We start from the raw sequence: 144,179 nt of genomic DNA, 5'->3' as shown, positions 1-144,179 counted from the left end.
ACAGGTTTAAAATAAGTGGAACCGAGGAACCTTGTTTGTCCAGTTCCTGGGCACACAGAGAGAAGGTAAATTAAATCCTACAGAAAAGAGGATTAGTCAATAAACTCAGGTAAACACTTATAGATATAGTGGTGTTGTGTGTGTGTGTGTGTGTGTGTGTGTGTGTGTGTGTGTGTGAGAGAGAGAGGGGGATGGAGAGGAACTCATCTTTTATGTATGAGTGTTTGTTTAGCTGCACTTGCAGCTGTGCCTGGGTTACTTCCCATCTCAGTCACACAGCTGACTAATAAACCCTCTCACCACGTTTAAACACACCACTCGACTCCAACTCCAATTAAAACTGTCTGGATGTCACTTTATTTATCATATATTATGTCCAAATAATGCATTCAGAAACATAAGGGAAAACATGACATTTTTATATCAGTGTGCAAATTTATAAAACTAGGGCTGTCAGAGTTAACGTCATAATAACACGTTCATGCAAATTTGTTTTAACACCACTAATTTCTTTAACACATTAACGCAACTTGCGGTTTTTAGGTTGTAGTGGGGTCAGTTTTGAAGCTAGAGTGAAGATACTGACATCATATGAAACTACAAAACATAAGGAATCTATTGGTACCAACCATGTTATACTAGCTTATCGCGAAAGAAGCTAAATAACACTCCAAACTTATGCTAAATTGAAAAACTGGCAAGGCCATTTTCAAAGGGGTCCCTTGACCTCTGACCTCAAGATATGTGAATGTAAATGGGTTCTATTGGTACCCATGAATCTCCCCTTTACAGACATGCCCACTTTATGATAATCACATGCAGTTTGGGGCAAGTCATAGTCAAGTCAGCACACTGACACACTGACAGCTGTTGTTGCCCATCTGGGCTTTAATTTGACATGTTATGATTTGAGCATATTTTTTATGCTAAATGCAGTACCTGTGAGGGTTTCTGGACCATATTTGTCATTGTTTTGTGTTGTTAATTGATTACCAATAGTAAATATATACATACATTTGCATAAAGCAGCATATTTGCCCACTCCCATGTTGATAAGAGTATTAAATACTTGACAAATCTCCCTCTAAGGTACATTTTGAACAGATAAAAAATGTGTGATTAATCACGATTAAATATTTTAATCGATTGACAGCGCTAATAAAAACATGACATTTTCTTTTACATTTGGTGTAGCGCTGACGTTTTAGCATGAGTGGACCAGCAATTGTTTATTTGTTGGTACATGTTTTATTTATTTTTTTGCAAGTGAACAGAATGTGTGTGTGTCCGTGTGTGTTTGTGTGTACTGGCCACCTCCTGGTACAGAGTTCTGCGTGGGACAATGCGCCTCACAATCATCTGTTCCCGTCCAAACACCCATTTCCTGTGTCCAACCGAGATCCAAGCTGGCCACACGCACAAGCATACGCACACGCATACGTACACGCACGCACACACACACACACACACACACACACACACACACACACACACACACACACACACACACACACGCGCAAACACACGCACACACGCACACACACACACACACACACACACACACACACACTTCCTTTCTCTCTTGCATAATCGACCAAAGTAAAGTCTGCCAAAACTCATGGCCGTATCAACAAATGCAAATATCAACAAGACTAATGTGAATAATGCACAAAAATGCAGACACACACAAATCAAACATGACTATGCAGATGTGTGTGCGTGTGTGTGTGTGTGTGTGTGTGTGTATGTGTGAATCTCATTGATATGCATGAGCGAAGGCGTGTTATTGGTTCCTACGGGCTCGTTTGGGGCTAATTAGAGAGAGTAATGAGATAAGAGGAGTGGGAGAGGGAGGCGATGCTCTGATGGATGTGGGGAAGGGGACGGCATCTCAATGAAGAGAGACTCCGAGGGAGGGAAGGAGATCAAATTAGAGGATGAAAGGGAACAAGAGGGAAGGTAGCGAGGACGGAGTAATGCAGAGAATCAATAATGTGGGTTGAAAGGGAACCTCGGCGTCCAGGGGTAAACGTTCCCAACAAAGTCGATCATCACGACTCTGCAGCGGATTTCTTCCTGCTCGCTTAAACTTCCGTCGTGTGCATAATCACAATCAATTATTTATTTCCACGTCTGTCCCCCCAGTACTTAACACTGACAACCATAAAGGGAAAGTCATGGTTTACCCCAGCGGATCAATAATCGTAAAATTTATGTGAAGAAAACATAAAAGGAGACAATAAAAATGAACGGAATAGTCTGTTTGAGAAATGATTTGCTTTCTAGCAGAGTTAGATGAGAGAATTGACACCACACGAAGCTATAGCCAGCAGCTGGTTATAGCTTAGCTTAGCATTAAGACTGGATGCTGCGCCGGGCCAAGAAATAGTCCTACACATAACCCCCCCGATAAACCCACAAACTGTCGTTTTCACTCTGTGTTCCGACAAAATGTGAAGCAAATTTTTGAGGTCAAAGTCATTGGGAATACGGGATTAGCGCCTTGGGCAGCGCGAGTTAACGTGACTACACTTCTACCCGCGTTGAAAACATGTCAACTTGAGTGAAATATTTATGCGAATCCCAGGGCTTAATGAATCTGCTTCATAAACAGACTGAGAGAGGAGGGGAAAGGAGATCGACTGGAGGAAAATAACAGAGGAGCTGCTAAATAACAGAAAGAGCTGGCGTTTCTGACACACTCGTCTCTCGAGATATGCGAAGGACCCACAGACAGACAGACAGACAGAGATTGCTTGCTTTATAGTTGGATGAGATACAACATGTTAATTAGTAAGCTTTAGACGTCCTTTTTTTTTTTTACCTTTGGACAGAACCAGGCTGGTTGTTTCCAGCCTTTATCCTAAACTAAGCTAATCCGCTGCAGGCTGTTGCGTCATGTTTAGCAGACAAACGTAAGAGTAGTGTCGATTTTCTCATCAAAATCTCAGCAAGAAAGCAAATTTCCCAAAAATATCAAACTAATTATTTAAAATCATTGAGCCAAAGATCTTTAGTTGTAAAGTTGAGATCATTTGAAACGTATTCCTCTGGCAGATTAAAAGATATTCACGGGGAAAATAGATTGTGTGAGCTGTGTGATTTGTAGAAATTGGCTCCCCTTTTCTTTTGCGTTGTACAAACTACTGTCGATATTTCATGAAATGATAAAACCCTGAACTATTACTAGAAGATCAATAATTTGACTTTTTTAGACTTCTAATGGCGTCATAAGAAAATGAGTGCACTGCAGTGTGGAGCTGCTTTATATTAATTTGTGGTATCTGCAGGCTGAACATATTTGTATGCAAGACATAATACAAAACCTTCATCATCATCATCATCAGTCATCTGAGTGGGGAATACAGCTGTCTACATTAAGTTTATGTTTCCCCAGTGATTCTGCAGTATACACTCTGTGTGTAGTTTGTTTTATGTATGCAAATGTTTACATCGTCATTTAGGTTTTACTGCTTTTAAAATTTAAAGTTTGCTGATACAGCAGTTCCCAGCTAGCCCGCCCCAAATGTGGCTTCATATATTCAAGATGTCATTATTTCTTGGCTAGAGAGATAACTGGCTGCTCTGTGTGCTCAACCGTAAGGCAAAAACATGTCGGTTGCTCTTGGAAAATGGGGTAAACCAGGATAGACAGGAAGGCAATCCTTCATTATAGCAGTTAAATCATTAATGCTGGCTTTTTTAACACCTTCCCATTCCGACTTCTTTTTTTAGAGAGGTAGGGGACAGGTGTATGTTTAAGGGTTGATAAATAGTCAACAGCAGATGTCACATAGAAGTGGTGTACATCATCTGAAAGCTGGGAACCTGAGGATTAATTTGAGATGCAGCTCAGCACTGTGTCAAGTTGTTCTGGTCATAAATTAGAATAGAAACAGGAATTAATTAATGAATTAAAGTAAATTGTTAAAGTGTATAAGGGTTTAGAACATTGTAATGATTGTATATGATGACCATTCCCATGCTCTATTATGCATCATAAGTTGTTGCAGCAATCTTTGGGTTGATACCATTTGTTATATACATAGATTTGGTGCTAAATTTAACCATATTTTTACCACTCGAGAATTGATAAAAATTATCAATATTCCTTTAGAAAATACCACATTAAGACACCACGACCTTGAGGAACACCATAGAAAAAGCCATGCTGTGGTTTGGTATCAAAAACTTTTGACATTTCGAGATACAGTGTCTGCAAGAATTGCATTTTACGGCGATTACATTCTGGAAGCTGCTCAGAAACCCTCTTATTGTCAATCTACCTAGGAAAGCCATCCATCCTCTCATGCTCACACATGAATACAATCGGGCTCATTGGATCCACAAGAGTCTCAGCTTTACAGTGATGCCCAATTTATGCAATTCCAAGACTGTTTCGGGTCCACAGTATGCAGAAATATTCAAACATACCATTTTAGAATAGGAGACAATAACACATTTGTACTGCATGAATTTTTTAAAGACATGCCCACTTTATGATAATTATATTATATATATAATTATCATAAAGTGGGCATGTCTTTAAAGAGGAGACTCGTGGGTACCCATAGAAAACATTTTCATTCATATATCTTAAGGTCAGAGGTCAAGGGACCCCTTTGAAATTCGCCATGCTAATTTTCCTCGCCAAAATTTTGGGTAATTTTGTAGCGTTATTTAATGATCTTCCCGATAAGCTAGCAATGGATTCCTTAGGAGTTTTAGTTTCACAGGATATCAGTGTATTCTGAATATCTTGAAAACTGAGCCCGCTACAACCTAAGAAATACAGAATAGCGACAAAAAACAAACGACAACAAAAACAATGGTAATATATGGAGTGGCAGGTGAACAAAAAATAAAACCCATTTAATTAATTTTGGCGTATCAGCGCTGCGGACGACGGATGCTACAAATTGAAAGAGAGTGTCTGCTCCGTGCGGAGTCTCAGCTCACAGCAGCAGGAGTCAGGATGAGAGAGAGTTGACAGACAAGACGGTGACGGAGGATTTTGTGTCAAAGCGAAAAGCAAAAGCGCCCATTTGGCACTACTAAGGGAACCATAACGTTAATGAGGCAATCACCATGCTGAGGATGTCGGTGTGCATGGCGCAGCATGGAAACCTGCAGCCATGCAGCGAAAGCTGGACCGGAGAGGCCAGACACACAGCCATCCGACAATAAAGAGATCAAAGTCAGCGCTCCACATATATGAAGCGCCGTCTTTTCTTGTAAAATGTCCGGTGTAATCGGCAACAACGGTGTCATAAGTTTATTAACCGGTGGGAAAATTTCCTCACCATCACATCCTTACACTGCAGCAGCGGTTACACAGGAAACCAGATTTAAACCTCGTGCACCAATTTGTTACCTAACTGCTGCAACACTGCTGATTTGCATCACCGCTACCACACTAAATTCCCAAGTGCATCGAAACCCCTCAGGCCCAGATGAGAGAATTTCAACTTTTGCAGCACCGTTCCTGCACACAACATGGTTGACCGACCAAACATCGGCAGAGGGTCGCCATTAGCGGTCGGGGTTGGATAACGACCCCCACAGCTTCCCACGGAGCTCCCTGAAGAGATGATCCAGGTGACAATAAGTGACAACCGCAAGTCTGATGGGTTTGTGAGTGCATGTGTGAGTGTGGCTTTACCATTGGCAGTGCAGCTTTATTCTAATTGGCTGGTTTCCCCTCCCCAATGTGCTCTAACTTCTATTAATAGAACAGCAGCCCGGGTGGAACCTGATGCCTCTCTTCTCTCTCTCAGACCCCCACATCCTCTGTTGCTCGTTTACACCCTACTAAGAGAGCAAAGTATCTGCCACCTCCCTGACCTCCTCCTTCTCGTCCTCCCACCCGTTCTTGTTTCCCTCCCAGGCTAGTCTTTCAGCCTGTGTCCTCGTTTAATAGGCTGATCCCTCCACCATTAATTAAACATGATCACAGCAGGCCATGAGTCTCTGCATCGACGGCTACGCATCCCTCTCCATCTCTGTTCCCTCTCTCCCATATCAGGATTTTATTTCTCAACTCAAGGTCTCTTATCCCTCCTTCCTCCCTTGTTCTGTTTCCTCCTCTCCCTCCCCTGTCCCCCTCAGGTGGTCTCTTTTAACAGCAGTAAATTATTCATCAGGCTGATATCCGCCCAGGAGACCAAAGCCAATGGATAGATGGACGGATAGAGATGAATAAATAAAAAGGTAAAAATGATACATCAGATAGCATTTTGTCTGAGGATGTGTGTGTTTGTATGCGCGCCGCATGCGTGTGTGTGCATGACGGCGTATCCCTGTGTGGAATTCCGGCGGGTCTTCCGGAGAAGCACTACCACGATGCAGAAAATCGGAGCCAATGATGGTGATAGATGGAGAGAAGGGAACCTTGCAGCAGGGACAGTGCCAAAGCGACTGGGGCCTCGCCAAAGACAGCAGGGAGGCGGGTAAATAAAGACAAGAGAGAGAGAGAGAGAGAGAGAGAGAGAGAGAGAGAGAGAAACGTGGGATGGAGGGCACAAAGGGATGGAGGGAATTCAAACTAAATTCTCAGGGAGTCTATAGAGTCTGTCAGCGCAAAGTGAATCCAACAATATGCTCACTTGTCAGAAAGTTAAAATGTGTGCAAACTTGTTATGTAACACGTCTGCAAGGATAACATCACAAAGTTCAATGCTAGACACGGACTTGTCGTTTACTGTGTGCAATAGGCTGCAATGAGACAACGCTGAAAGACGAATCCTTAAATATACTTTAATATTGTGTAAAAACAAAGCAGATGTGCACTGCAATTTTGGGCCAATTTGGTTGTTGTTGGACTTTCAGGTAACATAAAATTACAGGTTAGTAATTTCCTAATGATTTCCTGTGAGGTTTCCTTGAAAGAGGGATGTGATTTGCTACTAATTATATAGAGACAGTGTTCAATTAGTGCACTTAGTTGCTAATCTAGAGAGTATTTCAGTCAGTGCACAGCAGGTCCATTGAAAAGGCAGACATTTTCCCTAAAATCCAAGCATAAAGTTCAGTATATATGAAAAACACAGTTTTCCAATGATAAATAATAATATTTACTTGGATTTAAATGGAGCAGCCAAAAAAATTAAAGGTAATAGTTTGATGAAGGTGTTTACATGGTTCGCAGTGACGCAAATTTCCCAAAAACACAGCGTTACTTTGATGAACAAGTTAATGTTAAAAGGATGAGTGGTAGATTTTACGAGGAGGGAATATAATAGGACAAAGTCAAAGTTTTGTTTTATTTCTTTATCTCATTTTCAATATAGCAGCACCTAATAACACCATGCTGAAAAAATTACAACAGTTAGGCGTTTTGTCCACCAAAGCGTTTTTTCCTGAGACCAGTGTATTTATTTTAATGCTTTGCAATGGGAGCGCCGCGTATTTACTCTATGGTAAAAATGACAGCAGCGTGACGAGGCGCTGAGCGTCTATTCTGCGCCGCATGTTTGCCATTAATTTTCAGGTCGCCGAGAGTTGAAAAATGTTCAACGCTGCGCTCATCACTGTCACTTTTTACCCAGCCCACCAATCACAGTGGAGGAGGGGAGGGACAAATAGCCTACCACAAAGTATGAGAGTATATTGTGGTCTTATTGTGTATGTTATGCTTTTGTTTTTATTGTTTTTACTGTGGACTTTATGTTGTCCTCATGTCTGGAGCACTGGACCAAACGAATTTCCCCATGTGGGATAAAAAATGTGATCTGAATCTGAACCAAACGATTGTACTCGCTGAGATGTTTTCTCGCCCACAAAATCTCATGAACCCACAAGACCAGCAGGTCCGCCCTCTCTCCCTACATGCCTCAGCCTTCCCTTCATCCAGAGCAAGCGCTCTACTTTGTGCTGACACGTTTACTTCCGCGAATATTCCGTATCATATGGTGCCTTCAAATGGGGTCGTGTTTACCGTGTTCACGAGAAGATTCCATATGAACACCCCCCTCTTGGTGGAGGCTATGGAAGTTCATTTTTCGGTACATAATAACTGAATATAAATTGTAATTTTAGTCGTATATTGTTTTTCTTCGTAATTTTATAATACGTTTGAGGAAAATGTTGATATTCTCAATGGCTTCATCTTCTTCTTCTTCTGTCATTATGCCTTTGCATTTCTTACACTAGTTACCCACTTCCTAGCTTGCTACATTGTCAGCAACTGTGGCTTCTAGACGCCGACAGTAACGTTAATATTGCCGTTGATTACCAGCAGTGTTCTAACCACTTGAACGCCAAGCATATCGTGTACACAACTTCCCATGCTTTAAACACGAGCTCACAAGTTTCATATGAAGGTACCAATAGTCTCCAGACGCAGCAAAGCGTCTCAGCTGAAAAAATGCTGCGTCTCCAAATCACTCTCAAGAGCTTCCAGCTGAGCGTTTTCAGAAGAGCGCCTGGCGTTTCCAGCTGGGAAAAAACGCTTTTGTGGACCCTTAGAGCGGCTACGTATAATCAATATTTATATATTAACAATGAATCAAATAACTACTTGTATGTGAAAGGAGTGAACTCACAGAGAACTATCACCCGTCTCTGCAGTTCCTCTCAGCTCTACAGTGTTTTTAGCGTCTTTGGGGCTCATTGTTTTGGTTTTATGGTCGCCACGCTCAAGACACAGCAGCAGGCAGCTGTTTTCAGTGAATAAAATGCTAAAAAACAAAATTGTACACTAACTGCTCAGCACCAAACAGCAAACAGACAAAGTTAGCAACAAGCTGGTGAACATAGTGGAGCATTTAGCAGCTAAAGAGACAGATATTTCCCACAGAAGATGGTGGAGACTAAAAACAGAGCAAAAAGAAGAGTACATTTTGGGCTTACATCAATCAGGTGGACAGAAACACGACTCTAAATGAATGCTAATGTTGCTCCATGTCAGCTAGATGTGTAAATATGTGTAAATAGGCAACTGTTTTTTTGCAGTATCAACTTACAATGTGATAGTATGTCAGTGTTTTGTTCACAACTGGTTTCCGCTGCACCCGAAGTGGCCAAAAAACATCAGGTTTAAGGTACATTAAGGTGACATTACACTTACGTCCTGTGAATATTCGCTCCGTCTCCCATTCACATCAATTGAAGTCCGTACTACTGACGAAATCAAGCATGCATTTCCTGTTTCTGTGTGTCCAGCAGGTCAGCTTAGCTCAACTTTGACCTGTGAATAGAAACACTGTGTTTGGTAATGGGGAAGTCAAGATTCGAGTGTGTCATCATCTATTTTTGAACAATATAACAACACACACAGCCATACAACGTAAACCAGACTTCAACCTGCAGCATTGCTATAATTATGTTTATTTATATATTTTTTTCGGGGCTGAGTGACAATTTAGTTAAACAAAAGGCTAATGTGAGTGCAGAAGTTTGTTAAGTAACCGCGCCCCGTCAATCCTTACAGAACGACCTTGATGCAGGGAAGAAAACCTTGTTAAGGCATCAATATAAGCGCTGTAATTATATGAGCATCACCTCGTTCTGGTTATAATCGACTAATTATTGTTGTAGGAAAGGAAATGAACAGGTGCAGCAGGTTCACACCTGTTCTCTCTCAGGGCTGCTCAGGAAATCACACACTGAAGAAGAAGAAGCCAACGAAGCAGGCTGAGGAAAGCTGCGACTCTTGTTGTGAACGTCCCAGTGTATTGACATATGAAACTGGATTTTTCCCCTCGGTATATGGATTATTGATGTATGGAGAAGTTTTGATTCATTTTGGGGTAAAAATAAAATGTAGAAATGTAATTCTATTAATAAAATGTTTCAAATTAAATAAAATAGAGAGAATTAAATCCAGTGGAGGATGTGAAGTCATATCTGACCCGAACTCAAGGCAGTTAAACACAGCATCATTACAGTCACCATGGCAACAGAGTGGCCATTCGTGATGTTTCCACAATTAGATCCACATATAGCCGAGCCGCTTTATTATCCTCCATCGCTTTGTATCGATCCAGCGTTTTTATCTCATCATCTGTGAGACCATCTGTTACATCTGCCTCTTCTTCTTTGTGTCTGTACGTGTTTTGTGTATGTACAATGTGTTCTGTGTGTATCTGTGACCTCATATGTCAGCATATGATAGTCTGTGTGTGTGTTTGCTGGTCTCAACCAACAGTATTGACTAATCTCTGGAGACGTTAGCCTCCATTTTCAGCTCATAATAGCCACTTAGATAATAATGAACAGGTTAACCTTTGCATCTGTGCTTGAACCAAAATCAAAACAACGCTCTCATCTGAACTCAGATCCTCCATAACACGGCTTGGATGTATTAGACCCAACGACAAACATCATTACACAAAGGGAACTCATAACTAACACTGATCCTATTCATGTGGAGCTACCTTTTATGTAATGCGTGTCAACAATGCTACCAGTGTGACAAAACTAAATCTGCTGAAAGGTTATTGATCCTTTTCTGCAGTGAATGGTGATGCTGTATGGCGTGCGAAACACAGCTGCTCCTTTTCAGCGTTTGGTTAACACAGTTCTGCCTGGGGGTGTCTGGGCAAAAGGCCCACTCGCATGATAAAGTTGTCTCTATTTGAGCTCTTGGGACGAGCAATGCAGCAACCGCACACAGTGTTCAGTTAATTATCTGATGCTATTTAACATGTTTTCATCCTAAAAATGTGAAACACCTGCCAGACATAAACGCGCTGGGCAGTGTTTCCTCCAAGCTTTCAACATATTAGTCAGGTAGTCATGTTTGTGGTCAACAAAGGACGACGTGTTGCAGTACGTCATTAAGTAACGTTGAGGGAGTTTCCTGGGCTGCGGTCGAAATGAATGTCTTTTCCGAACCACTTTTCCTTGACCTTGATGGAAAACGTCATGAGGTCAAGGAAAGATGTGAAGGAGAATTCAGAAGGACTTAGGAAAAGACAACTGCAATTACTCTAGGCTCCGTAATTATGATGCAATGGCGGCGGATGTTCGTGACCGTGGTGAAACTACAATTATCCAACGATGGACTACAAAAGGCGCATGTTCGCCCCATGCGTTTTTAGATAGTTCTTTCAGTGACAGGCTACTTCACCCGCGCTGTATAAAACAGAGATATCACAGGTCTTTCTGCTGCTGTAACACTTTTTATCAACATATAATAAAGGATCATCTGACCTAAAGTGGACAACTGGTGAAAAATATTACTTCATTACCAAGGTTGGAATTGAAATTAAAAAAAAGCTGTACTTCCTCCTACTCCTTTTAGGACATGTTATATCTATTTATGTTGATTATTTGTTTATTGACAGTTTGCTATATGTTCACTGTTCATTTTCTTTGCTATTCTTGTTTTCTTTTTTATTAATTTGTTGCATGTTCAAAATAAATAAAATCTTAAAAATAAAGTGAAACAAAATGGTTTTAACTGTCCGAATATTCATCAATATGAATCCCAGTAAGTATACGACTGTATGAAAATAATATGCAAGATAAGCATATTGTTTGTTTTCATGAACGGAAGAATGGTGCGTCGCTTTAAATGTTGCGGCTGCAAGGAATTGTGGGACGGCATTATCTCCTTTCCTTTGGTAAAGAATGGTCCAGTGTATCCTATGCTAAAGCACCTTAGCATTTAGAGGATTCAAACAGCTCTTATCATGGCTGCTACTGAGATACCTCCGGGTCAATTCACTCCGTCAAAAAATCCTTTTTGTTTTTTTTCTTAGGTTTTGGTTGTAGTTTGTTTCCTGTTTTATTTTGTAGGTTCCCTCCTCCTGTGTCATGTTTTGTCGTACTTCCTGCCTTTGTGTTTTCCCGCCTTTGAGATTGTCTGCCCCGGCCTGATCAGTTTCACCTCTTCTTTCGTCATGTATGGAGTTTTGTTTGCCTGTTACCTGCCTGCATCTTTGGACTCTCAGTTTGAAGCCTTTCTGTTAATTAAATATCTTCCTTGAATCTGTCCGTCTCTGCGTTTGGGTCTTTCTTGCTTGTTCTGCTTCCTGCACTGTGACAGTGAGGTGAGTGCAGAACTAATGAAGGACAGGTGAAACTGATCAGGGCGGAGCAGACAATCAAAAAGGCGGGAAATCACAAAGGCAGGAAGTAAATCAAAACATGACACATGAGGAGGGAACACACAAAATAAAACAGGAAACAAACTACAACCAAAACCCAAGACCACGACAGGGAGAGCTTGACAGTTTTTTTTTCTTCTTCACAAAGTTTAATAATGTGCTTTGGTTTGTTTCGCTTCATGTTTGTAGTCGTGTGTGCCAGAAACATGGCTGCCAGCAGCATGAATATAACTTTTTTCATCCAAGCCAGGTGTCCAGTAGGAAAGAAGGACAAGCTTTTAGAGGTATAGCAACAATATGAGTGCTTGCAAGACCTTTGACGTCGTGACTTCATCCATTTTCTTTGTTTTCCGGTGCAAAACACAGCACACACAAGTGCTCCTCTAAAACGTCTTGCTCTCACCTCTCCAGACCCCGACAGGAAAAGGAGAGCACCTGAGCTGATTGAGTACAGACGGCAGAATGGAGAGAGAGACCATCTCCCCGCTGACACAAAGCTCTTTGTTATGTTGTTGTTATTGTATTCTCGATTTGGGTTGGAGGTCAACGGCAGTTCTGTTTTCGGCTTTGTTTCGGTTGGGTAAGCTTTATATTGTTTTTGGTAGGACTTCTGTATGATTGGCCCTCGGTATTTTCCTCGCTTATTTTGAGGTTTGATTCCCTTTGTCTGATTTGTAAATTACTTTTGTTACCTTATTTCGGAAAAAAATATGTACAGTAGTCAACAACGAGAGACAAATACGTTTTTGATCCCATTTGAATTGCGCCATGAATCACAGTTTGTCGTAGTATCATTTAGTTTTGTGTGAAACCGCTCAGTGAACTACATCTCTCATCTCGCACTATATATGTCACCATCACTAGCTAGCTAGTTAACTTAGCTATGTTCCAGGCACAAATGACATGTTATCTTACCTGATTTGTTTTATCAAGCGACTCCTGGTCTTTTAATCAGCCAGGAAGAGAAAGAACGAGCGAGACCCGTTCCTGATCTGAGTTCATCCCAGTACGAAACACACAATAATCGTAGCTTCAGAGAGAGAGACTTTTGGGTGTGCAGTCTTTCTAATTACGTATTTTCAGTCTTAACTTGCAAAATTATGTTTTAAATTGACAAATATCATATGTGTGATTCATGGCGTATTTCAAACGGGCTAAAAAAATATTTGTCTCTCTCCGTTGACTACTTATTTTTTCCGAAATAAGGTCCCATGGTGGTCCACCGGAAGGGGCGGGACTTCGCCACTCAATAACTATTGCTAGTTGTAACTTTTTGGAGGGGGTTTTACGTTTGAGCCATTTTTATGTAAAAGAGAATCAGACCTACGTTCTGTCGAGACAAATTAAATATTAAAAACTGATTTCACCTCTCCACTCTCTCTCTGCTCCATAACAGAGAAGACAACAGTCTTAAGTTTGACAGTAATGTTTATTGAATGAACAACCATGCTGACTGAACACGTCCACGATCACATCACAAACCCAGAATATCTCCATCAGGTCCGTCGTCAAAGCTCAAAGTTTGAAGGCGAGTTAAAATTCAGTTCACGAGCGGCATTTTTTTTTTTCTTTTTTTTTCTGACGAATCAACCTCAACTTCCAAAATCACTTCTTGAGACACAAGTGGAATGAAACGCAACAGAATAGGATGATCTGACTTTTTTCTATCAGCGTCCCTGTAGCAGAAGCAGTTAATTTCCATCTTCGCTGTGATGAATACTCTTGTCTGTGACCTTTAGGCTTGTGTTCCACAACTGTGTTTTGTGTCTAGTTATTAGCTCAGTGAGCTCTCGCAGTCTAGAAGTCATTCATATTCAAACACAGACGGTACTCATTTTCCTGTTGACGTGAATGGCCATTGTGTGTGTGTGTGTGTGTGTGTGTGTTGTAAGTTGCAGTACCCTTTAACGACCCATCGCCTTTGACTCTATAATACTCCCTCTTTTTTTTTTTTTACCATTTCCTACGTGTCGATCTATCCATCACTCCTGATGACGTGAAACAGTGTGACGTTGTAGAGCACCTGGTGTCCGTTGTTCCAGGTGTACAGCGCTCTCTCTCTGGGGTTGTAGTCCATCATGCTGATGTGGGAGTACTGGTTGTGGAAGGGGATGTCGGTGTACTCGTACGTGGAGGAGTTGGTGTGGTAGGCAAAGTGTACCTTGGCCCCGGCCAGGTGGGAGTTGGTGACATACAGGGTGCCGCAGATCATGAAGGCTTCCCCTGCGCTGCGCTTAGGAAACCCCGTGTCCCAGCTCCGGAGGACTTCCAGCGAGCGAGAGTCCAGACGACTCACCTGCATACAGAGAGGAAGGGATGGTTTACAGAGATCGCAAGATCATAAAACAGTTGACACTGATTGCAGAGGTGAGCTGCAATCAGGTTTGTTTTTCCTCCTTGTTCAAATAGACAGTTCAGTGTTTTTCTTTGGGGTGTAATTTAGATTGTAATGATGAATTGTGTTTGGATTATTAATTTCATGTCGGTGAACCCGAAGACCGAAGAACTTTAACTTCCTATTGAATTGTTTGCATTTTATTGAACCTGTTCAACCCCTATAGGCATAAGCAGGAGTTGTAACAAGTGCACAGTGACAGAGAACACAAGCTGTATACAGTACATTCAAATCATGTTAGGTAAAACTACATTACACTTGCTGTTCATTATGATAGATTGCATTATACAATGCACAAATCTGCCTCAGCTTTAATGGATTCTTAACAACCGTGGGAGTATATGACTTGTGGAAGGTAAAGCAAACCTGCTGACGGCAGTAACTTCTGACTGGAACAAACATCAGTGGGTTTAGATTTAGTTTCAACAAATTTTAACTTCAAATGTACCTTTTTCAAATAGATTGAAAACACATCTTCATGTTCATGTCGCTTGTTATTGTGTTTAGTTATACACAGACTGTACCATAATGTTTCCAGCATTTGGGATGGAGGTGTAGACGGCCCAGAGTCCCATCTCATCCGCCATGAGGTCGATGTCAGAGGACCCTCCCCAGCTGTAGGGGAAGGTGTTGTTGTAGCCGGCTCCACTCAGGCTGCGCTGCAGCAAAATGCTGCGAGAGCGGAAATGGTACTGGATCTGGAAAGACAGACACATGCATCTCTCACTCTGTTTTTCTGTCTTCATCTCATTCCCTAGGTTTAAACTTGTTTCTATTTTAATCTTTCCACATGTATGCACATATGTGTCTCTATGCTTGTCTGTGTATTCATATACAGTATGTCTGTCTTTGTGAAGCACTTTGGTGCAAAACCTGTTTGCTTTTTAAGGTGCTTTCACAGGGGGGGAAAAGGGTGACACATTGTTGTAGTTTAGTTCTCGTCCGGTTCCTGTTCACACTGACTTTTTACAAACAAACCAGAGGAGTAAACATGAAGGTATACAGACTGACAGGTAACTTATTGATCCTCATCCTGCATCATCAGGACCCACGTGGGGAAATCAAACTGTGGTTACTGAAAGAAGTTTAAGCAGCACTCTAATGCTTCTGATATGTATATTTATGTTCTTTGATTAATAACTGATTATACGCATTATTAGTATTATAAGACTGCAAATAGACCACATGTTCTGATGAATAATGGTAAATACAGTACTGTACAAAAGCCCCTTTGCGTGCTTCCAGATGGTAAATGGTAAATGGACTTGCATTTATAAAGCGCCTTGTCTTCCGATCACTCAAAGCGCTTTACACCACATGTCAGCATTCTTCCATTCACACACACACATTCAAACACTGATGGCAGAGGCTGCCATGCAAGGTGCCAACCTGCCCATCAGGATCTATACCAAGTAAAAACTCATTCACACACTGATGGCACAGCCTTTGGGAACAAATTGGGGTTCAGTATCTTGCTCAAGGACACTTCGACATGTGACTGGAGGAGATCGAACCACCGACCTTCCGACTGGTGGATGACCTGCTCTACCTCCTGAGCCACAGCCGCCCAGATGACTGGTACAAACACATACTGCGAACATCAGGGAGTGCGCGGGAACACTCATGTGAAGCATTACTGTGGGGTCGCTGTTGCACACGTTTTAATGGAGTTAATGAACTGACACACGTAAGTGTACACGGAGTCAGATAAAAGCACAACCGTTTTAAATCCTGTGGTTGGTTCGTTTGCTTTCACACCACAAATAAACCGCACCAGAATCCACCTGGAAGTGGACTGAGACCCACCTTTTTCAAGCAGTCTCGGTTTGGTTGTTTGATCCACACCAGGGTTCGATTGACTGAGCTATCACACCAGCCCCAACGAACAGAACTAAATGGGGACCTGAGTTTGTTTTAACCTAACCAAACAGGTTAGGTGTGAAAGCACCCTTAAAGTGCTATATAAATGAAATAAACTTGAATCTCTGGTCATCTGATTATCAAACTGCTTCTTCTCCTGTATTTCCACTCCAGCCAGTCTCCTACCAGGATGTTGCTCTGGTGTTTGTTGTAGTAGAGTGACCCGTTGTAAACCACGTGGCCGGTTCCCGCCCAGGGGTGGGGCAACAGATGCTGCACAAAGTTCTGCCCCTTTGTGAAATCCCCCATGGTCCTGTACTCCAACACACGCCTGCCCTTATAGTAGCCGTCCATCGACCACACCTGATGGAGGAAGAAAGAGAAACAGGTTTACCTCTGATGTCACCTCTGTATGCAGGATGCAAAATTAACACCCACCAAGCATTTAATTCTGTTAAATTGACAGAGAGATCAATAATGGACACCTGCCATGCTCACCAGCATCTTGATTAGATAAATGACATGGTGTTTGGCTTTTGTCTGCCCCCGTTGGCCAACGCACAACTTAAGCCAATGAAATCTGTGACAGCAATCCAAAGACATTTAACTGACCGTACGCTAAACTCCTCACCCCAACAGCGGTTGTCTAATCATAGCTTAGCAACCGTAACCAGGCACAGCAGGTCTGTCAAGCTTTTGATTTCTCCACATGCTGAAGACGTGTGCATGAGGCTGTAGTGAGAATATCCAAAGAGTTTAACCCTCTGAGACCCACAATAGACCCATTTTTGTCTTTTTTAGGGGGGTGCAGGGGATCTCAGGGGGAGATAACAGGTCAACAGTAGATGTCACATCGAAGTGGTGTACATCATCTGAAAGCTGGGAAGCTGAAGATTCATTTGAGATGCAGCTCAGCACTGTGTGTCAAGCTGTTCTAGTCATGAATCAGAAATAAACAGGAATTAATTAATTAATTAATTAATTAATTAATTAATCCAAAATACATTGTAAAAGTGTATAAGGGTTTAGAACATTATGATATAAGCATATGATGGTCATTCCCATGCTCTATTATGTCTCATAAATTGTTGCAGCAATGTTTGGGTTGTTATCATTTGTCACACAGATTTGGTGCTAAATTGAAAAACATTTTTACCACTCGAGAATTCATAAAAAAATATCAATAATCCCTCCAAAATAACACATTAAGACACCAAGACCTTGAGGAACACCATAGAAAGAGCCATGCTGTGATTTGGAATCAAAAACGTTTGACATTTGGAAGTTTCTGCAAGAATTGGATTTTTCAGCGAGCACTTCTGTTGTATAAACTGCTCAGAAAGCCCCTTAATGTCAATATACCTAGGAAAGCCATCCAACCTCTGAATACTCTAGGTCTCTAGTTTGTGGTTGTTAAGTTTCATGAGGCTGTGATTATCCTAGAGGTCACCACAGGTCATTTTATACAGTGAAGTCAAGTCACAAAAATGGTCTCACTACAATGAAATGGCTACTATGGGGACTAACATCATCACACATTAATATAATTGGGCTCATTGGATCCACAAGAGTCTCAGCTTTACAGTGATATCCAATTTTTGTCCAACACTGTTTAGGGACCCCGGTATGCAGAAACATTCAAACACATCATTTTAGAATAGGCAAAAATAACACATTTATACTGCATTCAAAAAACTGCATTGTTTTTGCCCCAAACTGCATGTGATTATCATAACGTGGGCATGTCTGTAAAGGGGAGACTCGTGGGTATCCATAGAACCCATTTTCATTCACATATCTTGAGGTCAGAGGTCAGGGACCTCTTTCAAAATGGCCAATGCCAGGTTTTCCTTGTCAAAACTTTAAATTACATTTTTTTTTTTTTTCACAATTTAAGAATACATAAACATAACAAAAATAACAAATAATATAAAGTGCAGGAAGACGCAGAAAACCCACTGGGTTTATTTGAAACCTCCACTTAAATAATGTTAAAATTTCAAGATGTTATAGAGAAACACAAGATTAATAAATATGACTAGTTTCTTTTTATTTTATGTCCATTTCTTCAGCATGAAACATCAACCAGTGAGGATGCTGACTCATACTGGGACATGGTGCTTTAGCCTCAGTCGTTTAGCATGATGTCATGTATGTAGCCGTCAAGTCCAGTCAGAGACAGTTTTCAACCCACACAGAGTCAACATTAATTAGCTAACACTTGCTAGCTATACAGCTAATCATATCTGCTGCATGGTTTTCTCTTTCACCGTCCGTAACCATCAGAGATCACTGGAGGAACAAACGGAAAGAGAGCGAGAGAAGACGAAAGGGGGGAAGAAGAGACAAAATGGGAGGAAAATTGAGCGTCAACAGCATGGAGGATTAATTACCCAAAGTGGGACGAGAGGTGAAATAGATGAAAGAGCAGAGAGCGCTGGCAAGAGAGAGCATTGTTGGAGAAAAGATGCTCGTTATTCCCTCTGCAAACAGAGAAGTGAGGGCAGAAAGGGGGACCGGATGAAAAGGACCCTTTTCATTTCGTGGGTCAAAGAAAAGAAAATCTCTCCTGCAGTGTCAGAACCATTTTCTTTTAAATTACAGTTAATTTGAAGTTGCAATATTTTAAATTCACATTGAATTAGAGACTTTCAGACAAAGGCAACTAATTGCTGTGATTCTGAGGGCCTTGAATAACTCCGTATTTAACTGAGACTTAGCTTGAGGTTTGCAAAGACAATGAAACCGGCTGATTACTCTCTTCTCTTCTCTAAATACTTCTTGTTCCAACCTATTTTTCTCCTTGCTTCACCAGCTCATCTGATGAAGCTTTCTCTGTTTTAATTCCCTTTAAAACAGTGTTTCAAAGGAACTGGAGTCCTTTTGTTTTCTGGCAGCTGTAATCGTCTCGCATTTGAATGCACCATTTGCTTTATATAAACAAGCCCCAGACGCTGATTATACAACGAACGGTGCGTGCTGGAAAGTGAGTGGGGAATTTTTTTTTTGCTGTCTCTGAACTCACACCTCAGTTTTACAGCTTGTCACACCGTTTTCTTTTTGCTCCTTCCCAGTTGGCCTTCTCCCATATTTCCCTGAAGGATAGGTTTGGATTTAGTCTAATTAGCCCTAATACAATACTTGCATGCTGTGAAGTGATCTCTTCAGCGTGAAACTACACTGTTAAAGATAGAAAACAAAATCCACAGCTCTTGTTCTGTGCAAATGTTTAGTGTTAAGTTCAGCTTGTTGAACAAATCAAGTTGGTTTCATTGCCAGGGCTCAAAATTGACTTTTTTCCTCAGTGTCCCACAACTGTCCCAATGTTGTTGTTTTTTTTTTTCATTCTTTGTAATAAATAAAGTTATATCATCAATACGGCTGTCAATCGATTAAAATAGTTAATTGCGATTAATCGCACATTTTCTATCTGTTTAAAATGTACCTTAAAGGGAGATTTGATACTTGATATATCTAACTCAGACTCCTGAAGCCTCATATCATCTTCAGCTGAACTATTGTAAAAAATAAAACACGAAACAAGGATGTTGTCCCGTATTTCTAGAGTTAATGAAGCTAAGTGGTGAGTGAGTGTGGTGTGAAAATGGTCGTCAGACGCCGCTTTGTTTCCTGTACGTATCATAACAACAGCTTGTATATTCGCAGTCCTCGGTCTTCCGGTTCCCTTTTTTGAATGACGTATACAGACTACCGCTGCCTGCTGGTGTGGAGAGTTATTTCATCTCAAGCAGGGGCAGAACGTACGCGCTAACTGGCCGTCAGCTGTAGTCTTTGCGGTGTGTTCAAATGCAACTTGTCAGCCAAGATAATGGCGACGCAACAGTTGGCCGCTAGTTCTTGGATGTTGGCTCGGTGTGTCTGGGCCTTTACGCTAGGAAGGGATCGCTTCACGGTTAGTAAGGAGAAGAAGAATGATTACAGCAACCAGTGAATCTTAAGAATAAAACAAAAACAATCCTATCTTTAATGTCTACTGCAACATGTCTTGACCTCTTTTCCCCTCTTCCTCTTGTTTTTCCTTTCTCATCGCCTCCCGTGCTTCCTTCATACCATCCTGCATGTCTGTCCTGACTGTTGCTCTTTTGATCAACCTTCTCTCTCTTCCCCGCTACTCTCTTCGTTTCTTCCTCCTTCTGTCCACCCCCTTTTTCATTTCCCTGTCTCCTGGCCCTGCTTCACAACTCTTCACCAACAGGCCCCATTCTCTCTCTCTCTCTCTCGCTCCTTGCTGCATGTCTCTCTCATCCTTTCTCTCCCTCTCACACTATCAGCAGAGACATCTTGACAGATCAGGGGAGATCCACACCTCAGCAGCTGTTCTCAAAGACGGCGACAGGTGTGTGCATAAGTGTGTGAGTGTGTGAGTGTGTAAAGTACAATGGGTGCACACACATTCACACACACTGATGAGCTAATGAAGAATTCATAAATGCCAAACTGGGACCCTGTGCAGACACTGTAGTCATGGATACCAAAGGATGTATGAGAATGACTTACAGTGTGTGTGTGTGTGTGTGTGCGTGTGTGTGTGTGTGTCTGTGTGTGTGTGTGTGGCACTAGTTCCACTAAGCTTTAACTGAAAAGATGCAGGTTGTCCAGCCTTGAAATTCACTAATGGATTAATATGATTTTATATGATTTAATACAATTTTAAAACAAAATATAATTTCTTTTTTTTTGCCAGTAGGTAGGTGATGTTTCTGACACTCAATATCCGCAACCTTACAATCATGACCTTATGAAATATCAAAGGCTGCCAAGGTCACCTGCTTGTCCTTGCTAGAAGCATTCACCGATATCACTGTTTTATATCTGTATTTCTTGAGAGAAAAAAAAATCCTGTTGTTGAGAAGAGACCACCTTTTCATTGTATGTGCCCAGTGAGCGACTTTCATTGGAATGAACGGGACATAAAGGGAGATTTGTCAAGTATTTAATACTCTTATCGACATGGGAGTGGGCAAATATGCTGCTTTATGCAAATGTATGTCAAAACAATGACACATATTGTCCAGAAACCCTCACAGGTACTGACTGCATTTAGCATAAAAAATATGCTCAAATCATAACATGGCAAACTGCAGCCCAACAGGCAACAACAGCTGTCAGTGTGTCAGTGTGCTGACTTGATTATGACTTGCCCCAAACTGCATGTGATTATCATAAAGTGGGCGTGTCTGTAAAGGGGAGACTCGTTGGTACCCATAGAACCCATTTTATTCACATATCTTGAGGTCAGAGGTCAAGGGACCCCTTTAAAAATGGCCATGACAGTTTTTCCTCTCCAAAATTTAGTGCAAGTTTGGAGCATTATTAAACCTCCTTTGCGATAGCTTGTCACTTGTATAATATGGTTGGTCATACTGACCCCGCTACAACCTAAAAATCGGCAGTTGCGTTAATGCTTTAAAGAAATTAGCGGCATGAAAAGCATTTACTTTGACAGCCCTAAAAATGACTTGTAGAATGTTTTGATTTCGCTAATAGTGCCAACACAGCATTAGTGCATACACAGGCTAAATAATATACAATTCATTAGATTATAATTAAATGAAAATACTATTTGTTGAACTATGAAGCCTTCTGTTTTTTTTTTATATCATGATAATTTAAATGAATGAAACTGAAGGCTTTTCACGGAGTACCACTGACTCCTGGGGGTCCCCGAACCGTACTTTGAGAATCAAACTGGTTAATGCAAGTTTGAAAACATTAAAGAAAATCTACTTAAGCTCTGCAAATGTTTTATGGAGGAAGGAAATGCATCCGACGCATCTGTCAGGCCTCAAGGAAACACACAGAGCATTTTACTAAAGAAAATGTAAACATAAGTTTGTTTACAAGAGAAATCCACAGGGTTCCTTTAAGCTCGAAGAAAAAAAACACGATAAAAGTGATTTCAGCAGATTACAGCTTTTTATAGTTTCTCTGTCTTTGACTGTTTATAATACAAATCCAGAAAGAAATGTACTGGATTTGTTTAGTAAACAGCATTAACAGACAGAAACAGAAAAAGCTTCCTATTCTTTGGACAAATATGCAAACAGTCACTGGGACCAGGAACGAGCCCCAAACCATAACTGAAACAGTCACACTGGTAACTGGGAGACAGGAAGCAATAACTGGGATACTGCTGCTGTGTGTAGCTCCTTCTCATCACCAGGGAGAAGCTCTAATAGGGAACAGGCAAGGGTCACCATGGCGATATAAATCACACCTGGCAACTGGGAGACAGTCGCCTTGACAACTAGTTTAATGTGCGCTCGCCGAACAGTGTGTGTGAGTGAAGACAAAGTGCACACTGGAGTCATTTTGGAAATAAGGCAGAAAGACAGAAAGAAATACATAAAGAAAACATATAGAGCTTAACTACCCTATGACAACATTCATAACACCTGCTTCACTTGTCATGTACACATACATACACGTACACACTGTACACCTACCCTGCTGTCAGAGCTGGGAATCATGGCATCAGTCATCCAGGAGCCAAATCGGGACCCCGAGGCTCTCACGGTGATTGGGCTGCTAACTGCCGTCAGACGACCACAACCTGTCAACAAAGGATGGGCATATCAATGTTATCACTATTATGTAGTCATATTATTTCTTTATATTAATCGTGTCTCTAGGTGGAGGCTTCAGATAAGCCCAGTGGGTTTTTTGCCTCTTCCTGCACTGTATATTATTCTTTTTTTTTTTTTTTTTTTAATTTTGTATAGTCTTAAATTGTGCAAAACAAATAAACAAATAAACATTACGAGTTAAATCTGAACTCACGATTTAAAAAAATAGCAAGTTTTATTATGAGGGGTGGAAATAACAAAAATGGATGTGATAAAAATGGATGCAAATTAAGAAATGGAGCCATAAAAATTGATGTGAAATGAAAAATGGATTGATGAATTATCAATCGATTTGATTAATTTAAAGCCGATTTAAATAAAACAGTCGTGACGTGATGAAAACAGAGCCACGTTTTCATCATTTTCACCATCTTACATTCGTCATTCACAACACAACATTGGTATTTATCATTTAAGGAAAGTGGCCTCCACGGTGGAAGTAACAAATAATAACTGAAGAAAGGGGAATTGATGAAAATGTATGCAAACTGAAAAATAGTGATAAATTGTCAATTGATTTGATAAACTTGATTGACATTTTATTTGAGACAGTGTTGCTCTGATAATCAACTGTCGACAATTCATCATTCACAGCACCCAACTGACATTTATCGTTTACGGCACGCAATTTCTGTCACTTCCGCCCCAAAATGTCCATCAAAAACCACGCCCACTGACTACATGCAGGCAAATGTCTGCTTGACGTCTAGAGTGCGGTTCACTGTGTGGGCGTGAATGATGAATGTAAGATGGTGAAAATGATGAAACACTGCTCTGTTTTCATCATATCACGACTGTTTTAGACAAATCAGCTTTACATTAATCAAATCACTTTGTAATTTATCACTCCATTTTTCATTTCACATGCATATCCCATCACTTCCATTGTTATCATTTCATCTTTGTTACTTCCACCCCTCATATTTCATATTTGCAGTAAGCAAATAGTGAAGATTATGGAAGTGGAGTAACAATATGTGTTGAGTTTGGAGTGAGCGATGTTGCCTTTCAAGGTCATCTGGCCTTTTTGTTTATGATCAACCATCGCCTGCCACAAGTCTCTATTCAATTTATCAACACGTCATGAAGTCTATTCAATAAAATGAAATTTTTTAACTTCGAAAGAAATGTGTTTTTGAGAGGTGGAAGTTTGAGGAAAAGGCGGACTTGTAAGAAACATGTTTAAAAAGGAACCTTCAAAAGTTGGTAAAGCAGAGGCCGAGATATCCTTACTGTTAGATGTCCACATATTTCAAACCTCACTGCCCTAGTCCGCAACGCTGGTTTTCTTTTAACAATTTCAAGGCTCCCTCCAGAGCCACAAAATGGATTATACAACTATTTTCACAGGCTGAGTACTCGGGAAAATAGACTCGTCTCCATGTGAATAATCTGGCGTGCCCCTTTAAACTACTTGAATGCCAGACATTTCACGTCCTTGACTTTCCTATATAACCTCATGACTTAATTGAAGGCAGTAAAAGTAATATTTTTCTGTGTATTACTGAGTATTACTGTCCATCCAGCACATACCGAGTTTGTTCATGCAGCTGTGTAGCCTGGTCTCCAGCAGTAAAACTCTCTGCTGGAGCTCCTCATAGTCGTACGCTCCGATCTCTTCCTGAATGGCTGTCAGGATGATTGACAGGTTAAGGAGCTCCAGTCGAAGGGTGGCCAGCGTCTGCAGGTCCAATCTGTACTGCTCGACCACGGACAGAAGGGGTCGTAGCTGAGACATCTGGCCCTTTAACTCCTGTGGGTGCAAGAAAGACAGGAAGGGAAATGCGTTAGAGAGAAGATGGATTTGTCCACACTAATGTAACTCTCTCTCTTTAGGGCGAGGGAGCTCAGAGTAAAGCCACTGCTCTTTCACAGCCAACTGAGGTAGTTTATGTGTCTGGTCAGGACGCCCTCAGAGTGTGACTACTTCCCTGTGGATGAACAGACCCCAGAATAGACTCAAGGTGCTTTCCATTCAGCTAGTTATGCCTTTTCCTGTCCTCACTCCTCCGTCCTGCAGCCTGTGATCCGGAAACTGATGGAGTGAGGAGAGAGGAGGCTTCCACAGGAACCACAGGTGTATTCTAGGTGTATTTCAATGGGAATCTGTTTAGTGATTAGTCAGCTGATCTGACAGGGGACGAAGAGAAGGACATTCGGTCTGTTGTGGAAACAGCGTTACTCTAAAATGTATGTTACAGCATGATTTAAATATTGTAGATTAGACAAACTACTTGTGGAAACAGGAATAAAAGCACCAACGATAGCTCTGTTATTCGTTAATCATAAAATAAAAATGATTAGTTGTGTGTATAATCTGAATGATGAATGAATCATAAAAATTCTCTTGCAACTTTGTTTCCTTTTTCTTCATCAGCCAGTTTTATTTTCTTCGCATATGCGAACAAAAATCTGTCAAGTGCAACTAAATATTTTCAGTTGGTGCACCAGTGCACCAGACATTTAGCAGGTCTGTCTGTGTGTGTGTGTATGTCTGTACTCCTTCTCAGGAAACGAAACCATAAAACATACCGGTACTTCAAAATGAATAGAACAATCAATTGTTATTTCATGAAGAAAAATGCTGCAGTAGGTAGAGTAGGTAGACTGTTAATCTCACTATCTAAGCACCTTCTCCGATAAAAGAGAAGGGGACGCATCCTATTTTTTGTTCCTGATAATGCTGCATTGTGTACAATAACACTGTGTTGAAATCTGCAGGACGAGAGCTTAACAGGAGGTGCCATTCATTCACATTGTGATTAAGGCTCTATTCAGAAAACATGAGTATTGGGCGAAGGTAAATTCTCACATTATCATGATGTGTTCAAATGTAATCTTGTAAAATGTAGTTTTTGGCAAGAAACTGGAATAAATCCAATTGTTTGAAGGATATTTTTTTCACAGCAATATAAAATAGATAATAGAGAAGGAATTATGACCTGTTTAACTTCCTAACAAAAACCAGTATGCAAACTGTAATAAAGGAGTGGATGTTGAAGTACATGGGATTACAGAGTCTATTGGTGTTATTTCTATTGCAGTATTATCAGTATTGGAGCAGCAGTCATCGTGTTTTTCTTTTAATCCTCACTAAATCATTTAAAAAAATTACAAAAAGGGTTCCCACAACCAAATCAATATTCCTTTTATTCAGTTTTCAATGTCAAAATTCAGCAGAGGGGGAAAATATGCAGATAATTTAGCTTTCTTGAGTGTGAGGCATGTCTAACCACAGGTAGGGTGTATCTGTTGCGGATACGTTGATTGACACTCATTGTTGGTGAAAGGTTCAAATGATTTAAATGTGAAACTGAAGGACTAGCGTACGTGCATAACGTTATGTGTGTCAAGTTTCACATTGAAAACTGAAAGGAAAAATCTAATTGATTTGGGTGTGCGAACCCCTTTTGTACTTTTTTCCCGCTTAATTATCTCTGCACATTTGACAGATGAGATGCTGTCCATCATGAGTAATTGCCGTCTCCATCCTCGCGTCTCTTCCTCACCCCTGTCTCTCCCAAGGAAGAGCTGGTGAGTGAGGGAAGCGAGGAGCCACGTTAGCCAAATGGAAAGCGCCCCCAGAAAATGCTGGAGGGACGACATATCCCATCTGGCTTGGGAACGCCTCACAATCCCACAGGAGGAGATGGAAGATGTGGCTGGAGGAAAGTACGTCTGGATTACTGTGCACAGTTTGCAGGCACTGCGACCCAGATAAGCAACATAAAATGGAGAGATACATCTTTTATTGCACTTTGGCCTCCCATCAGCAGCTAAAGACAGCTTTTTCTTTGACTGAAGATTTATCTTTTCAATATTGTCGGGCTAAATTTGAGCCGCTGTGGATGGAGAGAAGAGAACGTTTTCCTGCAATCAGCTTGAAGAAAGATTAATATTTAGCACATGCATGATATGTATGTCACATGACTCTGTGTGACGCAGCAGGAGGATAAAGGATTTTCCTAAAATTCCCCTTTCATTTCTCTGTTTCAGTCTCGACACTTGGATCTCGTTTCACCCTAAAATCCCCCCCAAAAAAACTGTTTGCTGTGTGTCGAGAGGAGCTGGATTTGATATGGAAAAAAAAGAGGAGGATTAAAAGAAGTGTCAAAAGCGAAGACAAAAACCTTATCATCTCGTCAGAACATCTCACACCCCCGCACACAAACACAACGACACATCCAGGAAACAGACTTGGCAGTCAGTCAAACGCTTTATGAGTCTAATCCATCCCCTGCTATCTTCAAATCAGGACCTAAATACTTTTTCAACATCACTTCAAAACATTTTACAAAGCTTTTCTGGCATACAATTTTTACATGCCATGAGGGAATAGTGTGAAAATTCTGCGATTGCCTGGGTTGACATTAAATTCGCCCGCCTCATCCTCACTGATTGGTATTGGCATCATTATTTGAATATAATTGTAAATTTAATTAAGGGTGGGTCCATCTGTGTTCTTTTCCGTTTTTTTCAAATGGTAACGCCCACTCAGCCGTTAGCAAAAAGCAGTGATGTAGGTTACCAAAGCAAGCTCATCAAAATAAGGTTATGAATAATGTGAACGCTAGCACTAGCTGAGTCGATATAACATTTCAGTTCTCCGTTGGAAAGGGCTGTCTGATGGCGAGTTAAAGCAGCTGTGGACGGGAGCAGCAGAAAAACGTATTTTAGCCACCTAAAAAAATCAATCAACCCTTTTCAACCAGGAACTGAAGCCGTTATATCGCTGTCTGCAAAGCCACCAGACTCCATTCACAAAAACAGTCATTTTGCCTCGCAGTACACAGGAGTATTTGGTCTACCTCTGCATCGATCGGTTAGTTTGTTTTTGTTATTGTGTGACTTTCGTATCCGAACTAACGTAGCGTCCACACAGAGGTACATTGCTGTTCTTCTGTGCCGGTACTCCTGTCTGCTTCTCCAAACTGGAAGCATGTTGACCGCCATCTAAGTTACTGTAGGCAATAAAGATAAGGGTATATATACAGTATGTAGCAGCAGCATCATGCAGAAACCTACGCAAGGTCATGTGGGAAAATACATACTTCAACCAAACTTTGCATTTAAGGATTTGAATACATAAGGAACACCACTGTGAAGCTACAGCATGATATAAAAACCTAAAAAAAATAATAATAATAATAATGGACCCGCCCTTTAATATAATCAAATTTGGCAAAATGCTGAAAATGTCATGGCCTGTTAGATATTAAATACTTAACCTGGCTAATCCCTCCCCTGCCATGTGTCCTCCTTCATCTTCATCTCTCTCTAATCCCTCCCCTCCTGCTTTACTCTTTTATGTCTCCCCCTCTCTCTGCCTAACCTTTACCTCCCTCCCCTCTTACTTCCCTTTGCTTAATACTCTCATCCCAACCTCCCAACGGGGGAAAATGGTAATATGCAATAAGCCATCTTTTTCTATATATTCCCCCCCTCTTGCTCCTCCATCTCTGAAGCCCTCCACCTATCAGTCCGTCTTAATCTCTCTGTTTGACCTCCTCTTCTCCTTCTCCCTTGTTGCCTTCCCCCCCAAGGGATAAAAATACTGTTTAGTTATTGATAAACTTACTGTAGCTGCACATCGCATAAATATTCACCAGTTCTGCCTCTCAGTGCAAAAGCAAAAGCTTATGACTGTGAAAACCCCAAAGGAGCAACAAGCGTACACACACACACACACACACACACACGCAAGCTAACTGCATAAAAACTTAAAAACAGACCCCAGAGCCCTGTGATGTTGTTAAGAAGATGCTCGGCAAAAGATGAAAGGCAGAATGGATTTATGGGGAGGCGGAAATGCTCTCTATTTGGGGAAGTAAGGGATAGTGTATGTGTGTGTGTGTGTGTGTGTTTGTTTGTTTGTTTGTTGTTTGTTTGTGGATCTCCAATGGAACCATTGTCCGGTTCATATAACATCTCAAGCTTTTAAATATTTTATATATTATTCTATAATGTTGGATTAATGAGCTTTTAATTATATTTTTAAATTAATATGTGCTTTGTTTGCTGTTTGGTATTTTAAAGTTAGTTATAAGAAAATTTTGGGAAAGACGTTTATTCATTATTTTGCAGAAAAGGCAAGAAGCGCTTATACGGTCAATAACCGGTTAGTTTAACCAACGGAGACTCCAGGAAGTCGCTGCTCCCGGTCAGGAAACAGTCTGATGCACAACAGCACATTGTTTTCACACTTTAGCTTTTGTACGGATTAAACGAGATATAACGTGTTAATCAGTGAGATTTAGAGGTGCTTTTTTAATTATCATTAATTGTATTTATTTATTATATATAAATCTTTTTTATTATTGACAGACTGACTGGCTTATAGAATGTATGTGAGATCCACATAAATCACCGGAAGATCACTCTTGCAGCCAGTTCTAGGTCGCTTTTATTTTGAAGCCAATTCTTAAACGCTCTTATCATAATGCCTAGTACACTGTATACACGTGTGTGTGTACACAAAACAACGTGGGGAATAGTTTGATAGTGGAGTCTGGCATCTTCCATCACCTTTTCCGACACATATAAACTCGATTTGGCGCTCAATTTCTTCCGCTCTCTCCTGGCTCTTTTCCTGATCCCTGCTCCCCCCAGATACAAAAACACATACGCACATCCATGCTCAAACGCCACATTCGCCCAGGAGAGTGTGTCTGTGAGAGGGAGAGAGCCGCAGGAGAAGCAAAACGCCAAAGCGAATCTCATGCCGACGGCTTGAAAAAATAACGTGGCAATTAATATTTGTACTCGATGCTCGCGGTATAGTCATCTACTACATCCCACAAAGAACAAGCCGCAATTCAAGATGCCCCAAGCAAGGCTGAGTTTCCTGATCAGGGCCACATATGACACCCTTCCCAGTCCCCGGAATCTTCACCTCTGGTATGGCACAGAGGAGACCTGCCAACTCTGCAACTCCAAAGACCCCACCTTGCGGCACATCCTCTCTGGATGCAAGGCAGCGCTAGCGCAGGGCCGGTACAGATGGCACCACGACCGGGTGCTGCGTAAGCTAGCCGAAATCCTGGAGACACGCAGGCTGGAGGTAAACAAGGCCAGCCCAGCAACATCTCAGCGGCTGATCCAGTTTGTTCAGCAAGGGGGCAAAGGCCAGAGCAGCAGTGCAAAGGGGCGGTCTCTCCTGTGTCTTGGAGGCAAGTGGAATATGAGAGCTGACCTTGACCAGCAGTTAAAGTTCCTGCATGAAGTAACACCAACATCCCTTCGGCCAGATATTGTGCTCTGGTCCACCCCTACAAGGACGGTTATCATGGCGGAGCTGACTGTCCCATGGGAAGAGGGGATAGAGGCTGCTTTCGAGAGAAAGAAGGAAAAGTACTCAGAGCTGGCAGCTGAGTGCACTCAAGCAGGATGGAGGGCGGTCACCCGTCCAGTAGAAGTCGGGTGCAGAGGCTATGCTGGAACATCCACCCAGCGGCTCCTGAGGTCCCTGGGGATCACAGGCTCCAAGCTTAGAAAGGCGCTCAAAGAACTTGCGGAGGAGGCTGAGCAAGGGAGCTTCTGGCTCTGGCTTCGTAGAAAGGACAAGGCGTGGGGAAAAGGAGGGTCCTAAGGCTGGCTGCAGGGGGCGGCAGGGAGACGTCCCTGTCGCTGCTCCACCACCTTGAGATGTTCCGGGATTAATGGAGCGAAACATCAGTGAAGGGTGGCTCCCGGCTGACGACCCTGCAGCCAGCCCAATGGCACCGTCGGAGGTGTGACAGGCAGAAATGCCCAGCAGGTATAACCACCTGTGCTTCAATTTAACTGGCAGTGGGTTCATATTTATCGCACATACATGTGAGTGGTATCATCATCATCATCATCATCATCTAATTCAACTCAACACAAGGAAGTGAATAAGCAATTTTAGTTAAATTAGTCTGTACTCATTGCCAATAATTCTAATGTGTAATGTTTTAGCGACCCAGTAAGCCCTGATTTGGTGATTTGCACATCAAAAGACATCTAGTTTAAGTCTAAATTTGGTTGAAAATGACTATACTTGAATGTGAAGCATATCCTAACTACAGATTGAAATGTAGACCTAGATATCCAAAAACAACTTTCACTTTTCACCCATATTTATCCCACTTTTCACATGTCCAACAAGACATATATCCCCAAATCAGTGCTAACTGGGAAAGTTACATGCAGGTGTAGACAGTTTACAAGGTTTTACTACCTTTTAGTTCAGTGTCATTAGGAGTCCTAGGCTGCCAATTGCAGACATTAAACCAGCAGTGTCACAGCTGATTTAACCGTTTGGATCATTCATTCCTCAGATCCACAGCCTTTCACTCTTTATAGCTCTTGAGATAATCTTCCACTTGCCTGCTGGTGTGTTGTTGGCACAGACGCCTGCCAGCGGCATCATGGCAGAAAAACACACAATGATGAGATTAATACTCCTAATTTAAGAGGTGCACTACATTTAGATGTCCCTTCAATAAGAGGCAATACTTATCCAGCCATCTTATCTTCTCTCCTGCAAATTTAAAAACACCAAACTGAAGAAAACGTATGTTGGACATGAACTCCCTCTGCTTTTTCTGTTTGTAAATATTATGTAAATTTCATCATTAATATTAAAATGTGAGACTCATTCCAGACAGACTCTTTTTTTTTTTGGACAGCTCGAAGTCTTAATGTGTGCAGTGATGCTGCAGCTTTGCTGGCACCTTCTGCACAAAGCTGTGTGACACTTTTACACAGCGGACATGGAGCCAGTGAATTGACAGCTTCAAGACAAATTTGGTCCCCTTCGTGAAAGATGCTCGCGTGTCTGAGTGCAAGCAGAAAACTTCAGCTTGGCATGCGTGAAATCAATGTTTTCACACCAAAGGTTATGTGTTCCCTACAGCGACCGTCTTACACTGTGTGTGTCTGGGCGTCTGGCTGTGTGTGTGTGTGTGTGTTTACCTGCAGGCCTTTAGCCGTCAGAGTCCGGGGGTTGGCGACGTAAGTGTGTAAACGTCCGTCCACTCCTCTCAGCAGCGGCTCAGAGTCTCGGACATACTGCAGGTCTCTGGATGTCCGCAGGTCTACCACCTCCATGGACTGACTCACATTCTGAACCTGACAAAAACACACACACACACACGGTTGATATGATGAGTGATTACTGTGAGTATCCAGCTTCGCCAGAAACGCTTATGATTGGTTTTGGCTGTTGTTTGATTACTGCCACCTGTTCTTTGTTTCTAAGCACCTGTTGTTGTGTTGATGTGATGGAATATTTAAAGGGTTGGTTCACCTAAAATTGCAAAAAAGACACATTTTCTTACGCATCCCTCACGGTATCTAGCCGTGCAGATAGTTTTATCTGCCCAGGAGATATCCATCTGTGACATTTCTGCTTCCGCCTCATTACAATAGAGATAAAAATGGAATTTCACGTGTGCTATTTTCTATTTAGAAACTTTGTGTCTCTCCAGAAACATTGTCCCAGTTTCCTTAGCTAACCCACAGAACACAGAGGGACTATTTATTCTTCAGAGGCTTTACATATTTTCAGTTTTAGATCATTTCTAACATGATTTGTGTGTGTATGCATCTAAGAAGGGCTGTGTGACATACTGTAAGTGATCAACAAATCAACAAGATTAAGAGTCTAGCAGCTCTGTGAGGCTGTACTTCAGTTCAGCAGTGCTTTGAGCTGAATGCTGATATGCTGATGTTTAGCAGGTATAATGTTCATCATCCTGGTTTAGCCTGTTGGCAGAAAAACATTTGCTGATTAGCACTAGATACAAAGTACAGCTGAGGCTAATGAGAATGTCACTAGTTTTGCAGGTATTCGGAAGTGGGCAACCTCCCTGTCTGAAAAGTGAAGCCAATGCTGAAGCACTTTAAACTTGCATTCTTTCTAACAGCCAGCAGGGGGCGACTCCTCTGGTTGCAAAAAGAAGTCTGATTGTATAGAAGTCTATGAGAAAATGACCCTACTTCTCACTTGATTTATTACCTCAGTAAACATTGTAAACATGAGTTTATGGTCTCAATCGCTAGTTTAAAGTCTTCTTTAATACAGCATGATGTTCATTTAGTAAATTATGGTCCCATTTAGAGTCAAATAGACCATAAAGCAGGGTATGCTTTAGGGCGTGGCTACCTTGTGATTGTCAGGTCACTACCACGGCGTTGTCCGGTCTGGGAGTTGTCTGTGTTTTCCTCTTACAACTTTAACCCTTTCACAGTGTGTTTTCAGTTCATTAAAGTCAATTATAACCTTTTTGTTCACCTAAAAAATGTCTCAGTGTTCGGTGGTACTTGGCTCCACCCTCTCGTGTCACTTCTGGTTGCAAAAAAACATGATGGCGATGGCCAAAATGCCGAACTCAAGGCTTCAAAAAGGCAGTCCACAAACCAATAGGTGACATCACAGTGACTACGTCCACTTCTTATACACAGTCTATGGTATTCGGTCATAAATCAAAGTGTTATACAAATTAAAAAGTTGACCTGATGGTGGAACTAAACGAAAATTGAAATTATCATCAAAGTTCTCAATACTTTTGCCCTGGGAACCTTGAATATTTATTATCGCAAATTTCACAGCACTCCATCCAATAATTGTCAAGATATTTCACTATGAACTAAAAATGTCATCCTTAAAAGGAAAGAAGAGATCACCAAAGTCATTAAGGTTCATTCTCTAGGGAGCACAAATGTCACGGTAATCTTTATTCTAGAGGGACACATTTCTACTGACTTTTGATGATATTTTGTAAAGCTGTGAGCACCACAGAAAAAAAAAAATCCTTCCATCTAAATTTCAAAGGGAAGGCAGCAGAAATCTCAGGGAAAGATGACTCAAAAACGGACAAATGAAACCAAAAGAGGTGTGAGAAAATGTGTTTTTGGGTTATGTGCCGTCTGTGTTTGGGGTGAACCACCTTTGCTCAACAACATGATGCAAAGTCACACAGATCATACAGTATTTCTCTTTGAAGAAGCTTCTCATAAGATCCATTTAAAACACGAGATTCTCACCTAGAGTCTGTTATGCTCTAAAGAAACAAACACTCCCATGCATCTTCTCATTAACCACCCTGAAATGCTACTTCAAATCTCCTTTGATATTGAATGGGAAAAACAAGCATGAAAAAAAAGAAAATCCATTATAAAAATGACCCAGATATCCAGAAGTGATATGCAAACAAATAAACAAACACTCAGGCAAAAAAAGAAAAAAAGCCACCCACACATCTCCCACTGTAACACATGCTAGGGCGGAAAAATCTAAGCAAAACACGCGTAAACACACGCATGCATACACACACACACATTCACACTCACAGCAGGATTTAGGTGTCACTTCCAGAGACACGCTGAGCTAATTAAGATTCATAAATACTGAAGCCTCCCAACAGGAACAGAGCGAGGAGGGAGGAGAGGAAGGACTTATTTTAGATGGTCTTCATCTGTTTTTCTTACTATTAATCCTCGCCATGTGATCGTTTTATTTTGGCGAGAACACGGGATGTATGTATCCTGATGTGTGAGCCTTGCAGTAGTGCATGCTTTGGGAAATGTTTGCCGGCCCGATGGTGTTCAATTATTCATCAACTTCTGTCACAAACCAATTTTATTTCTTTCTCAGGACGCACATATACATTGAGAGAAAATGTGCTTACGCAGCCAGGTTACATATCCTCACATTAACACACGCATAAACAGTGTGAACACATTCATGCATACAAATACTCATAAAGAGCTGCTGCATCTTTGCAATATACAACATGTTTCTTTCACACCCATCTGTCAGTGTTCCCCTTTGAGTTTAAACTCTTTTGACATGTTGAATGACGGGGAATCTTTAGAGGATACAGCTACTGATGTATCAGGAATACATCTGTCAGTGAAACCTGTCTGTTCATGTGTGTTTCCGCAAGTGTCAAAACAAAGAGATATCCAGTGAATATTTCATTCCAGTACGCTGCCTTTTTCCCCTGTGCTGAATCGCAATGTTGACCATTGAAACATGCAGGGATGCACCTCAGAGTCAAGAGACAAACAAACACATACACACCTGTTCAGTCAGCAGGCGTAGTTGTCGACTCCGAGGGTCGCGTTTGCAGAGGTTTCGTGCCGGAGCGACCACCGTGCAAACACACCTGCCGTCAGGATCTGAAGCCGTGCTGTAGACCTGCCAGCCCTCCTCTGAGCCCGGGTACAAACCCTGCACACAAACAAGCTCTGCGTTAATGAAGTCACTGCAGGGATAACACGTCAGTATTCAACAGAGGAGGAGGTCAGCAAAGTAGAACTGAATTCAAATTATGGAATTAATTGTTTGTTTTTGTCAATAGTGCACTTTTTTTTTTTCTACCTGATGTACATTTTTAAATCAAAGACTAATTAATTAAAATTCATCTACAATTCCTCCTTTAACCACTTATGGCATTTTTCTTGTGAGATTTTATACCGTCTTATACATCAGATTGGTACATACGGGTACTTTGCAAAAGGTCAAGGCCGCGCCCCCTTTTGGGGGATAGAAAACAGAAGATCTCATAGACTTCAATGCAATTTGACGTATGTTTGGATTGTAATTCTGACAAATTCGTATGCATTCATCTCTTGTTATACAAACGTTTCTTTTAAACACGTCTAATAATTATTTTGCGACCTTGCCTGAACCTGAGCGTTCGCGATACCTTTATAAATTAAGGTTGATCGCCATCATGTCCCTTCAGTCTTCCCCCGTCCAACACAGTGGTCGGATGTTGCTTATCCAGACTTCTATACATATCTGATTGAATCATGTTAAGCTAAGTGTTGTCTGTAACTAACCAGCCTGTTAATAGACAACTGTTTGATCTATAGGCTGAGATTTAGTTGGAGACGACAGTTTGATGCTGCTATAACGTTAATGTATGACTGTATTACTGCAGCAGCCTCACATGCTAGTCACTGTCACCAACATCATTTAGTGATTTATCACACTGACAGTGAATATTCACGTATCATATGTGCCTCAAATCTCAGTGTGGAAGCCTCGGTTATCCCGCTACACAACAGCTTTTTGTCATTTTTACATTTTCTCTCCTGTGACAGTGAGTTTATTTCCCCAAAACTGGAGCGCAGCCTCGGCGATGACGCGATGCTGGTCTGGTTTATAGCTTGGAGCCATAAAGCCCCTCTATTATGTCTTTTTTAGGACAAGTCAGGGGAACAAATCTGAGATCAGCGTTTCTGGATTTATTTTTGGTGCAACGAACTACACAGTAACTCTTCAGCATAGCATTATTATTATTACCGGTTTGTTTATAGTAGAAGTTTGGAGACATGTTTCAACTTCTTCTGTTTACTCTGTTACCGTCTCTGAGGGACACGGGATTGTTTTCCCCCAAAGGGGGCGTGGCTATGCAAGCCTACTCTGGATGACGTATTGCCGGTCTGATGTATAGTAAACGATTAACAATTAAAGCAATAAGCCAATAAATATATCTGTAAAATGGTCAGCAGTCTTGATAATTGATCATTTGTTATTTTAAGTCGCTGGTTCCAGCTTCTAAAACATGATAATTTGCTACTTTCTCTTATTTAAAATCAATAAATTCAAATTAAATATCTTTGGGTGGTGGACAAAACAAGGCATGTGAAGTCACCACGAACTCTGAGAAATTGTGATATTGGGTTATATAAATATAATTGACCTGACTTAATGGTCATTTTTTTGACATCCTATAGACGACACAATTATATGATTAACTGAGAAAATAATCAAGAGATTAATAGAGTATGTAAAATGATCATTACTTGTTGAAAATATATACCTTGTGCAACATGATTGCCAAGCTTGTAATTGCCACTGGGAAAACACTTTTCAAAATATTTTTTTTGTCCCCTCGCTACCTCTAAAACATTGGAGCTAGATTTGATCTATATAATCTAAATGTGTCCCTATTTGTCCAGCCATTGTGACCAAAATGAGACAATTCACTCAGATATACATACTGTAAATTCATCAAAAGTGCTTCACCCATGTGCAAACACAACACGCTCCATGAACACTGGCAAGGCTGTTATGGAATATGTTGCCCTGAATCACATCCCTTAGGACCTGCTTCTCTTCAGGCTGCGTACAACTCATATACAGTATGTGTTCAAAGAGCACATGCAGTATCCTTATAGGAGTACAGTATATAGGAGACATGTGCAAGAAACATTTAAGAAAATGTCAAAAAAAAGACACAATAATTAACGTTAATAAGGCAGTGAGTCATGCTGTGCTTCTTTAAAGCAAAAAGAAAATGACTGCTACAGCTATATTTCACAGACCTTGAAGTGTTTACATGTTCTATCTATTTTTTTTATGTTTGATGTCTTTTATGAAAAGGTGTTTTTCAAACGGACTCAATGAGTCATATTACTGAAGCAGTTTCTTTTGTGCATTTTCTAACACATTTGCTCAGGGTGTTATTCAGGTCAGGCTGTAGTTAGAAGGGTAGACTAATATTTTCCTTTAAAAAATGTTTCTGTCTAATTCCATCTTGCTGATAAATCTCAGCAGGATTTCAGGAGCTCATAATGTGACACATATTGTGATCTAAGTGTCCATTAATGTTAAAAAGGAAAGTGCATGCCCTTTGCACTTTATTGTACCTGACAGCATCATAGTGAGCTTCTGTCTAAATGAGATATTTTGCAGCTAAAATCCGCTGTGACATCTCCCACATGCCTGTGTCCAGGAAAGCTAGCAGCAGAGCTGGAGAGTTTCCACCCTCTGCATCCACAGCCGGAGCTGCTGTTCTCTCTGGCAAGAAGTCACCGGCTCCCCAGAGCGCCCACAAATCTGAACAAAAAAAATGATTTTCACCCTACTCACAGTCCATACTAATGCACAACTTCGCTTCTACTGTGGTTGGTACCATAACCATAACATTCGACTTCAGCAAATCGTTTTGTTACTTGAATATACTTTTGGTTTAGTTTATTTCCTCCTTTGTTGTTCAGACTAGGGCTGGGCCATATGACGATATACTGTATATCGTGAAATGATATTAAAATGATTTGTATTTTCTAGGGCTATCAAAGTTAACCAGATAATAACGTGTTAACACAAATTTATTTTAACGCCACTAATTTCTTTAACGAGTTAATGCATTTTGCGATTTTTTGGTTGTAGCGGGCTCAGTTTTAAAGCTAGAGTGATACTGGTATTATATGAAACCAGAAAACCAAAGGGATCCATTGGTACCTACTATGTCATAGAAAAACTGGCATGGGGTCCTTTGACCTCTGACCTCAAGATATGTGAATAAAAACGGGTTCTATTGGTACCCACGAGTCTCCCCTTTACAGACATGCCCACTTTATGATCATCACATGCAGTTTGGGGCAAGTCATAGTCAAGTCAGCACACTGACAGTTATGATTTCATATTTTGGATGCTAAATGTGAGGGTTTCTGGACAATATTTGTCATTGTTTTTTGTTGTTAATTGATTCCCAATGAACATATTTGCTCGCCCCCATGCTCATAAGAGTATTAAATACTTGTCAAATCTTCAAGGTACATTTTGAACAGATAAAAAATGTGTGATATTGTGATGTTGAAAAACCAGCGGCCGAACTGCATTATGGCAATATTTACGTCAGTTGGATGGCGGTTTACGTCCTGATCCTTGCATTTGGGAACAGCTGTTTTGCTACAACAGAGGGAGCACAGAAACTTTCCCAGACTCAGCCCAACCAAAATAATAAGAGCTCGACAGAAAGTCAGACACAGACCAGAAAACAATCTTCAGTAAAGTTTGCCACACACCGGTCCCCACTACAGGCATATTTGGAGTGCAGGCTATCCGTTGTCATTGACCGGCACAACGTGTCTTTTTTCTTCTTCTTTTTTATGTAGGAACAGTATCTCTGTTGTACGACACGCAACGGTTAACGTATGAATAAAATAATCTATGGAGAAGCCGTGCACACCCCCAGATAACACAGATAATTAAATGTATAGCGCCGCATTTTCAATTAGTTTGAATGTTTGACCCAATCACACTAAATGTCCATTACTTGTACATTGCAATGACACTGAATGTCAACAAAGCAGGTCTAAAACCAGTAAAAAAAAACTGTACTTTTATTATAACCAATGATATACTAATCACTGATGTTATGTACTGTAGGCTGTATATACCTTACATTACATGCAGTGGATTCAGACCAAGATGTGTACGTATAAATTAGTATGGACCTTAATGTCTGCTAGGGCAGGGCGATATGGAGAAAATCAAATATCACAATATTTTTCACCAAATAAGTATTGTAGGATTGACTACTGATGCTTTTACAAAATATTTACACAATGACATTTTGGATAAATAGAAAATTACATCACTTTACTGTAATGTTTAAACCCAGGAAAACACAACACTTATGCCATATTACGATATTACGAAATCCAAAATCTAAGAAGATATCTAGTCTCATATCACAATATCAATAAATTATTGATATACTGCCCAGCCCTAATGTCTGCCACCTGTCCTGCATTTATCAGCTGTTTTTTTTATCATATTAAATCCCCTTCGTTTAGATAAGATATAGGCTAGGCCACTTGAAACAGTTTTTTTCATTTTGCACTTAAGTTCTAATAAAATGAGAAAATATTCAGTACTTTTCATTTGTCAAGTATTTAATTCACAAAAATATAGTTTACCATGTATTTTTTTACTGAATTACCATGCTATATCATGATGTATATTGTTATTTCATCCCTATCGCCCAGCCCTAATTCAGACAAAACAGATCCCTGAATAACAAGGAAGCAAATTACACTGAACCAAAATACAAAGGCAACACTCCCATTTTGCACGAGTTGAAATAAAAGACTTTTCCTATGCACAAAAAACACTTATTTCTCTAAAAAAAAAAATGTGTTTAAATCCTGTTAGTGAGCACTTCTCCTTTGCCAAGATCGTCCATCCACCTGACGTGTGGCATCTCGAGATGCTGATTAAACAGCATGATTATTACACCGGTGTGCTTTGGGCTGGTCACAATAACAGGCCACTCTAAAATGTGTAGCTTTATCTCACAACACAAAGCCACAGATGTTGCTCTGAGGGAGCATGGTATTGACGACTCACCGCTCTCATGGTATTGTGTTTTTCGGCCACAGCAGGCAGCTGTTTTCAACAATTTTCCCAGCAGCCATTCTGACATGTAATTGCAGGCTAAACACAGGTGTAATTGATGAAATTAATTTCCGCCCTGATCCATTTAGGTGGCCCAATGCCATGGTATTGTGCATGCTGGCTCACTGGATTGGCTGTAATACTAAATAGTACCATAATTAATTGTATCAATTACATCTGTGTTTACCCTGCAATTACATGTCAAAATGTCTGCTGTGAAAATGGCCTATAAGGATCTAAAAAATGACCGTACGCTACCTGCACAGCACCAAACAGCAGATAGACACAGTTAGCGATTAGCTGGTGAACATAGTGGAGCATTTAGCAGCTAAAGAGCCAGATATTTCCCTCAGGAGATGGTGGAGACCAAAGCCAGAGCTAAAAAAAGAGGGAATAGTACTTAAATTCATCAGGTGGCACAACTCCAATTTAATGCCAATGTTGCTTTTCCGTATCAACTTAAAAGGTGATAATATGTCAGTGTTGTGTTTACAGCTTGTTTACTTTGCCCCCAAGTACAGTAGCCAAATCAGTTATTGCAGGTTTTAAATCTACTTTTTGAATGTGCACCACTTGAAACCACCTTCTGAAAATTCAGACCACGTAAACTCAGATAGGTGGTTCTCAAAGTAAAATATTTAAATTCTATAAATACAGTGGTGTTTAAATTTCACAATTAAGTATTCAGTTGCAAGAACAGTGCAAACACTTCTTTTAAATGAGAACAAGATGCATTTGTTGACGTGATTTTCAAGGCTGCAGCACACAGCAAGACACATTTATCAATAGCTCTAAAATACCACCTGTGTTGTTATATAATGACACGTGTTACTTTTTTAATTTTTGGGGTTATTTGGGACCTCATTAGGTAGTGCTGAGGTGACAGCAATTATTCCCTGAGGTCTAAACATTGGACCCAATTCACAACACGTTAAATTAGGGAACACGCAAAATCGCAAGCTCATTTTGGGCGAGATTTAACTAGGTCTTCAGTTTGACCTACTTACAGTCGTGTTAACATTTCGGAACAATGTAAAGCTACGGCTGAGCTCAACCTGACACACACCAGCCTGTCACATTTATCTGTCTGAGAAGCTGCCCTGCAAACCCTGAAAAAGAATAACGACAGAGGAGGAAGCGGGGATGATGGAGACGCGAGAGGAGGTACGGGAGGGGGGAGGAGGAGGCCTGGAGGGAAACGTCTGATAAATCAATCAGCTGGGTTTGGTGTTGTAACCTTGAAGTCCCATTTACAATGGAGCTGACGGGGGCAGGGGTGTTTTGAACAGGAGGACGTGGATGTGATGGGAATATAAGCATCGTTTGTGCCTACTGTTCGATGTAATTAAACAGAGGAGGACATACGGCACCTAAGGGCTCATTTCACACAAGGGAAAAATGATAAAAATCTACTCAGGCAGCTCAGCTGATTGTGATCAGTGCAAATACAGAGAGAGAGAAAGCTAACAGAGCTAAATTCCTGCAAGACTACAGCAGATAGAGACAGAGGTGGAAGAGATACGACAACATGCAATACTTAATAAAAAGCACGAGTGTAAAGGTCAACATATTGTCGTCAACCAATACTTGCACCCGAGGGAGGTTTTCTGCTAGAGGGTACGTGGAGAGGTCACCTCATGTCACCTTTGTCTTGGCTGACAAGATGCACTTACACACACTGCAAAGACAACAGCCGACGGTCAGTTAGCACGCACATTCTGCGCCTGTTTGAGATGAAATAACTCTCCACACCAGCAGGCGGCGGTAATCTGTATTCATCACTCGAAAAGGGAAACAGGAAGACCGAGGAGAGCTGATATACAAGACGTTGTTATGATACGTACATGAAACAAAGCGGCTTAGCTTCATTCTAGATGGCCATGTATTTGTGAAAATATCTGTGTATTAGAATGATCAGATGAGATGAAGATGAAAAATGAGAAGAGCCTTCTTCTCTTGACTTTACTTGCTTTCCTCATTTCCGTTTCTCTTCTCGTGCACTGATTCGTTTAAGCTGAACAGCCAATCAGAGTGATTTCTCTCACTGATGAGCTACGCCGCCGATTCAACATGCTAAATCGGCCGAAAAGCCTCCGACACGGGCAGACTAGAGCCGACGTCGCAAAAACTAGGCCGACAGACGCTCACCAATGGCCCCGAACTTGGCTTAGTGTGTCAGGGCCTCAATTGATAACCTTGACCAAATCAACCTAAACAGACAATTTCTGTTCAAAATGCATTAAAAAAATACTGTAATAACATCCACTTTTATATAATTAATAGTGTCGAATAACATCCAATTTTGAACATGACGAGTGGAAGGTTGGAAACCTCTGATCTGGCTTACAATGTGTATAGTGTATATAAACGTCATTAAACTGATTGACAGGAACACAACAGTTTAAGATTTCAGAGTCTACTATCTCCTGATGTAGCATGAAGTAGCAAAACACTGCACCTCTAACATCTCCATCAGTTCTCAGCCAGTTCTTGTGTGTGTTTTTGTAGAGTGTGTCTGTGTCTGTTTGTGTGTAGGCGTCTACTTGCAGGAGACTGCATGCACTTTGCTGAACTTGCAAAGTACCGCCACACAGCAGCTGTGAGGTGCCTCTCGGGCCAGAAAGCTAAATCATGCAAAGCTTAAGCACGCACATAAACACACACACACACACACACACACACAGAAACACAATTTATATACAGAGTTGAGAGACCTGTATGTGCAGTGGTCCAGCATCTACATGTCTGAGGTTGCCAGGGTGTTGCTAGGGCAACAAATCGCTGGCTGTCCCAAGGGTGAGTCAGCCATCCCCAAGAGAAATATCACCCCACTAAGTCAGAGAGAGAGCAATCCTATTACCCCTCTGCTTGTATGTGTGTGTGTGTGTGTGTGTGTGTGTGTAGCAGTGGGTGCATACTGTACATGTGTTCTTTATGACTCATATAAACAGAAGATATTATTTATTTATTAGTGCTATTTATTCTTCATATTGGCAACACGCTTTTTTTTCAAATGTTGTTCTAACTCTGCTCCTCTAAACATCTTCTCTTTTTTTGTTTCTTTTCCCACTTTGCCTTATTTTCTGCACCAATGAACAGATCAAATATCTGCTGCATGCAGGCTAAACGCTCCTGAAATGTGTCGATCCATAAATTTGACTCCTTTTTCCCTCCTAAATCTAGATTGCCTGGATGCTTTGCTGCAATTTCTCTAATCAAACGCAAAGAATTATCACATTAGAGAGCTTATGCAATTATATAAGCGCAGAGAGTGTGTGGTGATGATGTGTACAAAACAGCTGATTGAAACATGTGAGTGAGTGTACACACAAAGAACACAAGATAACAAAACAAAAACAATCTTCTGTACCGTTAAATTGACATATATTTAGAGAAAGATGCTTCTAGTGACCCAAAAAAAAGCATTTTCTGTTTGTTTTGGAATATAAGTGTGTTTGTATATAGTGTGTATACACAGAATACATACACTGACGATCCGCTCATGTGTGCCCTCAGAGGAAATGACGGTTCCATTGAGTCCGACCAGCGACGGCAGAGTCTGGGACATCCAGTTAGTTACCATAGCCATGGTGCTGAGCACCGCGCCAATCTTCAGCATGGGAACACTCATCCTGACACACACACATTCATGCACCAAACACACACACAAACAGAAACTCTGGCTGCTTCTCACACACAGTCCAAACTGTTAACAGCAGTCATGACACACAACATCAACAACATGATGCTACAGGTATAAAACGTCGGTGTGCACGCTCATGAGTTTCCAGCTCTAGAATCCCAAAAAAAAACCACAGCCGGGATCGTCCCACTGCTGAAGTCTCTGCCACAGGTTAGAGAATAAATCCTGGAGCACTAGCCGCTCCAGATGCCTCCATGTGAAGACGTATCAAGTCCAAACATCCAACACTCGGCTCAGGCTGCAGGAGATGCTCCTGGACACAGCTGGTTAGGTCCGACTGATCTGTGTGTGTGTGTGTTTCCTGGACTGCTTCCTTCGCCTGGCAGTAAGACGCTGTGGCTGAGCCAGAGCTGCTCTCTCATTTATCCACTAACTCTCTGCCTCTCCCTGCCTCCACCCTCTCTCTCTCTCCATCTCTCTCCCAGACACACTCCCTCTCATTCATGCTCTCATCTATTCTCTCAACTTCTTCATCAAATGAGCACATTCTCCTCTTGAACAAGATGATATCAAATATGAAGTGAGATAACAAAAACCCTTTAAATATCTGTCCTCTTTCTGTCCTTATCTGTCCTTTGTTGTCTCCTTTCCTACCCATAGTCCTTTCCTCCTGTCCTCTAATTCTCCCTTTTCATCCTTACACACATGTCTTTCTTTTCCTCTCTGTCCCCCCTATATGCCTTTCTATTGATTAAATGCAAACGCCTACACGAAAGCACAATGCTCCAGATTGACCTGTCCCTGGTCTGTGTGTGTGTGTGTTTGAATGTGTGTGTTTGTGCTCATCATGTACAAACTGATGCAACACTGCCTCCATGTGGCCCAGCGGTCCCATGTCCCAAGTTCAACCTCTGTATACAAGCTGTTTCACACTTAATTTGATCAAAACTTGAGAGGAAGTACAAGATGTTCAGGGGAAGTTTTATTTGATCTGTGTCGGCAGCGCTTCCATGGAGGCAACAAACTCCCAGAATAACATCCAGCCAATGTGCCACCAAAGTAGAGAGTAGTGTTTGTGTGTCGAACCTGCCCATGGTCCTATTCCACACTACATACTAAGTGTGTGGTGTATATACTATATACTGATATACCGTTTTTGCATTTAGTATACCAAAAAATTAATATACTTAACTTTATACTATCAGGAAATGACACAATGCGTGCACTGATGCATCAAACTGCAGATGACACTGCAGATTAAACTTCAAGAAGAGACAGACCATTTTTTTTCCACGGAGCTGTTTTTAGTCTGCATACTGACTGCACTGAGAATTATCTATTTTGTCACATTTCATTTCAATCAAGTGTTTTTTTTTTCTTTTAAATTTGAACACTGACAAAAAAAATGCAATAAAAGCAAACACTTTAGAGGTGAAACTGACTATTTTGATGGTTGATCAATCTTTTAAGTAATTTTTCATCTACAAATGTCAACCATTCTCTGGTTCCTGCATCTCAATTGTGAGGATTTGCTTTTGCAATTGATCTTTTGGAAGTTATAGCGGGCTCAGTTTTAAAGCTAGAGTGAAGATACTGACATCATGTGAAACTAGAAAACCTAAGGAATCCATTGGTATCATGTCATGTGAGGCTAAATAATGCTCCAAACTTGGCGAGCAAAAAACTGTCATGGTCATTTTCAAAGGGGTCCCTTGACCTCTGACCTCCAGATATGCAAATGAAAATGGGTTCTATGGGTACCCAAGAGTCTCCCCTTTACAAACATGCCCACTTTATGATAATCACATGCAGTTTGGAGCAAGTCATAAGTCAGCACACTGACACACTGACAGCTGTTGTTGCCTGTTGGGCTGCAGTTTGCCATGTTATGATTGGAGCATATTTTTTAGTGCAAATTTTTTTTATGGCCGACCGTTATTCACTATTTTCTGACATTTTATGAACCAAGTGATTCATTCATGAAATAACTGGTAGATTAATTTATAATGAAAATAATTATAAGCCCTGAAAGATTCAAGTTCACAAATCAGCACCTGTGAAACTACAGTAAGAGGTATCTGGTGTCTTCAGCAAAATATTAGATTGACCCTTTGTTTATTTTTTGTGACATTGGCTTCACTTCCTCATTGTTTGGGATCCCACAGATGCCACTACTGTATGTTTAAAAATAATAATAATAACTGCAAAATCAACCAATGTCCTCTTTTCAACTCTTTTGAACATATTTTTTCTTTTGTTCTGATCTTATTAAAATCAAATGAGTAGAAAAGTACAGTCTTCACCACAAACTGGGCTTGCACATTTGATGAACGTGAGAAAAAGCACTATTAATACACCAACAAAGGAAGGAAATATAATTACTTTAATACGCTATATGGGCTATGCACGAACAATAAAAACGTATACATTTGTTGTATTTGCTATATAGTAATTAAATGATAGAGAAATACAGTAAATATTAGGGGTGGGAATCACCAGAGGCCCCACGATACGATATTACCGTGATAATTAAGTCACAATAGGATCTTATTGTGATTTTAAACATTTTGCGATATGCTGAGTATTACGATAAGATATATTGTGATTTATTATGTTTTTTCAACTGAAAATTATGCAGTTTGTCAACATCTGTTTAACTAATAAGATTCAATTTTCACTCTGTTCATCTCAGAGTTTTCATTTTCACATATCGTAAGGTCAGAGGTAAAGGGAACCCTTTTGAAAATGCCTGTGCCAGTTTTTCCTCGCCAAAATTTAGCGTAACTTTGGAGTGTTATTCAGCCCGACCAGCTAACATGACATGGTTGGTACCAATCGATTCCTTAGGTTTTGTAGTTTCATATGATACCAGGATCTCCACCTCTGAAATACACAAGCGGACCAATGGATTGTTAAGAGATTAATAGTTTGTATAATAAAAAAAGATCAATACTTGATGTCTGTGTATCAATACAATATTGCCACGCATAATGTTGCGATACTACGCTGTATCAATGTTTCCCCTCACCCCTAGTAGATAGATACGTTACTTATGTTTGGGTTGAAGTAGATCCCAAAGACCTCTCTTATGTACAAACTGTTATAAAACTCCAATAACAGAAATCCAAATAGACTTATTGTGGATTTTCAGAGAGGTAGTGCTGCATAAAAATCATTGTATTAACCATGTTTTACAGCTACAGGCACTAAACAGAAGTAAGGCATATTACTCTGTACTAGCATTTCTCATAAATGGAAATGTCAGCAAGTATCAAGCTGATGAAACAATGTTAAGTATGTTTTTTGAGCTGTTAAAGAGGCCCTGGGGAGTCCAAGACCCCCCACAGAACATTAGTTGTTAATAGCTGATGTGTGAGAGCTCTTCTCATGGTACTATAACAAGACGAGCATGTCTTAACTACAAAAGGGACGCGGCTGCTCCGTGGTTCCTGCCTGCAGCGATCATGTCGACAATTTAACTAACCAACACTAAATGTTTTATTGTGCCTTTGTTCTCAGCAGCAGTTACATGCTCAGGCTTTCTTGTCTCAGTCAAGAACCCCCAGGATACACATGGATTATACATAAAAAGCCCTTCAGCAAATACGCTGAACTAACATGAATATTTCAATCAGCAGCACTTAGGGGTAACACAGTTGTCAGGAGATTGAGGGCCTCAATAGAGCCGACGTGACAACTGAGCAGTGTGAAACTCCTTCAGGGTATTTATGGTCACTGTCTCAGGTAGATATCTCTTTGCATTTCTAGGAAATATATAATAATAATGTGTTTTTATAGAGCAAAAGAGCAAAGCAAAGTTGCAAAATACATCACATAACAGACAGAAAGGACTGAAACCAAAGCTGATCAACCACAACAATGAGCCAAATGAGGGCGCATTAAACCCCACGATGAAAGATAAAGATGATTTCTCTAAGTACAAAACGCGGTAAAATAAATTCATAATAATGTGATTTTTAGGAGTAACTGGATGGAAGACTCTGAAGATCCTGGCAAGAAATCCTCTGGCAGCAAATATTACATTTATCAAGTCCTTTTTATGCTGTTGATGCATGCAGCATTTCATTTCTTTGGACACAGTGTAGTAAAAGGCTCAGAAAGATTTAGGATGAAAGCATTTTTACAAGATGTGCTTTTTGGGAGATATAAATGCATTTATCATGCAAACACATGCATGAATTGAAAAAAGAAAAAGAAAAAGTGCTTTGTCAAAGTCTGTACTACTACCCTGAACTTCACTTTTTTCCATACTTTGAAGTCCAGCACAAATATTCAGATTTAAAAATTGTCATTTGACAAAAAAAAGAGAGGACTTTTATCTCTCCATAGGACAAGATTGTAAATTACTCTCCATCAATTTTATCCCTGGACATCTGATTTAATGTTTGAAAGCTGCAATCATTGTGGCTTGTGATGTTCCAGCATAGAGATTAGGAGTAGGAGGCAGGGGCGTCTTCTTACCTTACATGAGCAGACAGTAAACAGCAGCACCCAAAAGGCTCCAGGTGGACCCATATCCATCCTCCTTTTTCTCTCCTTCAGGTCTCCCAAGTCTTGACCCAGGTTTGGCTCACCGCAGGCATTAAAACCAGAGCACTTAAGAGACTCCAGCGTCTACTTCAGGTACCACTGGGAACTGTACACCTCAGGCTTATGGACTACTGTAGTGGCTGAATCCCCTCTGGCTGTGGAAGAAGAACACAGTCCTGGTGTTGGCTGCACGCTGAGGAGAGCCACTCACACTGGAGAGGACAACTGTCTTAGAGAAGGTGAAAGAGGGGGTGTAGGGAAGGAGGAGTTGGAGAATAGGATGATTATCTGTTACGTCAACACAGGCAGTAGATATGCAGTTTGTTAACTGGTGTGAAGGTGCACTCTTGTGAGTGACAGATTGCATGTGAGATAGCACTGTTGGTTTTGGCCTCCTGAAGTTACCGCTACTAGTGTAGAAATAATACCAGTTTTGTCAGACTGGCTGGGTATCATTGGAAAATGTCTTAAATGTGAAACAATTGGTTGATAAACTGATTAGTTGACTGACAGAAATTGAATTAGCAACTATATTAATGATGGATTAATTGTCATTTTCATTTGTCGCCCAGTTTTGAGAATTTGCTGCTTTTCTTTCTCTTATATGATAATAATAATAAATTCATTATTTTTGCTAGCTAATCAAACTACATTATCTTCTTCTGCATGGGTCCTAAGCAAAAATGTGTTTCTGGGAGCAGGAAGAAATTACATTTATTCATATTTATCCGCTTTTGAATGTTTCTTGTGCACAAACTTGATTCAGGGAGCTTTTGGGGAATAAAATGACAGCTTATTCATATTCATCCAGGTTTGAATGTTTCTTTGCAGAAAACACTTTCTGGGAGCTTTTTTGGAGGAAATGACAGTTTTAGCTGGTGTTGTGAGAGAAGGCGTAGGTCATTTTGGAGAATAGTAGAGCCAGTGTGTAGTGTGTATGTGCACGTGAGAGGTGAAGCGAGAGAGTGAGAACGAGCGCGGTGTGTGAAGAAGAAAGTTGGTTTAGCTTTGTAAGTATAAAGTGAATGTTTGATGGAAGTTGCAGTTTGTGCAAGAAATAAATGCTGCAGCTCTTCAAGACCAACGGAGATTTCCCGTGTCTTGTTTCCCGTGTCTTGTTTCCCTGCTGTTGACTGAAGGGACGGGGGTTAACTCCGGAGAGAGTACGGTATCGACTCCCCGGCCCTGGAGACCAAAACCACGATCTCCCCTGTGTCCTCTGACTACGTTTGCAGGAAGAGTTAACACCAGCTAATGTTAGCTACTAACAAACATGTTTTTTCTACAAAACCCCATTTTGTTCAGATTTCCCATAAGATGCCACATTTTTCAAAAATATTTAAATGTCTTCTGAACACAGGAAGCCATACAAGAAGTTTGCCTTAATAAGATAGCATTAGCTAAAACTACCAAGATTGTGGTTTAAATCATTAATTGTCTGATAAAATAATAGAATATAAATCAGCTTATTTGACCCTTTTAAACATAATTAGAACTTATTACAATGTTTTAAATACATTTGCCATGTCATTTCAATAAATAAACGGGAGAAAATTATTATAACGGTCAATATTAGAGTATTGATTAATGATATTTCACTCCTGACTCACTTCTTCTTGGCTTTCTCATCATCTCTGTGGACACTGACATCTATCTCCAGTACACACTAACTGCAAATGAATAAAATATTAGACATTGTATTGGACCTTTAAGTTCAAAGAGCATGAAATATGCACATTCCCATGCTTGCTCCCACTGTGAGGTATAGCTAGTTAACTATGACTTTCATGTCACATCATCTATATTTAATTGCTAAAAAAATTAGCGGATAAACGCTCCTGGTGTTCATCCGCTTCCTTTCATTAAAGATTCAGCATCATTGTTTCCGATGTTAGATGTACTGCAGATGTCAGGATAAACAGAAGAGCAGGGAGAGAGAGAGAGATTAAGGGTGAGGTCACCAGAAAAGGGTGAAAAGAGGGAAGACTGGGGGCAGGAAGAGAGAATATGAATGATGTATCCTCAAGCTGTAGCACACAATGAATACTGAACACAAGCACACACACAACCCTCTTAAATCCAATTTCACTTCAGAGTGGAAATTAATGAAAAGCCTGGCTTCATGCCATCCCAAAGTCAGTTCGCCTGCCAGAAATTTAGGAATTATCTTTGACTCAAATTTGACATTTGAAAAGGAAGTACAAGAGGTCTGTGTGCTGCTGACCTAAAGAAAGTTATTCATGCCATTATTTCAATTTAAATTCCCCATGTTCTTGCTCTTACAAAAAAAGCACTTTGGAGTTGGTTCAAAATGCAGTCGCTGGGCTTTTAACTTGGAACTTAGTTAGCGCATGCATTTTATCATCCCTCCACCGCCTTCGTTGCTTTAAGAATATAATTGAAGCTTTTACTGATCAATTATGATCATATTTTTTTGACCTTTCAGGATAAGGGTGCTTAAGCAGCCATTTGGTGCATTGTCATATCACTCTATGTACTTCTTTTACTTGATTTCAATGCTTTATATGTCAATTTACCATCTTAAAAATGTCATATTAATAGTAGAAGCAATAGATCAAATGCAGGTCTAAGGGTCTACAGCCGTAGTGGCTCTGTGAGGCAGTACTTAAGCAAAGCTGCGTTGGATTAAAAGTTAAGAGATCAGTTTTTACAACTCATCCTGAGGGAAACATGAATGTCTGTACCAAGAAGTTAATTTGGTTTGTCCGTTCTTGGCTACTGTAGAAGCATGGCGGTGCAACATGACGGACTCTGTGGAGAGAGGACCTGCTTCCTAGGTAGATATAAACGGTTCATTCTAAGGTAACGTAAACACGATTCTTATTATCAGGTGATTATACACTAAAGAAAACATACTTATTAATATTATATTCCATCTCTGCCAATAGATCATCCTAATTGTTACACACTGGTCCATTAAAACCACAAATATCTGCCTGTTCGTGGTCAGCGGAAGTCATTAGGATAAATCCTCTGTGCACCATGAACATGTGTACCAGAGTTAATGACGTGTAATTAGTCTTTGGTTAGTTCGGATTCATTGAAGTCACAAAATAACGCAAACAAACTAATCGATCGGTGCAGTGGTAGACCAGCAACTTCCGTGTTCTGCGAGGTTAAATTACTGTTTTTGTCAGTGGAGTCTGGTGGCTTTGATAACGGCTTCAGTTCACCGTCGGAAAGGGCTGTCTCTCAGCAAGGTAAATATAGCGTAACCCAATTAAACTGATATTATACTATATTTATTTAGGTCGGCCTTTCTTTTAGGAGGCTAAAATACATTTTACTGCTGCCCCTGTCCACAGCAGTACATTGTTTTGCTTCCGGGCGGTAACTCCTGTCTGCCTCTCCAAACTGGTGGCGTGCCGACCGCCATCGACTATGGATTAACTACCTCATACAACCCCCCCTTCAAAGAAATTCAAACTATCCCTTTAATTAGCATTCATTATCCCGTGTGCAGTCATCAAGCACCCTGTAACCATGGTAAGAGAAGTGCAGTGAGAATATTATGAAAAACAGATCAAAGTGAAAACAGCACACTGAAGGGAATTTCCGGTTGGAGAGCAGCAGATGGTGCGTCTCTCTGCTCCTCAAATCTTTTCTCTCTTGGCTTTGCTCAACAAGCATTCAATAAAACTAAAATATCTGCATATTAATTTAAATGTACATTATGTACTTTTATTAAAATATGTTACTCAGTCACTTCCCCACACAACTATGCATAGAAAGACCTTGAGGCAATCATGTACCACAGTTTGGTTTGTTATGTTGAAAAAAATATAAAACACAGCTTCACAATATATATATATATATAGATATATATATAAAAAAAATGCACTGCCCCAGTTCCCATTTACAAAGAAATGCACTCCGCAAGGAGCCACATAATAGCACCGTGATGAATTACACTCCTATACATCACATTATAGATAATTATAACAACAAAACTACAAACAAAAACAACACAGCAAATTGAGGTTTGATGATATCACAGAGGAACATGGTGGGTGAATGTTGCTGAAAAATGGTGTTTTTGAATTTTTTGAAGATGATTCAGTGATCATGTTTGGAGATTATGTATAGGTGGGAAATGAGTGCATAGATCGATAAATGTATGAACAGACATGGATGAAACAGTGAGAGCACCACTCACTCCCTCAAAGGGGAATGACAGAAAAATTAAAATTTGAATATAACTGAGGATGTGGTTGACAGTCAATACATTTACTTGAAAACACAATATGCGAGTCAGTTGTGAGAATGTATAATATGAATAGGATGAATGTCTGTATAACAGGATGATGAAGGAACACTGTTGTAGGTAAATCAACGTATAAATATGGCACCAGGTAAGTCTTGAATGTAGTTTTCTCCCTGCATGTAAAAAGTGTCCATGGCTCTTTTTCCTATTAAATTACTCCTGTTGTAACCTCCCTCGGCTCGGTTAACCGTTGTAGCAGACCGGACCAACTTGGAAACCAAATTTCTGGTTCCCCTTCCCAAAATCAGACACGGCCAGGTCGATGATGGGGAGCGTGTTGGAAAGCGGAGCGTCAAATTCCAACACTGTCCTCTCTTGCCCGGAGCGCGTCTACAGCAGAGTAACACAATCGAACAATTAAAAAAACAAAATGCAGGTGTACATGTTCACTCTGAAATTATGGCTGTCAGTTAACGTGATAACAACTCGTTAAAGCAAAGTCGTTGTAGAGCCTTTCTTTAACGCATTGATCTTTCAGAGGTTCAGGCGGGCAAAGTGTTAAAGCTAGAGTGAAGATACTGGCCTCATATGAATCTAGAAAACCTAAGGAATCAATTGGTACCATCCATGTCATACTTGCATGTGACAAAGGAGTCTAAGTAACGCTCCAATGTTACACTAATTTTTGTCGAGGAAAAACTGGCATGGCCATTTTCAAAGAGGTCCCTTGACTTCTGACCTCAAGATATGTGAATGAAAATGGGTTCTATGGGTACCCACGAGTCTCCCCTTTACAGACATGCCCACTTTATGATAATAACATGAATTTTGGGGGAAGTCATAGTCAAGTCAGCACACTGACACACTGACAGCTGTTGTTGCCTGTTGGACTTGAGTTTGCCTTGTTATGATTTGATCATATTTTTTATACTAAATGCAGTACCTGTGAGGGTTTCTAGACAATATCTGTCATTGTTTTGTGTTGTTAATTGATTTCCAATTATAAATAAATACATCCATTTGCATAAAACAAGCATATTTGCCCACTCCCATGTTGATAAGAGGATTAAATACTTGACAAATCTCCCTTTAAGGTACATTTTGAACAGATAAAAAATGTGTGATTAATTTGCAATTAATCGCGATTAAATGTTTTAATCAATTGACAGCCCTAACTCACATGTATAAATGTGCTACTCACCTGACACCCGTCGTACAGCGCGCTGATGTAATGCGTGTTCTCATGTGTCAGCTCCTCCCCGTTGGCGCCTCTGAAGCGCAGTGCCTGTTCGTGGCTGTAGGTGGTGGCGTGCAGCCAGGCGGCGGAGTTGAGGCAGTGGTAGGTGAAGGTCTGCTTGGCTGTAGCGCTCAGCAGCTGCAGGAAGGTCAACTGGACCACGTGGACTGGAATGTCGTCCGACCCGGTGTAGGAAATCTGGGGGAGAACACCAGAATCACACACACAGAAAGTACACAGAAAAGTAGTTGTTTACACCGTAAATTGTCTACATTCAATCCTATAATTAAAACAGGTGAGGGAAAACAGATTTAGAATAACACCCAGGGTCTACTGGTCTAGGGGCTTAGGGGTTCATGATGCTGACTGTGACCATATTTTATGGTAATTCATCCAATGGTTGTTGAGGTATTTCACTAAAAAACAAATATGTCGACCTGCTGGTGGTGCAAGAGGTGAAATCAGAGAATCATCAAAGTCAGTAGGATACGTCCTCTGAAAACTATGAATGTTTGTACAAAATGTCATGGCAACCCATCCAGTACTTGTTGATATATCTCAGCCTGGACCAAAGTGGTGGATCGACCAACAGACCGACGGACCCTCCTTAGAGCCATGCTGCTCGTTTGGCTAAAAATGGAAGTGTATATAATATCAAAATATATTTAAACATATTTGAAAGGCAGTTGCAGCATAAAAACAAACTGCACAAGATTCAATCGACCTCACTCACTAGAAAACAAAGAGAAGGGAAATCTCCCATAACTGGAGGAACTGTATGTTCACAGTTACAGGATGACCTGATCAGATTTGACATGTTTAGTCTGATAAAGGTTGGGAGCTATAACTCAGTGTGCAGATGCACTCTGCTTTTTCCAAAATAAAGTCCACTCCTCATGAGAAAAGGGCTTTGAAGTTGCTATATCACTTTTGCAACACTTCTAAATGGTGGGTCAAACAAGGTTCAGTTTCTGTCTATCAACCACCTTATAATGAACATGTTAATCATCACCGTCACTGTTAGTTAGTTTTGTGTTAACCTCTGTTCCTCCCTTTCGGTTTTCATTATGAAGACATGTTTCTCAACCCTTGACAGGATCTTCAAAAGTTTTTTTTTATAGCTTATAAATCCCAGAACGGACCAGCACCTGTCCTCCTCCAGGCCACAGCAGTCCCTTTGCTGGAGCAACATATTCCCCATCTACTCGTCGCCCGGAGCCCGGAGCCGTCCTCACACAGAATTCCTTGCAAAAATTTCCCAAGACGATTTTGTTTGCTCCTCAGTAGTGGTATAAGCCCCGGGAGAGATCTGGACTACAGAATGCCTCACCGTCTTCACATGCAGACTTTCATTAGTCTCTACTAAAGTAGTGTTATTATGGTAAGGATGGCCTCTGAGTGAGGCGAATGGCAATTACCGCGGTTTTGCACTCAGCGGCTCACATGACCGCAGTCTTGGAAAGAGAGGAGTGAGAGTTGGTTGCAATCTGCAATCACACTAATAGATGCTGCCAAATCCTACACACTGTACCTTTAAATAATATGTTGCCTGCTCTGGTGGGAACTGCCAGCCCTTTGCTTTGTTTGACTTCATGTCATAAGTAGTAGGTTTTATTGTGGTAATTTGTGCCTCTCACCTAACGAGCACTTTTGCAGAACAGCAAAAGTGAAAGCAAGGACGAAAACCCGACCTGGAATTTCATAATTTTATGGGCAAGGCCACTTGGCCTTTGGTGTTTTTTGAGGACACAAAGGCCAAAAGCCAAATGCCAGTGCAGCGAGGCCATCAAATAAAACAATCATTTTAAGTCTGCGGAAATAATGAATTTAACTAAAGGGCTAAGGATGATATATATATATTTATTATTTCTCAAATTACATTTTTTGGTATCTACAAATTACCAATATTTTATACAAACTCCTGTGTCCAAAGTTCATACACGCTCAGCCCTGGACTAATCAGAGTCACTGGTTGTAGCGATAGATGAGCAATGCAAACTATCGTCATAAATAGCCTGGTTCTCCAGTTGTTCATACCAGGCATAAATTCGAACCCGCCACCGTCTATATGCGCAGCGTTTCATACGATACGAATTCAGAATCTCAACAGAAGACACCGGTATCTAAAAAACGTTTTGGCCGGAAAGAGGCAGAGGAGAAAACTGTGAAATCAGTCATCAAGGCCACTGTGGCCGCAGAGCATATCATTTTTTGAGTGGCATGAGGCCAAATTGAGGGGACACGCCAGCCGTGACTGCCGTGAAATTCCTGCCCTGTTGAGAAACGTCACTGGTTCTCTATCTTTGAACACATCCAATTTTCTTTGTCAGAATACATGATGATGATGAACCGCTACAGAGGGTTGTGGTGGATGTGAACTTTACTCCGACCCCATCAATGCACCACATGTCATTCATCATTACAGTAAGCAAGGCTGTCTGTTCTATAACAGGAAAAACCGCATTAGAAAAATTAGCTGAAGTTTGTTAGTCAATCAAAAAACTTTACTGCTACTAACTTCAGTTGAGCTGATGTTTTTGTCATTGCAAGCAGTGAGCAACCTCCGGGTCTGAAAGTGAAGTCAATGGTGAAGAGCCTTAAACTTGTATTCTCTCTAATAGCCAGCAGGGGGCGACTCCTCGGGTTGCAAAAAGAAGTCTGATTGTACAGAAGTCTATGAGAAAATGAACCTACTTCTCACTTGATTTATTACCTCAGTAAACATTGTAAACATGAGTTTATGGTCTCAATTGCTAGTTTCAAGTCTTCTTCAGTACAGCATGATGTTCATTTAGTAAATTATGCATAAAGCAGGGTATGCTTTAGGGTGTGGCTACCTAGTGATTGACAGGTCACTACCACGCCGTTGTCTGGTCTGGGTGTCACCTCTGGTTGCAAAAAAAACAAGATAGCGACGGCCAAAATGCCGAACTCAAGGCTTCAAAATGGCAGTCCTCAAACCAATGGGTTTCACTGCGACTACGTTCACTTCCTATATACAGTTTATGATTGTAAGACACTTTGAATAACCTGATAATAAAATGTTGAGTGCCTTTCTATAGCCGACAAGTGCTGCTAATTAGCATTCAACCAACTACTGTACATCCCACATTTGCAGTGATTAAACTTTTTCTATGAAGTCATGTATAAAAACACACACTGACATGCATTGATACTGTAGCGTGCAAAATAATCACACAGTACCTGTTTTCCTTTCCTGAATTTACTGTACCAGGTGCCGGACTTCTCCCCTTTCCAGGCTGCTAACTTCACCTGATGGCAAATAAGAAAAAAAAATCAGCTTCACTAAATCAAGAAACAGATGATGACGAAATCATGTTTGATCTCTTTCTGAGAAGTAATTCAGCTTTTGGCAAAGGCTCCTGTTAGCTTTGAAAAGGAATGTGTGTGTTTTTCTGCATGAGAACTAACCGACTGGAACTTCTTGTCAGGGTGCAGACACGTCTCTCCCTGTGCAGTGAAGTTACAAAACACCCTGAAGGAGTCTCTATGGCAACCCTGGTTGGGATCTATCCAGTACTCGCCTGGAAAGAGAGAGATAAAGGGAGAGGAGGGCGGAGGGGTCAAACATCTCAAAGCTATTACCACTGTCAACACCAAACAGAGGAGAATCATAAAGATTATATCAGATGGAGAAGCAGACACAGAGACGGCTAGTAAAAAGAATATATGCAGGCAGACACAAACTGATGAAGTACCGTTGGGGAGCTCTGGGTGGAGGAGCCAGAGCTCCTTGCAGGTGCGGGCGGGGCTGTCGTACGTCCCTTGTGGGTTACGCAGATCATCCACCTCTACTTTCATAGAGGACAGAGACGCAAACACTTCCTCCATGCCTTGGCCCTCCTTCTCCTTCATCCAACCGCCCTGCTCCGCCTGGTCCCTCTGCATCCACTCCTCCTCTCTTCCATCTATCGTCGCCTCCTCCTCCTCCTCCTCTTCAAGTGCAGCACCATCCACTGAGGTGTGGGTTCTCCTTCTCCGTCCTCGCTCTGGCATAGGGGACATGCCAGCTGCTGGCTTCCCCTGAGGAGAGGAGAGGAGAGGAGAGGAGAGGAGAGGAGAGGAGAGGAGGAGGAGGAGAGCAGTTCATTGTAAATTAATGAGAGTTGTTTGGTTGTTGGATGTATTATATTTCTGTAAGCAGAACCCACTTGTGGTCCTGGAAGTCCTATAGGCCCAGTGTCTCCTCTGGGACCAATTGGACCCTAAATACACAGAGAAAGGGGGTTAATTTAGGGTGGTAGAGAAGTATGAAGCTCCAACCTGATAGAACTGACTAATTCAATCCAACAAAACAATGAGCATCACAGTTACCTGGTTTCCTTTAGAGCCCTTTGTACCAATAGCACCCTGTGAGAGAAGTAAAGAGTTAAACACACACAGAGGGAAGATGAACAATGTCCCAGTAATCCCGACGCCAACCATGGTGATGTATATTTTTGCATGTCTACTCACAGACAGACCCGTGGTGCCAGGGGGGCCGGTGGGACCAACTGGACCAACTTGACCCTGATATTAAACATGAAAGAAACAAAACTGTCAGATAAAGAGAACAAGTAGATATGCTGGAGGTAACTACTACAAATGCATTGTTGTTTGCTCATGGGCCTGGCTCTGTATGTGTTTGTGTATATTTTAAGATACCTCATCTCCCTTTGGACCCGATAGTCCCTGGTTTCCTGGCAGTCCTCTGTCGCCCTTCTCTCCGATGTCTCCCGGTGGACCTATCAGACCTATTAGACCCCCGTGACCCTGCACAGATGACACAAATGAGCTCGAGGTCAAAGTCAGGTCAATGTCAGAGTGAGTGTTTATGTGTGTAAAGTATGCACGCACCTTGTCTCCCTTCTTGCCATGGTCTCCCTTTAGTCCTGCTAATCCCGGTGGACCCTGAGAAGATGAAGTTATGATGAGGTCAAATACAAGATGAAATGTAGAACGTGCATAAAAGGACTCATTCAGTTATCACGCTGAAAGAGTAAATATCTGAAGTTAAAGGCTCATCCTGCTGCAGCTCCTTCGTGAAATCAGCGGACTATGTCCATAAACTGTCAATAGAATCTTTTTCTTTTCTCTTAATGTGATCTGTTCTTGATTTGATGAGTGATCTTACCATGGGACCTGGGGGTCCTGTCTGGCCAGGTGGTCCATTCAAACCCTGCTCACCCTGAGAGAAACACACACAAACAGAAACTATTTAACCTCCATCTTTTTTATGCTCCGCTTCCACTGCTTCATTGTTCAAGGTCTGACTTACTCCAGGGCCAGGGATCCCTCTTAAACCTTGAGGACCGGCCTTCCCAGGGTGTCCTTGGGCACCTACAGGCCCCGTCTTCCCTATGGGACCCTCCAAACCGGGTGCACCCTGAAACGGACAGAGAACAGGGTGACCTTCAGAAGCTGTGAGCATTCAAACTGTATTATTCGTAGAGTTGTTTCGAACTCTCACCTTCGTTCCTTTCAGGCCCGCCTTTCCTTCCTTTCCTGATTTTCCCAAGTGGCCCTGAAGAGCAACAATTAAAAACATTTTAACCTGAACATGTAACACAGTTGCAATGACATCACACCTAACCAGTTCAGTTAAAAAAGTCGGTGTGAACAGGAAACAGATCAGATCTAAAATGCAACAATGTATCATTTTCTTTTCTTGGTCCGGACCAAATGAACCGAAGTAGAGGTGTGATAGCACCCTTAACCACCATTTCCACATAGCTCTGTGTACGTATGCAGGTAAACCAGAAGTTCATGCATTCCTGTGGGAACCTTCGTGATCTCTGATGGGTTTGCGAAACTCCTTCCGTTTTTTCTGGGTCCATCATTTGTCTCGAATGCGTTGAAAAATGTATTTTGCAGTAGGATGGTAGCATTTTACGGACACAATACTAAACTGTGGAAACAAGGCATTAGTGTCACTTTACCTTTTATATACTTTTACCTACTGTTTTTTAATATATATATACATATACAGTATATATATATATACTATATATATATATACTGTATATGTATATATTTATACAGTATATATATCTATATATGATATTTATATAATATTTTGTCTAATATCTTTTAATTTATTTTATTATTAATGTTACATTTTATCCCTTATTTTACCTTCACAATTTCATGTTTAGAGTCTCATTTTGTTTTTACTTGCGTGATCTTCTTTTTTTTTATATATACATATTTAATGAGCATTGTTGGAGGGAGCCTGAGTCAACGACTGCTTCTCTGTTATTGTTGTGAATATGATAAATAAAGAACTGGAACACACTGTGAGAATGCATTAAAACAAATACTGTAAACCTCATCCTAACAGGGGAAGGGGGTTTAATCTTTTACTTAATCAAACAGGAAATAGAAAACGAGGATTCTGAGTGAACACAAAAACACACAAACCCTTCGTCCAGGAGGTCCAGATGGTCCAGGTTCTCCTGCCGCTCCTGGTGGTCCCTGAGAAATATAAAGAAACTATTATATGGCCAGTCATAGCACTGGATGATGACGGCATCTTTCACGTTTATGAATTGAAGAAGATCACGGATGTGATGGTGTATGATGCAGAAGGGAGAAGCTCACAGATTTCCCAGGGTCTCCTGTGTCTCCTTTACTCCCGGGCAGACCATCCACACCCTGACGAGGAGAGAAACATAGTGGGAAGATGAAAACTACACTTCTGTTGCACCAGAAAATAAAGATGTCTTTATGGCAACATGAAAGGTTTTAATGTAGTTATGTGCTAATGCAGATACAATTATGAGACATATTAAAGAAGAGTACTAAAACAGAAAGAAATATCCTGTCATGAGGATGCTCAGTCTTAGCTGCCATTGCTTTTCCATAAATCTTTCCAATTTCCAATATATTTAGTATGTTAAGGAAAACACCACAACATTTGTTCTGATTAGTCTAAAGTTTTGAAATCTGGTACGGACATACTTTGGGCAAGTATCTAACAGTACAACTTTGACATTTTTAGATCACATGAAAAATCGTACTTTTATTAATAGTCAAAGTCAGGATTTTTGAAAAATTATGAAAAATGTTTTCTTGTTTATTAAATGTTTTCAATATAAAATATGTTTTACACTGCATATGTGTGCATATATTTGATATTCAACTATTTATGAATTCATAGATACCATACCTTGATTGTGCTCCTTGTAGTTACAGCTATTATCCTATCATATCATACTATATCTAGTATTTGGGCACATGGGACTACTGTGTTTTCCTAAAATATAATGGTGTCTATTGCAAAAACATTAGTCCCATGTGCCCAAAGACTAGATATAGCATGATAAGCAAAACTCTATTATTGTTTTGTTGGTTTTTGTATGGTCTATTTATATCACAGCAAATTGTTCCTTTAAAAACAAAGTGACAGTGACATCCTTAAAACCAAGGAAAGTCATGAGTTTTATCCCAGAAAAATCTCTTTGATCAGAAAGTCTTTGTTCTGGCAACTTCACAAGATGTTTCCATCACTGCCACAAGAATTTGAATTAAAGATGCAGAAGAAGAAGAAAGGAAAGAGGAAGATAAATAGAAAAAGTAGGCACTCACGTTGGGTCCAGCCTCTCCCTGCTGTCCGAGGTCCCCGGTGAGACCTGGAGGACCCTGAGGAGAGACACAGAGGTAGTTTAGCATTATATTGTAAAGCATTAATGTGTTGTGAATCATGTACAAAGGCAGAAAGCAGTAACTACAGGAACAGAGAAGTTGAGTCTTTTTAGGCTGATTATTTTACTCAAAAACCTCAATGCCATAGAGCCCACATAATCAGTTCAGTCCTATTCTTAACCAGAAAAATGCAGAGGCTACTGATGGCACATTATTTGGGTAGAGAAAAACTTGTATTTGCTTGTGTTTGTGTTTATTAGGTTATATGTAAGATATATTCCTATGTCTCCTGAGAAGCAACCAGCACTGCTATAAAAACGTTGTCACTTGTCGGCTTCATGAAACCGATCTCAATCTTAAAATGGGCTACAAAATAAAAGCGACAGGAAACCAAAAGGCTGGACAAACTAAGCTCTGGGTGTAAAGAGACTGTAGTGAATGTTCACTATTTGACAAATGTCCTGAATTACTTACATAATATCTAAAAAATGCAAATAATGCACTCTGCCCTTGAATAACAGGATAATATCTATCTACCAACAAAATGTTTCTCCATTGTTACTACTTCGTTTTGTTTATTAAAAATACATGGATTCTCCTACTATTATTCAAAATGATACTGAAATTAATTATGGCTGTCAAAGTTAACGCGAAATTCGTTTTAATGGCACTAATTTCTTTAACGCATTAACGCAATCAATCTTTCGGAGGTTGTGAGTGACTGGTATCATATGAATCGAGAAAACCTAGTATAACCTGTATTAAAGTGTACAGTATAATGTAGGTTCTGTGTGTATTACAGAGCTTTGTGTCATACAGAATATAACAGTACAAGAGTGTTTTTTGGTATGATTGTCTCACAGCGTTGCCCTTGGCTCCGTCCTCCCCTGTGGGGCCCCTGGCTCCTGGAGGACCAGCTGCTCCTGAAAGGCCCGTATCTCCCTTCTCCCCCTGGTCTCCTTTTCCTCCCTAAAGTAGCAAAAGAGCAGAGCGAGCGGTTAAGAGGGCTGAGAGGAGAAGAGCAAAAGACGTTTAAAAGCTGAAGATGGTGGGAGCACGTTTGAAGACGTCTCTGATCAAGCAATCAAACTCACGAGTCTTCCTGGAACACCAACTGCTCCGGGGTCACCTGCCTCGCCATCCTCCCCCTGAGAGAGAGAGAAGTAATGTGTAAGAAATCATGGAAGACATTTATTTTATACAATTATTTTTATTAATTTATTATGAGTATTATTTATGTATATACTTTTATTTCAAAAATATTTAAATGTATTATAATTTGTTTTTAATTTTTAATTTTTTTAAATTATTATTACATTTTTTGAACATTTTCAATTTACAGTTGCTATCTGTTATTATATGTTCATATTATTTTATTTGTTATGGTTTAGGTTGTTGTAGACATTTTTCTTAAGGAAACAATAAAAAGCATGATTAAAAAGAAATCATGGAAGAGAAGAGAGATTTGTTGGGGAAAGAACAACACCGTCATACAACATGCATGCAGAAAGTGTAACTGTCCATTTCTTTACCTTCTCTCCAACAACACCTGGCTGTCCTATCATCCCGAGTCGACCAGCCGGACCCTGAACAACACAGAAGAAATCACAGCATTTCTCCAGAATTCAAAACAAGCGTTTGACTAAATGAGGACGTATAAAGATTACAGGGAGACTTACCTGTCCACCAACAGGTCCTTGAGGACCAGAGGGGCCTTGTTGACCAGGTGGACCCTAAAACCAGGTATGTAATGAGGGAGAGATAATAATCAGTTTATTAATTTGTGTAAATAAAGGAAAAAAGTGATGTAAATAAGGGACAGATCTTTAAACAGGATATAAGCTCACCATTAGTCCCACATGTCCGCTCTCACCCTTCTCTCCTGGCAGGCCGGGCATACCCTTAGAAAACACACTCAGGATTAGAGGATTAAACCAAAGAGCTTCACTTTGTCTATTCAGGAGACATCACTTCAATGATCCGCACCCTGACTGCTGCACAAATCTCACCTGTAATCCTATTGGTCCTTTAGATCCCTTAAACCCGCGGAGTCCCTCGTCTCCTTTGGGACCGTACATGCCCTGCTGGCCCCGGGGGCCTCGCTCTCCATCTACACCCTGGTACACAGCGGAGAGTGACGAGTGAGTGTCTTTATGACTTTAAATGATTAAAGGTACTGTGAAAAACTCCCTCTTGGCTTTGATGATAAAGGACTGATATCTGTATTAAACTCTCAACTGATGTCTTTCGGAGATCAAAACCTAAACAAAATTAAAACTAGATGAGAGGACAAACCTTCATTCCTCCTCATCATCATCATGTGCTAGACGGGGTCAAAAACAATCTAAAGTTTTGCATGGGGTTCATTTAAAGAAACAGTGTGTAACATTTCAGGGGATCTATTAGCAGAAATGGAATATAATATTCACAACTATGGTTTCTTTAGTGAATGATCACCTGTAATAAGAATTGTTGCGTTTCGTTAGCTTAGAATAGCTTAGCTTCCTGGTTGACCTACAAAAATACATCATCCTTGGAGCACTCTATAACATTTGATTTCTCTGATTTGCTGCTTTGTTCTCACTAACGCCACTCCCTCTCTTCATTCACTCTTTAGTTCACTCAACCATCGCTGAGAGTTAGATGAGGAGATTGATGCCACTCTCATGTTTTCTAAGGTAAAAATGTTACGATGTAAAATGTTGAATGTGAAATGAATGCTTGTCAAAAATGAAAAAAAAGAAAGCAAATAAGCATAGTTGCTAAAAAATGTAATTATTCCTTTCACGACTAATGCATTATGAGTTCAAGATAAACTTTCAAACCAGAGTTATAACAGCCAGACAGTGAGCAACACATAAGAAATGTTAACTTGTGGGACTTTTGGGATTCACAAACTTCTCATCATATTTGTGCTGCTATGCAATTTGAGGTCTTTCAGTTTTCATGACAGAGACAGAATACAAAGAGAAGAGCCGACTCACCGGAAGTCCTGACTGACCAACTACACCTTGAGTGCCAGTAGGGCCTGGGGGGCCCTGTGGAGAGAGCGAGAGAGAGAGAAACATTCAGACATGATCAGATCCACTCTGGCTACGGACTACAGTCCATGTTGATGAACTTCTCTAGACTCACTCCTTCCCCTTTGTCTCCTTTGCTGCCTTTCTGTCCGGATTCTCCCTGCTCTCCCTGTGGACACACACACAGAGAGAGGACACACAATTTATCACCACGGTACAAACACACACTCTGTCTTTGACTCACAGACACACACAGCTCACCTTATCCCCGTCGTCTCCTGGAGGTCCTGCGGGGCCCGTAGCCCCAAGCATCCCTACAGGTCCCTGGTCTCCATCCTGACCGGCTGGTCCAAACGGGCCCTTCTCTCCCTGGAACACAAACACATTTCAACACCTGTTAGTCTGCATACAAGCTGAATACACACAGACATAAAAAAACAACTGATTCAAATGGATATTAACTCAGGTGCTGAAAGTTTAAAACTGTGTCACTGAATATCAGTCTAAAGGAAACACATAATAAAAGAACTACTAAACATAGTAACATAAAAAAAGGAGATGTAATTACAGGCTCGCCCTTCTCTCCCATTGGTCCAGGTCCTCCGATTGCTCCACCCCGACCAGGTTGTCCGATAGCACCTGCTGTTCCCGGAGGGCCCCTCTCACCCGTCAACCCCTATAGACAGGACATATTGGTCTTTGAACGTCTTGGCAATTAAAAGTGTTGAGGCAATGAACGCTAAAAATGATGGATACATAAAAACTGCTGGAATCATAACAGTGTTTGATACCGTTTTCAATTATAAAACATCACAAAACAGCTGAATTTTTTATTATTATTTATGTTGTTTCAGTATGTTTGTTCAGTGGAAGTTGGTAAAATATTGCACTGAAAACATACGCAACTGAAGAAATATGCTTTCATTTCACAGACAAAAAACAGATGTAGAGGCATCCTGGACATGAACTGTAGTAACACAAATGTACTGTGTACTTACTATGGCTCCTGATGATCCAGTGGGTCCTGATCCTCCTTTCAGACCAGGAGGTCCCTGGAAAGATCGCACATCATTTAAACTATGTATCTTGTATCATTTATAATATAAAGTGGTCAAGTAATTTAAATGGAGTTTGGTGTAGATGTATTTGTGTGAGTTACCATAATTCCAGGGGCTCCTCTGCTCCCTCTGAACCCTTTCAGTCCTTGAGGACCGTTCTTCCCAAATGTCCCCGGTAAACCTGGATCACCCTGAGACGCACAAAAATAATATTGTACAATTAAAACACAAACGATGATTCTATGACCCCCTTTACACCTGGCATTAAAATGTGTATCCAGATTGTATCTAGATGTGATTTAACCTTATTACATTTACACTTGGTATTAATATGTGTCTCCAGTGTCCACACTGAGATCTCATCGCTGTGTCTGAAAGGTCTGAGAGGAAGCCTCCAGAGGCTGCATTACACACAGGCTTGCAGCCAGGTACTGCGTAATGCGCGGCGGACACATCAGCCTCAAAACGCTGCTGTTTAGGGGGAAAGGGCTCCCAAACGTGACTCTGAGGTACGTCTACACTCGCACACACAGAGGGTTTATCCATAGGCACTTTTTGCCACGCCGACTCAAACCGTGCCGTGCTGATTTGCATTTCCATTACCAGTTTTAGGACCGTCTCTGGAGTCGGGCCAAGGTCAGGTCAAGTCAATTTTATTTGTACAGCCCAATATCACAAAAAATAAATTTGCCTCAGGGGGCTTTACAATTTGTAGAGGATACGACACCCTCTGTCCTTGACAGTACGACCTCCTCATCGGATAAGGAAAAACTCCCCCCAAAAAAACCTTTGCGCCCGACCCGCCTCCAAGCTGGTTGTGGTGACGTCTCACCCAGACAGAGCGGTGGCGATAATCTCTCTGGTCACGGCGGTCCAGTGACCAGAGGAGCGCTGAGAGCACGCTGCACAACCGGCCAAAGCTTTGAATATTAGCTTCTACCGAAAAAAAAGGTCATCGGGATAGCCCTAGCGTTACGTATTTCCGCCCACGTAGTTGTTATATGTGGATTGAAAGCACATTTGCATTTACAGTTGTGTTCAATGAGGTCACAACGCGTCCCTGACCACTTCCAGAGGTGGTTTGGCCAATCGGATCACAATCTGTCCTCAATGCATTTTGGGTGAGTTTACACCTGGACCTTCACATGGTCAAGCACTATCCGACTTCAATCCGATCACCGAAGACGCATTTTAGCGCCAGGTGTAAAGGGGGTCACTGAGATGGTGATGATGATTAGTGTTTATGTGTGAGCAACTGTGTGGACCTACCTTTCCACCTTCCTTCCCAGCAGCCCCAGGTAAACCATGCTCTCCAGGTACACCTGGCGCCCCTGGGTGACCTCTGTCTCCTGTTGGACCGGATTCACCTGATTTGCCCTGAAACACACACACAAGTGATTGGGTCAATTACACCTATACAGACATGACGCACACGGCAGGAGGCAATATTACGTAACAGAACTGAGTCACATAGTTGAGCTCACCTGAGGCCCGACAACACCTGAGGGTCCTGGAGGCCCCGTCTTCCCTTGGAATCCCTGCAGTCACAAAACATGATGTCTAAAAAACATATTATGGTGCGTGTGAGTGTGTGTGTATGAACTCCTTTGACCTCACTCACCGGCTCTCCTCGTTGACCTGGGTGACCTGGAAGTCCGTCTTTCCCAGCAGGACCCTAAACACACACATACATGCGTGCACACAGAAACACACAGACACACACCAAGACCAAGGTGAGAAATAAATAGGAGCTCAGGATGAAAAAGCATTTTTTTTCATTGACTCAAACTTCACTGCAGGACCTGTCCCCTGCAGGCCACTGTAGGTGATTTACAGCAGCATAGGCTAGGATTTCTTTCCAGAGCCTTCTCAGTCAGATTACTTTTCTCAGAAAACGATAAAGACACCTGAAGCAGTATGAAATATTGGCACCATGCAGCCTGCACCACAACAAAATACCTCCCGCCATCCGAGCCACGGTATATAATGAAAAACTGGACTGGAAAAATCAGATACTGTCTTAGAGGTCAAACTCTGTTTGCCAGGGGTTGGGACCTTTTGTATTTTTGGAAGATTGTGTTTTCACTGTGAAGGCTTGTAGATGAATATTGTTCTTGTTCTGTTCTGTATGTAACGTTGATATTTTAGACGGTACTTGGTTTGCTCCTATAATTAAAGGGGAACTATGCCCATTTTCAAAATCCATACATGTTATGAGTCAGTCCAAAAATATTAGTAAACAAGAACAACTCTCCTAAACCCAAAAACTAGAGAGCTAAAATTCAAACTTGTGATGTCATAGGGTTTAAAGTGTGGAGCTGCTCCATAGACAATGAAGATGGAGAGATGTTCACTGAGAGCACCCAGGGGAATGATCTGAGTTTACGGGAACATTTTCTGTTTCACAGCTGACAACACTACAATCAAATAATGCTCATTTGGGTATAGAGTATAGAGCATTATCTATGGAGCAGCTCCAGACTTTATATCCTATGACATCACAAGTTTGAGTTTTAGCATTCTAGTTTTTGGGTTTGGGTGAGAGTTGTTCATGTTTACTAATATTTTCTGTCTGTCTTGGACCATAGAAATAACATGTATGAATTTTGAAAATGGGCGTAGTTCTCCTTTAACTAAAAACAAATAAGAATAATTTATAAACCCTTTCAAACTTGACAACATAAACATCCTAAATGGGCGCCTACAAATTTCCTGTTGCAAAGATTGTGCCCGAAATTCCATACTAACATGCTATTGAGTACGCTAAAACAGTATGTGAGAGTTTACAGTATGTTCTATGGGTACCCACGAGTCTCCCCTTTACAGACATGCCCACTTTATGATAATCACATGCAGTTTGGGAGAAGTCATAGTCAAGTCAGCACACTGACACACTGACAGCTGTTGTTGACTGTTGGGCTTCAGTTTGCCATGTTATGATTTGAGCATATATTTTATACTAAATGCAGTACCTGTGAGGGTTTCTGGACAATATTAGTCATAGTTTTGTGTTGTTAATTGATTTCCAGTAATGGATATATACATACATTTGCATAAAGCAAGCATATTTCCCACTCTCATGTTGATAAGAGCATTACATTTCTGACAAATCTCTTATATTTACATGATTTTTCCCCAAAAAAGAGAAGGTTGGGTGGAGTGGTGGAGTAAATCTTTCTCCTGATACACACGGTTACAAATAAAGATTATGACTAATGAATCCATTTAAAATGTGTGTGTGTTTTTTCACAACTCACACTTGATCCTTTAGGTCCTGACTCTCCATTCCTCCCTTGCGGCCCTTGAGGTCCCTAAAAAAACATAAACAGCCATTATAACAGGCGATCAATCAACTGAATAAATAACATAATATATTAACAGTGTTTTTCTTACCCTCTCTCCAGGAGATCCCTGGGGTCCATCTTGTCCGGAGACGCCCTGTGAAAATGTAAGAGGGGAGAAGAACATGGAAGCCGTGACGGATAGAAGCTGGTGAAGCACAGCTAACAGTGTAAATGTATTCGACCATTAACAAGAACAGTTACTATTGGCCGAGAGGAGAGTCAGCTGACCTTTTCTCCTGATTTCCCTGTTGGCCCTCTTGCTCCTCTGCCGCCTCGTGCACCCTGCCGTAGAAGAAACATGCGTGAGACCAGGACAGCCATGAACTCTTACTGACCTGAGACAGACGGTGTGATTCGAACAGATCTCCAGTTCAGTAGGTAGTGAATCACTATACAGTGACGCGTTCAGGGACTTATTGGTTCAGTGAGCACAGTGATGACTCAGGGATCTGCAGAAGTGTGACTTTAAGGTGACATTGATGATAAGGCTAACATCAACAACATAACTCAGGTAAATTATGAAAAGTTTTGAAAAGTATAAATTGCTTTGCTTCTATTACTTTCAGACTAGTGGAAAGAAAACATCCAAAATACACATTTAGGTGTTTATTTTACTACTTTGTCTTTTTGTGTTTGTAGATTTCTCCTAAATTCACCAAAAGTTTGCATTAGAAAATGCCTCATTTACATATTTAAACATAACATTTCAGAAAACTAACTGGGGAAGTTTCATAGTGATATCTGTTATTTAAATTTGTTTACCCTATTCATCTTTAGAGTCTTGCAAAATGTATGGAATTTACAAGTTTTCGCAAAATGATGTTTTTCTCAATCTCTGAGCCAGAAATCATCAAATCAATCAATTCAGTAGCACTTACATACACCAAACTTTCCAGTTTCATTCCTATCTATATTCTGAAGGTCTTTATAGAGGGGTTTGTTCGTATATCATTCATAACCTGATTTATAGAACATTTTATTCATAAAAACATTGAGACAGAGAGTTTTTTTTTTTTTTTTATTGCTGTCAACAGTATTTTCTGATTTATAGGGTGATAAATAGAGATATCCTGAAGGAAATATCCGGCTCGTTAGCTGCTAAATGCTCCACTATATCCATTAACTAGTCGCTAACTGAGTCTGCCATTTGGTGCTGGACAGGAAGTGGTTTTTAGAGCTCTTTAGCTGTAAACAGCTGCCTGCTGTGGCCACAAACGACGCTATGATGAAAGCAGTGAGAGTGAACCTGAAGTCTAGTGATGTTACTCCATATTCTCCAAATATCTTCATACCTAATCTGAATGTATTACTACTCTACTGCTGTACTGGATGGTACAATTTAACACTGTGTCATTTTAACCAAGATACAGTAAATGGACAATTTGAATTCAACAACAACGTACAATATCCCATTAGCATCCTGAGGTTGAATGCTAATACATTTCTTTTACAAGGTGTTATATTTTACTGCGTTCCAGCTTTTCAGATTAGAGTGAAGATCACCCTTGAGTTACAAATGCTAATGAAAGAGAGGATGGCTAGGAGAGGGGGCAGGACTTCAGCTCTCTGTTTCTAGTCTTCTGACTCACCTGGTTTTAAAAGTGCATTCTGGACATTTCTTGATTTGCTTGTAGTAAATATTTTGGCTTGTGTCTTGCCTTTTTCAAAAATATCTCCCTGTGCAATTCATTACCTACTGAACTAGGGAATGTTTTGAGACACAGCACTCACATTCGGACCCCTCTGGCCTCCACCTCCCGCTTGTCCTGCAGGACCCTGGGTAACACCACAAAAGACATTATTAGAGGACATTAATAGGAAAAGTCTGATTTCCTGATTCAATATCATCATGATGTTAAACCCTCTACTCACTTTCTTCCCCTTGTCTCCTGCAGCTCCCAGTGCACCAGGAAATCCTTCAGAGCCCTGAAGAGGAAGAAGGCGCACGTATTCACTTAGTATAAATGATATGTTCTATATCTGTAACCTGTTTACATTCATTTAATCCATCAGAGATTATTTTTATTTGTTTTACCTTAGGCCCCTGTCGCCCTGGATATCCTGGCAGCCCAGGAACTCCCAGTTTCCCCTAAAAAGAGAGACACAGTCTGACTCTTAACTCGTCTGGTACAAGTTTAAGAAGTTCTTATACAAGTTTAAGAATATTTAAAGGGACTGTTTGTAACTTTTTAAGCGTATAAATGTCGTGGGTCGCCACACATGCGCGTTCGCATATGCGCGCTCGCATGTGGCCGGAGCCTCGTCTCCGCTGCCTGCTTAACTTCACTCAGACAGAGCGCGCGTTCTCGCGCACTCGCTCCACCTCTACTAGACGTGAACGCGCGCTCACTCCACACTGTAGAAGAGTTAGTTTAGCTCTGAGAATATCTAGTGAATGTACAGGGGACGTTTATGCAGAAATAAATGCTGCAGCTCCTCCAGACCAACAGAGGTTTTCCGTGTCTTGTGAAGTGACGGGGCTCCTCCACGCGTTACGTTGTCGTCTCGTTACCGACCGGGTGCCGGTGTCTCCCTGCGGCTGCCGGCTGCGGTCGGGAGGCGATAACGTAACTCGTTGAGTAGCCCTGCTGCCTGAGCCTGCGCTGAGGCAGGAAAAGCCAACACTAGGATCAGCAGTGATTCATGGAGAGACCTTCGTCTGGTCAGCTAACATTACTGCCAAGCAGCTGAAATATAGAGTGATATTGTGGGTTTTAGCTGACGTGTGTCGCCTCACTGTGTTGAGCGGTGCTCGTCCATGTCTATTTAGAGCGAGCAAGCGTGAGCTCGACGCTGACTTTCGTTGAGTTCAAGGCCACAGGTGTCGCTGTTAACAAGCATTTCTGAAAGTTACAAATAGTCCCTTTAATGATATTTTTTTATCAATTTTGTGGTGTACCTTCTCTCCTGAAGTACCAGAAGAGCCAGCTTCTCCTAGAGGACCCATCTGTCCTTTGGGCCCCTCAGGCCCGTCTTCTCCTCGGCCACCTAGGGCTCCGTTGTCTCCGACGTCCCCTTTTACTCCAAACTCCCCTTTGGCCCCTGGGAAACCATCCTCCCCCTGCAGACAGAAGGATTTGGAGGAGACAGAAAGAAAGAAAGAAAGAAAAGACAGTTTAGACAGATAGTGGAGAAATGGTCTGCATACTGACGTTGATCTGTGGAGGTAATATGTTATTTTCAGACAACAAAACATCCCGAATGGTTTCAGACTGAACCATTTTTCTGTCTCGCTCACCTTTTCGCCTTTGCTTCCCTTTAATCCTCTGATTCCATCTGCTCCCTGTCAAACGGGAGAGAAAAAACAATCAGGAAGTCAACAAGAAAACACAAAACGTGATATAATATCACTGCCTGTTTCCATGACATCTTCAAGATGTGGCAAGCATATCAAACTGCTAGCATGCTTTGCCATTTTATCTGACTGTTGGCAGTGAAAACCATAATATGCTTAATGCTTCGTCTAGGTGGTGATGGCTTGAAAAAAAGTTTCTAGAACTACAAAATAGAGCCATATTTTCAGATGGACAACCGTCCCATTTAGCCATTTTCTTCCGCTTATCTGGGGCCGGGTCGCGGGTCCAGCAGGCTTAGCAGTCCCTCTCCCAGGAACGTTTTCCAGACCCCAAGGCGTTCCCAGGCCAGACAAGATATGTAATCTCTCCAGCGTGTTCTGGGTCTACCTCGGGCCCTCCCACCAGTTGGATGTGCCCAGAAAACCTCCAAAGGGAGGCGCCCAGGAGACTTCCTGATCAGATGCCCGAACCACCTCAGCTGGCCCCTTTTGACGCTAAGGAGCAGCGGCTCTACTCCGAGCTCCCTCCGGATGTCTGAGCTCCTCACCCTATCTCTAAGGCTGAGCCCAGCTGCCCTACGAAGGAAACTCATTTCTACCGCTTGTATTCGTGATCTCCTTCTTTCCATAGGTGAGGGTTTGAACGTAGATGGACTGGTAAATCGAGAGCTTTGCCTTCCGGCTCAGCTTCCTCTTCACCACAACGGTCCGGTACAAAGCCAGCATCACTGCTGACACCGCACCGAACCGCCTGTCCGTTTCACGCTAAAAGTACAGTACTTGAGTAGCCTTAATGTACTTAGTTACATTCCACCACTGCTAGAGCACACATTTCAAAGTTCTCAACAGATCTAGCGTCTTTATTTTGCTCTCTAAGTGCACCAGATTGATGCATTTAACTCTGACACAGTCTCACAAATCCTGTGGGAAACACTGTGTTCAAAAGATTCCCTAAACCGACAGAGGATCATGAAATTCATCAGGAGATGTTAAAGCCAGAGGATCAGTAAAACTGGAGTCACTGGGTATTTACAAAATAACAGGAGGGTTTAGCATTTCCTACCTTGACTCCTCGTTGTCCAGGGTATCCAACAGGGCCCTGCACTCCTGAAGGACCCTACACATGAACACACACACATTAAAGGGAACAGTTCGACATTTGGGGAAATATGCTTATTGGTTTTCTTGCTGACAGTTTGATGAAAGGATTGATACCACTCTTATGCAGTATCTGTCAGTTAAATATGATGCTACAGCCAGCAGCCTGTGTTAGCTTAGCTTAGCACAAAGACTGGAAACAGGGGGGACAGCTAGTCTGGTTCTGCATTTAGAAATCTTTCGGATCAATATGTTTTGTGTGTTTATTTAGCAACATTTTATGAAAAAAACATGTCCGATTTTTTTTACTTTTACATTAATGACACAATTTCAATACCTTTGACAATTATTATGGTTTATTGACTCATATGACCTTTTAGCTTAGGTTGTACAGATTTTAGGGATGCAAAGAAGTTGAAGATACTCCAAGAAATGACATCACAATAAGCAAAAATACAAATGTAGGCACTGCTGGACCATTTCTATTGCAGAGTTCAAAGGGTTAATCCTAAACGACAACACAACATGCACACGACAGACTTACCGGCAGTCCTTTTTCACCTGGAGTACCTTCTCTTCCGGGGTGACCCTGATAACAAGAGGACATGTTAACATCTGTAGTTATGTGGCGTTCCAGACAACTCAAATCTAGAATATTTCCGACCTCCTACTAGAAAAAGAGTTCCTACTTGTAAACTTGGGGCAAATCCATCTAGACTAGTTTATTACTGTATTTTGACAGGGACAGTGCATATTGATAACACTTCTGAAAATATGCCAGAGTTAGCCTGAAAGGCTAATTTTCATCTGTAGTCCCCGGGCAGGCAATAGTTAAAACACAGACGTTAAGAATAACCGTATTGAAAATACAATAAATGATAGAAGCCATGAAAAATAAAATATGCAGATATGAACAGAGCCTGCATTACATAGAGACAAGAGAGACAGTTCTTATAACACACAGGAGAAACAATAGCATCACAACAATCAACAGACAGCATGACAACAATGTTAGGACTGGTGAATATGTAGACTGTACAGCGACACACTAAGCAGGAGCAGCTCTTACACTAAATACAATAATAACAAATAAGACGATAAATAACGTCTCACTGTTCTAATGTTCACAAGCTTGATTTCTAGTAAACCAGGCTCTTAATGTTGTGGAGAAGGAGTGGTAGTTTTCACAGTTTCTTATTTATTGTGGTAAGTTGTTCCAGTGCTGGGAGGCTCTGACAGAAAAAGCAGATTGGCCAAAACTACTTTGTCTTCTGGAGTAAGACAATCTCCTCTAGTTGTTGCTCTAATAGTCTGGCTGGTTTTTAATGTGATGTAAGTACGGAGTGGTGGAGGAGCCATGATGTGTAATATTTTAAAAACGAGACACAGTCTCCTGTATTTAAGCATAATTTACCCCGCTTAGTAGGTTGTACTTTAAAAAATATTACAATGATGGTATCCTTGTGGCTTCTTGTTTTATTGTTTGTTTGTACAGGGACTCTATTGGCTTTGGCGTGGTTTCACTGACGTGTCCTCAACTTGTCAGACTGTATGTGATGTGTGGGAGGATCATTGTGTACATGAACATTTTGGCTGCATTAGTGGACATGCAGTTTCTTGTGAATTTGAAATTGACCAGGTTGAATCTAACATTTCCCCGACTTCACAAAGAAACAGTTCTCTGATGCTACACAACAAAGGAGGCGCACATTGTAAATGTTGAACCATCAACTGAAAGGCAACGTATAGTATATTTCCCTGTGTTTAATTAAAATAATACATGCTATCATACAGTAAAAACTCATCTAAGCATGTAAATTGATGTAAAATATGTTGCCTTGTTATTATTCGGTAGCTGGTCACGCTAAACAAATCTCTGAAAGTTATCTTTTCTGCACAAAAGTTATTCGGAAAAATAAAAAAATGCCCCAAATATTGTGGCGGCATCAATGCCGAGAGGTCAATTGTGTGTACAATTGCCAAAGAAACATCAGTTTTGTCATGGTCAGCCAAGGTTTTTGTTTACGTTTGGCACCTGGAGCGCTTGGAGGTCAGAAGTTGGGAATTTCAAATGGGAAAATTCCGACCTCCAGTTCTCTGTAACGCAGCATTAGGCGTGTAGTTGTGATGTTAAGGTTAGGATTAAGGACTAAGGAATGCATTAAGTCAATAACAGTCTTCAGACGTATATGAGTACAAACATGCATGTACTCACTGAGGGCCCGTCGTTTCCAGGTAAGCCCTGTATCCCTTTCTTCCCTTGAGGCCCCTATAAAACAAAGAGCAGTCAATCAAACATGATCTCCTTCACCCCAAAATGAAAAATTCTAAAGAAAGTGTCGTACCTTCTCTCCTGGCAGTCCTACTAACCCCTGAGGACCAGGAAAACCCTGTAGGAGAGATGGAGCATTCGTGTTTCTGTGTATGCATTAAGGCAACTGAGCTATTTCTGTGAGTATCTGTTCTCTGCTCGTACCACAATGCCAGGGTTGCCTTGCTGTCCGGGTGCTCCGATGTCTCCTACGGTTCCCTGTTACAAACATGAAATGATGTCATGGGAAGTTATTTGTTAACAGGCTCTACTGATAAGAAGTAAAACTCAATTGTTCTTTCCATTGCAACATCAGCGCCCAGCAACAGAGCAGTGTTTCCGCCATTTTGGACTGAAAACGACTACCGGACGCCAGTTAAACGTCCGCCTACAAAGAGCTGTACAAAAGTAAAACAAAATTATTTCTATTTTATTGTCATAATTTTAATGTCTCTACCGAAATGGCCTGTGTTGAACAGTAAAAATATTATAAATATGCATACTATTATAACTATTTACTTACTTATTTATTTATTAAACTCTTTTGCCCGGCCGCTTCCCAGAGGAGTTTAAAGTGAGCGATGGACGTAAATGGAAGTTAGAAAAATCCAGCACACTGATTTTGAGAGTAATCTCAAACTTTCAAACTCCTCTGATTTACAGACGTCTCTTTATACATAGACTCATTGGCGTTTTCAGTCCAAAATGGCTCCATCTAGCGGCTGTTGTCACCGGAGTTTTGTGTTTTTGCTTCTATACTCTCTTTCTTTACTACTACCTAAATTATACTCACGAAGTTTCCCTTTGAACCTTGAACCCCGTCAATTCCTCGAATGCCCTGCGAGGAAAGAGAGGAGGAGTTAATACTTCTGCGTCCTTGAGTGCAAGTACAAACATGATAAGACACTGCAGGTGAATGTATGTTTCTTAAAAGCAGCCAGCTCTATACTGTAAGTAATAAATCCCCTGTATGGCTTTTATTTTCTGGCTATAGCCTCTATTCCTAAAACTTTCCTGTCTGAGGAAGAGATATAAGGAGAGTGCACTGCCTCGTATCTTTAACAGATTTATTCCTGAGGCTTGTAACATGAGCCTCCTGGGACAACAGCTAAATGAAACTGAAAATTATGAGCCACCCTGTTGGTTTTGGCTACGCCGCCTCCTTGCTTGAGGCATTTAATGCTTCATTAACCAAAACCGAGCACAAATATGTATTTTACACAAGTGAGGAAGTGCTTCCTGGGTGTGCTGTCAGATTCTTACAAGTGCTAACTTGTGTTTCTATAAATGCAAATTAGAAAGAAACTGCTCGGGGGTGTTTGGAGATTTGGCAGAGAGACGGTCGTTTTATCAGATGAGATACCCATAACATGATGTTAACAAACGGAGAACCGCAGTAACATCGTGATTAGGCATTATCGTGTGGCATCATCTGACAGTGGCACCACAGCTGGATTTATGTTGGTGGTGAGAAGAGCCCAATTTTCACTGCATGGATGAACACAGAGGCGAGACAGCAGGATAATTACTGGTCTCTCTTTTACTGTTGTCAAGGGTAGAGATGAATATGTGCGTGCCTGTGTGTGCGTGTATGTGTGTGTGCAGAGTTGGTATGTATAAAGAACTGTATATTTCCCACTCACAGGCTGGCCTGAGGGTCCAGCACGACCTCTGGGACCGTTCAGACCTCTGGAACCCTGAAATACACATCACAGTTACATTTAATGAGATATAATCACATGTAATTGAGTGTGTGTGCCCTTATACTTCTATCCGCGTGAGGACCAATTTGATTATTAGATCAGTGAGAACATTTTTGAAAAGTCTGAATACTTTGGCTGGTTCTCACTTCTTCAGTAGGTTGTTTAAGGATTAAGACTTAGTTTTAGGGTTAAGGTAATGGGATGAGAGAATCTTTTATGTTAATATTTAAGTACAGAAGTCCAGTGCATGGGTGTCTATTTGTGTGTGGCAGCGTAACAGGTACAATCAGACAGATAAGTAAGTGTGTTTTGGACTTTTTGTATATTAGGAGACAAGGGATTTCTTTTGTTAACATGTGTAACTTTGTCATGGAATAAAAAGAAAGTCTGGAGATAGTTAGTGTTAGTTATAGAGCTGCAACAATTATTTTTTTTAATTAATTGCCAGCTTATATATGAATATGTTCTGGTTTCTTTACTCCTCTATGACAGTAAACTGAATATCTTTGAGCTGTGGACTAAACAAGATATTTGAGGACGTCATCTTGGTCTTTGAGAAATCAACATTTTTCACCATTTTCTGACATTTTATAGACCAAACAACTAATCGATTAATTGAAAAAATAATCGGCAGATTAATCAACAATGAAAATAATCGTTAGTTGCAGCCCTCGTTATTTAGTTATAATAGTTTGACATTTCGGGAAATGTAATTAGGGCGGACCAAATAAATAAATAATTTGCTTAGTGGCTTTACGAAGGAACAAATTTATCTTTTGGATCTCGAGAGCTGCCTTCAGACTTCAGACTTCTGCAGAAGTCCAGGTCAGTCGTCTCCCTCTCATGTTAACATGTCGTTTACCTGTGTCCATCTCAACATAAGCCCGTGCAGGAAGCCCGTACTCCCCTGCGATTTGGTTCACTTCCTGTAATTGGGTCGGATTATGTTCTCATTGCAATCAAACTGCACTAGGGTTCACTTGGAAACGGTCCAAGAGGTGGTCTCGGACCGTTTGTTGTTTTGGTCTGCACCAGAGTACAATTAAAACAGACTAAATGTTGGCTTGTGAAATCACAGTCAGCTTTAATGGTGCTGGTTGGCTGAGTTTGTTACCTTAAGACAGAACCAGGCTAGCTGTTTTCCCCTGTGTCCAGTCTTTATGCTAAGCTAAGCTAACCAACTGCTGATTGTAGCTTCATAATATGAGAGTGGTATTGATCTTCTCATCTAACACAAAGCAAAGAAGCATATTTCCTAAAATATCAAACCATTCCTTTAAGTTGAATTTAGGGTAAGAGTTGGGGTTGGGCATGTTTAAAGGTTAGAGGGATGAATTGTGTAAACGAGGGTCCTCATATGTATAGATACACAGAGTCATTTATTGTATATTACTGTATGTGTGTTTGTGTGTGTGTGTGTGTGTGTGTGTGTGTTTTTAATTGTGTGTTAACACTTACAGCATCACCTGGTTGTCCTCTTGGCCCAGACGGCCCCTCAGAGCCCTGAGAACAACAACAAACATGAATACATGTTGTACATACACAAACACAAACACGAACTTGCATAAATATGAATACGCTCCTACCTTTTCTCCTGGCTCTCCAGAAGGACCTAGAAGACCCGGTTTACCCCTGTCCCCCTGACAAAACACACAGACACAGAAGTTGGCAGTATCAGTATTATGAATTATATGCTTATCACTTATTCAGCCAGATAACTTACTTTATGCCCTTTGTTTCCAGGGAGACCTGGTAAGCCGTCAAACCCTCTATCCCCCTGAGAAGAAGAGATGGATTAGTTTATATTTTAATAAGAGAGAGCAGTCAGGAAGTGAATAGTGTGACTGTGACATCAGTTCTTCTTCACCTTCGTTCCAGATTCTCCTATCGCACCACGGCCGCCATCTGTACCCGCTCGACCCTAATGAACACATACAGACACAAGTTAGACACGGTAGCTTCCTCACTTTGACCTACTGTAACTGTTTGAGCTGTTGAGAAAAGACTAAAGTGATCAACCGCTCACAGTGATCACGGTTATATGGGTCAAAAAGTATATACTGTATATAAATGCTGTTTAAATAATTTGCTAGTAGGAAATAAAGTAGTCCTCTTACAGTGTTCATTTTGGGTCTTTTCATACATGAAAACATATGGGAAAAAAGTTACTACTACGGTAATTCTATATACAGTATATTGTTTTTACTTTACTCCCTTGATACTTTGCCTTGCGGCTCGCAGCAACCCGTCTGCGATTCAGCTGCGCTACCTGAGGCTGGTTCTGCGTGCACATTGAAATCATGACGGGAAAAAAGAAAGTAATTTTCTCTGATTAAAAAGAGATGCAGCAGAGACACTTGGTGTTCCTCAGGCTGCCTTACAGATGACGAATGCGCACAGGGAAAGCACTTGTAGTTGAAGCCGCCCCTCGTCAAGTAGATTGATAATGCCCGGTCATGTAATGCCTTCTAAGTGAAACTCTGCCAGTCCCCAACCAGCTCTGCGCCAACGGCCACCCAGTGCACCAACGGCCCCGCACTTCACCCAGAGCTCAGTCCTTTTGCTGGCGAGTGACCAAGGAGTCTCGGCAAAGGGGGCCGTTCATCTGCATGCACCACCTGCGCTGCAGTGACAGCCAGCTGAAAGCTGGCACAGCCTCACATCAAGAGTGTCCTTGGTGAGGGAAAAGGCAGAAGGATTGGCAGCGAGCCAGTAAATAACGAAGCGGTCCGTTTCATTACTTTTTATTAGGCGCAAATTAATCGCATGATTGTCCATAGTTAATCGCGATTAATCCAAAATTAATCACACATCTGTTCAAAATGTACCTTAAAGGGAGATTTGTCAAGAATTTAATACTCTTATCAACATGGGAGTGGGCAAATATGCTTGCTTTATGCAAATGTATGTATATATTTATTATTGGAAATCAATTAACAACACAAAACAATGACAAATATTGTCCCTCATAAAAAATATGCTCAAATCATAACATGGTAAACTGCAGCCCACCAGGCAACAACAGCTGTCAGTGTGTCAGTGTGCTGACTTGACTATAATTTGCCCCAAACTGCATGTGATTATCACAAAGTGGACATGTCTGTAAAGGGGAGACTCGTGGGTATCCATAGAACACATTTACATTCACATATCTTGAGGTCAGAGGTCAAGGGACCCCTTTTAAAATGGCCATGACAGTTTTTCCTCACCAAAATTTAGCGCAAGTTTGGAGTGTTATTTTTCCTCCTTCACGACAAGCTAGTATGACATTGATGGTACAATTTCTTTAGGTTTTCTAGTTTCATATAATACCAGTATCTTCACTCTAGCTTTAAAACTGAGCCCGCTACAACCTAAAAATCACAAGTTGCATTAATTCGTTAAAGAAATTAGTGGCGTTAAAACGAATTTGCTTTAATGCCTTATTATCACGTTAACTTTCACAGCCCTAATTTACATTCATGTAATAAACATAGAAATGTCAATTAGATGGTAATCTGCATGAGAAATAAAGAAAAACAAAAAAGAATTGGTTATAATAATCATCCGCTTATAGTGATCAATTTGACCCGAACAGATGTGATCACTTTAATTGGTTTCCACTGCATGTACTGTTCCATGTATGATATTTGTTTACAAAAGACTCCAGTAAATAGTCTCACCCTTTTCCCGCCTCGTCCGTTCTGACCTGTGCCACCTGACAATCCTGGCTGACCCTGGATGGGGGGAGGTGGAAAGAGAGCAGTTGAGCTGGTTCTCAAATGAGTTCAAGTGTTATACAGATGGAGTGAGGTGCTGAGCGTGTTGCCATGACAACCAGCTAACTCACCGGTGGCCCCGAATCTCCACTGGTCCCCTTCAGCCCAGAGGGACCAGGTGCACCCTGGGGAGACAAAAAAAGGTCTGCTTTAGGATCCATTGTCTGCACAAGTGTGTGTTAGTAAGCGTGCTCTGTATGAATCTTTGTAATATTGGACTTTTAAACTGCAGGAACTTTAATGACCTGTAGGGCCTATGTCCACCAAAGTGTTTTTTCCAAATAGCTGGATCGGATATCGATTATGTTCAACAGTTTTATATACATTATATACTGGGATTTTAATTTTAAGTTTTGACCAATTTTTGCTGCATTAAAAAGGTTTACACTTGAATTGTAATTCCTGTTAATTTTGAATGATTTTTACCAAGTTGCTGGTGCAAAATGTATTATTTTAATAATAAATAGCAATTAACTAAATCTATATCTATGTATTTATTTGTTACATTTACTTTTACAAAGTTAAAAAAAGCAATGTCAAGCCTGATGTTGCCTTACACATAAAATAATGAGCCCAGTCACTTCCACACAGTGAGGCATACAGCTTATTATATTAAACACTGGTATTGGATCGGTACTCTGTATGGGATGATACCCAAAGCCCTATTTTCCACTAAGTAGCGGAGTAGCGTGACTAAACGATACATCCCTTTATTGTACTTAATCTTGAAGAAAAAAATCCAGCAGTACATTCTCCAACACATTATTCACCCCTTCACCTCCACGTCTTCTGATTCAGGAGAAAATCGAGCAGCGGGCAAATCTCACTCACCAGTGGTCCAGGTCTTCCCCTGAGGCCGAGCGGCCCTGAAGGTCCCTTCATAGCCAGCTAGAAGAAGAGGAAGAAGTCAGACAGGGACACACACACACACACACACTGCAGTAGTTCCACATCACTCTCTCTGTGTGTTTAGGACGTGACGGTAATATTTCAGAAGTTTGTGTACCTTGGTCTGCTGCAGGATGGCCTGAGCCTGCGCCTCCTGTGCAGAAACCACAGTCCCTGACTTTGGACCACCACCACCTGACTGGAACTGCACACACACACACACACACACACACACACACACACACACACACACACACACACAATATGCTTTTAAGTCAAACTCAATACCCCACCCAGTGGCCAATTTGTAGCATTGCTATTCAAGTTTTGCATAAAAAAAGCTGCAGGAGGGTGAAATGAAAGGAAAAATGTGAACAACTTGAAGTGGAGAAACATGACATGCAGATGCTTCCATGCAGGGCACGAGGCGTCTCTGGATGGTTTGATGAACCATTAAATGATGTGAATCACATGTTATGGCCTTCACGGTCACCAGATGTCAACCCAAACAAACACCCCATTAAGTTTTAAAGAGCCACAGCTGACTGACACAGCGACTGGACCAAACAAATATATCAAGTCACACATTGAAATGCTAAATTGAATGTTTGATTGACATCTATATAGACTATATGTTTTATAAGGGCTCTGTTAAGTTGAGTGAGGGCAGGTGATGTTACGTCATTCAAACATTCCTAGTTGCCCCGGGGCTCCGTTAAGGGTTAACAGGACCAAATAGCTGCCATAGCAACATCACTGCAGCTCGTAAGGCCTCAGGCAACACAGACGTTTCTTCACGTTACCGGTATGAGCATGATGTTTCCTGGTGGACCTGGTATCCCATCAGCTCCGTTAAGGCCTGGCCGCCCTTGAGGGCCCTGAGAGGACACAGAGGAGGACAGTTATGGAGACAAGCCAACATGTGGTGGACTCAGTCACTCCCACAGCAAACAGAGGACAGTCCTCACCAGCTCCCCGGGGTCTCCTCGAGGTCCTACTGGTCCTGTGATTCCAGAAGGCCCGGCCTCTCCCTGTATAAAAAAACACAAAAAGCCAATATATTTAATTGCAATCTTCTGTTTCCATATTAAAAGTCACTGCAGTTGCACTCGTGTCTGCCTTCCCCACATGCAACACAGGTGTCTTACCTGAATACTACAGAAAAATGTGTTTCAAGCTACATGGCATGCAGCAAAATTCACTCACCTCAGGTCCTGGCAGCCCGTATGGTCCTGTAATCTGCGTTCCCTGTAGAAATTTCAAAGACATTAACTTGTTTTTGTTTGGTTAAGGTGTAGAATCAAAACAGGATGTTTGAGGCCATTACTAGGGTTTAACAGAGCCAATAAGAAATGTTAAGAAATGTGTGGGACATTTAACATTTAACTTTAATATATTGTGTTATATGTTATTCATTGTGTGAAATGCACTAGTGGCATTTTAATGCATATTTCCTATAAATTTTCTAGAAAATCAATTGAGAAATTATTCATGGATTAAATAATCAGTCAGGAACATCAGTGTTTGGTTTATTCAGCAAATTAATTACCTGAAAAAACAACATACTTCTTAACATTGATGCAAAAATCACATAAAATTTGAATATTGCTAATACAACCTGAGATATTAAAGTGATAATAACCACGGTGTGAACGGAATGACAAAATCTCTGACGGTAGAAAAACGTTTATTGTTTGATGGTATTTATATCATCATATCATCCATCCATACTTGTCAGAGCTCTCTGGTTTCTAAACAGTCATCAACGTTTTACCTCAAACACATCTTTGGCATTTCTGTATCTGCAATTTTCTGTTTCTTATTGGCCAACATGTACGCTGATACTTATTTATGTCGGTTGGTTTTCTCCGTCGGGCTGGATCTATATCTTTTTGAATACCTTTAAGGATAACTTCTGTATTTTTCAACCTATTTTCCCATGTTTTTGTGACTAACTGACTAATAGGGACAATCATTTCTGAAATTGGTCCAGTATTGAGGGAGAGCGCTGCAGACGGCAGCTGCTCACAGGCTGCAGTATGGTGCTATTGGGGCAAGCTGGCACCGTCATTTAGGTCCACTAGAAGTGCTTGTTTTTGCCATGACAGGCTCTGATTGATTATTATAAGTGTCTGACAACATTATGGAAAGAGTCTCGCTGGAGGAGAAGTCTCGTTGTAAGAGCTGGCGAAGTGACGTGTCGCCGGAAGACAACGGTGGAATAGTGGAATACATCCATGGTGGAAACGTGAGCGGCAGCCGGGCAGAGTTTGTTGTGTTGGAGTACAGAAAGTGTCGCTTAGTGTTATCTAAAAGATGTTCAATGTCATAGCTGAATATTTAGGTGATTTCCACAACATGGATGAGGTCTTTGAATTCAATGGCCGTTTGTATTTATTTGAGCCAGAGTATACGGATATTCAGATTTCACAACGAGACTCCTCATTGAGCAGGACTGGACACAATAACAAACAGACCGGATCAAGAGAAAGGTCCGAAAAATGTTTTATTTCTCTGTAGGGTCCTTTCTATAATGTTGTTAGACTTATAATAACAATCTGAGCCCGTCAGTGGCAAAAACAAGCATTTTAGTGAACGTAACTTTACGCTGCTCACTTGCCCTCGCAGCTCGTTTTGCGGCTGCCAGTTACAAGTTATCCGTCAATACCGGACCAATTTTCAGAAATTGTTGTCCTCATTAGTCACTTAGACACAAAAACATGGGACAATAGGGTCTATGTTGAAAAACACTGAAGTTACCCTGTAATTTGAGAAGTGTGAGCTGATTTTCCTTTTTTTCATTTAAAAAAGTATGCAAATCTCCTGATCCATCACTGTTGTCTTAAGCAGTCGGTCTTAAGTTATTTTCCTCATCCAAATCAGGAAATATCTGGTCAACCCTGCACCGGACAACGAGTATAGATAGTGGATGGATGGAATATCTGATCAAAGAATAAGTAAACAAGACTAAGGCTGCGGTTGAATAGTCTTTTTTGCTTAGGAAGAATCCTAACTGAGTGAAATGACCCAGAAGTATCTAAGTAACAGCCATGATAAAAGCCGGTCAAAATCTCTAAATGCTAAGGAAAGGTGCTTCAATGCTTCCTTTCTTAACTCCTTTAGCATAGGATACACTGGACCATCATTTACCAAAGGAAAGGAGATAATGCCGTCCCACAATCAAAGCGACGCACCATTCTGCCATTCATAAAAATAAACGATCATGCCTATCCTGCACTGATTTAACAATTATTTTTCATAATTATGGGATTTATGTTGATAAATATGAGTGGACACTGACGACCATTTAGTTTCTCTATATTATAAGCATCAGATAAAAAAGCAAGATAGATCTATAATATATGATTTAACAGTAAAAAAAGCAAAATATAATAAGAAGACAGACTGAACGGTTGAATTCACATTATTGCACATAGGAAATATCCATATTGAACGGTTTAATTTAAATTACTATTCAACTATTCGACCGAAGCCTCAGACTTGGACCAAGCATTCGATGCCTTTCCTCTGCTACTTGATAGTTTTTGATGCTGTGGACACGTTTCAGTCGGTATTCAAAACATTTTAAGATTCAACAATATCAAGCCCCGTTGTTGTTGTTGTTGTCGTTGTGGTTGTGTATGTGTTTAAGTCTGGGTGTGTTTTCCTCACCGCTCCCAAAATGCCCGGCTCTCCTTTGTCTCCTTTCTCTGGTATATCCTGATGAGAGGAGACGGATGCAGACATGTGAACAACATGAAATAGATGAATAAGTTAGTAGTTTTCTATTCTCTACACAGGATTCCTTAACTGCACAAACTCTTGGTGTGTGACGGTTTGGATGGTACCTGTGCGTTAAGAGATAACTCCCCTTCCCTCTCGGCCGGTCCGTAACGCTCATCGTATTCTTCCTCGTATTCATACTCGTTCACATGGTAGAAATCTGATGTGTTGTCATAGTCTTCGTACTCTACGATCTGCCCAACAAACACAGAGATAATGAAAAACAGGAAATAACAGACAGAAAGCCAAGTCCATGCTCAGAGTCTCACCTCGTACTCGGTGACATTAGGGCCTGCTGTCACCGAGGAAACAGAGAAGTCTTCATAGAGGTCACTGTAGTCAAACTCCTCAAACTCCTCCACCACGTGTTTCTTAGGTACTCTCTCCACCTGAAGACCATAAAGGAATCAAAACAGAGACGATGCATGACTGTAAGCAACATCTTGTTTATACAGAACATTGAAATGAATTAATATAATTGATCCAATGAACAGAAATGTAAGTTTTAGGACAAAGAGGATGCCTATTGAGATATCAGTAGTCCTGTCTGGCTGAGAGCTCTGTTACATGAAAGATGTCATGAAAAAGCCAAGAAATACATGGCACGGCTACAGCTTTTTATTGTAGTTCCTTCACAATAGCCTGTTTAAGCATGACGGCTTCATTGGTGTGTCATAAGAATAGAAAAATGTATGAATAATAAATTCCATGTTTTCCGTTGGCCGATTGCTTTTCTGGTGGTGTTACAAGAAAACAACTGAACACAATGAACCAGGTGTGTTTAGAGCTGTAAGCCAGACGATAAATCAAACAGCAGCAGCGGAAGAGGATTTGAAACTTTTGCCAGGAGTGTGGAGCACTGGCACAAAGAACCTGGCAACTGGACCACAAACCCATGTAAGCATGTTGTAATATGACGAGCAAAGGATAAAGAGAAAGAGATCAACTTAGGAACTTAAGATTTTTAGCTTGTAGCGGGTTCAGCTTTAAAGAGTGAAGATATTGGCATCATATGAAACTAGAAAAAAACCTAATGAATCCACTGGTGCCAACCATGTCATACTAGCTCGTCACAAAATAAGCTAAATAACGCTCCAATCTTGCGCTAAGTTTTGGCGAAGAAAAACTGTCATGGTCATTTTCAAAGGGGTCCCTTGACCTCTGACCTCAAGATATGTGAATTAAAATGTGTTCTATGGGTACCCTCGAGTCTCCCCTTTACAGACATGCCCACTTTATGATAATCACATCTAGCTTGGGGCAAGTCATAGTCAAGTCAGCACACTGACACACTGACAGCTGTTGTTGTGCCATGTTATGATATGAGCATATTTTTTATGCTAAATGCAGTACCTGTGAGGGTTTCTGGACAATATCTGTCATCGTTTTGTGTTGTTAACTGATTTCCAATAAAAAATATATACATACATTTGCATAAAGCAAGCATATTTTGCCCACTCCCATGTTGAAAAGAGTATTAAATACTTGATAAATCTCCCTTTAGGGTACATTTTGAACAGATAAAAATGTGTGATTAATTGCGATTAATCATGGACAATCATGCGATTAATCGCGAATAAATATTTGAATCAATCAACAGCCCTAATAAATACAGTAAGAAGGAGAGGGTGAGAACTCATTATGATGGTAGCTCTTTATTAATTATAACTATATTTTAAAATGGAAGTATCAAGCAGACAGGAAGAAAATAAACAACTGGAGGCATCTGAGTGATGCTTCTCAAAGTGAAACTACTAGTAAGATATTTTCATGCAGCCCACAGTGATCATTTAATTTATGTCACCCGGAGGACTTTCTCGTGTGAATCTATGTCTGAAAATAATTAAACCATTCGTCTTTTTGTCATATCTGCCTTCTGCACTGTCCATAAATACCTGTAATAGTTTCTCCTCTTACAGGAGTAATAGTATCTCATCTTACAGATGAAACCTTGGGGGCTCCTTTGCTTTCAAATCGACAGTCTGGATTTACAACATTCAACACCTGAGATGCCTCACGGCATGCGTTATGGTAGGCTTTATCGGGGTCCCATTGCTCTGCCACGTGCGTTGAGGCTGACATGTGGTTCAACTCTCTGTCTCTACCTTCTGTGATTGGCTGTGAGATGGGGGCTTACCTCCACGGCCTCTGCTAATATGCTGTTGTAGGGTAAAGGTGCGTCGCAGTCTGGGATGTAGTCCCGACAGTACCTCTCTGCAGCTCCGGGGTCATCGACGATCAGCAGCTGCTGGATGTCTCCCTGAGTCACAAAAACACAGACAAACATAATTGAGCTGCGACTACATATTAGTGAAACCATATCAGGAATGCACATTATGTCACCGATCCCCACTGTACTATATGCCATTAATTACATGACCGACATGTCACAAGCATCTGTCTCCCATGTCTTTAGTTTTGACTGTATGTGTTCATTTAGTCGGATCAAAGTGAGGCTGCTTTTATGGCTGCTCTGTAGTTAATCGTCTCCAGAGCTTCGGTCCGCACGTTTAAGTCCACAGACGGACACAAACTCTTCCTCCCTCTCGCTCACACATCCACACACATGGACGGGAGTCCAAGCCAAACACGGGCTGGGAGTTGCTCAGTTAAACAGATGGACCACCTGACAATGCACTGAAAACAAATGGTCAAAGTTCACCCTTCAGTTCTGTATAAATAACCTCACACTGCTGAAGACACAACAGAAACACAACTCATAAAAGTCTACAAAGGCTTTACAGATTTGGAAGGGAGTTTTCCAGTGTTTATTGTGAATAATTAGCAGCATTTTGTGAGCTTAAGTAGGACTGTGTTAATTTCTGCAATGACTACTGATGAGCTGGGAGAATAAATCATATTATAGTGCATCTACAAGCGTTTTTTATACATTTAAATCATCTGCAGCTTTGTCAAGTTCAAGCACTGAAGGTTTGGATCAGAGGTAAAGATGCAGTACATCCTCACGACCACTGGAGGGCAGTGTAGGGAGACATGCCTTTATGTATATTTGTCATCATTTGATGGATAAATCGGACAAGCAGCAACAAGCAGAGACATTTCCTCACCGCACAACAAGGAACTTATTGTGTGTTGTCATTTTTTATTAGATTTTACAATAGTCAAATGAGATTACACTTCACAGGGTGAAAGAGTTTAATCTGCATTCACATTTCCGCTCCATGTCTTAATACATAACATGCCAGTAAATGCACACACCTCAAACACGTCTTCGTCCAGCAGTCGTGTTCCAAACACAGTGACCCCCTCAGTGCTGACGTGGGGGTCGTGACCTCTGAGCAGATCCAGGGTGTCCACTTTGACACAGTCCAGGTAGAGAGTCACCGACTCGCCCTCCACACCGTAGGCTACTCTGTGCCACCTGGCAGGAAGGAGAGAAGAAGAAAGTCACTTATTGTCCAACTTTTTTTTTTGAGGTTTTGTGTCTGAAGTTTATGTCAAAATTTGAAAAAACAAAAGTGTGCGTGTGTGTGTGTGTGTGTGTGTGTGTTAGTGTGTGGTTACCCACTTGCCATCAGCCAGGTTGATCTTTCTAAAGGTGGGGTAAAGTTCTGGAGGGGGCTGACCCTCGTGGTTCTCATACAGGAAGACAGGAGAACGGCCAACCTCCACGCCCAGCTGCTGTGTGCCCTGAGGGACGGAAGGAAAGAGGGATGAGATAAAATAATAACAGGTAAAGGGAGACGTTGTTTTCATGTCAGACAACCAAAAACATGTCGACAATTTCCAGCTTTTGTACTCTGGTTCTTCATATTTGGTAGAGTGTACTGTATGTTGATCAGTGTAAATGGGATATGTAATGTACATAACATTTACATATAAATGTAATATTAATCATTGATAAGTCCAACTATCCAGACAGGCTTGTTAATGTAGTGATAACCCCAACTTACCTATAGCTCTAACCCCTAGAAGATAGATAGATACTGTATGGGGATGTATAGTTGCTTTATTTGCTATGAATCCAATTGGTTAGTATGTTTGTGTGTGTGTCTTTTTTATTATTATTATTATTACTAACGTGAGCTGCAGAGTGCAAAACCGTGGTACCGCCAACGGCCATCTGACTTCCGTTGCTCCTAAAGTAGTGTTATTATGGTAAGGATGACCTCTGAGCGAGGCAAACGGCGTTACCACGTTTTGCACTGTGCGGCTCACGTTACTGATGTCTTGAAAAGGGAGGAGTGAACGGAGGGGTACTCAGCTGGTTGTAATCTGCAACCACACCGCTAGATGTCGAATCCTACACACTGTAACTTTAACTTTTTTTTATATTTTATTTATTATCTATTTATGTTTCACTTATTCTTATGTTTTTATGTAATTTTACAAATCTGTAATATGATTTTGCTGAGAATACAAATAAAGTAAAAACAAAAACATAATATTAATGTGCACTCTCAATCAAGATTTAGCAAACATTTTTGGCAAATCTTTAACACAATTTAGCAAAAAACACATGTGATGCTGACCCCAGTAGGAGACAGAGAGCAGAGCTGCTAAACAATCAGCATTAAGTGTAAGTTTGGTTTCAACAGCCTGACACAGCGTGCATGATGCGTACCTGCGGGTCGTACAGGGAGAGGAGAAAGACCTGTGAGCCTTTCACCGCTCTGACTGTTGTCATCACTGAGAAGTTCGTAGGGAATGGTGAATCTGGAGGGAATGCACACATTAGGACGCAGGCTCTCAATGACCAGATACATTCATAAACACTCGGTTATTTACTCCACCAAACAAGCCCACACAGCGTTAGATTACCAGGGAAGAGTTGATTTGTGGGCGCGCTCAGTTGAATCTTCTTGTCGATCTTAAAGGAGAGGTCCGTCTCCTCTCGTCCCTGCCTGCTGGTGCACAGTCCCGACTCCAACGACACGCCCTCCATGTCCTCCGACAGCTCCAGGACCTTCAGGACATCGATAGGATCGGCTGCAGAGAGACGAGAAACAGTATGGCTGAGAGGACTGGTAGGTTGGATCTGCTGTTTCTCACCAGGGTGTTCACCTGGTCAGCACTTTCGTTTGTGAGGGTGTCTACAGTATGCATGCACAGAGCACTTCATTCAAGGTTTAAGCTACTGAAAAAAGCCAAGTTTATTGCCCTTTCAAACCCGAAAGTGATCTGCACAGGTCACTCCAGAAGCAGTGATTTGCTCAGCTTCCAGCGGCAGACATTCGGTAAAACTCAAGCTGCAGCAGCAAAAAATAGATGCTGCTGAGTTTCCCGCTTCCTGTTCCGAAAGAGCCTTTAGTCAGCGCTGTCTTGGCCGGCCTTCTGTCCCAACCCCAGCTTTACAGAGTCACCACATCAGGAGCAGAGACCCTTTGTCATGATGCAGAAAACAAAGAAAAATGCTTTCAAAGCTGGCCCCTCCTGCCCGGCTCAACGTGGGTTCGGGTGCTCGCCAGCAGGTGAAAGCCAATCCTAGATTCACTCTCGTTTTGGAACGAGCTTTGGCATTTCACTTTGTTATATCTGCATTTTTACGGCGCTGTGTTCAAAGTTTTCGTAGCTTCCTCTTGGATAAGTGCTTACGATATGGCTTTTATAGAGGTTGATGACATGAAACACAAACACAGCAAAATAAGAATAAACAGGCAGAGGGCTGCAGGTTCTATGCAGAAACAGACACCACCACACACTTCTAGTGGGCCATAAGTGATGATTGAGAGGGATTATTTTTGTATCAGTCTATACATTTTGTTTTTTAGGAAAATCCTACTCGTTGTGCCTTTAAAAACCAATGAGTAAACATATGTTTTCAGTTGCTTCTTTAAGATATTGTTGGACTGAGATAATTGAATAAAAGCAGGGAGGTAGTTTCAATAAATCTGAAATAGAGTTGCAGTAGCTGAGACATGAGGGCAAAAATTACTTTATCCAATAACGAGACTGAGGGAAGTTATGTCAAGTTGATTAAAACCTGATTCTAAAACTGCATTATCTGTTTATCAGGATATCTCAGGGTGTATTATCACACTTAGGCTGGATTCACACCAAATCCGGCGGTGCAGCAAAAACACAAGTTCTCCCATTCATTTTGAATGGGGGTAGTGCGTTTGGGCTGCGATTGGGCCACAGGTGGCGCCGAAAAAAAAAAAAAGTAGAAACAGAATCAACTTTTGGAGAAACACAATCCGACGTCACACTGCGATGGCCAATTGCGTAACCGGCTGTACAACCCAGCCATGAGGGAACAAAAGACTTCAATCATCGCAGTCAATGGGCCATTAACGTGACTCTCCCACACCGCCGCACAACCCTGCGGTGAATCGCCGCAGCGCCTGATCTGGTGTGAATGCAGCCTTATACCATGGACACTTAACAAGATCCATATCTCCAAAGAGATTATTGGTAACTTGAAGCAGAAGTACTGTTGCTATGGTTACCTTTAGTTTAACAAACTTTGCTCATTGATTTAAAGAGTTAAAGCTGCACCGTTCGATTATGTTAACAATGGATCCAAACACTCTACAGGGAGAGCTGGAAAACGTTGCTGGGGAGAGGGAGGACTGGAATTCCCTGCTAAGGCTGCTGCCCCCGCAGCCCAGCCCTGGATAAGCAAATGGATGGATGGATGGATCGGACACCCTACAGAGCTTTTTAGCCTCTTTTAGCTCATTTGGGAGTTTTCTGACTCAAAAGCTTATTGCTCTTATTAACTCGACTGGAAACCTCTTTTCCAGCTGCACAGACAGCCATTTTCAGCAAACAAGCTCTGATAAACACACTATGCATTTCCTACCCAGCACCAAACAGCAGACTAAGTAATTGACTAGCTGATGAACAACAAAAACAAGGATCCTTAGCAATGGTAAAAAAAAAAATACACAAACAAACTTTCAACCTCCTGTAAATGTACACGACTGTTGTTGTGTGATGTTACCTCCGAAACATGTGGGTGATGCCGGCCCTATAATTAAGCTACGCTGTAAACAAACTAATGAAATACTTTATCAGTCAGACCGTGTGCTCTCTGTCTGTCTGTCTGTCTGTCTGTCTGTCTGTCTGTCTGTCTGTCTGTCTGTCTCTGTTTCTAGGACACATACTTGTTGCAGAAGCTTGGTGTAATTATACATGATAACGCCCACATTGGCACGGACACATGCAACAGTCATCACACAACAAAGACTAATAGCAGACGGCGATAAAGAATACATGTGTTATGATGATGATTCAGCCCGAGAGCACACACACAGAAACACACACACACACAATAAGCAATAGAGACATTTCTGAAGGCATTTCTGAAGATGTGGTCAGAGTTGTAGCTTGAGCAGAAATGCATATCATATGGGTTCATACATTCTTTTGAACACTGTTGACACAAATGGCCACAGAGATCTGTGAGATGGACTAAGCAGAAAAAGATGGGATGTAAAAGACGAGACCAGAGAGAAATGTGCAACATATTGAAAGTGAAAAGGGAGAGACGGGGGTAAAGAGGGAAAATAGAAGAAATAATAGATGGCAGGGGAGAGAAAGGCATGCCTCTACTGGTGTGGCTCCTTTTCACACGTATTTCTGGGGCTTACGTAAACCCTCCATCTGCTCTGCACCTTTCAACACACACACGTGCATGTGTATGCACACGAGGGTTGGCATAATGTCTGAGTCTGAGCGCCAGATGTATTTGTCGCCCATGTTTTTTTGTTTGTCCGTCTGCTTGCCCATCTGTCTGTCTGCCAGCCTGCCTGCTGGTAATAGGTCAGCTTGTAATTCTGTCTTTTGTGTGCAGCCAGGCATCATTATATTTACTGATACAGCTAATACTGCTCTATTAAAACTCGCAGTGATTTTTTGTTGCTTTACGAGCTGAGAAATGCCTGTAAAAAGACATTTAGGAGATTATTTGTTTTCAAGGATTTGTGCTCTAATTGCCAGAGGTATGGACTGGAGTCACATGACTTGAATTTGAAGACTGTATATAAGAAGTGGACGTAGTAACTGTGACGTCACCAATTGGTTTGGGGACCGCACTTTTGAAGCCTTGAGTTCGTCATTTTTATATATAATAAGTCTAAATAAGACATTTTTAGGCAAGGGAAAGGGAAAGGGTTAAAGCTGTAAGATGAAAACACAGGCAACTCCCAGACCGGACAACGCCGTGGTAGCGACCTGTCAATCACAAGGTAACCACGCCCTAAAGCATCCCCTGCTTTATGGTCTATTTGACTCTAAATGGGACCATAATTTACTAAATGAACATCATGCTGTATTGAAGAAGACTTGAAACTAGCGATTGAGATCATAAACTAATTTTTACAATGTTTACTGAGGTAATAAATCAAGTGAGAAGTAGGGTCATTTTCTCATAGACTTTTATACAATCAGACTTTTTTTTGCAACCAGGCTTTTCAGGCCCCGGAGTTGCCCACTGCTTGCAACTCAACTTGGACTTTAACACCAATGACTCTTGACTTCACTTGAACTTGAGCCTTTTGACTTGAAACTTTCCCCAAAGATTAAAAAGAATGACATTTAAAAAGTCTGTGCACGAAGGCGATTAACTGTCCGGTACCGGAGGTAACTCCGACGGTGTCAGAGATGTTGAGTTTATCTACTTCCTTTATTGATTTGTTTGGGAAGAGGATTTACTTGTGGAGAAATAACTGAACTAAACAAACTGAACAGAGATCCTTTATTTGTTTGGATAGAGGATTTATTCGTGGGGGGTAAACTGAACTGAGAAGTGGTGTTTTTTTGTTGAACTCTGGACTCTTTATTTTTGGTGAATATTATTGGGATTATCTTACACTTAATTCCCCAGATCCACTTTGTTTGAACCAATCCGACAGCATCCAATCAAGTTGCCTGGAGAAAACCATGAAGAACTTACGTTATGTTACCTAGCGCCAGTTGGAGCCAGATTGCCACTTTGTTGTTAAAATGGCATTACATTTGGTGGCGAGCGCATTATGACTTGTTTTGGACTTGAAACTCAAAGTTTAGGACTTGGGACTTGAGTGCAAAGACTTGAGACTAACGTGTGACTTGCAAAACATTGACTTGGTTCCACCTCTGCTGATTGCTCACTGCAGCTTCAACACAAAACATACACTGAGTGACCAGAAAAATAGAAACACCTGTACAATGCAATGCAACACAACAGTCCTGCAGTGCGCTTACGGTAAAGGGTTTGTTTTTTGTTGACTACTGCTGGAGTTGTTCTGTGTGTGTGTTGATTTAATCAATGCTGCGGTACAGTTTGAAGCTACATTTTGTTGTGGTGTGGTGGTGTATTGGCCTACTTTATATTGAAAGGTAATTTAATATTTTGCACATTTCAGTTACATAAATGGGGGAGCAAAGACATTAGAAAAACCTTAAGATATAATGCAATCCAATATACGCTACAGCCACAAGAATGACTGGAAACAGGGTGAAACAGCTAGCCTGGCTCTGACCAAAGGCAACAAAATCTACCTACAAGCACCTCTACGGTTCAATAAAGCCCACTTTATCTTGTTTGTTTAAGGGGTATAAATAACAAAATGCAAAAACTGAAAGTTGTGGTTTTACAGGGGGTAATGTGCCGGACTATTTCTTTGCTGGGCGCAGTGACAGAAGCAGGTCAGCTGTTCCCCCTGCATCCAGTGTTTACGCTAAGCTACGCTAATTGGCTGCAACTTCATATTGACCATACAATCTATGGGGTCAACTTTGTCCGTGAAAAAAACATAAAGAAATGTGAGCTAGCAAACTATCCAACAAAAACTGCAACACAAAACGACTATCGTTCCAAAATATGACAGTGAGCTACGATGTGAAATGCAAAGAAACGTGATTTGCAGCTAAGATCCCTGCTTCAGCGTGATTGTATTGCAGGTCTTCTGGTATGCCTTCTTATATTTGGTTTGTGAGTAATAGTTTTTCTTTGCGCTTCTCAGGGGCAAATTTACAAAAAGAAACCTGCACAAATAAGACAAAAAGAAACTGTAATTCTCAAAGCACCTGCAAACGGTGAAATGCACCTTTAAGTGTGCTGCCAAGCAAATAGCTTGTCAGTGCTTCTGTGCTATTTGCGCATATTTAAACTAGGTAATATGCATACATTTGGCACAAAATTGGCCCCTCTCTAGTTACAGTATATATTACAGTGTTTGTCACTATTTCAGTATTGTATTGTATATTTCAGTATTGAAGTATTGACTTATTAGCATAAACTTGCTTTGCTTTGTGTTACAGTATTATTATGGTTTTATTTTTCTGGTCAAGTGTTAGTATTACTAACTGCTAACACTCTTTTCTTAAAACCATAAATGGGCTACAAGGTAGCTCCTGGTGTTCAGACATGTTCGAGCCACGGTTAGATTTAAGGTGACACTGCTGCTGACACTCAAAACAGTGAGTACAAGAAGAAAGGTTTTAGTCGTACATACCAAGAAATAATCTGACATCTGAATGCAGCAGAGGACAAGACGAGACATGGAAACTCTCTGCTCTTACTCTATATTATGCACTTAAACACATCAGGTAATGTTTCCCTATGCTGTTGCTTCATAGTATGTACAAGTACAACACAACATCCACATCAAGTGGACATGTGCACAAACACACACATATTATAGATATACTGGGCTGTACATACACTATGGGGTGTTCTGGTCTCCATCAGTTGCTGCTGTTATCCCGAGGCTGTGGTGTGAGGGGAACCGTGAGCAACATGCACACACATGCAGAGCATGTCAAATGTAAGCCTCAACATAAAACACAGCAACCGTGGTTTAAACAGAAAAATCAACAAGAATGAACTATTCAACTAGATAGATAGATAGATAGATAGATAGATAGAAAGATATATACAGTATATAGATAGATAGATAGATAGATAGATAGATAGATAGATAGACAGACAGACAGACAAGCGGTCAAAGTTCAAGGTTCAAGGTTAAACAAACGAAGTTGAACTTTAACTTTGACCTGCCATACCTGTGGTAGTTGTGCTTGCTGTGCACTCAGGACTTAATCGTGAAATTTGGGGTTTGCTCACTTTAGGTTTTGCCTCCAAATACAATGGTTTTGAGAATCAGACTAATCTCTTAGGTCCTGTTCAGACCTGGCATTTCCATACGTCCTGAGTGATCCGATCACAGGTGGACAGCTCTAAGTACGTCCGTTCACACCTGGCATTAGAATGCGTCTCCAGTGACATCTTGTGATCGGATCCCACTTCTCTGCTCTATATGCAAATAAAGACGTAGTAAACACATGGCTAATACAGCAGACATTGCAACGTAATATTACAGAAACATCAGTAGTAATATCCTAAATATTTGGCGATATCACAAGTGTTAACAAGCAATTTCTGATTATTATGGTACATGTCCACAGCCTCCATCCTTTCCATGCTTCCCATTCATTGTCAATGTAAGCAGCCGTGCAATGCATTCTGGTAGTGTTGCGGCACGATTCGAGAGACGGGGCGTCACATTGGCCGCTCCTCATTTGCATAAAGTTGAGGTCTCGGCTACTTTATGCAAATCAGGGGCGTACGGTACGACTTGCCGCCTCTGGAAACTCCCGAGAAACGTTTAAACTAACCGTTGTTGATCCAAAATAAAACAGATACAGCTACTGCATAGATTATTTCTCGCATAAAATGTTTTCAGAAACACATTTCGGTGAATTACTTTCGTGATATAAGAGAAGAAAGTTTCCAAGCGAGCCGCCATGTTGGTTCCGGTTTGAAAGCTGGGAGCAGCAGCCCATGAGGGAAAGTGTTCGTCCAATCAGATGCCTAGTGTCTAGTGGCAGCCCATGAAGCGTCCAATGCTGGGAAGCGAGGCGAACCCTCGCGAAAAAAAAAACGCCCCCTTGGACATGTACCATTACATACAGTATAGCCCCATCAATGGACGAATGAATGGATGGACGATGCAAGTGTGTTACAAAAAGTGTGAAGTGGAGGTAACCGTCTTTTATTAGAGATCTATCTCTGTTTAAGGTTTCACGTTTATACACACAGGATGCACAAGTAAGTGGGTCAGATGCACAAACAACACACTGACACACACACAGATAACTTAACAGGCACCATATTGGAAAGACTATGGATTTTCTGGAAACCAGATGTGTGTCTGTGTTTGTGTGTGTGTGTTTATGAATGAGGACTGGGTAGGTGTTTTTTTGTGTACACGTGTGGTTGTATGTGTTTGTGATTAGTCTGTCATTAACTCAGTAATAGCGAAGAATGCAATAACAGGAATTAGTGTTTAGCCGAGCCTCCTACGCTGCACCAACACACACACCGGGGTTAAGATCCCCCACACAGGATTTGCCCCCAGGAGTCTGTCATTACAGTCCTTTACCTCTTTTACTCTTTCTCTAGCGAACTCTCTTTTTGCTGCTTTTCTCTGTCTCAAACATCTGACATGACTCTCCTCAGAGGTTAAACCAGGAGGATGATAAAAAAAGAAGGGGGATGAAAACCACAGAGGAGAAAGAGTGCAGAGGATGAAGAAAAGGATGGAGGGACCATGTGTTTTCTTTCCTCGCAGTTCAGCTGGCTCTGATCAAAGAAATACACTGGATAGTCTCCCCTGCTGTCTGTGCATACAGTACCCACACATACATGTATTTACTTAGATTAATCCTTCATATCAGTGACAGAGAGCGGGAATAAGAAGCTAGCAGACAGACAGATGTGTGCACCTTATCTCCTTCTAGGAATCTGCGGCGCTCGTGTTGAAATCACACATCGTCTCAACGGTCTTCATCCTCTCCTCCTCCTCCTCCTCCTCCTCACAGACATTCGTTGCAACAAAAGTCACACTTCCTCTCAAACACAGATCAAAGAGCGCATCAATATTTGTCAGTCACGGGGCTCCAACTCTTCACGGACAGATACACTTTGCTTTTTGTGGCCCTTTGCTCTGTTATTGTTGGCTGTTGCATCACTTTGAATTAGGAGAACAAAGAGTGAGCTTATTTTCAAACATAAGACAACTTTATAGCACACAGACCTACTGTGCCAGAGTGCAAAGTGATAAAAATCACATTAAAGTTATTGTAATTCTAATGGCAATATTTGTTTTACCGAAAAATGTCAGTGCATCATCTGTATTTTAATTCTGAGCTTTTTTTGAACATTTTTGTGACATGTTTTGTGTATAAGTTAGAAGCCAAGTATGCATCAAAATTGGCATTAATTGATCAAACAAAATCATTTAGGGAGCGAGTCCAGTTTATTACATGCAGCGATGGTTGAAACATCTGGACAAAAGAAACATTTAAGTGATTGTGAGTTTAGCATTGAGCAAAAGCCAATCATATGTTGTAAAGATGAATCGCAAAGACACATGATAAAATATTTCAAGATAAAACCTTGGCAATGCAGTAAAGAATATCTAACAATCATCACGTGAAACAAAGAGCATCATCACCAGTGATAAAATAACGGTTTCTGGGCACCGAGCCAGAGTTTCTTGTAGAAACAAGCAAAGCAAGAACAAAAGTACCAACTACACACCCACTGACATCACCGAGCAGTCCAGTTAAAGGACTTGCTCCGTACATCAAGTGACTACTGCTGCTACTCTACATACACCTCTAGAGTCAAGTTTTGCACGTGTTAATTTCCACTCGTTACATGCATACAATCTCTTTTCAAGATAAACCTCTGTGTTCACAGGAAACAACTTGGTTAGGTTTAGGAAAAGATCATGGTTTGGGTTCAAATAAGTATGTTTGTTATGTAGTTAACTAAGTTATGTGAAGTACGTTACCTAACACGTTACATCCACAATGTAAGTTAAGTACGTTACTTAACTTATAATAACATTGATTTTTGGTTTCACACACACGCTGTGGTAGCGACCTGTCAATCACAAGATAACCACGTCCTAAAGCATACCCTGCTTTATGGTCTATTTGACTCTAAATGGGACCATAATTTACTAAATGAACATCATGCTGTATTGAAGAAGATTTGAAACTAGCAATTGAGACCATAAACTCATGTTTACAATGTTTACTGAGGTAATAAATCAAGTGAGAAGTAGGATCATTTTCTCATAGACTTCTATACAATCAGACTTCTTTTTGCAACCAGAGGAGTCGCCCCCTGCTGGCTATTAGAAAGAATGCAAGTTTAAGGCACTTCCTCATTGGCTTCACTTTTCAGACCTGGAGGTAGCCCACTGGTATTTGGTCAAAAACCAAAGTACTGGACAAATAAATATTTTTGATCTGATAATGGCACTAGATGGAAAGCTAAGGTCTTGCCAAAGTTATTACAATTCATCCCGTTGGAACAATGAATGTCAGTCAAATTTCATGGCAATCCATCCAATAGTTTAGCAGTTGAGACATGTCACTCAAAACCACAAATATAAACCGAATGGTGGCGCTAGAGGACAAGTCCATCCTGTGGGGACCATGAATGACAGACAGATAATTGCTGTTGAATTCTGTATAGATAACAACAAAAATGACTCCACAGCTCACACTCTACATTTTCCATCCAAACACATTTGGCATCCTAAAATGACCCACTCTGGACTAAAACATTGTAGCCACTGAAACATAAATGACAAAGCATCCAATTGTCCACATGCTTTAAGAGCTCAAACCTCTTGCCTTCTTTGTAATACCAGTTTGTCATTTCAGTCTGTTGTGGGGAACGCCTTGAGACAATCCATACTGCTCTAACTGACCTAAAAACCTAGATTAAACAATTCTTCCCAAACCGTCAGTTACAAAGACCACTCACGTCAATCACTGCACAACAACTTTTCCTTTGAGCAGGCAACTCCACACATGTTGTTTTGGTAAGCTGGGGGAAGCATTATCCCCGTCTGCTACAGTTCAACCTGACAAGGAATCCAACACAGACAGCCGGCTGGCTGTTGTTGTCTTTTACCTGCGTTCTGTTCTTTCTCAAACACACACAGACAAAAACAGACACTGTCTCTTTGTCTCCCACGATGCTCCTGGACACACAAACAATCTGCATTTCATATTCTGACCTCATTGTTTCCTTGTAGTTATTTAAAGTATCCAACATGTCTTGGAGGGGATTTAACAGGGACTTGAGACGATTGTGGCTTGGCTGTAGCTAATGGTGCGGCTTGTTGGAAAACAGTAAAAGGACCAATTCCTCCAAAAACATACGCACCATAAATACTGTATTTCACTAATATTTATCTTAAAGGAAGCGGGGGCTACAGACTTGATCGCCACAAGGACCAGGGTTGTATTCCTGGTAGTGGTGCCTCCGTCTGGTTTGTGCATTTCAATAAAAAAGACCATCGCTGTGTCCTCTTTGCGCTAGCAACTCCTACTGGTTGGCCAGGGCATTTGTATATGAGCCTCTGCTGCACACACTATGCCCTTATGGTGAAGCTCTTTGCTGGCAGGTGAAAAGAGGTGAGACCCATGGCTGTCATGAATTATCAGTGACAGGATTTATTGCAGTAAAGAGAAAATGGCCACTCCATATTGGGGAGAAAAGGGCTAAAAATGTTGAAAGAAGAGCTCAGTATCTTACTTAGGCTACATTAACATGTTAGCATGTTCTTCGTAGTAGTCTCATGTGTCCAAAGACTAAATATAGTAGGATAAGAAAATGTCTGTATCTCAGAAACTACAAGGAGCACTAGCAGGTATTTAGTATCTATGAACTCATAAATAGAATTCTCCAAGATATGCACACATGTGCAGTGTAAATATAGACGTGGAAAATATTTGATAAACACAATGTTAGCATTTTTCAAAAATACTGACTATTGATAAAAGTGTGATTTTTCATGTGAACTATAAATTGTATTGTTAGATACTTGGCCAAAGTATGTCCATACCAAATTTGAAGACTTTAGACCAATCAGAGCAAACGTGGCATTTTTCCTTTTCATACTGAATATAGTCTTTGGGCTCACATAGATGACATTAGTTTTGTAGATATTCATGAACCAAAATATTGGACAAATTAAAAGTTTGACTTGATGATGGCACTAGATTAAAAGTTAAGGGATCACCAAAGATATAACAATTCATCTCGAAGAGAACCTGAATGTCTGTACGAAATGTCATGTCAATCCATCCTACATTTGTTGAAATATTTCAGCTTGGAGCAAAGTTGTGGACGAACCGACTGACATTTCCAGAGAAAAGCTGCTAGCGTTGCTAAAAATAACAAAAAAAAAAGATGATTTCCACACTGAATCACGTGTGGTAGAAAACTACTACTGTTGTGCCTCTGGCCACATCCCATCCAGGGATGTTACAGCAGGTGTTTCACATCATCTGTCATATCAGAAACACCTGCTGTTACATCACCGATTAACGTGAGACCAGAAGAGCACCATTTTTTTTAGTTTTCACCTCTGCAGACTGATCAAACTGATCTTTTTTACCTTTAGTCTTTAAATGTCGTGCTAGGGTTAAAATTAAGCTGTTGTTGTTGATGCCACGCAATGAAATATAAGCAACACAAGCTGGAAAGGTGAGGCAGGTACTTAGTATCGTGTGGTTTCCTGGATGACCAGATAAAAGGTACAGATCTTAAACCAAGTTGGGTTTTCTCACCAAACAGAGCGCTGATATTACTTTTTATTCCGCTATCGAAACATCACAACATTTCCTGCATTAACACATTGCACAAGATATCAATTGTGTCCAATAAAAACATATTTCCACTGGGACTGACTGGGCTTCTGCTTTCATTTTGACTACTGGAGTTTTGGAAGCGATTAGCTGAAAATTTAGCAGGAAGAAACAAATTCGTATTTAGCTACATTACGCTGGCAAACACGTGATTTTACTGAATACTTTGAATATTTTGAAAGCAATAAAAAGCGAGAGTCAGGCGTTATAGACACCTGAAGGGAACTGAGCCAGGTAAGAGCCTGAAACGCCTCAGGCTAGAAAGTGACATGTGACCGTAACTTAACCACATTGCTCAGATAACTATGATCGTAATTCACAACCAACCTGCTGACAGCCAGGTGTGTGTCTTGCATTTGACAGTAAGCAACAAAATCGAGAGTGACACGTGGCCGCACACAGTTCAATAATGGGTGTTATGAGAGTTTGTCCTGTAGCTGAAGAGGAACGGAAGAGCAAAACGGAAGTACACATTATACTGTTTGTTTTTCTGTGTTTCTGTGTGTCTGTTTGTCTTTAGGGTTATTTATGAATACATTCCTATTTACAAAGCCGTGATCTCTGACCGCCAGGTGTAAGATGTTCACCCTGACTGAGCTTGACCCCAGACGACCCTAAAGGTCCGGAGGTCACACTAGTCACTTCAGTAATGAACTTCACAGACAAAGTCAGGTTTGCCCCACAATGTGTGCTGCAAAAAAAAGCCTAACAACCTCTGTCTTCATTTAGTTTCAATTTTTAAATCTTATTTCTTAATGCATCATTGAAACATGATCAAATAAACTAGAATAAAATAGCGGGCAGGTTTTCGTTTAATCTTCAGTGAAAAGCCAGACTGTAAGAGATTCTTTAAAGGCTGTCAGGACATAACTTAAATAGTCTCTGAGTATCCTCTCAGACGCAGCACGTGGAGGCAACATGGTGGAGTCTTTGCCAAGTCACCTGCTCGCTGGCTGTTTCACAGTGAATCGCTGATGTAATCCTGAATAAAGCCGGCGGATGCTGACTTGCAAATAAAACAGCCATTAAATGAGGAAAACAACAGAGGTAATGAAGTTAAGATGAAGGATGTGAGTCTTTTAAAGACTTTACCGTGGTTTCTCTGAGCGTGGGTTGAGAACGGATGATGTTGTGGGCCTGTAAAGCCCATCAGGAAATCATAACCAACCTAAACTCAAGGTCCATTTAGTAGCTGTACTGGAACTTTCAATCATATCCCATGATATTCATCAGCAGATGAAGAGTTAAGCTTGTTTTGCTGTTGTTTCCGGGGTCAGGAATTAACTTTGAAAGTAGTTGTAAGTAGTTTTTAAATAGTTTGATATTTTGGGTATTACACTTATTCACTTTCTTGCTCAGAGTTGGTCTTCACTAGCTGGCTAGCAACCTCACAGTGATGGAAATACTCCAGGAATTCACTGCCCGTGGCCAAGAAATAGTGTTATATATAACCTCCACGTGCAGCCGTCTCCTAAAAATTATGTTCTCATTCAACTAAACTGCATTCTCAATTACATTTAAAAGGAAACTTTAGGTAGATTTTGTCTACCAGCCACAGTGGCAAAAAAGTAAATTTCCAACCCTGCAAGTGACGTAGTAAAACGAGCGACACGCAGAGCAGGTGACATAGTATATCGAGCAACTGTTAATGAAAGTTACATGTAATAATAACGTTATCGAAAATTGTGGTGTAATAACGAGTGTCCCGTGTGAAACTAAAAGTCAACGTTCACTTACGTAGTCATTTTAAACCAAACCGGGATGTGTTTTTTTTTACTAAACCTAACCAAGTAGTTTAGTTGCCTAAACCTAACTAAGTAATGCTGTTGCATTTTTTGTTTTGTTTACAACGTTAACCACGTGTTTAAAACTGTTTAAAACTGCAACCTTAATTGAGAATGCTGTTTGTATGGAGATGTAATTTTGAGGGTTTGCCCCGTGACAAAGTGTCATTTTCACAGTTTGTTTTTTGAATGCATTATACAAACAAGATATAACATGTTCTCGCTAGCTGTTTCAAATATTTGTGCTAAGCTAACCAGCTGCAAGCTTTGTATTTACTGTACACACATGGGAGTGGTATTTATCTTCTCATCTAACGTTTGGCAAAAAAGTAGCAAGTGTATATCCTAAAATGTTGAACTATTCCTTTAAGCTAACATGGACGAGAAGTCCTTAAATGCTCGGAAAAAAATAGAAATCAAACAACTTGCAAACTCTATCTGCTGACTCCAGAAAAGCTACTAAATGGACTAAATAAGGCGAGACTGTTTTGCCAGCTGTTTCCAAGGTCAACAATGAACTTTGAAGCTCAAAACTACATGTGACATTCTTGTGTTGAAACTTGACAATTCAATTAATATCACAACATTTAAACAGAAATATAAAATATTTGAAAGTCAATTTAATATTTGATCTGACCTGTCCTGACAAATCTACCTACGGGTACAAATAAAGTCACCTGAACCTGAACCGACTCAGCTGGTCCATGCAGGTTAAAACAGACACCAAGTACTTGTATTTCACTATGGATACTCATGGGAGCCAAATTAAGTTACCTTGATCTCAAAGTAGTCCCTACTTTGAGTTTTTCTGCTTTTTACCCCCGAAAAAGGCCATGGTCTGGGGGTAATACTTTCTGAAAGTACAGGAACTTTCGGGGTGGAGTTTGCAGGAATGACCATCGCTGATTGGTAAAACACACACGGCGCCGCTGCTTGAACGGCTTCAACTCGTGTACCGCTTCATTCATAAACAAGGAAGTACTCTAGTATCGATTTAGGACCCGTTTAGGACAAGGGGAGAACATGTCTCTTTGTTTGGTGACATTGAAAGTAAAGTTAGGCTCTGCTGTCAACCTTCCAACTCATTAAAAATAGAGAGATTGCGAGGGCGAGCGGTACCGCTGTGACCACCAGCAGCTCTCGTCCCATGTCATGTTGCTTTTTCATACGTCAGCAGACTAATTTGGTGGAAACGCAGACAACCGTAGGCCGAAGGAACCTGTTAGTTCCTTGAAAAGTAGTTTCAGGGACTAAAAGTCTCAGGATCTTTTGGTGGAAACCCGGCTATTTTCATACATCAGCATAGTCCTTTATAAGACTTTGCTACTCAAACACATTGATCTGATCAGTGACACCAAGCTCTAAAGCCCAGAACAATTAAGTCCTCATGTGCTTTCAGTGCACATGGGGGGGGGCTGCTGCATCTGCATGTAACCAAGAGTCTCCAGCACAGTTCAGCACAGCTCACTTTAACTTGCCTTAAGTCTGCTCCCCATTACCCAGCTGTACAGGTTAAATATCCTGTACGCTGCTGTATGAGAGCACAGACTGATGATGCAGGTATGACAGAACAAGTCTAGACATATAGGCCTAAGTCTTTCGACTGTCTAGCAAATGTGCAGTGGGCTCAAGGAGCCCCAGAAATATGGTGGTTCAGTTCAATAAGCTTTATGCATGCATGACCTGGCATGACAAAAGCATCTGTCAAAAAAATCTCATTTTCTGGAAGTTAAGTGGAAAATGACTTGGAGGTTTTTTTGTATGGGGGAGGAGGAGAGGGGGGGTGGTTTTAGGAATTGACCTCTCTCTCTCTGACAAATCAAACTCACATCAACGAGCTAAAAGATGCACAAATGGCTGATAGTGAGTGTCTGCTGGAAAGGTTAAAAACATGATGTTAAGGATGATAAACTTTGAGGAGCTGGTGAGGGCAGGTGGTGAGAGAGGAAGAGAGAGAGACAATGAGGGAGGAAGCATCCACTAATAAAACTTTTTCAAACCAGCTCATTATCTGCACAAACAAAGTGAAACAGTCGTTAATATTTCAGCCTACCTGCCCTGGAGGTGTAAAACACCGAGACGAGAAGCAACAGCAGCCATGTCTGGAGCACTGGACTCCATCGATCCATCACCTTTAGAAGCTATCGATTATTGGGCGGCCGATAATTCCCCTCTTGGCTCCCACTTCTTCACCTGAAGTCAGAGAAACGTTTTGGTTCTGCACGCGAAAGCCTTTTTTAATAGAAGTGCTAGAAGTGCGTCTCAGCGCGCGCTTCACCAGGTGGCAATTAAGAGCGCGCGTGCATTAAAGGCTGGTTTAATTGATGCAGAATGATATTCAGCAGCGCGTGTACTCCTTCTGTCTTTAACTGTTTTTCTTCTGGACGGACGGACGGATGAAGAAGGGAGAGGAAGATAATGTCCCTCTTTCACCCGCTGAGATCTCTCCTCACTTTCTCTCTCTCTCTCTCTCTCTCTCTCTCTCCTCCTCCTCTCTCTTTCTCTCTCTCTCTCTCTCCTCTCTCTCCTCACTTTCTCTCCTCTCTCTCCTCACTTTCTCTCCTCTCTCTCTCTCTCTCTCTCCTCTCTCTCCTCACTTTCTCTCCTCTCTCTCCTCACTTTCTCTCCTCTCTCTCTCTCTCTCTCTCTCTCTCTCTCTCTCCTCCCTCTCTCTCCTCCCTCTCTCTCCTCTCTCTCTCCCTCTCTCTCCTCCCTCTCTCTCTCTCTCTCTCTCTCTCTCTCTCTCTCTCTCTCTCTTTCTCTCTCCTCCCTCCCTGGAGACTCCTGGTTGGGGATCGTGCAGAAACATCATTGATGCACGTGTCAATATTTGCATTATTATTTATTGTCTGATGGGTTATTTAAGGGACTATATGGTGTCTATTTCTCTCTCGCGCGCATGCACACGTATTGTTATAATACATGCACCCTGTTGCACATACACATTATAACGTTGTCACGAGCACATATGCAATAATATTCCATAGCTTGAATCAGGGCTGTCAATCGATTAAAATATTTAATCGTGATTAATTGCACTTTTGGATTTGAAGTGAAGCAGCGATTATGAGGTGGTGACTTTTATCTCTAATTTGAGGATGTTTGCAATCAGATGAACACATTATAAATGTTTTAGGGGGACAGAAAGTAAATATACAAGTTAACGAAAACTTAAAATTAAGTAAAAACATATTTTTTTTTTACGTCTGTCAATCGATTAAAATAGTTAATCGTGATTAATCGCAAATTAATCACACATTTTTTATCTGTTCAAAATGTACCTTAAAGGGAGATTTGTCAAGTATTTAATACTCTTATCGACATGGGAGTGGTCAGATATGCTTGCTATATGCAAATGTATGTATATATTTATTATTGGAAATCAATTAACAATACAAAACAAAGACAAATATTTTCCAGACACCCCCACAGTTACTGCATTTACCATAAAAAATATGCTCAAATCATAACATGGCAAACTCAAGCTCAAGCTGACTTGACTATGACTTGCCCCAAACTGCATGTGATTATCATAAAGTTGGCATGTCTGTAAAGGGGAGACTCGTGGGTACCCATAGAACACATTTTCATTCACATATCTTGAGGTCAGAGGTCAAGGGACCCCTTTGAAAATGTCCATGACAGTTTTTCCTCGCCAAAATTTAGGAGCGTTATTTAACCTCCTTCACGACACGTTAGTATGACATGGTTGGTACCAATGGATACCTTTTGTTTTTTCTAGTTTTAGTTGATGTCAGTATCTTCACTCTAGCTTTACAACCTCAAAATCTCAAGTTGCGTTAATACATTAAAAATATTAGAGGCATTCAAACTAATTAGCGTTAACGTGTTATTATCGCATTAACTTTGACAGCCCTAGTTTGAATATGAATCTGTCATCAAAGTGTCTCTCTATACAACCAAATACAAAACATCCAACATGAACAATGAAAGCTGGTGCCACATTTAATTTTCTCTCTCTCTCTCTCTCTCTCTCTCTCTCTCTCTCTCTCTCTCTCTCTACAGACAGACTCACACACAAAGCATGCTGGGACAGGACAACGGTGCTGCCCAACTAATAAAAATATGCTGCTGCAGATTCCAAATTCCAGTGCCTGTCTGTCTTTGCCCACCACTCTCTCTTCAAACACACAATATTCTTCCTATAGGCACAATAAAAAAAAAAAGTAATGTGCTTCCTGCCTTCTACTTCAAGGGAGTATCATTCTTTGTCTCTGATGTGGAAAAGTCAAGCAGCTCATTGGGAGGTATCAGAAACATTTAAGGAGTTTATAGGGAGAAGTTTATTGGGTGGAAAAAGGCTGACAGGATTGGAGCTCAGTGCATGCACACACATGCATATATACACATGAATACCTATGAGCCTCAGGTCTCCCCTGTCCCGCCGCAGCTTCCATTTACAGTAGTCTGTATTGTCTAAGAAGACAGTTGAATACCCTACTACCAATTTATTTTCATTTAGATCACTTGTAGACAAAAATATAACCCAGACTTAAAGGGACTGTTTGTAAGAATCAGAAATTGCTTGTTAACAGCGACACCTGTGGCCGCTAAGTCAACGAAAGTCAGCGTCCTGTTGCTCGCACTAGCCCGTGTGCACGCGCTACGTGAATATGAGCGAGCATCCGTCAAAACAGTGAGGCGGCACACGTCAGCTAAAACCACAATATCACTCTATATTTCAGCTGCTTGGCAGTAATGTTAGCTGACCAGACGAAGGTCTCTCCATGAATCAGTGCTGATCATAGTGTTGGCTTTTCCTGCTTCAGCCTCCCGACCGCGGCCGGAGGGAACAGGGAAGACACCGGAGTTTTGGTCAGAGGCGATAACGTTTCCTGCTGCGGAGCCCCGTCACTTCACAAGATTCGGGAAACCTCTGTTGGTCTGGAGGAGCTGCGGCATTTATTTTTTACAAAAACGTCAACTGTAAATTCACTAGATATTCTCAGAGCTAAACTAACTCTTTACAACTTTAAGTTGTGGTTTTCACACTACATGACTGACCAGCGACAGGGGGTCAGACACTACAAGATCTTTTCCAAACTACGTTTTGTCACGAAAACACATGCAAGAAATTCAGGGTAAATGAGGTGATACCATACACAAGACACATTGCTGATGTTGTTGTTGGCACGTGTTCACAAAATAGCCTGTTTCCACCAGTTTCCACGTCTTTTTTTTTTTTACTATTTATTCCTCTAGCTGCAACAACGACTTTGCTTGTTTCCCCCCAACCCGTGTCTTGCGCTCTCATCGACTGTAGCTCGTGGCCGGAGTCCCCGACAGGTGCAGATATTTAGCACGCTAGATATCTGAAATGTGTCTGCGAGGCATCGGTGAGCCTCTCGGATCGCGCCTTTAAGCAGTTCACACATGACACTTGAGTGCCGATGTGTAAGCGGCGAGCCAACGCCGACTTGCCTCGGATCTGAGGCTTTTGTCGGGGAGTGGAAAATCAGGGCAAAAGTTGTGTAGTATGAACAAGGCATTAGAAGCAACAGAAGTCAGACGGCGGCTGTCGGTAACGCGGTTTAGCGCTCTGCGGCACGTTACCGCAGTTTCACATGCTTATTGGAGAACTACAGTGGCCTTCAGGCAACATAAAAATATGAAAGGCTCTTTCTTGAGCCAGTGTTTGGTTTGTCCGTTCTGGGCTACTGTAGAAACATGGCGGAGCAAAATGCGGGATTCCGTGAAGAGGACCCGCTCCTATATAGATATGAAGGGCTCATTCTAAGCTAACAGTTCCTTTAAAAGGATAGTATGTGCAGATGACTCAGGACTAAATATAATTGTATAATAAAATCCAAATGCATTTATATATTAAAGTACCATAATTTAAAATGTAGCATAAAATGTAACAAAATGTAGTTGATATTGGAGCAAATTAAGCAGTAAGAATTTAATCAGTTTTTAAAAAGGACTGTCTAAAATGATATAAATATGCCAACAACTGTGTTATCAATTAGCAGTTTTAGCACATTTTTACTGTGTATTGATAACACACTATGAAGTATATGCACATAAAGCAGAGCTGGATTCAAGGTGTAGGTTGCACCTTACAGTGTCATTTGAGTATATAAGGACGGAATAACTGTTCTTGGTGTCATCTTACAGCAGCATCGTGTAAAAACAAGTCACTGCCCTCCTATTGCTCTGTATATTGTCTTGTTGTGAAGGTGAGAGCATAAGTGCTTTCCAGCCTATAACTAATGAACACATGCACACACTTTTTGTGTGTTTTTGTGAATGTACTGGAGAGAAACATTTGGAGACATTTGGAGGCGTATTCTTCGGGTGGTAAAATATAGATTATATGTTTGAGGTTTAAGATACTGTAAATGTAATGTTCAGTAATCATTTGAAGTTCATGATTTGTCAACATAAGTAAATTGCAAGCAGGCACACATGCATACTGACTTCTTTTTTTTTTGAAGATGAAGAAGAAAATAGATTCCAGGCATATTTCCAAATGCCATTCCTCCTGCTTCAAGTTGTCTTACACTTATGACTGCCAGCTACACGTGTGTTCTACTCGTGTGTTCAAGTGTGTGTGTTTTGTGTGTGTGTGTGTGTGTGTGTGTGTAAAAGAGAGAGAGAGATTTGTTACTTGTGTGTCACATTTGTTTCATCTATTATACTGGTCATAATTATAACTTTTCGGACACTTACTCTGCCAGAAATAAAAAATCATTTTCAGGTATCATCATGAATAATGGAGCCAGAATTGTGTTGGCTTTCAATAACAGAAGAAGTCTTTCCATTCATAAAGAGAGTTACAGTGGACTGATCTGAAGAATAATCATATTGACCACCGGGGAACGCCAAACCTCTTTGCTGAGCAGAAGCTTACTTATACATATTGATATGTGACTTCAAATTGGAGTTTATCAATCTGTTCTTCACACTGTTGGTCACAACTGAACGTCACTGAGAGTCAGAGGGTTTACCAGGTTTAAGATAATACCATGGGTATTGACCCGTCATGGATTAAAATAAAAAGGGTGGACGGGACATTCCGACAGTGTGCTGGTTAGATAATCTCACTCTTGTTGTACTACATGTCCATGTGACTCTCTCTCTCTCTGTCTCTCTTATCCTCTTACATGGGCTCCCACCTCAAATCACTACTCATCCTGCTGGTCTGCCTGCACAGTAGTACAGTGTGATAACAGAGTGGATTTGCAGTGGAGCCATGGCAAGTCCAGGGCAGAAAGTGGTGCTGATCACCGGCTGCTCCTCCGGTATCGGCCTGAGGATGGCCGTGATGCTGGCCAATGATGAACAGAAGCGCTATCACGGTAGGTGCTGCACTGTGTGCAAGAGAGAGAAAGAGAGATAGAGAATTTAAATCTGCTTGGCATGGCATGCAAATAGGCTATAATAAAAATAATAATACAACTACTACTACTAGTAATAACTTTATTTGCATGGTAAATTGTTATAACCTATAAACTCAGTGTCACTGTCATTCCTCTACTTCCTCTGCTCTGTTTACACATAAGATGCTTACGTCATGAGTGCAGTGTACGTAAGAGTATTACACATATAGTCCACATGGCTATGTAGATTAAAGCCACTGTTTCTGTTTCTACAGCGGAGTGATTTCCATCTAAAGCTGACTGAGAGGCTGTTTGCAGCGGTTTAAATATTAAAAAAATATTAAATCTCAACCACATGAGGGTAAAAGAGGATTCAATTTAGACATAACACGACAGTCTGATGTTAGAAAATTAACAGGAATGAATTAATAAATGGAGTCAATGGAGCAAATTCAAAGCTGTGTTCACTACTGATGAAACGTCAGTATTTCCTCTCCCCACAGGGAGATCAGAGGTCTCAGCCAACTTTCTGTGGTAGAGATGCCAAAAAAAAAAAAAAAGGATTTAGGGATCTCATATAGAGGCCACATACCTGACAAAATAAATATGTTTTAATTAATTAATAATATTTTGTAATTAATAACTAATAACTACCAAAAATCTTTGTTTCATGTTGTGTTTGATAATATTAGCAATTTTATTTTCAAGACAAATATAGAACCCGGACATCCAATCAGAGACTTTAAACCATAGACTGTTTTTAGGAAGTGAACATGGTCTCCATTCAATTATCATGCTGTATTAAAGTCTATTATTAGTGAGTTATAATATTGTTATGAGGTAAAGAAGTGCATACTTTTCAAATCAATCTGCACTTACACTGCATTATGGCTGCATCTAATAATTATTTTCAATGTCGATTATTTTCTCGATTAATCAATCAGTTGTTTGGTCTTTAAAATGTCAGAAAATGGTGAAAAATTTCGCTCATTGTTTCCCAAAGCCCAAGATGACGTCCTCAAATGTCTTGTTTTGCCCACAACTCAAAGATATTCAGTTTACTGTCATAAAGGAGTAAAGAAACCAGGAAATATTCACATTTAAGAAGCTGGAATCAGAGAATTTCTTTTACTTTTTTTTCTTAAAAAATTACTCAAACCAATGAATCGATTATCAAAACAGTTAGCGATTCATTTAAGGGAGATGCCATCAGCACCCAGGTGTCAGTAGCCAGCAATGCTATTTGCATCCAACCCAGGCACACATTAGATACTGTATATGTATATGTGCTCTATGTATATTTTTCCTAAACCTACCAAGTCTTTTTGTTGCCTAAACCTAACCAAATTGTGACGGAAAACTGAATATAATACTTAAAAAAACAGAAAATAATAAGTCAACTAAGTGAAAAATAAGCTTCTCACGGGACTCGGACCCCGGTCACCTGGGCGGAAGTCCTGAATTTGACCCATTCATCCACCTCAACCTACTCCTTGCATGTACTTTGTCTCTCTTTATATTACTACTACTATTATCGGGTGTAAATACCCAAATAGCTGCTGTGAGACTATTTTCACCCGCGTGCAAATAGACAAATTAATCGATTAATTGTTGCAGCTCTATACCGCATTACTATGAAATGATTATGTAAAACAAAAAATCATGCAGACTTTCAAAATGCTAATTGATTTGACATGCCATATGGGAATTAATGGGAAACAATGGCTTCTTCTAGCAGCAGGAAAAATAAATTAAAAATATCAAACCCTAATCATGCATTTTTAAATGTGCATCATTTATATTTTCATGTTAAAGTAAGTTTTCTAGTCGAAGGAGAAGGTCCCAGCTCACTCAGCCTCCCTCCTGTTGACCCCAACTTAACCTTTAGTCACTAACACCAGACAATAACTAAAGCCCCACTACAGCCTTGCTTAGGCTAATTATGGCTTAATTATGGCCTGGCTTCGGTGAGCTCCATTGTGGATGACAGGCTGGCAGAGGGCTATTCCTGGAGGAGGCAGGTGACTTGACGCATCACAGCAAGACGCTAATGCTGATATGTAAACTGGCTGTTGTAACAGCCGAGCTATATTAGGTCTACTTAAGGTTATCTTTACTCCAATTACTATCTTTAGATCTACCTTTTCCATTATTGTGTTATTTCAGTTATTCAGGAAAAAGAAAACAACCAGGAAAAGGATGTATGTAAACACAGATTCCTTTTTGTGAGTGTTTGTGTGTACTTTCCCCTCCATACTGACCTATCATCCCATGTCCCTCCCAGCTCTTCGTGACCTTTACTCCCTTCTTTCCGTTCACTCCTATGACAGGAAACATACACAAAGACAGGATCACTCCACAGGATGGACATTCACTCCTAAAAACCCTACAAATATACATGTATGCACACAGACAGAGCATGTATTGATGCTGCACAAGAACATTTTACTTGACAAGTTAAACACACACATTTTTGAAGACACTGGAGTCCACTCTTAATATAATGTTTGTGTGTGTATCTTGCGTGTCTAGTCTACATGCAGCCTGAACCAATGAACTCGGTTTGACTCTCCAGATAGTGATATTGTCTCAACTCAACTCAACTTTATTTATACGACACATGTCATCAGCCCTTTCCTAACCCTAGCCCTGCAAACCGCAACACACATCAGACATCAAAATGGTTTTAAGACAAAAATTAAAAGTTTTCTTTCCATAAATAACTGTATTTATTATAATATAAATAAACACATGGTCCCTGATATTGTTGGCTAAAAAGTGTTTAGTCAGTTTCACTACAACGAGAGTTACAGGGGTGAAAAGTGTATTTCTTTCTTTCTTTCTTTATTTGTTCATTTGTTACCTAAATGCAGAAAATAAGGAAGGGCACCCACTGGCATTTTTTAAAATGTATTTATTTATTTTTAGAGGGCGACTGCCCTAGACCGCCTACATGGCCTGTGCCTTAAGCCGCACCTGCCTTTCATACAATCATGCATCCCAAAGTGCTTCATAGAGCAAGATTAAAACAGCACAGACAAAAAAATAAAAAATAAAATACAAATCAATAAATAGAATTTGCAAGACAAAAAATGACAACAAGAGCAATAAATGCTAAAATAAATAAAGGTCAGTAAAATAAATAGGCACAAGAGATAGAAACACTATGAAAACTAATAATTAAGACTTAAAAACGAAGGCAATAAATGACAAGGCACCTTAAGTAAAAGCGGTATTGTCTTTTTGTAACCTCATTTAGCCGGGCAGGTTGCCTAATCACATGCCTATTTACAGCAGCAGCCAGAAGGGTGTAGTGTCGTGGGAGCGTTACATCCATTTATAAACTCACACTTGGAAGCCGCCCATGGAAATGAAAAGAGCATAATTATACGCTACGCTATTGGCAAACAGTAATGATGAAAAGATTAATGCCTGCAGGTCACAATGGCATTACGAAGATCTAATTGGGATTGAAATATTCAAATCAATTTGCGGTTTGAAGTCAGTCTGGAGATGCTACTTTTCACTAAAGCTGCCAATGGAAAAACAAGTCCTGGCAGAGCAGAATAGAACCAGAAGAGCTAGAAGAGTTTGTGAGTGTGTCTCTTTTATTTCAACAATTTCTATTACCCTCCATGTTTTCTCGTGACCATACAAACTTTTTTACATTAAATTTTTTTTGACCGGATGATGACACTAAATCAAAAGTTAAAGGATCACCAAAGTTTTTACATTTCGTAGTTTTAAAACTACGAAATCTACGAAAACTCTTTTACATTTTCGTAGTTGTTTTTAGTTTATATAAAGAGTTCTAAAAATATTACTAGTCAGTACAGTAGATATGTGGAAACAAAACCACAGGAACATGTTTCAGAAAGAGTTACTAAAGAAATACATCATGAGAAGTGAGAGTGAGTTACAGATAGTAGTGGAACAGACTGTGGGACTTTGGCTCTCTATAAACCTGTATTCAACTCCATTCACATGGCTGATTAGTGCAGCAAGGCATTTTTCAAATACAATACATACATTTTAAACAATCTCTTCTACGCTCCTCTAAATTCTGTCTTTCCTTCTTTTCCACCTGTTCACAGTCATAGCGACGATGCGTGACCTGAAACGTAAAGATAAGCTGGTGGAAGCTGCCGGTGATGCATACGAGAAAACTCTCTCTCTGGCTGTACTGGACGTCTGCAACGATGAGTCCGTCACACAGTGTATTAACGGCATCAAAGATCGACACGTGGATGTCCTCAGTAAGCAAACCGTGTTGCACCATGCATCCGTCCCAAAATGATGTTCATACGTCATTCATCTTTCTTGTCCTCTTTGTTTTCCTTCCTCTTCTCCTGAGCAGTCAATAACGCAGGTATCGGCCTCGTGGGTCCAATAGAGAGCATCCCCATCGAAGAGATGAAGAAAGTGTTTGAGACCAATTTCTTTGGAGTGATCCGCATGATCAAGGAGGTGATGCCTGATATGAAGAAGAGGAAAGGAGGACACATCATCGTGGTCAGCAGTGTGATGGGACTACAAGGTGAGCGGAGAGGATGAGAGAAGGGAGAGAGGAGGCGGGATGGGGCGGTAAATGGTAGTACAGGGACAAATGACAGGTTTGTCAGCTTCAGATTGATGTACTGTAAGTATGGGTTGATGATGGACGAATGGAAGAGTGGGTGGATACTTGAAGGAAGGCTAATGGAGTTTAAGTACTACTGTATGTCTTGAAGACATGAAGAACAGAGTTCATGTTGTCTGAAAGTGAAATTTAAACATTTACTCACTGTTTCTACAGGTGTGGTGTTTAATGACGTGTATGCAGCCTCCAAGTTTGCTATGGAGGGCTTCTGTGAGTGTTTGGCGGTGCAGCTCTTGAAGTTTGACGTCACGTGAGTGCCACTGATGCTACCTCTGTCATTATGAACAAACCAGTAACATAGATACATAGAGTTAACATGCTAATATCTGCTAATTAGCACTAAACACAAAGTACAGCTGAGGCTGATGGGGATGTCCTTAGTTTTGCAGGTATGATCATAAATTAACAGACAAATGTATATTCTGGCCTGATGATGGCGGTAGATGAAACATTAGATGCTCTACTCTCGCTGTAAACTAAAATGTTTGGTATTTTTATTTGGTAAATTATTGAAAAAACTAAATAGTTCTGCCTTTGCGACACTAGGCCTATGTAGACTTTTCACGGGCTGCTGCTATGAAAGGTTACATGTCATATAGACCAGCTATTCTCAACCACTGGGCCGGGGCCCCCTGGTGGGCCTCAGAGCACCACCTAGTGGGCCGCGGAGGTGCTGACAAATGGTTAGATTAACCTCTTCAAAATTTAACGGCCGCTATTCTGTTTTTCAGAGGTTGTAGCGGGCGGGTTTTAAAGCTAGAGGAAGGATACTGGAATGATATGAAACTAAAAAACCTAATGAATCCATCGGTCCAACTATTTAAATTGTTGTTGATTAATATTCTATTATTATACTATAATCAATAAATGATTTCAGCACTAGTGTTATCCCTTTGCCCATAGAGCTCTTCCTCCATCTAACAATGCTCTGTTGTTGAGTTCCAGTCTTCTTAATAATGTCCCCTCTCTCCTCAGGTTGTCACTGATTGAGCCGGGCCCGGTGCACACAGAATTTGAGGCAAAGATGATTCAGGATGTGAAAGAGAAGGAGTATCCTGGAGCTGATCCTGATACGGTGCATTACTTCAAGAACGTCTATCTTCCTTCTTCTGTTGACATCTTTGAGACACTGGGACAGACGCCTGACGACGTCGCCAGAGTAAGTTCACAGGAAGTCTGTGACTCAGCCTCGCTGTGCCTCATCTGAAATCTGTGATTAATCCTCTAGGTCTGACTGCAAATCTTCTGTTGTCCATCCTCTCACTCTCTGCAGGTTACCAAGAAAGTGATTGAAGCAAGCAGACCGCGTTTCCGTAATCTGACCAACCCCTGGTACTCGCCCATCGTAGCGCTGAAATACGCTGATGAAACTGGAGGCCTGTCTGTCCACGCCTTCTACCACATGCTCTTTAACCTGGGTCCTCTAATGCACGTCAGCATGACTGCCATGAAGTACCTCACCTGTGGATGTCTGAGGAGCAGGACAGTTTCACCAAACTAGAAATGTATATCTTGTACACAAATGTGAACAATTCACCACAATAAAGACCACACACTACCTCGGCTTAGGTTGTCAGAGGAAAAAACAAATATATACATACATAAACAGCTTTTGTGACCTGCCATATTTCCCTCTGTATATATGTAGTCTGTTTCCTCTATATTATATTTTCTGCATAAAATTGTAGCTTATGGATGTATAGATACCACACCAGTTGAGTTGAAATACTACAATGGTTTTAAAACTTGTTTTAGCCTACCCAGAGTGCCAAATGAGAAGGGTTTGCACTTATGAGACAATATTCTGTAGCCTGATTTCATTATAATATCCCAACCACACAACTTTACATTTCAGACTGTTTAATACTTTAAATTGGTTCAGAAAGATTGAGTCTACACCTTGTTCATTTGTAGCCTATGTATTTGCATCTATGTATATATTTTTCAAATTCTGTCAATGTATTGGAGAAACTATTTTGGCATTAAAATGTGTAATTTATACCTTCCAGGAGTTGTGTTAGTGCTTATAGTTTTTCAATCACTTTCTCTCTGTGCAGAAAAAAAAAACCTTCTCCGGTAACGTCTCTGTCATTTCTCTGAGGTAACAAACACCAACATTTCAGTAAAAATGTCTCTGCAGCTGCTTTAGTCTGATGGAAAACTATCCGTCATTATATTTGTGAATAAAAGACACTGGCATATTCTGGTTTGACAAGATACAATCATAAAACCAAATAAAATTCTTATTACAATTTCAATTATGCCATTAGACTGACTAATTAGATCTACCCAAACTCCATTGTTTTGATTTCATAATTCAGACAAACATTTACACTTACAAGAATAAAGAAATATTGGAATTATATTTACCTAATAGCATTTGCAACCTGGACTAGTCACCTGCAAATATCAGACACCTTAATGATGATAAACATGATGATAAATCTCTGGTTGGTAAGGTTTTCCTCGACAAATGCTTTCCACATATTTCCCAATTCTTTATCCATGTGATTTTTAGACAACACATAGAAGCAAAGTTTGACTAACGTTAGTTTCTTTTTTTCCTACATAAAGTGTAAATACTTTACTGACTCGTGAATTATACATTTTCATTTACATGTTGATGGAAGTTTTTATGGGACTTTAATAGTTGTAATCCACAGAAGAAATTCCACAAATGTGTACCATGATTTCCAAATATTTCACTATCCACAAACATGTATTTTTGTATTTGTGTTGTGTAAAGTCACAACCACAAAAATAAAGGGCGATTTGCAAATACACATTGATGTGACTTTACACAACAACACAAATACAAAAATACATTTGTGGGTAGTGAAATATTTGCAGATCATGGTGTATATTTGTGAATTGTCTTCGGTGGATTACAACTATTATCTACAGATCTGCTGCGGTGCCAATCGGACAAAATTCTGTAAACAAACAGGAGGGAAGTTACAAATGTCATGTGGCCCATAAATCCACAGGAAGCGATCTGCAAATGTGCAAATACCATTCCATGTATAGAAATAGATGCACAAATGCGTATATATCACTTTACATGTAAACCTTAAAGTACGTATTTACGGAGTGAGTTATGTGTATTTGCAAATCCCCCTTTATTTTTGTGGATGTGACTTTACACAACACAAATACAAAAATACATGTTTGTGGAAAGTGAAATATTTGGAAATCATGGTACACATTTGTGGAATTTCTTCTGTGGATTACAACTAATAAAGTCCCATAAAAACTTCCATACATGTATAGGTGTTAAACCAAAATCTGTGACCACAGAGAGCCAGCAACACCTGAGGTCACCATTTCAGACAGCTGTCTTCAGAAAATGTGACCCCACTGTACCTGTATAATAAAAGAGGCAAATATGTGACAGAAAACACACAAAACTAAATTGTGTAAAAACTTAAATGTATTAATATATATTTTTTTCATTTAAAGGTATATTCACAAAACTCTAAAAGAAAAGCAGAAGATAGGTACAGTGAGGTCACATCTTCTGATGTCAGCCGTCTGAAATGGTGACGTCATGTGTTGCTGGCTCTCTGCGGGCAGATTTCGGTGTAACACAGTGTTTTAGCATGTTAGCCCATTTATACAATACTTTAGCTAAAGTTATTACTGCCAAAAATATTATCCATCATAAATAGCAATTAATACATGTTGGCATTCTAAACCAAGTACATTTAATACATGGAAGTAATATAGGTTGTGCTGTGAATACGAAACTAAACATTCAGGTCATTTTAATGAGTAAACATTTTTCCCTTTACCTGCTTCTCCTCTAGTGATGTGTCGGTCGCGAACGAGTTGGCTCTTTTAGCCGGCTCTTTTAAGTGAACGATAAGAGCCGGCTCCCGTCCAAGAGACGTTTTTTTTTTTTTTTTCTTTTTTTCTTAATTCAAGGCAGAATGATAGGACGATCTTCTCCGCGCCACGGGCACACCATGCACTGACTGTGACTGAATGTTGTGTTAATGACGTCCGTGCGACCAATCGGGTGATGACAGACAAGGATCATACCATCAAGCTGGGAGGGGCGGCGCGCTGACGGTCTACAGGTACAGAGCAGGAGGGAGAGGAGGAGAGGAGGAGAGAAAGAGAGAGAGGAGTGCGGTGTGCGAATAGCAGACAAGATGAGTGACAGTCGGAAACGAAGCAACATTTAAAACTATGATATTCTGGAAATTATAAGGTTTAGTATAATTATATTGAATAATTTAAATGATATATCTGCACACATACTAATCATAGGTCAAAACAGTGCTACATTTGGCTGAATTATATAAAAGGCAGAAGTGGTAAAATGAAGAGCCGTTTGGGGAGCCGAAAGAGCCGGCTCTTCTTGGTGAGCTGAGCCAAATGATCTGACTCACTAAAAAGAGCCGGAATTCCCATCACTACTCTCCAGTCCGGACTGGACTGATCGAGTCATCGGAGCTCGATTGCTCAGGTCTGTTTGAAGCAGTCGCGGGAAATTTGGAACTAAATCGATCCCCGCATGATCGAACACCAAAATAAACTCTCCATGGACAGACCGGAGCTGTAAGTCTGACACAAATATCTACTGATACACATTTACTGACAAGTTGTCATTACAACAAAACTATATGCGTCCGTGTGTAGACACCTTTGCTGCTGACTCTTAACGTTAGTATTTGTTCTGTCAGCTAACAGCACAACTAACTTAACTACTCTCTAGCTCTGTGAAGCTGAACCGATGTCACATGAGCCTTGCTATAGCTGCATACAACTTATAGTCGTGTGTTATATGTGTGTTTTGGATGTTAAGGCCGAGTGAGCAGGATGGAGAACAAGGTGTAGATGTGATGCACTGTGAGGAGCAGCTGAGGACGACACTACACTGTGATGACAAGGAGAAGGTACTGGACATTAAAGCTATGTGCCACAATGAACCTTTAAAGGTGCCATATCATGCTCATTTTCAGGTTTATACTTGTATTTTGTGTTTCTACTAGAACATGTTTACATGCTGTAATGTTCAAAAAAACTTTTATTTTCCTCATACTGTCAGCCTGAATATGTTGTATTTACCCTCTCTGTCTGAAACGCTCCGTTTTAGTGCGTTTTGACGGAATTGCAACAGAATTGCGTTGCTAGGCAACAGTTTGGGTCCATGTGTACTTCCTGTCAGCTGATGACATTCACATACACTGCAACAGGAAATAAACTGGGACACATTTAGAAGGTTTACCTTTAAAGTTGTGTCAAGGGTCTAAATATTGTATATTCGTGACATCACGAATGGGCAGAAATCCTGACAGCTTGTTTCAAATGCAGAGTTTCTGAACACGGGCTGTGTGTATTTCCCGGTGGATTGAGTGTTTCGATACTTTCACAGTATTTATATAGGACTTAAGCCTGCTTTATAATAACAAAACATGAAAATCTCACTTTTTTATAATATGGGACCTTTAATTCTGTGTCTTCTGACTGCTGCTGACACATTAGCATTTTACCCCACTCAGCTTCGTAGGAAGTTGGCACTGTTACAAAGGGAGTACCTCAGGACAGCTGAGAGACTACAGGTAAGAGTCTTTCTCTTTACTTCTATAAATAAGAAGCCCAGTGTAGAAATTCTCTGTCTCACACACACACATGTTGATCTGCTCGCAGCGAGCTGAGCGTTTGGATGCAGTGAGGAGACATGTAAGGAGCAGGATCAGTCAGCAGGACCACCAGGACCAGAGAGACCCAGAGGTGACATCCAACCCCCCTCTCAACCCATCTTCATTGATATTGAACACCACTAATGGGACACCCACAAGCGTAGCTCAGTGCCAGGGACACGCTGGAGGTGAGTCTGTCCTAATCAGCTGCAAAGTACAGGTAGTAAATGACAATTAGATAGGAATATGTATGTTGTAAAATATCTAAGTGATTCAGGGAATAGATTTATTTGCCAAAAGTGTAGCTGTAAATATATGTATGTAATTATGGGGTTCCATTTGTGCCAAAATGATGTCACATGCGCACTGTCTATGTCGCCTGAGACAAAACATTTGTGTATGTTTATTCAACTTTGAACTGTACTTCAGTTGTCACAAAACTATTTATATTGCCGATCATTACTCTGAGAAGCAGACAATGTTTTGTCTGAAATAACAAGTTAGAATTCACAAATTTTCTGATGTGTTACCAGATCCAGCAGATTCTGATAGCTCCAGGAGGAGCCAGGTGATCAGGTTCCTGCTGCCCTCTGATGCTGCTTGCCCACAAACCCTAGATCCTAGCCATGACACAGATAGAGGTCACAGGCCCAGCCCTGCCCTGCGCCTCAGGTCTCGACGCAGCCGCCTGCGCTGGGAAAGGAGGAGTGCTGAGGCCGGCAGGAGCACAGACGACAACAGTGAGGAAGGACGGGAGCAGAGTGAAAGGATGGAGACTGTTAGAGCGGAAGGAAGTGAAGAGAGAGTCAAAACGGAGGGAACAGAGGTTGTGAATGAAAGTGAAGAGCTATTTTCTGGTACGGACACTGACTCTCCGTCTCTGCTGCTTACACACTGGAACCCTTGTGGACAAACGGAAACAGGAGATATCGAGGGAAAACAGATACAAGGACGACAAGAAAAAAGGGAAAAAGAGACCGAGTTGAGAGCTGAAGTGAAAGAGTCAACCTCTTTGTTGCTCACATGTTGGAAGCCTGCTACACACACTGAAGAAAGGGAACAAGATGGCACGCAAAATGGAAAAAGAAAGGAGACAGAGGGAGGAGAGAGACAGAGGGACGGAAGGCTGTGTGAAGACATCAGTGATAAAGATACTGAACAAAATGCAGCAGAGAAAATAGAAAGTGATAATGCAGCTAAAATAAAAGAAGAACCAAGTGAGCTGGTTGGAGGGGAGCATGATGTGAAGAGTGTGGGTCTCCTGGACTCCTGTACTCTAGTGGAAGGACTACTTTTCCCAGCAGAGTACTACGTCCGAACCACGAGACGTATGACATTGTCACAGAGCCAGCCTGACATTCAGGCCGTCATACTCTCCCAGCTGAACATGGGACGGCCTCGCAGGAGCCGCGGCCGGGGCAGAAGATCCAACACACACAGCCATGACCGTTCAGATGAACACTCTCGGACAGGTTTGTCCTCCCTGACCGCTGCATCTGTAAGTCCTCGTATGGAGTCACAGTCTGCTGACACATCTGCTGAGCTGAACAGTCAGAGCTCCAGTGAGATTTCAGATCAAATCTCATCTTGTCAGATCGACACAGATGCTTGTTTTTCCACTACGGTCACCCCTGCTCGTCCAGCAAGAGGTAGGAGGAGGAGAAGAGGTAGGGGTAGGGGCAGAGGCAGAGGGAGACCTCAGACCCCACGCTGCTCTCTTAGTTTAGACACCCATCAATTAGGCCTTGGACAAACCTCAGACGATCCCCAGCCCTCCAGTTCCCCGGTCTCCTCCTCCCCGTCTCTCCACGGAGCTGATGGACCGAAGCCCTGCCTCACTCCGGGAGAAGCTGTTCCAGCGCGGGACGACCCCCAGCCTGCGTCCATCCACAGCACAGCTACACAGCCCTCTTCTGGAGTTAATGGAGCTCAGTGTAGCTCTGCTTCTGGACATCTGGTGAAGGTCTTTCCCATCTTTCTGAAGAGCAGCGACAGGATTGACAGAGCCACACAGATGAGTAGAAGTAAGACTTGTATTGTGACTTTGTATATTTGTGTGTGTCAGTGATAGAGATAGAGAAGGTTTGTCTCTAAGATTAAAATAGCATTAACCTTAATTCCAGGTTTGGATGCAGTAAGTTGTTATTATATAAAGTAAATTAAAGGCTGGTGTCATGTTCACCATCCCCCTGAAGAGACTAAAAGCAAATGTTCCTACTAATTCATCTACTACCAACTTCCATTGTTGTCCAAAAGCTACTAAAACACATGAAAAGTCAGACAGTTGTTGTGCTGCTGGCTGACATATTGATACATGTCATATAGGATAAACACAGCGATCATATTCTCTCTACTCGTCAATTCAATTCAACTTTATTTTCATTGTTACCTGCATACAACAAAACAGTCTTGTCATTCTGAAAATAATCAATATTTACCTTATTGGATAATCTGCTGGTTATTTTCTTAATTAATCGATTAATCGCTTTGTCTATAAAATGTCCTTCACAGTAGGGCTGCACGATATTGAAAAAATATCTAAATGCGATTATTTTGACTGATATTGCGATATGATTTGCGATATTAGAGGCAATGATCATTTTTACATCATTATTCTCATTTTCATTGAAAAACATATTAAAATGATTATGGTGAGGTTTTTGCGTAGATCTGTACCAAACAAAGAGTTTTTCATAAGTCTGTAGAATATGATGTGTAGGCCAGGACATCTCTGCAGCACAACAATATTTCATTTAAAACGGTATTTTGACACATTTTGCCTTTAACAAATATTGCGATTTTAACAAATACTGTGATTTGAAAATTGCAGTAGGCCATTTTGCGATATAGATACAATTTTGATTAATTGTGCAGCCCTACTTCACAGTTTCCCAGAGTCCCATAATAGTAAAGAATACAAAAAGCGTTTCTTTTAAGTTGGGACACCCTTGATATCATTTATATATACACAGTAAGGAATCTGTTTATGAAAGACTGTCTTACCTGTCTGCTTCATCTCACGTCAAATTCTCTTTTTTTTCCACTCAATTTTAGTTTTTTGTGATCAAATAGTGCAGCAAGACGACATTGTACAACCACATACTGTACATACATCAACATATGTGTTGTGTGTGTACCCCCAATTTTTCACCAACCCACACTCATTGTCCTCCCACACCCTATAACCTCAAAATAAAATAAAAAAGTGTTTTGGAGATTACAGAGATACGTAGAAGTTACACAATAATTAGATAAATAAAAGAGAGCTCTGAAACTATTACCTTCTATTAAATTTTCTTTCACTTTGTGTCCTGCAGGCGCAGCAAGCTGGAGATCTCTCCTCTTGCCTTCTTCTTCACTTGCCCAAACGTCTCTGCTTCCTCTCCCCTCTCTGTCCCTCGGCCCGCTGGTCAGCAACCTGACTAACTTTGACATTCCACAAGATTTCCATCTCCCTGATGACCAGTTTGCCTCCCTGAAGCTGCACAAGCTCCGCCAAGTCGCTGTGGATTCAGGAGTTGAACACTTTACACCGCCGTCCCACAGCACACGCAGGAGCAACCGGCGCTTTGACCCTCACCACGGCGGCAGTGACCCAGCGGCGCCTCTTCCACTCCCGCTCAGCCTCACGCCCATGCTCTCAAATTCACCCCATCCCACTGAGTCTGCTACACAATACGCAGACCTGCAAAACTTGTCAGTACAATACAAGCGTATAGATAAATTGACAATGCAGTCCTCAACTGAAGAGTCATCTGAGCGAGATATTACAGAAAACCCCGGAGAGCAGCAGACTGAAAACCTTCACCCAGAGTGTCTGACTCACACCACCTCAACAGAATCAGTGGTTCAAGATTGTGCTGCTGACTGTGTCGATCAATACAAACAGCGAGATACTGTGATTCTGAATACTCAAGGCCAGAGTAGCGTCTCTGTTGACCAACCTCACATCAACTTTGCAGACAGACCTACAGGCAAAGGGAATGATTATGTCATCGGGCGCTCAGATGAACTTCAAATAAAAGAGTCTTCTGTCATTTCACCAGAAGAACAAACAGATTGTCCCGGTGTAGTGTGTCCTTTGGGGGATCAGATGTCTACAAACCAAACAGACGTTATCATCAAGACTCTTTCCTTTGATTGCCCTCTACAGAAAACCCCTGAGGAGCCTTCTACCAGCTGCACAGCCGTACAGTTATGTAATGACAGTGAGGCTCCAGGGGAGTCTCCTGCGCAGCATCTGCACGTGAAATCTCCTGCTTCAGATTCAAAGGAATCCTCTGAACCCACCAGAGACGCATTGGTGGAAAATAACAATCACACGCACCATAAAGTCCACTCTCAGCTCCTGTTGAGCCCTCCTCTGGCGTCAGCACCCTGCCCCTTCATAACCCCACACCTGCCCTCCTTCGCTTTCCTCTCCAGCCCCACACTACCATCACTAGGACTCACCCCCCACCGAGTCCCTGCTGCCCTCCCTCTGACCTCCTCCCCCTCCGCCCCACCTCTCACCCTGCCTCCCCCTCATAGCCCGTCCACCCAGGCCCTCTCCCCTCCAGCTCTCTCTCCCTGTCCATCCCTCCCTCCTAGCCAGCCCCCCGCCGGTCACATCCAGGCTTCATCTGAGCTGTTACTTACAGACGACCAGTCCCAGAGGGTGGGACCTCCTAACCGCCCTGTTGTCTCCAGCATCCCGTCACAGGGGTCAGATGATCAGGCGGAGACAGCGGAGGAACACATGATGAGATGCACACACACACTGAAGGTACTCGTACAATTATGAATTTTTACTTTTTACTTCTGACAATTGCATTCACACTTCAAAAATCATAAAAGTGGTGTTCATTTGTGAAGATTATCTTGCTGAACAAAACGTGTAAGAATCATAAACATTTGTTTGCCACAGAGTTTATTTTCTGCAATAATCCAAAACCCAGTGGAGAAATCCCATTGGCTTTTTGTCGATAAAACCCAGAAGTACAGAAAAACGTCATCCCAGCAGCACTCTAGTATTTGCAGAGGAAATGTGTGTGTATCTGCAGCAACTATAGAGTGAATCACTGTGTGTGTTTGTGTGTGTCTTTGTGTTCAGGCCCCAGCAGGAGGCTGTCTGGTGGATGCGTGCTGTCTGCTCGGATCCTCGGGTGGTTTGTGTGTCGCAGCAGCTGGAAAGTGGGCGGTGTGTCTCTGGGGACAGACTTCAGCTTCTGACTGGAGCTTAACACACACCTGGGCCTTCAATGAGGTGAGTGTGTGGACGTGTATGAAGTGCAAATGCACGCCTGCATATCAGAGTTATTGATTAATCGTCATTCAAGGACAAACGGCATACATTCGCTAGTTCCAGGGACCCCAGTTGGTAGGATGAGGGGTAATTACACTAAAATAGGACAAAAGTCGACTGTTGCCAGACTCAACATTTATTGTTTCAAGGACCGAATATGACACTTTCTAATGTGACACACTTTAATTTTGTCATACGTACAACAATTATTCATTTATATGATTAATTCCTGTTTGTTTACAGCCAGTGATCAATATGTTTCCTGTCCCGGATGCTGCTGGCCTGATGTGTGTGACTCTGGGTCAGTTAGAAATCAGAGAAGTGAGGTGAATACAACACACTCGACTGACCCTCTGACATGTATTTTAACATTTTTGGCCAATTGTCTGTACAATAATTAAGCCTAGTGTTAAACTAAGGATATTTTTAATAGACATCTCTAAATTAGTTTATCAGTTATGGCTGAGGAAACCAGCTGTTGAAGTTTTTTCAGAGCTTCTTAAACTGAACTGTGTGTCTGTTGTCTGCGGTCAGGATGCTGTTGTGCTCCAGCCTCTCACAAGTGCTTCTCTGTGGGGGTGTTGTCCAGACTGTCGTGGGCGTGTCCAAGTCCAGAGTGGTTACCTCCTCCCACTCAGCCTCTGGTTCCACCCTACAGGTGTTCACGCCGTCAGACAGCGGCAGGTAACACAGAGTTGGCGTTGTATTTATTCTCTCTCAGTTATTTCCTCGTTGCACAGACGTCTCAGTGTCTCATGTCTCTCTCTCTCTCTCAGCACATGGAGCTCTCAGCCTCTCGTGTCTCCTGGTGTTTGTGTCGGAGCCCTCGCTCCAGTGGACGGACTTTCAGACGCTCTGATCGGCTCAGATGAGGGCGGACGCCTCTTCGTCTGGTAAGATTGTAGCGGAGAAGTCATCGCCCTGCTAATGGTTAACTCGCAGCAAAACGTCCTTAAAGTATTATACATAGACTGTATATATAGATGGACGTGTCTCCACTTCCTCCTATTGAGCAAAAGTGGAGCCAAAATATCGGGGATACAGGAACGGCCAATTTGAGATTTTGACGTCATTTGGAGCCAGAGTCTGCGCGGTAGTGATCGGTGGTTGGAGCCGCGATATTGAGGTCCCGCCCACACGCCAATCACAAGCCGAGTACGGCGGCAGCTTGTCAGCATGAGCCAACTAGCTGCTACGTTAGCACTACGGCAGCTGTTTGGCTAGAAAGACACAACAACTAACCATAATATCTCTAGTTTTGAAGGAGACTTGCATTTTGTACCTTTTTGAGATATATATTCCAGCCCTGCAATGAGCCCTTCACAAGACTGAATAAGCCCAATACACCTGAAGGATCCACAGAGCACCTGGATGTGATTACCACAAAGACCCAACAGCGCTACTTCCGTTGTCTTCATAAGAGCAAACTGTTATTTTAAATAACTTCATCCAGGATTGAAAAATCAATCCTCAAACTGCATTCACATAACCAAATTAGCTGGATGAGAACGGGGCCCGGGTCCTTTAACTGACCTTGAAGTACAAACACTTTAAATGTTGAATATATCAACATAACCACTCCATGTTTCCTCTTTGAGAGAAATAATAATGATTTTAGATATTTTTAGAATAACATCCAGATTAGGCTCTGCTGTTTACAGTTGAATTGTATTTTCTGTGTTACAGGAATTTAAAGACCGGACAGCTGCTGCAGAGAATCATCCTCGGAGATGGTTTATCACACATGGCCTGTCTCAGAGGATACTCCTACTGTGTAAGTCTATTTGCTTGTTGTCGTAAAATTGGCTGTACCACCATAACTGCCTCACTCTCCAGATGATTTTACTCCTGTGTGTTTTTGTGTGTGTATGTTGGTGCACAGGGAGTGTTATTTGTCCTGCTGCAGCATCAGTTGCTCAGCTCCCTGGAGGAAGAAGCCAAAGAGAAGGAAGAGGAGGAGAAGAAGAAGAACACCGCCCTGTTCTCCTTGGTCGCCGTTAACCCTCTGAGTGGAAAATCTGCTGTGGCTACTCAGCTGTATCCGCCCAAAGCCTGGTCTGGCAGGTGAGAAGAGGCCTGATGTATTTATGTCTCTGCATATAGAGAGGCGAAGTCCTGCCCCTTCAGGTGGACCACCATTGGACCTTATTCAGGAAGAAATATGTACGGTAGTCAACAACTTTTGATCCCGTTCCCGTTTGAATTTGGCCATGAATCACACAAATGATGCTACGACAAACTGAGACTTTGTTGATTTGCAAAATTCTGTTTTAAATTGACAAACATCATATGTGTGATTCATGGCGTAATTAAAACAAAATCAATCAAAATAAAAAAAAAAGATTGTCTCTCGCCGTTGACTACGGTACACATTTTTTCCGAAATAAAATCCCAAGGTGGTCCACCAGAAAGGGGAGGGACTTTGTCTCTCTCTACAGGCTACACTCGTATAACTATCTGTCTCTGTGTGTTGTGCAGGCTGTGTGAAGCCGACGTTACCCGCTCCAGCGTGGTGGGCCTGAGCCAGGGCGGCTGCGTGTGTGTGTGGGAGCTCGGTCGCCGGGCGGCCTCAAGGACGGTGTGGGCTCCTGAGAGCGACGGCTGGCAGCTGGCTCGATGGGGGGAAGGAGGTACGCTGGTGACCGGACATCACAACGGAGACGTTACTTTACACTGTTACAGTACGAGTCCGACTTCTCTCTGCCACACTGACATTACTGACTCTCGGATTACTTTTATCAAATAAAAACTATCACTATATGAATGTTTACATGAAGATTTTAACCTTTTAAAATACTTCAATGTCACATTTGGTTCTGTGGTTTTCCCTTAAAGACATTTCAGCAGACAAAAAATGTAACTTTCATGGCCATCGTACTACTGAGATGAAGACATTATATACTGTAAACTTTCTACACTACTGTTAGAGTATCACACACTGAACTTCTATGTGTGAGAATGTTTACTTGATGGTGGATTTTCACTTTTTAGACCACCAAAAAAAACTTTGTGTTTTATTACTGCTGCTGTTTTGACCGTTCCTTACTGTGGTTACATGAATACATTGTTATATTTCTTATATTTAAAGAAAAAGAAGTGTATTTTTATCATTTACATTAAATATTTGTGAATTCTGTTATACTTTTTGTCTACTTTTATATTGCTAAGGTTGACCAAAACCATCTTAGCTGCACTGTATTTACAGTTAGGAAATGCTTTTTCTTAGCGTAAAGGTACTCTACTTTAGTTGCATTCTTGCATTGTGGATGTGAAGAATTAACTATGTGATGGAAAAGTGAACTCAGAATTGAGAAATGTACGTTACTAATTGTCAAATACTGTAAATTAAGCTGTAATGGATATTTGTGTCCACCAGGAGGCGCCAAAAGATTGTGATTTACTCTACATCGCTGAGAGATTTGGCACATTAACTGTTCTCTTCCAGTTGATTATTAAAAAGACAGCTTGGCAGTGCAGATTAATCCTGGCACTTGGAATATAATCACTTTATAGCAAACAATCATCTACTACTAAAACATGATAAATCTGAGGTTGTTCGTTGAGGGTTTGCGTAAAACGGGACGTATGAAAGAAAGATGATGTCGTCTCAAACATAAAAAGCCTTTTTTCTGAATGAAAATACTTTCAAGGATCTTAGTTTTACTACTTATTTAAAGGGCCAGTTCCTCCAAATTATATTATTTAGCCATGCAGATAGATTTTCTTGCCCAGATTTCAACACTACCTGTACCTTTACATCAGTGGAGGGGTTACGGCTGTATGTGTTTTCTGTGCTGCTGTCCCTTTTCCCTCTCTAGTAGCTCTGCCCAGGTGTGCTGCACTGCTCAACGAGGTGCCCAGGTGTGCTGCATTTGCTCAGGGAAGGAAGTGCTTAAAAGCTCCTGTGCCAGCAGCAGAAGAGAGAGGCTTCTGGTGTGGGGACTGCTGGTTCTGCTGCCTCTCAGTTTATGACTTGATATGTCTTTGTTAATAAATCCTATGGATTTTGAGAGTCTTAAAGGTGTCTTTTGTGGACAAATTGTTATTATTATATAACTATATTCACTAGCATTCACTGGTTTTCCCAGCTGTTATGGAAATGCAAATGTTCAAATTTATTTCAAAACTTTAAAGGGAAAGTTTGCCACCTTTTATGTGGCTGTCTAATCAGTGTTGATGATAAATGTAGTTGATTGAAGCAATAAATTCCACAGTGCATGCTATGTTGACGGAGAAAGATGAGATCGCAGCTGCAAAAATCTGTTGTTCTTCCTGCATCCAGCGCCGTCATTTCATGCGACAGTGACGTAGTTTTCTAGGATTTCTAGTCTCTGCCTCTGGGTAGCCAGGGGGCGCATTCGCTTTAGATGCAGCCAAAAACAGAACTTCCTTGTTCTCTTCGCTTGTATTGCAAATTACTTTTCAAACCGCAAAAATGGCATCCCATAATATGAGTGCGGAGGATGTTACGGATACATTTTTACAGCGCTTTGGCTGACTCAGAAATTTCAGAGTATACAACTGGAGAAATGCAGCGGAGAGAGGCCGAGGCTGCAGCTGGGTAGTGGCTAGAAGAGAGCCAGCAAACTGAGGAAACTCTCACAAGATTAATGATAGGTCGTTGGGCAGCGAGTCTCACGAGGGTTTTTGCAATTTTTTGCAGACCTCAGATCAGATTTCGCAATTTCCGGGCTCCCTGCACGTCCCTGCTGCTGCATTAGCTGTGCAAGAGGACATGGCCGGCGGGGACCCTAGGCGTCAGCAAGAATGTCATGCATCATTCAACGTGTCATATCATTGGGATACAACACCTACGCAGTACAATCTGGTCTCCACTCACCAAAATTGAGTCAATAGCAACACACAACCGCAGCTCCAGTTACACTGCGCTAGTGTGATACTACATAGTTCAAGACCGTGTCCCATGCCTCTTTCAATAAGCCTTGGGGCGTCAGAAGCTGGCACGCAAAGCGTCCCGGTACACGTAGTCACTGCCGGCACGGCTCCGTGCGCAGGAGAACTCCGCTTTCTCGGTCAGTATAGCACGGACTGAGCGATTTATTGCTTCAATCGACTACATTTACCATCAACACTGATTGGACATCCACATAAAAAGGTGGTTAATATTTCCTTTAAAATGGAAACACTGAACATCTGCAGTTCCATAACAGCTGGGCAAACGAGTGAAAACTTCAATAAAACTACCAAGGTGGTACATTTTACCTTTAAATGACTTTTTTGGTTAAGCACTGTTTCCTCAGTCAAGAGCCAACTTTCAGTCTCAAATATAGGTCTCGTTTGTGTGTGCAGCAAACGCAAATACCTTATGAGCAGCAAATGTGACTTAAACATTGAACCACAGTGATTTATCAAGTTCAAGAGAAGCTTTATTTAAACTTGTGTAAAATTAAACCATCTTTACAATGTATGCATATTCAGCATTATGTACAGGAAAGACATCTAAAATACATGTAAAAAGAGTAAAAGGAGTAAACTAGAGGAAGAATGTGCATGATGAAGACGTATTAACATGGTCCATTTCTCTCCCGACAACATAGATATGAACAGACAAAACTAGAGAAGCAGACCAGAGAGGCTTTTTCCATGAAGTCTTAATGCACAGCACACGGCTTTAGGTTGAAAAGGTACGACTGACACATGAACAAATGCAAGAGAGAAATCTGGGGATTTGAACACTTATCCATCATTTCCTCCTCGTCTCATTTAAATGTACAGGGTTGACTTGTCTGCAGCCGTCTTAGGTTACTTCAGCAGGAACGTGTTTGTCAAGATTACGCTTCAACAAGGAAGTTAAGATAAGAATTCATGTCAACAGCAGGAAAATAAGGATAAAATCAGTGCCTGAGAGACTGACATCGATGTACAAGGAGATTAATTTTCATGGTACAGCCTCAAAGATGACAAACATCATTACACTGAGATCCCTCCATAGAAACACAGGAGAATTTAAGGGTCTGTTCCATCTTCCGAGCTTGCCGGCTGGCAGACAGCAAGAAGTGGCTGGTGATTTAAAGACAGAGACAGTGATTGAAGGCTGTGGTGTACAGCGGTCTAATGTGCGGCGGGTGAAGGCTTGCTGTCCAGCAGTTTCTCCACCATGAGCTTGGCGTAGCGAATGCGACTGGCCAGCTCCTTGGTGCAGCCAAACTCCTCCAGCAGAGTAAGCTTGTAGGTGCGGAACTCCCGCTTCTCATCGATGTAGGTCACCGCGCCCATCAGCGGGCACAGGATCAGCTTGGTGTGGTCCTGGCAGAGAGGGGGTTAATGGAAACACAAGGGTCAGCATTTGTGGGGAAAAACAGAAATTGTATTCAACGGTTAATGCCGATCACGCAGACATATTTCCAAAGTCGCAATAAAAATCACAAGAGTTTTGCTAGAGTCGCAGCGCTCTCCCGTGATCTCCATTGTTTAGTGTAAGGTGGTCATAAAAGTCAGTCCAAGTTGTCTTAAGTCGGTCTTTTTCACGTCTCGCCCTTCTCCCGATAAAAAACAAGTTTGGCATCATTGTAAGTTCAATGACGCGAGCATTGTCAACAACCAATAGGTGCGCTCTCTCCAGCACCGAACAGGAAGCACCAAACGGGTTAGAAAGTAAACATGGAGAAACTGGTGGGGTGAACAAAAGTGACTCTTTGACATGTCCTCCCATTTGTACCATGATCGAGAGGCGGAGTCCCGCCCCTTTCGGAAAAAATATGAACAGTAGTCAACGGCAAAAGACAAATATTTTTTTGGTCCCGTTTGAATTACAACATGAATCACACATATGATGTTTGTCAATTTAAAAGATAATTTTGCAAGTCAAAAAAGTCTCAGTTTGTCGTGGGATCATTTAGTTTCGTGTGGAACCGCTCAGTGAACTACATCTCTCGTCTCACACCAACACTAGCTAGCTAGCCAATTTAGCTATGACCAGGCACAGATGTAACATTATCTTCCCTGATGCGTTTTATCCAGCGACTCCTGGTCTTTTTATTAGCCGGGAAGAGAAAGAACAAGCAAAACCCGTGTGAGTACATCCTAGTACGAAACACACACTAAATCGTAGCTACAGAGAGAGAGAGACGTCCCTTACACGACTTTTGGGTGTGTAGTCTTTCTAATTACGTATTTTTACAGTCTTATACTTCAACAGTTTTACAACAAACTGCGACTCTCTTGACTTGCAAAATGATCTTTTAAATTGACAAACATCATATGTGTGATTCATGGCGCAATTCAAACAGGATCAACATAATATTTGTCTTTCGCTGTTGACTACCGTTCATATTTTTTCTGAAAAAAGGTCCCATGGTGGGCCACCGGAAGGGGCGGGACTTCACCTCTCTATAGAGTGGAGAAGGATAGAAACGGCAGCTCTCGAAATCCCCGGTGAGTAAGCAATGTGCTATAGCTAGCTTTAGTAAACTCACTGTGGATTTTAAGGGCTGCAGCAATTTCAGTCCACTTGTTTCTCAACAGTTTTTCTTCTGGTAAATTTCCACCAGGAGTAGGATGTGACATAATCACAAAAGGAATTTAGTTGTAGTCTTGTAAATAGTGGTCCTGCAAGATCCCCGGTCTTTACAAAATATTATAGTCTGACTAAAAGCTCTTCAGATGTGAGTGGGTGTCGTCTCCTAGTGTATGGTAGGCATTATGCTATTCAAAAAAAGACACTGGCGGGAGAAGACGTGTCTAACCTGGAAGAAGTTGATCTGAACGGTGCCGTTGGTGAGGTGCAGGACGATGGCGCTCTTGGTTCGGAACCAAAGGGAGAGGTAAGGCAGCCTCGCCAGCTCATCTCCGTCCCGCCGAGCCATGTTGGCGCCGGCCTTCAGCAGGTGTTCGCTCATGTAGTTGCGGAAATATTTCAGCAACGTTATCTAGAAGGGGAAAGAGGACACGTACGTAAGAATCCACACCATGATACGGATCAAATTAAGTGTGATGAAAAAGTAAGTGGACAGATTGAGGGAATGGAAGCAATCATTCCTACAAATTATTTTTTAATTAATTAAATGTAATGAAAGGCTGGAGAAGAAAAGCGTAGAGTCGACTACTGACCTTCTTGTTGAGAGCGCTAGGGAAAGAGCGCACGTTGAGGTAGGATTCAGCTGCCGTCTTGTCGATGTACTGCAGACTGTCTCCGTCAGCGTACATGATCATCCGTGTGTAATCGTTGAAGAGGACGCCCACGCTGTTGTCACACAGCTGGTAGCCTGAAATACACATTGGATGAGGATACCTTAAATTCATTTGCTTTTTTTAATCATTTTAAGCTCTTCACACTTCAGTCAAATTTAACTCAAGCGCTCTCTGGTGGATTAACTACACAACACCTCCATGATTTCTACCTTTCTTGTTATTTAGCATTAACATTGATAATGGCTGCATTCCATTTTTGGTTTGTAGGTTTCCGGGCGCTGGGATTGTTCATGCTGGCGCAACCATTTTTGTAGTTTTTCTCGAGTAGCATAAAAGAGACTACAACTGCATTTTGTTGTGCAACCCTGTGTTGTACAATGACAATAAATGAACCTTGCTTACCGAGACACGTAAATGGAACAGAGCCATTGTTAAGGAAATGCTTCACCCACAATATTACCATTTGTATGTCAATAACTCACTCACTGCATGTCACCTTGAACTCATGAAGATAACTTTGTTTTTCTTGCATGCCTCCACGGTGAACAAAAGAATCCAAAAACGGAGAAAAGTCTTGATGAATTGAAGTAAATGGAGGCCGTGTTTGACAGCAAAACTATATCAAATGTATTCTAATATACTCTTTATATTGTGTATACTATAGATATTATCTCTAGTGTTGATATGTATATTTACTGTTCCTGTAAAGTGCTTGGATAACCTGCTGCTGTAACAAAAGAACTTCCCAATTTGGGATCAATAAAGTACATCTATCTATCTATCCATCTATCTAAATAGGAATGTTTTAGCAAATATGCACGTGTTTGGGAAGTAGTGAACATACAACTGGATAAATGACTTTGATTATACTGCACGAGTTGTGAGATGTTTTGATATACTGTAGTTTTGCTGTTGTTAAACGTGGCCCCCCTATTTTCATCAAGACGTTTTCTCCGTTTTTTGATTATTCGCTCGCCGTGGAGGCATGCAAGAACTCAAGGGGAACACGGGGTGAGTAATTTATATACAAATGGTCATTTTGTGGGTGAAGTATTCCTTTAATGTTATCAGTTATCAAAATGTCTGCTGGGAAAAAAAAGGTCTATTGGATGAGTTCCATTTGCAACATCTGATGCATCCAGATCAAACTACGAGGCCTCAGAACAGATGTGAAGGACAAAGCATTTTTTGTAACTGTTACCTACATACACCTAAACTGTACAATAAAATTATCCTTGCCAAATTAGTGTTAGTTTATTAAGAACCGAAATAATTAAAGAAAAAAAATGACTCTTGTTCAATATGACTTGATGGATGACAAAAAGGTTTCAGAGAAGTGTCCGCCTAGCTGGCAGATGGATGGGAAATCACAGTGTAATGCTTACCTAGTCCATATTTGTCAGAGTAGTCTACCCATTTGCTGATCCAGAAGATGGGAACACATGCAGGATCCTCTGCCTCTTCTGGAAACACAAAACAGAACAAAATGTTCAATGTAGATACGAGCACAAAGATTATCCTCGAAAATGTGCAACATTGAAACTAAAAGGATTCATCTGCTCTCACCTTGGCAGACGACGGCCTTCTCAGAGGGCTTGGCGGCAATGATGCTGTTGAGCTGCTGCAGCATGTCTTTCAGGTGGTTCTCTGCGGGCTCAGGATCCCTAAAATACACAAGTCACAACGGTTATAGACATAAAATGATGACTCTGGAAAAATGATGTGACACAAAAAGCAATTTTGCATTGTCACACGTTGGCTTTTTGCTCATTTTAAATTCTAAGCCAGGCTTATTCAATTGGCGGCCCCTGGGCCAAATCCGATTGAACGAGTATTAACAAAATTTTGAACAGATAAAAAAAAATTTGTGATTAATTTGCGATTAAATATTTCAATCGATTGACAGCCCTAGTTTTTATTTAAATAACCTGCTAACATTCTAAGTTTATGGGTGTTTACATTGATTATTAGAAGATCGTCATTTTATTAGTAGCCCATTCATTAGTTATGTCTTGCTAAGCACAGAAATACTAATTTTGTTCAAATGTTTAAACTTAAAAAGGCTGTTTAAGCAGAAGGATTTTAGGAGGGTAAAACTGAAAAACAAAAAAGATGTTAAATGCTACACTGTGTTTATTAAAACAGCAACACACTAAGATTAAAAAGGTGTACGTTTTCATATACATGTCCAGCCCCTAACCGTTTCTCAAATCTGGCCCTTCTAAAAAAAGTAACTGAATCGGCCTGCTGTAAACACTTCCATCTCGAACGTCTCTCACCTTTGCAATGGCTCATCCTTCCCGTCCACCTTCTCTGTCCCCGCTGGAAAGAGAAAACCAAGTCATTAACACTATATCCTGTGCATTCAAAAAAAGCCAAAATAATTTTAAGACGTAAAGCTTCTTTGGTAATTTGTAGTCAGGCGTTTACTGGGACCGTTACCTTTGTTGTTAATAGCAGTAAGCGGGCGTCTCTGGCTGGGATCCGTAGCGGTGGAGGGGGCGATGGAGAACCGCGGGGGCACGGTGAGGCAAGTAGTGGGCAGACGTACGGGGATGTAGCCGGATGTGAAGTACTCCTCCACTTGCAGCTCGGCGACGGTGGGCCTTTGGGCGGGGTCGGCGTGCAGCATCCGCTTGATGAGAGAGGTCGCCAGCGGGTTGATGTGCTGCAGAGAGAGTCGTAGATTCAGGTTAGGAAATTAGATAAACAACACGTATACACATTGGGTGCTACATTAGTCCAGCCTACCCAGGGGATGGTGTAGCTGTTCTTCTTGATGCGGTTGTAGGTCTCCTTCAGGCAGGAAGTCTCAAATGGAGGTTTACCCACCAACAAAGTGTACCTGAGAGGAAACAGACGGTGAGGAAGTTCAGCTGACTGAATCATGTGAATAATGCAGTTTTTTCATGTACAGCAAAAATAGTGTAAAACTGTAAAAATGGTCAAGTGTCTCCCAGGTGTGTGCTTGTGGGTTCAGATCATAGACTGTATATAAAGATGGATGACATGACAGCTCTCCAAAAGTGAAGCCAAAACATCTGGATCGCCCCCTGGTGGCCGGCTGCAGTATAGGTCAGAAATCCTGACGTAAAAATCTCAAGATGGCAGCTGCCGTAATCGGGATATTTTGGCTTCACTTCTGTACAGTGGGAGGAAGTGGAGACTTGTTGTCCATTTTTATACACACAGTCTATGGTTCAGACTTACAATATGCACCCGAGCGACCAGACGTCCACTTCATAGCTGTGGCCTTTCTTACAAAGCACCTCAGGTGCAATGTAGTTGGGCGTTCCACACAGGGTCTTCTTCCTCTCGCCATCAAACTCGATCTTCGTGGCCAAACCAAAGTCGCCTGGAGAAGGAAGATAGACACGCTTTTGTAAAGCAGCAGACTAACAAAAGGTATTTGTTTTTGTGTAAACGCCCAGGTCACACGGGTTTTTAAATGTGGCATTTTCCTTTTGAAAGCGTGTTTCACCACCAGTCAATGGAAAGAAAAACACTCATCCAGGAAGTATGGCACATTTCTGTGGTGAGAGCTGTGCCCTGTCCTTTACCACTGGACCAACAGGTTTGAATCTTGATAAATGTTACTAGTATGTACAAACACCCCAGTCTCAGGTGTGATAAAGAGGATTGGAGCTATATCAGCAATCTAAAAAGAGGAAATTACCTATCTTGACCTCCATGTCATCATTGAGGAAGATGTTGCCCAGTTTCAGGTCTCTGTGGATGACTCTGTTGTTGTGCAGGTACTGGACCCCATTGAGCAGCTGGGTCATGTAGTAGCGGGCCTCTGGCTCCGTCACAGCCTTACGGCGCTTGTGGAGCTCCAACAGGGACTGAAGTAGAAAAAAGAAAATGTGTTAGATTCAAAGTGAAGAAAACTATAACGAAACAAGAGACCAAGTGACTCATTTTCTTGCTGTAAGACTTTGAAAAGGCCACTATGGCAATAACGCAGCATTGAGAGGGATAAGATAAGATATTCCTTTATTAGTCCCGCAGTGGGGAGATCTGCAGTGTACAGCAGCAAAGGGGATAGTGCAAAAAAACAAGATGCATCAGCTAAAAGTAAAAAAAAGAAGAGCTAAACAAAGTGTAACAAAATATGAACCATTTTAATAGAAGTAAGTATAAAAATAGGAGCAGTAAATACAGTATTGACAATAAACAGACTATTGTGGAAAATGATATTGCACAGTGAGCATGAAAGGAAATTCCACCTGAAAAATATCAGGTTATTGTCAGTTTTTTCATTTTCCACAATTTTGTTAATAGTCTGTTTATTGTCAATACTGTATATACTGATCCTATTTTTATACTTCCTTCTATTTAAATGGTTCATATTTTGTTACACTTTGTTTGGCTCTTTTGAAATGAAATTCCACCTGAAATACATCAGGTTATTGTCAGTCACTAGTGGATGGACTGGACAATGAATACAGTGCAAATATTTGGGAGGTGACCATGGCAGCACAAAGGGGAAATAAGTCAGCAACAGTGAATTACTCTCTGTTCAAAACTCCCTTTGCTTTCCATGCAGTTTAAGCTGCTCCCTCCACTGTGTCCACTTAAAGAGGCCATGCATCCTCACAGTTTCTCACTGACTCACCCTTCTCCTGCAGATTTCCAGGACAACGAAGACGAAGTCGTCGTCCTCGAAGAAGCCTTGGAAACCCACGACGTTGGCGTGGTTGAGACTCTTGTGAATGGCTATTTCAGAGGACATCTTCTCCCTCTGGTGCTGCTTCAGGATCAGCGACTTGGGCACGATCTTACCGGCGAACACCTGCTTGGTCTCCAAGTCTGTGATCTCGTAGCATTTGGCGAAACCACCTTTTCCCAGGAAGCGTCCTCGGGCGTACCTCCTCATGGTGCGAGGGTCCACCAGCACCTCCGGGATCTCCTTCAGAGGAGCGGATTTAGGGTCGACATGTGCCGACGACGGGATCGCCGGCTTCACGATAGCTGCACTCATTGTTGGACTACACTTCTGCGTGTTTAAAAGAAACTTTAAAGCTCTTAAACTAGTCTAGATATCGATTAGTCTCTCCAGAGGGTCAAACTATTGTTAACCTCAACCGACGCTCGGAAAGCTCGCCTGCAAACACTGTGAATTCAAATAAAAACCAACTTTTAAAGCACCTTTTAACGTTATTCAAACAGTTAACTCAACTATAAAAGCCTAACGCATGCGAATATGAAGATTAAAAACCCTGTTGTAGACGTGAAACTAGTCGTCTGTGGGGGTTTGCAGCAGCGTTGCTCTGCGTCCTCTGCTCCTCTTTGACAACAGGCTCTGGTGCAAAATTTAAAATGCTGCCTCGGTTGAAATGGAGCTCTCTGATTGGTCCGCTCGATTTGAATTCGGAGCGGCGAAGCAAAGCATCCTGGGAAAGATTCAGTGTGAAATTCAGCCAATCAGTGAGCGAGAAAGTCGTATCCTGTGATGTGATTGGCTGAATGGTGTGGTTGCTAGTTTGCTCATCACACAGCACTGACGTAGATGTACGTTGACGTGATGACGTAGTGTGAGAGGGATTTAATCTAACAGTTGTTGAGCACAGTTGATGTGGGGTTTAGTGAGGAAATGTTTTTTAAAGTCTTTACTCAAGTTAAAGTCACAATAGCACTGAGTAAAAAACCCTCAATGTGTCTTTTAATAATAAAATGCACTTGACAATCAAAAGTGAAAGTAGACTAGAGGAGAAAAGTGTGGATCCATGAGCACACTTTACCTTATTTACCTTTATATACTTTACATACCTCTGTGTATATACATATTTACTACTTCTCTATACATACTACATTCCTGTTCACACCTCTGTATATATATTTGTATTACTTCTCATTATTACACACTACATTCCTGTTTAGATAGATAGATAGATAGATAGATTGATAGATAGTAACTTTATTGATCCCGAGGGAAATTCAAGTTTCCAGCTTCACAGTTCCATAGTGCAAAACATGTTAGTAAAAAGGCAGTAAAAACGTTAGTAATGCAAAGTACAAAAAAATATACCAGATATAAAAATACAAGGAGATGAACAAAACTGTTAAAACTGAATATAATGCAGGGTAACAGCTGTGATACAGGACTATTAAAAAAGTGAATATAGTGCAGAAGAGACTGTTAAAAATTAGTATAGTGCAGAAGAGATAAATTAAATGAAAAATGATATTGCACAGTGAGAATGAATGAATGAAATTCCACCTGAAAATATCAGGTTATTGTCAGTTCTTTGGTGTGTAAGTGGTCTACTGGGAGTAGTGCTGGTTGTGGAGTCTGACAGCTGCAAGAAGGAAGGATCTGTGATAGCACTCCTTCACACACATTGGGTGGAGCAGCCTGTTGCTGAAATCTAACAGTTGTTGAGCACAGTTGATGTAAGGTTTAGTGAGGAAAGGATTTTTAAATTCTTTACTCAAGTTAAAGTCGCAATAGCACTGAGTAAAATCCTCAATGTGTCTTTTTTGTTGTTTTTTTTGTAAATATGTTTTATTGATTTTCAAAGATTTTATCCCACAAAAATAACAGATATAAAACATGTATAAGTCAAACAAAATAGATATCATTCATCAGATCTGTTTACAAAGTTAAGTCCAAATTCCTTTCCCTACCCACCCACCCTACACTTCCACCCATCCATCCATCCATAGATCACAGGTTACAGAATACATTTAGGTGCATGAAGGAAAAATATACAATAAACAAAAGACAGGGGGAAAACAAAAATAGGAAAATAACTTAAAAAAAAGAGAAAAATAAAATAAATAAATGAAAAAATAAATAAAAAGAAGATAAAGAGAGAAAAAAGAAGGGGGGAAGGGGAGGCTGCTCACTACTGTAATATGACATTCATGTTTTATATCACTGACAGGCTCATGTAGGCTCATTCTGCCACTTAATGAGTATAGTTACTTCTACTTTTGATGTGATGAGGCTACTTTTACTTAATTAAACTTTTAAATGCAGCGCTTTTACTTGGAATTGAGTAGGCTACTTTTACATCTTGAATTTCCCTCGGGATCAATAAAGTTACTATCTATCTATCTATCTATCTATCTACATTGTGGTATAGGTACTCTCCATTAAATAAAAGATACTTCTTCCATCACAGCTGGTTTAACAAATGCAGTAGACATTTTTAAATATGAGGCTTGTTGAATTGTTTTCTCGTCAATAAGGGGCAGCATTTACACGAAATACAGTGTGAAAGGCACACGGTTATCTTGCATATACCTACAGTACTGCCACTGCTACCATCTACTGGTGGGCTTTCTGTTTCTACTTCAATTACCATCATAACTTTCAAGTAGTAGCCTGCTACTCATTCTGCAACTGCTAATAATCATCATTATCATCATTATCATAATAAAGTACCAAACAGGGTGCCAATACAAAAAGCTTATAAATGGCCATGTAAGTCCAAGTGAAACAGAATACCTGTGCAAATGGCAAATAAATTCACTTGAACTTGATGTTATTTTACTCTTCCTGCAGCATTTATAAAGCACCAAGCTTATTATTTACATCCCTCCATTTGGTGAATAGCACAGGTTGCACTCCAACAATATCACATTTTTAATGTGCTGCAGCAACGTCCTTTGCATGTCATAAGAAAATTGATTTAAATTTTTGGAACAAAACAGACCTTTTATAGTGTATCCTCTTCCATCAGCAGCATAACTAATATCTTCTTCCTTACTGATGTTTTCGTGCCCACGACAGTGTTGTATTGGTTTTCAATAGTAGATAAGTAGAGGGAGATAAGAGGAGAACAAGTGGATGAGGAGAGGGTGGATGAATGAAAGGACCATGAGATCCGTGGGCTTGTTTATCCTCTTTGTTCCACTTGAATGTGGCTTCATGCAATGTGAGGAGCTATTTTTATTTATGAAACACTGACTGATCTAAATGTTCCCTCTTCTGCATCTGCTGAGGCTAACAATGGCAGCGGATGTTCATCATCTTGAGGAAAGAATGAGAAAGGAAGAACTCATTTATTTATTGACCCACAATGTCAATTTAAAAATGTGAATTCTAATATTTTATGTCAACCTTTGCAAATTGTGGAGACAAGGACAAATAATTATTTATACTCCGGGTCCCTGCGGGCACCCAATGGTTGAAGGACCTCTTTGCAGATTTTAAAGCATTGTATTTGTAACAGTATATGCTGACTGTAAATAGCCAACATCTCACTCTTTATATCTAGAAGTATACCCCAAAATCCTGCAGCTAATGGAGTTCTCCGGGCTGAATTGTAGCGCTTAGACCTCAACAACTTTTCCAACTAGGCTATATCTCTGAAAGCAGGATGCTTCATGTGGAGTGGTGAGGGTACTGACTAAATGTTATGGTCTTTGTAAATTAGAAAAGTATAAAAGCAAAGTTGAATGCTGGTATACGTCCTTTAAGATAGGGCCTCTACTGAGCAGGAGTGAGGGGGGAATAACTGAATTTATTTTATATTTTTCAAAAGAGACAAAAATCATATAGGCTCCTGGTTGAAGGCACGTACATTTACTGTACTTAAGTAGCCAGCAATTCGAGGTACTTTACTTGAGTAATTCTATTTTATGTTAGGCTACTTTATGCTTTTACTCATACATCTCAGAGGTAAATATTGTACTTTTCCCACTACATTTAGATATAGTTAGTTACTTTGAAGATCAAGGTTTAACATAATGATCAATATGATGCAATGCTGGTTTCATTGAATGTTTTTAAAGTGCTTCTAAAAGACTTGGAAGCATGCACATTTGGCTGTAGATACCTTATGATTCTGTTATTTACTCTTTGTCTTCATTTTAAATTGTTATGTCTGTTTTATGTCTGCAATCATGTAACTGTGCTTCTGCCTAAGTTGGTGAGGACACTCTTGGAAAAGATATTTTAAATCTCAATGAGTTTTAACTCCTGGTTAAATACATTTTAAATAAAACTAAAAAAAAAATGCTTTAGATTATATTATAAAATTAGCTTTACTTCAGCCAGCTACAATATAAAAACCT

The 144,179-nt window shown here is 41.1% G+C and overlaps 5 protein-coding genes across 6 annotated transcripts; 2 read left to right on the top strand and 3 right to left on the bottom strand.

Annotated features, from left to right (window-relative positions):
- Positions 1-13,463: 13,463 nt before the first annotated feature.
- On the bottom strand, positions 13,464-44,175 carry LOC119485880 (noelin-2-like). Its single transcript, XM_037765698.1, has 8 exons — positions 43,607-44,175; positions 35,005-35,154; positions 31,893-32,048; positions 24,489-24,708; positions 22,776-22,882; positions 16,495-16,671; positions 14,973-15,146; positions 13,464-14,349 (listed from the first exon to the last, which is right to left on the bottom strand). Exons 1-8 carry the CDS (start codon positions 43,748-43,750, stop codon positions 14,029-14,031), a joined length of 1,449 nt encoding a protein of 482 aa, XP_037621626.1. The 5' UTR covers positions 43,751-44,175; the 3' UTR covers positions 13,464-14,028.
- Positions 44,176-51,989: 7,814 nt separating this feature from the next.
- On the bottom strand, positions 51,990-106,602 carry LOC119485793 (collagen alpha-1(XI) chain-like). The gene is made up of 66 exons (XM_037765561.1): positions 106,141-106,602; positions 90,460-90,627; positions 90,263-90,354; positions 89,207-89,328; positions 88,897-89,059; positions 87,815-87,937; positions 85,947-86,066; positions 85,743-85,871; positions 85,567-85,614; positions 83,101-83,142; positions 82,863-82,925; positions 82,698-82,772; positions 82,013-82,099; positions 81,838-81,894; positions 81,078-81,131; positions 80,911-80,964; positions 79,116-79,169; positions 78,972-79,025; positions 78,835-78,888; positions 78,707-78,751; positions 77,189-77,242; positions 76,339-76,383; positions 75,711-75,764; positions 75,580-75,624; positions 75,450-75,503; positions 73,779-73,823; positions 73,200-73,253; positions 72,080-72,124; positions 71,741-71,902; positions 70,877-70,930; positions 70,714-70,767; positions 70,573-70,617; positions 69,070-69,123; positions 68,891-68,935; positions 68,755-68,808; positions 67,119-67,172; positions 66,982-67,035; positions 66,767-66,874; positions 65,599-65,688; positions 65,438-65,491; positions 65,008-65,115; positions 64,701-64,808; positions 64,555-64,608; positions 64,404-64,457; positions 63,429-63,536; positions 63,267-63,320; positions 63,099-63,152; positions 62,952-63,005; positions 62,514-62,567; positions 62,281-62,388; positions 61,363-61,416; positions 60,376-60,429; positions 60,196-60,249; positions 59,246-59,299; positions 59,054-59,161; positions 58,910-58,963; positions 58,633-58,686; positions 58,441-58,548; positions 58,252-58,305; positions 58,111-58,146; positions 57,948-58,001; positions 57,495-57,819; positions 57,208-57,320; positions 56,980-57,048; positions 53,740-53,973; positions 51,990-52,928 (listed from the first exon to the last, which is right to left on the bottom strand). The coding sequence occupies exons 1-66, from the start codon at positions 106,214-106,216 to the stop codon at positions 52,782-52,784; spliced, it is 5,232 nt and encodes a 1,743-aa protein (XP_037621489.1). The 5' UTR covers positions 106,217-106,602; the 3' UTR covers positions 51,990-52,781.
- Positions 106,603-111,198: 4,596 nt separating this feature from the next.
- Positions 111,199-118,074, top strand: LOC119484540 (retinol dehydrogenase 8-like). Its single transcript, XM_037763396.1, has 6 exons — positions 111,199-111,409; positions 115,525-115,686; positions 115,788-115,967; positions 116,226-116,319; positions 117,045-117,228; positions 117,343-118,074. The coding sequence occupies exons 1-6, from the start codon at positions 111,304-111,306 to the stop codon at positions 117,568-117,570; spliced, it is 954 nt and encodes a 317-aa protein (XP_037619324.1). The 5' UTR covers positions 111,199-111,303; the 3' UTR covers positions 117,571-118,074.
- Positions 118,075-120,521: 2,447 nt separating this feature from the next.
- On the top strand, positions 120,522-130,662 carry palb2 (partner and localizer of BRCA2). Of its 2 annotated transcripts, XM_037764966.1 has the most exons (13): positions 120,522-120,632; positions 120,880-120,970; positions 121,577-121,636; positions 121,725-121,905; positions 122,251-123,741; positions 125,035-126,482; positions 126,810-126,962; positions 127,245-127,327; positions 127,536-127,685; positions 127,778-127,894; positions 128,688-128,775; positions 128,884-129,065; positions 129,480-130,662. In XM_037764966.1, the coding sequence occupies exons 1-13, from the start codon at positions 120,589-120,591 to the stop codon at positions 129,745-129,747; spliced, it is 4,356 nt and encodes a 1,451-aa protein (XP_037620894.1). In that variant the 5' UTR covers positions 120,522-120,588; the 3' UTR covers positions 129,748-130,662. The 2 variants fall into 2 exon arrangements, with proteins under 2 accessions (XP_037620894.1, XP_037620895.1); XM_037764967.1 differs by lacking the exon at positions 120,522-120,632 and having other exon boundaries at positions 120,872-120,970.
- A 1,704-nt stretch (positions 130,663-132,366) lies between these two features.
- On the bottom strand, positions 132,367-140,136 carry plk1 (polo-like kinase 1 (Drosophila)). The gene is made up of 11 exons (XM_037764968.1): positions 139,771-140,136; positions 138,829-138,997; positions 138,363-138,507; positions 137,904-137,997; positions 137,595-137,820; positions 137,432-137,474; positions 136,719-136,816; positions 136,538-136,615; positions 135,072-135,226; positions 134,708-134,890; positions 132,367-133,268 (listed from the first exon to the last, which is right to left on the bottom strand). Exons 1-11 carry the CDS (start codon positions 140,134-140,136, stop codon positions 133,074-133,076), a joined length of 1,752 nt encoding a protein of 583 aa, XP_037620896.1. The 3' UTR covers positions 132,367-133,073.
- Positions 140,137-144,179: the final 4,043 nt, after the last annotated feature.

This window comes from Sebastes umbrosus, chromosome 3, assembly GCF_015220745.1.
Source record: "Sebastes umbrosus isolate fSebUmb1 chromosome 3, fSebUmb1.pri, whole genome shotgun sequence".
Classification (NCBI taxonomy): domain Eukaryota; kingdom Metazoa; phylum Chordata; class Actinopteri; order Perciformes; family Sebastidae; genus Sebastes; species Sebastes umbrosus.
Note: the sequence above shows the minus strand (reverse complement) of the source record. Positions and strands in the feature narration are given on the sequence as shown.

Coding starts and splice junctions, on each gene's coding strand:
- LOC119485880 (XM_037765698.1), bottom strand. CDS start 43,750: ATGAGTGTTCCCATGCTGAAGATTGGCGCGGTGCTCAGCACCATGGCT. Junction 32,049..35,004: donor TACGCCTGCTGACTGAACAG/GTGTGTATGTGT, acceptor TGTTTTTGTCAG/GTTCAGAATGTGAGTCAGTC. Junction 16,672..22,775: donor TTCCCAGCTCTGACAGCAGG/GTAGGTGTACAG, acceptor TTCCTCCATCAG/GTGTGGTCGATGGACGGCTA.
- LOC119485793 (XM_037765561.1), bottom strand. CDS start 106,216: ATGGATCGATGGAGTCCAGTGCTCCAGACATGGCTGCTGTTGCTTCTC. Junction 70,768..70,876: donor CAGGGCGACAGGGGCCTAAG/GTAAAACAAATA, acceptor CTTCCTCTTCAG/GGCTCTGAAGGATTTCCTGG. Junction 57,321..57,494: donor CCACCCAGAGCTCCCCAACG/GTACTTCATCAG, acceptor CTCTCTTTCCAG/GCGAGTACTGGATAGATCCC.
- LOC119484540 (XM_037763396.1), top strand. CDS start 111,304: ATGGCAAGTCCAGGGCAGAAAGTGGTGCTGATCACCGGCTGCTCCTCC. Junction 115,687..115,787: donor TCGACACGTGGATGTCCTCA/GTAAGCAAACCG, acceptor TCTCCTGAGCAG/TCAATAACGCAGGTATCGGC. Junction 117,229..117,342: donor CGCCTGACGACGTCGCCAGA/GTAAGTTCACAG, acceptor CACTCTCTGCAG/GTTACCAAGAAAGTGATTGA.
- palb2 (XM_037764966.1), top strand. CDS start 120,589: ATGATCGAACACCAAAATAAACTCTCCATGGACAGACCGGAGCT. Junction 121,637..121,724: donor GGACAGCTGAGAGACTACAG/GTAAGAGTCTTT, acceptor ATCTGCTCGCAG/CGAGCTGAGCGTTTGGATGC. Junction 127,895..128,687: donor GGCGGACGCCTCTTCGTCTG/GTAAGATTGTAG, acceptor TCTGTGTTACAG/GAATTTAAAGACCGGACAGC.
- plk1 (XM_037764968.1), bottom strand. CDS start 140,136: ATGAGTGCAGCTATCGTGAAGCCGGCGATCCCGTCGTCGGCACATGTC. Junction 138,998..139,770: donor TGGAAATCTGCAGGAGAAGG/GTGAGTCAGTGA, acceptor TTTCTACTTCAG/TCCCTGTTGGAGCTCCACAA. Junction 136,817..137,431: donor AAGGATGAGCCATTGCAAAG/GTGAGAGACGTT, acceptor TGTGTATTTTAG/GGATCCTGAGCCCGCAGAGA.